Source organism: Drosophila mauritiana, chromosome X, assembly GCF_004382145.1.
Source record: "Drosophila mauritiana strain mau12 chromosome X, ASM438214v1, whole genome shotgun sequence".
In the NCBI taxonomy this organism is placed as follows: domain Eukaryota; kingdom Metazoa; phylum Arthropoda; class Insecta; order Diptera; family Drosophilidae; genus Drosophila; species Drosophila mauritiana.
Window position 1 is genome coordinate 8,972,425 of NC_046672.1, and position 109,611 is coordinate 9,082,035.

The 109,611-nt window shown below is 45.0% G+C and overlaps 21 protein-coding genes across 29 annotated transcripts; 11 read left to right on the top strand and 10 right to left on the bottom strand.

Moving 5' to 3' along the window:
• Positions 1 to 13,713: 13,713 nt before the first annotated feature.
• Positions 13,714 to 18,002, bottom strand: LOC117148377 (SET domain-containing protein SmydA-8). The gene is made up of 2 exons (XM_033315734.1): positions 16,880 to 18,002; positions 13,714 to 14,610 (listed from the first exon to the last, which is right to left on the bottom strand). Exons 1-2 carry the CDS (start codon positions 17,729 to 17,731, stop codon positions 13,969 to 13,971), a joined length of 1,494 nt encoding a protein of 497 aa, XP_033171625.1. The 5' UTR covers positions 17,732 to 18,002; the 3' UTR covers positions 13,714 to 13,968.
• Positions 18,003 to 22,224: 4,222 nt separating this feature from the next.
• LOC117147365 lies at positions 22,225 to 23,023 on the top strand. Its single transcript, XM_033314232.1, has 2 exons — positions 22,225 to 22,305; positions 22,552 to 23,023. Exons 1-2 carry the CDS (start codon positions 22,273 to 22,275, stop codon positions 22,996 to 22,998), a joined length of 480 nt encoding a protein of 159 aa, XP_033170123.1. The 5' UTR covers positions 22,225 to 22,272; the 3' UTR covers positions 22,999 to 23,023.
• A 10-nt stretch (positions 23,024 to 23,033) lies between these two features.
• On the top strand, positions 23,034 to 23,899 carry LOC117147364 (zinc finger A20 and AN1 domain-containing stress-associated protein 8). The gene is made up of 2 exons (XM_033314231.1): positions 23,034 to 23,095; positions 23,217 to 23,899. The coding sequence occupies exons 1-2, from the start codon at positions 23,048 to 23,050 to the stop codon at positions 23,742 to 23,744; spliced, it is 576 nt and encodes a 191-aa protein (XP_033170122.1). The 5' UTR covers positions 23,034 to 23,047; the 3' UTR covers positions 23,745 to 23,899.
• Positions 23,900 to 24,248: 349 nt separating this feature from the next.
• On the top strand, positions 24,249 to 24,753 carry LOC117147561 (sarcocystatin-A). The gene is made up of 2 exons (XM_033314502.1): positions 24,249 to 24,467; positions 24,524 to 24,753. Exons 1-2 carry the CDS (start codon positions 24,298 to 24,300, stop codon positions 24,720 to 24,722), a joined length of 369 nt encoding a protein of 122 aa, XP_033170393.1. The 5' UTR covers positions 24,249 to 24,297; the 3' UTR covers positions 24,723 to 24,753.
• Positions 24,754 to 25,102: 349 nt separating this feature from the next.
• Positions 25,103 to 30,616, bottom strand: LOC117148285. Its single transcript, XM_033315598.1, has 8 exons — positions 30,330 to 30,616; positions 28,786 to 28,879; positions 28,588 to 28,691; positions 26,609 to 26,719; positions 26,310 to 26,544; positions 26,124 to 26,244; positions 25,938 to 26,054; positions 25,103 to 25,869 (listed from the first exon to the last, which is right to left on the bottom strand). The coding sequence occupies exons 1-8, from the start codon at positions 30,414 to 30,416 to the stop codon at positions 25,575 to 25,577; spliced, it is 1,164 nt and encodes a 387-aa protein (XP_033171489.1). The 5' UTR covers positions 30,417 to 30,616; the 3' UTR covers positions 25,103 to 25,574.
• A 2,172-nt stretch (positions 30,617 to 32,788) lies between these two features.
• Positions 32,789 to 34,145, top strand: LOC117147511 (polycomb group protein Pc). The gene has a single exon (XM_033314422.1). The coding sequence runs from the start codon at positions 32,830 to 32,832 to the stop codon at positions 33,928 to 33,930; it is 1,101 nt and encodes a 366-aa protein (XP_033170313.1). The 5' UTR covers positions 32,789 to 32,829; the 3' UTR covers positions 33,931 to 34,145.
• Positions 34,146 to 34,632: 487 nt separating this feature from the next.
• On the top strand, positions 34,633 to 35,981 carry LOC117148724 (gustatory receptor 8a). The gene is made up of 4 exons (XM_033316276.1): positions 34,633 to 35,473; positions 35,535 to 35,686; positions 35,746 to 35,835; positions 35,893 to 35,981. The coding sequence occupies exons 1-4, from the start codon at positions 34,633 to 34,635 to the stop codon at positions 35,965 to 35,967; spliced, it is 1,158 nt and encodes a 385-aa protein (XP_033172167.1). The 3' UTR covers positions 35,968 to 35,981.
• A 158-nt stretch (positions 35,982 to 36,139) lies between these two features.
• LOC117148722 (protein GPR107) lies at positions 36,140 to 39,718 on the bottom strand. The gene is made up of 7 exons (XM_033316274.1): positions 39,353 to 39,718; positions 39,169 to 39,279; positions 38,962 to 39,107; positions 38,041 to 38,899; positions 37,849 to 37,982; positions 37,520 to 37,787; positions 36,140 to 37,196 (listed from the first exon to the last, which is right to left on the bottom strand). The coding sequence occupies exons 1-7, from the start codon at positions 39,461 to 39,463 to the stop codon at positions 36,609 to 36,611; spliced, it is 2,217 nt and encodes a 738-aa protein (XP_033172165.1). The 5' UTR covers positions 39,464 to 39,718; the 3' UTR covers positions 36,140 to 36,608.
• A 269-nt stretch (positions 39,719 to 39,987) lies between these two features.
• LOC117148723 lies at positions 39,988 to 44,646 on the bottom strand. Its single transcript, XM_033316275.1, has 5 exons — positions 44,216 to 44,646; positions 44,007 to 44,156; positions 43,505 to 43,890; positions 42,172 to 42,351; positions 39,988 to 42,101 (listed from the first exon to the last, which is right to left on the bottom strand). Exons 1-5 carry the CDS (start codon positions 44,280 to 44,282, stop codon positions 40,074 to 40,076), a joined length of 2,811 nt encoding a protein of 936 aa, XP_033172166.1. The 5' UTR covers positions 44,283 to 44,646; the 3' UTR covers positions 39,988 to 40,073.
• A 102-nt stretch (positions 44,647 to 44,748) lies between these two features.
• Positions 44,749 to 51,135, bottom strand: LOC117148721 (msx2-interacting protein). Its single transcript, XM_033316272.1, has 7 exons — positions 50,809 to 51,135; positions 50,583 to 50,750; positions 50,349 to 50,523; positions 49,979 to 50,279; positions 45,921 to 49,872; positions 45,159 to 45,858; positions 44,749 to 45,069 (listed from the first exon to the last, which is right to left on the bottom strand). The coding sequence occupies exons 1-7, from the start codon at positions 50,852 to 50,854 to the stop codon at positions 44,916 to 44,918; spliced, it is 5,496 nt and encodes a 1,831-aa protein (XP_033172163.1). The 5' UTR covers positions 50,855 to 51,135; the 3' UTR covers positions 44,749 to 44,915.
• A 289-nt stretch (positions 51,136 to 51,424) lies between these two features.
• Positions 51,425 to 53,549, top strand: LOC117148620 (la-related protein 7). Its single transcript, XM_033316109.1, has 2 exons — positions 51,425 to 51,789; positions 51,850 to 53,549. The coding sequence occupies exons 1-2, from the start codon at positions 51,519 to 51,521 to the stop codon at positions 53,364 to 53,366; spliced, it is 1,788 nt and encodes a 595-aa protein (XP_033172000.1). The 5' UTR covers positions 51,425 to 51,518; the 3' UTR covers positions 53,367 to 53,549.
• Positions 53,550 to 53,689: 140 nt separating this feature from the next.
• LOC117148622 (TM2 domain-containing protein almondex) lies at positions 53,690 to 54,888 on the bottom strand. The gene has a single exon (XM_033316113.1). The coding sequence runs from the start codon at positions 54,861 to 54,863 to the stop codon at positions 53,913 to 53,915; it is 951 nt and encodes a 316-aa protein (XP_033172004.1). The 5' UTR covers positions 54,864 to 54,888; the 3' UTR covers positions 53,690 to 53,912.
• Positions 54,889 to 55,060: 172 nt separating this feature from the next.
• Positions 55,061 to 57,736, top strand: LOC117148621 (dual specificity mitogen-activated protein kinase kinase dSOR1). Of its 2 annotated transcripts, none has more exons than XM_033316110.1 (4): positions 55,061 to 55,601; positions 56,244 to 56,883; positions 57,077 to 57,403; positions 57,475 to 57,736. In XM_033316110.1, the coding sequence occupies exons 1-4, from the start codon at positions 55,492 to 55,494 to the stop codon at positions 57,586 to 57,588; spliced, it is 1,191 nt and encodes a 396-aa protein (XP_033172001.1). In that variant the 5' UTR covers positions 55,061 to 55,491; the 3' UTR covers positions 57,589 to 57,736. The 2 variants fall into 2 exon arrangements, with proteins under 2 accessions (XP_033172001.1, XP_033172003.1); XM_033316112.1 differs by having other exon boundaries at positions 56,253 to 56,883.
• Positions 57,737 to 58,153: 417 nt separating this feature from the next.
• On the top strand, positions 58,154 to 63,562 carry LOC117148618 (kelch-like protein 5). 3 transcript variants are annotated; one of them, XM_033316106.1, is made up of 7 exons: positions 58,154 to 58,338; positions 58,403 to 58,804; positions 60,276 to 61,319; positions 61,390 to 61,597; positions 61,656 to 61,778; positions 61,848 to 62,084; positions 63,372 to 63,562. In XM_033316106.1, the coding sequence occupies exons 2-7, from the start codon at positions 58,545 to 58,547 to the stop codon at positions 63,462 to 63,464; spliced, it is 1,965 nt and encodes a 654-aa protein (XP_033171997.1). In that variant the 5' UTR covers positions 58,154 to 58,338; positions 58,403 to 58,544; the 3' UTR covers positions 63,465 to 63,562. The 3 variants fall into 3 exon arrangements, with proteins under 3 accessions (XP_033171997.1, XP_033171998.1, XP_033171999.1); XM_033316108.1 differs by lacking the exons at positions 58,154 to 58,338; positions 58,403 to 58,804 and adding an exon at positions 60,120 to 60,141; XM_033316107.1 differs by lacking the exon at positions 63,372 to 63,562 and having other exon boundaries at positions 58,154 to 58,804; positions 61,848 to 63,166.
• Positions 63,563 to 63,897: 335 nt separating this feature from the next.
• LOC117147823 (synembryn) lies at positions 63,898 to 66,272 on the top strand. The gene is made up of 2 exons (XM_033314879.1): positions 63,898 to 64,097; positions 64,163 to 66,272. The coding sequence occupies exons 1-2, from the start codon at positions 64,017 to 64,019 to the stop codon at positions 65,801 to 65,803; spliced, it is 1,722 nt and encodes a 573-aa protein (XP_033170770.1). The 5' UTR covers positions 63,898 to 64,016; the 3' UTR covers positions 65,804 to 66,272.
• A 400-nt stretch (positions 66,273 to 66,672) lies between these two features.
• Positions 66,673 to 73,410, bottom strand: LOC117147821 (extracellular signal-regulated kinase 7). Of its 3 annotated transcripts, none has more exons than XM_033314874.1 (9): positions 72,875 to 73,410; positions 72,626 to 72,816; positions 70,989 to 71,249; positions 70,704 to 70,894; positions 70,431 to 70,637; positions 70,207 to 70,347; positions 70,046 to 70,142; positions 69,523 to 69,974; positions 66,673 to 68,798 (listed from the first exon to the last, which is right to left on the bottom strand). In XM_033314874.1, exons 3-9 carry the CDS (start codon positions 71,073 to 71,075, stop codon positions 67,208 to 67,210), a joined length of 2,766 nt encoding a protein of 921 aa, XP_033170765.1. In that variant the 5' UTR covers positions 71,076 to 71,249; positions 72,626 to 72,816; positions 72,875 to 73,410; the 3' UTR covers positions 66,673 to 67,207. The 3 variants fall into 3 exon arrangements, with proteins under 3 accessions (XP_033170765.1, XP_033170766.1, XP_033170767.1); XM_033314876.1 differs by lacking the exon at positions 66,673 to 68,798 and adding an exon at positions 69,029 to 69,389 and having other exon boundaries at positions 72,875 to 73,400; XM_033314875.1 differs by lacking the exon at positions 72,626 to 72,816.
• A 769-nt stretch (positions 73,411 to 74,179) lies between these two features.
• LOC117147825 (CXXC-type zinc finger protein 1) lies at positions 74,180 to 75,997 on the bottom strand. Of its 2 annotated transcripts, XM_033314882.1 has the most exons (4): positions 75,712 to 75,997; positions 75,518 to 75,651; positions 74,906 to 75,455; positions 74,180 to 74,839 (listed from the first exon to the last, which is right to left on the bottom strand). In XM_033314882.1, the coding sequence occupies exons 1-4, from the start codon at positions 75,727 to 75,729 to the stop codon at positions 74,438 to 74,440; spliced, it is 1,104 nt and encodes a 367-aa protein (XP_033170773.1). In that variant the 5' UTR covers positions 75,730 to 75,997; the 3' UTR covers positions 74,180 to 74,437. The 2 variants fall into 2 exon arrangements, with proteins under 2 accessions (XP_033170773.1, XP_033170772.1); XM_033314881.1 differs by having other exon boundaries at positions 75,518 to 75,997.
• A 111-nt stretch (positions 75,998 to 76,108) lies between these two features.
• On the bottom strand, positions 76,109 to 78,370 carry LOC117147822 (CXXC-type zinc finger protein 1). 2 transcript variants are annotated; one of them, XM_033314878.1, is made up of 4 exons: positions 78,247 to 78,370; positions 78,053 to 78,186; positions 77,303 to 77,990; positions 76,109 to 77,236 (listed from the first exon to the last, which is right to left on the bottom strand). In XM_033314878.1, the coding sequence occupies exons 1-4, from the start codon at positions 78,274 to 78,276 to the stop codon at positions 76,163 to 76,165; spliced, it is 1,926 nt and encodes a 641-aa protein (XP_033170769.1). In that variant the 5' UTR covers positions 78,277 to 78,370; the 3' UTR covers positions 76,109 to 76,162. The 2 variants fall into 2 exon arrangements, with proteins under 2 accessions (XP_033170769.1, XP_033170768.1); XM_033314877.1 differs by having other exon boundaries at positions 78,053 to 78,370.
• Positions 78,371 to 78,754: 384 nt separating this feature from the next.
• On the top strand, positions 78,755 to 80,967 carry LOC117147824 (aladin). The gene is made up of 5 exons (XM_033314880.1): positions 78,755 to 79,240; positions 79,301 to 79,585; positions 79,643 to 80,019; positions 80,256 to 80,753; positions 80,821 to 80,967. Exons 1-4 carry the CDS (start codon positions 78,843 to 78,845, stop codon positions 80,594 to 80,596), a joined length of 1,401 nt encoding a protein of 466 aa, XP_033170771.1. The 5' UTR covers positions 78,755 to 78,842; the 3' UTR covers positions 80,597 to 80,753; positions 80,821 to 80,967.
• A 259-nt stretch (positions 80,968 to 81,226) lies between these two features.
• On the bottom strand, positions 81,227 to 88,413 carry LOC117147820 (maestro heat-like repeat-containing protein family member 1). The gene is made up of 9 exons (XM_033314873.1): positions 88,105 to 88,413; positions 86,760 to 86,937; positions 84,265 to 86,696; positions 83,562 to 84,207; positions 83,025 to 83,499; positions 82,765 to 82,968; positions 81,810 to 82,700; positions 81,645 to 81,747; positions 81,227 to 81,583 (listed from the first exon to the last, which is right to left on the bottom strand). The coding sequence occupies exons 1-9, from the start codon at positions 88,259 to 88,261 to the stop codon at positions 81,441 to 81,443; spliced, it is 5,229 nt and encodes a 1,742-aa protein (XP_033170764.1). The 5' UTR covers positions 88,262 to 88,413; the 3' UTR covers positions 81,227 to 81,440.
• Positions 88,414 to 90,035: 1,622 nt separating this feature from the next.
• Positions 90,036 to 108,074, top strand: LOC117147703 (protein lozenge). Of its 2 annotated transcripts, none has more exons than XM_033314691.1 (6): positions 90,036 to 90,246; positions 91,257 to 92,241; positions 93,741 to 93,980; positions 99,135 to 99,248; positions 100,520 to 100,876; positions 106,692 to 108,074. In XM_033314691.1, exons 2-6 carry the CDS (start codon positions 91,389 to 91,391, stop codon positions 107,579 to 107,581), a joined length of 2,454 nt encoding a protein of 817 aa, XP_033170582.1. In that variant the 5' UTR covers positions 90,036 to 90,246; positions 91,257 to 91,388; the 3' UTR covers positions 107,582 to 108,074. The 2 variants fall into 2 exon arrangements, with proteins under 2 accessions (XP_033170582.1, XP_033170583.1); XM_033314692.1 differs by having other exon boundaries at positions 106,695 to 108,074.
• The last annotated feature ends 1,537 nt before the right edge of the window (positions 108,075 to 109,611 follow it).

Sequence of the window (109,611 nt, forward strand, 5' to 3'; positions counted from 1 at the left end):
AATGGAGAAAACTCGTTAACTGGCATTCCACTGCCCACCGTCTCTGTTCCCCGTCTATGTGTCCGTCCAGGATTTGCAGCTGCCTCGTCTGAAGGACAGAAGCGATGAAGAAGTGGGGAAGGAATGAAGGAAGCGGTGGGCGGGAGGCGAAAGGAGGAGGCGACAGGGGCAGAGGGCAAGGACAGGAGGTGAGGGGTGCGCGACCTGATGAGCGTCTGATGGGCAGATGGCGGCCTTCTATTTGCCACCGTTTCATGGCCTGTCCATATACCCGTTATACACTGAAATAGAAAAGCTTCTAGTTCTAATTCTAATTATAGTTATAATTCAGTGCTTAAGCTTTGCAGTTTTCGAATGTGAAATGACTTTTCAACACAGTGTTGCGTTTTCTGAAGTTCTGCTCAACATCAAAAGACTTTATTGAGATCTAAATATGTATCTAAAAGTACCAAATCGTTGTAATATAATATATTTAAAGATCGAAAAGTATTGATGCACAGTAGCCCATCTTTTCTCTGTGTGTATCTCGTCCGAGTTGTCCTTGTCGTATAATGTATTTCGTCGTGTCTCGCTTTCTCCTTTCAGCATTCTCCTTTCTCCGAGCATGCATTTTATCTTGTTGTCGTCATCCTTGTTGCGCTCCCCCGGCCTTTCCCCAAGCCCCCCTTTTCCCGCATTTCCCAACTGTATGCGCAGGATGTTGCTCGTTAAATTTTCTTTATGAAGTTAACTGTAAATGTCCCTGCTCGTATATCCCAGGTCCCGTTTCTGTTTTTGCTGTTTTGCTCCTGCCTCACTTCAATTTCATTGCGCGCAAAATAAAATGAAGGCAGCAACAGACAGCGGAGATGGTCGGGAAAGTGTTGGGAAATGCGGGGAAAATGGTGGCAGCAGCAGCAGCAGCACCACCATCAGCAGCTGAGAGGGAAAAAATTACTCAGTAATGCAATTTCGCAGCTGGCAACTCCTTAAAGCTTTAAGGCGCCACTGTTCGCCTTGCAATGCAACTCAATCTGCTGTTACACCTTCCATTTTCCATTTCTCAATTTCTGCATTTTTTTTTCGGAAAGATCATCGCAACAACAACGATGCGTTTTCCACCGTGCCATGTGAATTTCGCTCGATTTTCCAGCGTCACCGGGGGAAACTCCGTCGGAATAAAACAAAAACAGCGAAATGCAAATATTTAAATTGCATTCGCGACTGTCGCCCACGCCTCGTCCTTTTTTCTCCTTTCGCTCGAACAACATTCACCTTAAATCATTCGTTCCGCAAACAGATAATTTATGTTCTACAAGAAAATACCCAGGAAAATTGCACAAAAAACGGCGCGAAAATAACGCAAGGTATTCCCCTACCTACATATTGCGATAACTATGAGTTCCATGAAACCAAATTGTTGTATCTTTCAAGAGTTCTTCAACTTTTTGGATTTATATCTCTGATCGATAGAAAGTTGCCGTGTGGAAAGCAGACAACTTTATTGTGTATAAGAAAAAGAAATGGCAACCAGCAGCCAGTGGAAAAATAAGAAGCCATTCAAAATGGGAAAAGAAAAATTACAGAGTAGAAAAAGAAAATCATGAAAAATGTTGCAAGTAGCAACAACCATGGTGAGGGAAAATCGAGCACAAAGACATCTCGAAAGGGAAAAATCGGGGAAAGGGAATTGCGAAGTCTGTGGAATATTAAATGGCACCGAAAGTAAAGAAGCTTAATATGGTACAGGAAACGGGAAATCGGGAACGAGATTAAAATACTTACGATTTTCAACTATTTCGGAGAGAAACTCACCAATAACAACTGGCGTTTGATTTACTCGCTATATTATGTATAATTGCGGCTTAAACGAGCTATTAAGCGCTTAGAATCCCAATTGATTTAATTGCTCTGCAACAAATTGTATATTTTTAACAGTATTTTCGCTGTACGATGCCATTTCCCAATAAAAGCGCCAAAACTGTAAAAAGAGGGGAAGGGAAAACAAAATGTAAAGGAAGAACGAAGCGAAAACGGCAAAGGAAATGAAGCAAGAAAAATTACAATTCCCGACATGGATGTTCTTAGGGTGGCGAAAACAGGGGGAACTCAAGACGGAGAAAGCTGGGGGCGTTAGAATTGAGTTTTGGTGCCAGGACGAAGGATAAACGAAGGGGCGGGGCTGCTTGGTCTTTCGCCATTTTGTATGCAGGTGAATTGGCAACACAACACAGCTGCGTGCGGGTGTGCGTGTGTAATTTTTATCTGCCAACTTTTATCATTTTTTATTTTCATACACATTTCGTTTTGGCTGGCTGAGGGAGCCTCATAAAGAGCGTCAAGGTAAAACGGCTGAGGAAATGAATGCTGGCCGTGTGGTGGGGAAAAACAAACCCCCCCCACCTCCCACACTCCAACAACACACAAGCACACATGTGTGCGTGTGAATAGAGGACGCAAGAAAAATTGCGTTCAACTTTGAATGAGTTTTCCAGCACCAGCACCAGCATCTACTCAAGCAATGGGGATTGAAGGACGCAGTGGCTCTCAAGGCTACTGACTGCTGACTGGTGGCTGGTGGCCACCCAAACCCACCTGATGAGCAAACAAACAACGAAAACAACAAAAACTTGTCTTGGCATTGTCATCGTTTTTATTGTTGCCAGGGAAAAAAATAAAAAGGAGGAGCTACTGAAACACAATTACCTGTCGCCGGCGGGTGATATATACACACTTGCACACATTAAGGATTCAGTCGTGTAACATGAGCCGCTTTAAGGATCTCGTCTTTAAGGATCTGGGATCTTTGGTAGCTCAGCGCTCAAGTTCAAATCGAAGTTTGGAGCCTTAAGACTCGGAATCGCTTCAATTTTCTGTACTCCGATGAGTCAGAGTTGAGTTTTGGTAATACTAAAAGAACAGAAATCTTACGCACTACAATAAGTTTTGCCCAAATGAATTTCCTTGAGAAAAACAATAGGACTTATATTTGAAATATTGAAGACAATTGTATATATCCACTGATATCAAAACGCAGAACAATAAATGTATATGAAATATGATGGGATAGTGCATTGCTTCACTATTTGTGGATGTAGATATGGAATATCTCAGGATATATTTACAGGTAAGGGTGAAATATGGAATCTGGTTCTGGTTTCACCAGAATAAAGCGAACCTATTTTCATTGAGTTTTTGGCCCAGGTAGCGAACGATGGTCGCTTCTCTGGCTTTTCCGTCTTCCACTTCATTGGGGAGAACAACAACAACTTAGCTGGCAGCCATCTTGACTGACTGTTCCCCCCTTTTCCACTCGAAAATTTTTCCCCAACTTTTCCGACTTCCTCCTCTATCTGTTTTATGCCCGAATCACTTTTGCAACTTTTGCACAAGCTCAAACACAAAAGGGAGAAAATGGGGCTGTAAAATGCAGGACTTGGGCGGGGTTAGATGGCTTAAGGAGTTCGAGGCAAGGAAAAACTCATTCCGAAATCATTTTTGGAAAATCGCCTGTGGCTGTGTTTTGTTAAAAACTGGGAAAACGGAAATACTACAGCAGAAAATGTGCCATTCCGATTTTCCTCTGGAAAAGTGGCTGAGAACCAGGGGATTCTTCCCTTGCCGACTTGTTTAACTTTCACTCAAGTGGATTTTTGACTGCAAACAAAAACCAGAACAAGTTGTACAGAGGCAACTAGGGAAAGAGAGACAGTACTTGTTATTTTCCATCAAACATAGAAAAGTTTTTATGATTCCCTCGGAACTATACTTTTAAAAATAAGAAGAACGTACTCAATAATTCGTCTTAGTTGTCTACAAGTTGGGAAATATAGTATAAACTCTCATTTTTATTTAAATAAGAAAAGATATTAATTAATAGGCATATTAAATAGATAATGCTCGAATTTGGCATTCAACAAACCCCTCGCCTTTTTGCGAGTCCTGCGGTTTCTTTTCGGTGTTTCAAATTCACAACATCACCTGGTCGAATCAAATGGAGAATATATCGCTACGCTGAAGGAAGCTATTGTCAGCTTCGAAGGACATAACCCCAGCGAGGCAATTGCTGAGGGACGAACAAATAAAATAAAAAAGATACAGATGCATTTAAGGGCACATATGGCAGTTTCTGGTCAACATTCGCGGTCGCAGGCGCACCAAGCCAAATCAGGGTAACGTGATATATGGCCGGTCTATAAGCCCACACCCTATGTTCCCTTTACATCTGGTCATGTGCCAGAGCCCGAGCCTTTGCCCTTGTAATTAGATGATCCCCAAATCAGCCGCTAATTTTTCCGCAATTTGCTTAGTAATGCAATCTAAATACAAACAAAATTGTTCCCTTTTTATTTCAACGATTCCAGGGGTGGACCGCTCGGCAGGGTGGCCCGGTGAAGGGAGTCGGCATTGGAATGGGCGTTTGGCGGGCCGTGAAATACACACTCGAAAAAGTGAATGGCATATGCACACATACGAGTATATGCCCCGGAGTGTTGCACATGTCCTGTGCGGCAAGGCAAACAACAGCAATGCCGATACCTAAAGCTGCCATCCGCGACAGTGTTGCAAAATAATATAGCCAGACTTTGTGTCCAGCATACAGATGGGAAATATATTTTTACTAATTCGTCTAGAAGACGACAAAAGAAGAAGATTTTAATTGTGTTATTGAATTTTTAAAAGTAGGAAATTCATTGTTTTCACCATGAGACTGACAATTTAACAGTTAAGTAGTGAAAAGTCCGCAAAAACATGCGGAAAAAGGTCAGATATTTGTGTCATCACTTTTTGGTCCTGCGTTTGTTAAAGCCAACCGACATGCGATGGGTAAAGGACCCAGGACCAAGGACGAAGGAAGATGCGGCGGCCAACGAATTGGGCGCGGCGCATCTCTCTGATCCCAGTGGGAGTTCTGCAAACTGCCCGAAAATCACAGCAGGGGTCGAGGGTTCGCGGCTGGTGCTTTGAGCTCTGTTTTGGGGTTGACCTGTCGCCTGCCGTCGACAACTCGAGCCCTCAATGTTCTTGCGAGCTTCATACAGTTGCCATGCACCAGATCCTGCTGGTTTTCCCTCTATGCACCCTTCACCACCGTACTCAATTTCCCTCACGCTCCTCCCTTGCCCACATGCCGCGTTCTTGGCTTTAATTTCAGCGCATTTGGCTTTTGTAACGTGATTATCAGACGATTTGATTTGGCGCTAAATGCAATTGCCAAATGCCAAAGTCAACCGGCAGCGGGATAACACCAGGGCCAGAGCACAAGTGGCAATTGTTGCTGGGGAAAAAGTGAGCCTCTGATAAGCCAATTATCTCGGAAAGAGATACGCAAAAATTTATAGACGAATGTGGTATGTTAGTGCCTACAAATATGCTCATATCATCTATTAAGTGGCTAACTAGTTTTTATTAGTATTTCATATAACTCAAGTGTGACCTTTAAGTTTGTACCTTTGTGTATATATACCTCATCGCCCTGCTGAACTCAATCGAAAATTCTTATATTGTGATCTTTTTGACGTCGCGTCGGCGGTATGCTTACATTGGCTAGTATGCCATTGGTGGCTGGGATCAGGCCGCCACATGGGGCCCATCTTATTCGGAATCATCATCTTCATGCGCACAACATTTTTCCTAACAGATGCTAACTTCTGGGCTCGGTTGCTCGGGATCTTCTTGCCTCCCGTGGGAGCAGTTGCTACCGTTGGCACTGTAGCAGGGAAAACACCTCGCCATGACACAGGTCAACTCTATATACATATGTATGTGGATATATAACCCTCGTCGCAGCGATTTCCCTGTGCCATTTTCCGTAGCTGTCTCCCGTATCTTCTTCTCCATCTAAGCGCACATAAATATGGTAGAAGGAATAGCCGGGAAAGAAAAAATGCAAATCACTGAAGCTCAAAAGCCCAGAAGGTAGGAGGAGGGTTGCCCAGTTCTGTTTAGCCGGCAAAGTCAAGCCATGCAAAAGTATTACAATAATTATGATAATCTATGCCATAAAAAAGAGCCCAGTACCCAAAAGTGAACCTGAACCGAAAGTCGCATTTGTAGCTTGACTTGCTGTCGGATAATGTGGGTGGCTGGGTGCTCTGGGTGTGCTGTTTTCGGATGGTGCGAAAGGAATTACCATACTTTAAGCTACCGCAAGTAGAACCAGAATCGAATGCTAGCTGCTGGGAAAATGTGCATAAAAAACGACGAGTTCGAACTCGAGTTTTTGGCAAAATATTAAATATTTATGGATGAGTTTTTTGGGTATAACTTGACTACAGCACACAAAAATAAATAATAATAACCATTTATAACAAAATATTTATTTAAACTCCTATTACAAAAATGCGAAAATTTGCCAAAATTAATTTTACAAAATCAGTTTAAAAGTGAAGGGTTGTTAGTATTGTTGTAAGGAGTCAAAATGGTACTCTTTTTGCTCTTGACCATTTTTAGTCAATTATAGCCAAAAAAGCAATTTGAAATTTCATTTTTTTGCCAAAAATATTTTCCAGATTTTTTGTGAAAAAAATATTTGGTATTTTGATCAAAACATTCGAAATAATTACCCAAATATGGAATGTCATACCTCGTTGAGTTTGTTTCTTAAATCCCAATCGAATTGCATTCAAGTTTTGGAATTCTAGGAGGTTTCAATTTTTTGCAAATTTTGATGATGGTACCCCTTACAAAAAATGCGAAAATTTGGCCAAAATTAATTTTACAAAATCAGTTTAAAAGTGAAAGGGGTTGTTAGTATTGGTTGTAAGGAGTTCAAAATGGTACTCCTTTTTGCTCTCTGACCATTTTTAGTCAAGTTATAGCCAAAAAAGCCAATTTGAAATTTCATTTTTTTGCCAAAAATATTTTTCCAGATTTTTTGTGAAAAAAATATTTGGTATTTTGATCAAAACATTCGAAATAATTACCCAAATATGGAATGTCATACCTCGTTGAGTTTGTTTCTTAAATCCCAATCGAATTGCATTCAAGTTTTGGAATTCTAGGAGGTTTCAATTTTTTTCAAATTTTGATGATGGTACCCCTTACAAAATATGCGAAAATTTGGCCAAAAATTAATTTTACAAAATCAGTTTAAAAGTGAAAGGGGTTGTTAGTATTGGTTGTAAGGAGTACAAAATGGTACTCCTTTTTGCTCTCTGACCATTTTTAGTCAAGTTATAGCCAAAAAAGCCAATTTGAAATTTCATTTTTTTGCCAAAAATATTTTCCCAGATTTTTTGTAAAAAAAATATTTGGTATTTTGATCAAAACATTCGAAATAATTACCCAAATATGGAATGTCATACCTCGTTGAGTTTGTTTCTTAAATCCCAATCGAATTGCATTCAAGTTTTGGAATTCTAGGAGGTTTCAATTTTTTTCAAATTTTGATGATGGTACCCCTTACAAAAAATGCGAAAATTTGGCCAAAAATTAATTTTACAAAATCAGTTTAAAAGTGAAAGGGCTGTTAGTATTGGTTGTAAGGAGTACAAAATGGTACTCCTTTTTGCTCTCTGACCATTTTTAGTCAAGTTATAGCCAAAAAAGCCAATTTGAAATTTCATTTTTTTGCCAAAAATATTTTCCCAGTTTTTTTGTGAAAAAATATTTGGTATTTTGATCAAAACATTCGAAATAATTACCCAAATATGGAATGTCATACCTCGTTGAGTTTGTTTCTTAAATCCCAATCGAATTGCATTCAAGTTTTGGAATTCTAGGAGGTTTCAATTTTTTGCAAATTTTGATGATGGTACCCCTTACAAAAAATGCGAAAATTTGGCCAAAAATTAATTTTACAAAATCAGTTTAAAAGTGAAAGGGGTTGTTAGTATTGGTTGTAAGGAGTACAAAATGGGACTCCTTTTTGCTCTCTGACCATTTTTAGTCAAGTTATAGCCAAAAAAGCCAATTTGAAATTTCATTTTTTTGCCAAAAATATTTTCCCAGTTTTTTTGTGAAAAAAATATTTGGTATTTTGATCAAAACATTCGAAATAATTACCCAAATATGGAATGTCATACCTCGTTGAGTTTGTTTCTTAAATCCCAATCGAATTGCATTCAAGTTTTGGAATTCTAGGAGGTTTCAATTTTTTTCAAATTTTGATGATGGTACCCCTTACAAATTCGAAAATTTGGCCAAAAATTAATTTTACAAAATCAGTTTAAAAGTGAAAGGGGTTGTTAGTATTGGTTGTAAGGAGTACAAAATGGTACTCCTTTTTGCTCTCTGACCATTTTTAGTCAAGTTATAGCCAAAAAAGCCAATTTGAAATTTCATTTTTTTGCCAAAAATATTTTTCCAGATTTTTTGTGAAAAAAATATTTGGTATTTTGATCAAAACATTCGAAATAATTACCCAAATATGGAATGTCATACCTCGTTGAGTTTGTTTCTTAAATCCCAATCGAATTGCATTCAAGTTTTGGAATTCTAGGAGGTTTCAATTTTTTCAAATTTTGATGATGGTACCCTTACAAAAAATGCGAAAATTTGGCCAAAAATTAATTTTACAAAATCAGTTTAAAAGTGAAAGGGGTTGTTAGTATTGGTTGTAAGGAGTACAAAATGGGACTCCTTTTTGCTCTCTGACCATTTTTAGTCAAGTTATAGCCAAAAAAGCCAATTTGAAATTTCATTTTTTTGCCAAAAATATTTTCCCAGTTTTTTTGTGAAAAAAATATTTGGTATTTTGATCAAAACATTCGAAATAATTACCCAAATATGGAATGTCATACCTCGTTGAGTTTGTTTCTTAAATCCCAATCGAATTGCATTCAAGTTTTGGAATTCTAGGAGGTTTCAATTTTTTTCAAATTTTGATGATGGTACCCCTTACAAATTCGAAAATTTGGCCAAAAAATAATTTTAATCAGTTAATTAATTAATCAGTTTAAAAGTGAAAGGGGTTGTTAGTATTGGTTGTAAGGAGTACAAAATGGTACTCCTTTTTGCTCTCTGACCATTTTTAGTCAAGTTATAGCCAAAAAAGCCAATTTGGAATTTCATTTTTTTGCCAAAAATATTTTCCCAGATTTTTTGTGAAAAAATATTTGGTATTTTGATCAAAACATTCGAAATAATTACCCAAATATGGAATGTCATACCTCGTTGAGTTTGTTTCTTAAATCCCAATCGAATTGCATTCAAGTTTTGGAATTCTAGGAGGTTTCAATTTTTTGCAAATTTTGATGATGGTACCCCTTACAAAAAATTCGAAAATTTGGCCAAAAATTAATTTTACAAAATCAGTTTAAAAGTGAAAGGGGTTGTTAGTATTGGTTGTAAGGAGTACAAAATGCTATTCCTTTTTGCTCTCTGACCATTTTTAGTCAAGTTATAGCCAAAAAAGCCAATTTAAAATTTCATTTTTTTGCCAAAAATATTTTCCCAGATTTTTTGTGAAAAAAATATTTGGTATTTTGATCAAAACATTCGAAATAATTACCCAAATATGGAATGTCATACCTCGTTGAGTTTGTTTCTTAAATCCCAATCGAATTGCATTCAAGTTTTGGAATTCTAGGAGGTTTCAATTTTTTGCAAATTTTGATGATGGTACCCCTTACAAAAAATGCGAAAATTTGGCCAAAAATTAATTTTACAAAATTAGTTTAAAAGTGAAAGGGGTTGTTAGTATTGGTTGTAAGGAGTACAAAATGGTTCTCCTTTTTGCTCTCTGACCATTTTTAGTCAAGTTATAGCCAAAAAAGCCAATTTGAAATTTCATTTTTTTGCCAAAAAAATTTTCCCAGATTTTTTGTGAAAAAAATATTTGGTACTTTGATCAAAACATTCGAAATAATTACCCAAATATGGAATGTCATACCTCGTTGAGTTTGTTTCTTAAATCCCAATCGAATTGCATTCAAGTTTTGTAATTCTAGGAGGTTTCAATTTTTTGCAAATTTTGATGATGGTACCCCTTACAAAAAATTCGAAAATTTGGCCAAAAATTAATTTTACAAAATCAGTTTAAAAGTGAAAGGGGTTGTTAGTATTGGTTGTAAGGAGTACAAAATGGTACTCCTTTTTGCTCTCTGACCATTTTTAGTCAAGTTATAGCCAAAAAAGCCAATTTGAAATTTCATTTTTTTGCCAAAAATATTTTCCCAGATTTTTTGTGAAAAAAATATTTGGTATTTTGATCAAAACATTCGAAATAATTACCCAAATATGGAATGTCATACCTCGTTGAGTTTGTTTCTTAAATCCCAATCGAATTGCATTCAAGTTTTGGAATTCTAGGAGGTTTCAATTTTTTGCAAATTTTGATGATGGTACCCCTTACAAAAAATTCGAAAATTTGGCCAAAAATTAATTTTACAAAATCAGTTTAAAAGTGAAAGGGGTTGTTAGTATTGGTTGTAAGGAGTACAAAATGGTACTCCTTTTTGCTCTCTGACCATTTTTAGTCAAGTTATAGCCAAAAAAGCCAATTTGAAATTTCATTTTTTTGCCAAAAATATTTTTCCAGATTTTTTGTGAAAAAAATATTTGGTATTTTGATCAAAACATTCGAAATAATTACCCAAATATGGAATGTCATACCTCGTTGAGTTTGTTTCTTAAATCCCAATCGAATTGCATTCAAGTTTTGGAATTCTAGGAGGTTTCAATTTTTTGCAAATTTTGATGATGGTACCCCTTACAAAAAATTCGAAAATTTGGCCAAAAATTAATTTTACAAAATCAGTTTAAAAGTGAAAGGGGTTGTTAGTATTGGTTGTAAGGAGTACAAAATGGTACTCCTTTTTGCTCTCTGACCATTTTTAGTCAAGTTATAGCCAAAAAAGCCAATTTGAAATTTCATTTTTTTGCCAAAAATATTTTCCCAGATTTTTTGTGAAAAAAATATTTGGTATTTTGATCAAAACATTCGAAATAATTACCCAAATATGGAATGTCATACCTCGTTGAGTTTGTTTCTTAAATCCCAATCGAATTGCATTCAAGTTTTGGAATTCTAGGAGGTTTCAATTTTTTGCAAATTTTGATGATGGTACCCCTTACAAAAAATTCGAAAATTTGGCCAAAAATTAATTTTACAAAATCAGTTTAAAAGTGAAAGGGGTTGTTAGTATTGGTTGTAAGGAGTGCAAAATGGTACTCCTTTTTGCTCTCTGACCATTTTTAGTCAAGTTATAGCCAAAAAAGCCAATTTGAAATTTCATTTTTTTGCCAAAAATATTTTCCCAGATTTTTTGTGAAAAAAATATTTGGTATTTTGATCAAAACATTCGAAATAATTACCCAAATATGGAATGTCATACCTCGTTGAGTTTGTTTCTTAAATCCCAATCGAATTGCATTCAAGTTTTGGAATTCTAGGAGGTTTCAATTTTTTGCAAATTTTGATGATGGTACCCCTTACAAAAAATGCGAAAATTTGGCCAAAAATTAATTTTACAAAATCAGTTTAAAAGTGAAAGGGGTTGTTAGTATTGGTTGTAAGGAGTACAAAATGGTACTCCTTTTTGCTCTCTGACCATTTTTAGTCAAGTTATAGCCAAAAAAGCCAATTTGAAATTTCATTTTTTTGCCAAAAATATTTTCCCAGATTTTTTGTGAAAAAAATATTTGGTATTTTGATCAAAACATTCGAAATAATTACCCAAATATGGAATGTCATACCTCGTTGAGTTTGTTTCTTAAATCCCAATCGAATTGCATTCAAGTTTTGGAATTCTAGGAGGTTTCAATTTTTTGCAAATTTTGATGATGGTACCCCTTACAAAAAAAGCGAAAATTTGGCCAAAAATTAATTTCACAAAATCAGCTTTAAAGTGAAAGGGGTTGTTAGTATTGGTTGTAAGGAGTACAAAATGGTACTCCTTTTTGCTCTGTGACCATTTTTAGTAAAGTTATAGCCAAAAAAGGCAATTTGAAATTTCAATTTTTTGCCAAAAATATTTTCCCAGATTTTTTGTGAAAAAAATATTTGGTATTTTGATCAAAACATTCGAAATAATTACCCAAATATGGAATGTCATACCTCGTTGAGTTTGTTTCTTAAATCCCAATCGAATTGCATTCAAGTTTTAGAATTCTAGGAGGTTTCAATTTTTTGCAAATTTTGATGATGGTATCCCTTAAAAAAAAATGCGAAAATTTGGCCAAAAATTAATTTCACAAAATCAGCTTAAAAGGAAAATTTTTTCAAATTTTGATCTTGAAATTTTGATTTTTTTGAACATGTCGTTCAACTCGCACCCAAACTATTTACTTCCTGAAAAGGCTCAGATACAATTTTGAAATCAGACCAGCCCCAGTTCCACCATGCTCTCATTCAACTCTTTCTATAGGGTATTTCTGGTGCAGACAAATGTCGTGTTTGGGAATGGAAAACGCGTGCAATTAATCAATGTGGCACCGACTGCCCATGCACCCCACCCACCCATCCAACTCATTAAGCATCCCATCAGATCTCAGAAGCTGGCAGGGTGGCTAAAAGCAATTTGTGATTAGAACAGCCACCTGCGACAAGCTCCTTTCATTTGGCGACAAGTCGGAACGGATACAGATACATATACAGATGCAGATACAGATACAGAGAGCTGATACTGCGACAGATATTTAGATAGTCGGCCAGATAGAGAGCTGGATCGACGGATAGATACACGTCGGTCGGTCATTATTTTCGGCTATATGCAGCATAATTTATTAGCATTTTTATTATGGCTTTATTTATGATTGCTGTGTTTTCAAATTTGTTTGAATGTGCTCCGCTTTCGGCGATCCTTTATTGTTATTGCAGATTTAGATACAGATGCGACTACAAATATTTGCAGCCACACTACACAGTATATATCGGCTTACTATATCTTTTCGCGCGGCCTTCTATTAAGATCACACGATGACATCGGCCAAAGGGGAGGACTCTCGAACAAATTGATGAGACAGGTGGAGCCGAACTGAGCAAGAATGTATATCTATATCCATAGGATACGAATAATGCCGTTGGGGCGGCGAAAGATTTATTTTATTAATTTCATGTACACGATATTCGATTTAATGAGCAGTTTACTGGGGCAAAACTGAACTGAATCAAATCAAATCGAATCGAATTGAATTGAATATTGAATGCGGCAAATGGCCAATTCGCATTACCAGTAGTACCGCGTATTTCTTTATGTTCCCGCACACCTACTTATGAATCTCAATTTGAATCTGGCTATATATGCATATATAAATATATATATATATATAGTCGATCGTAAAGCGGCGGGAGGCGGTTGTGAAGGCGATCTAAAATAGATACGGCCGCCAGTTTTAACGGTCGCCCAAAGTCGACTGCAACTTTTAATGGCAAATAAAACAAATGCCAAGCGGAAAAAGTCGAATTAAATGGCAAGAAATTTATGAATAAAGCGCACAAAGTTGGTGAATAGTTTCCCCAGTTTGCCCACAAAATTACTTGCCATCCGGCATTTATTCCGGAATTGCTTTTTCACGATCCTTAAACAATAATGATCGCATAAATGTCGCATGCTGAGTAATTACAAGCTTGCACTTTTTAATGGCCCTATATCCCATGTCCAGTATTGAAACATTCACATGATCAGCAGCGGCACAAAGTTGCTATACATATTCTTTCTCCTATATATTCTCTTGAATTTCAAAAATATTTCAAGCTAGACGGATTAAAAAGCGTTTTGACAAAACGTTTCCAAAGCCCCAAAGCAGACAGTTCATTGGCACACTCTCGCAAGGAATTAGCAGCACTCGTCGAGTATGGTTTTTAATTTATTATAAATAAATAAATACAAATACAGATACAGATACGATTATTTAGTTTAGTACGCACAACACAGAACTAGGAGAGATGGCCAAAAGGACTGTTGGGGAACGACGCGTCGATTTTCAGGAGTCGAGTATTGAGTTTCTCCAAGCTGCATATTCAACATCCTTTTGGGAGAAATCCCAGAATCCACTCAGCCAGGTACTCGAGTCCCGAAATAGGTGACTGCATACGGCGGCTATCTAAGCCAACTCGGCGGTGGCCAACGGCGGCGCAGCAGGAGCCGTGCCAGGATCAGCTGTGCCCGCTGGCTTGGCCTGCTCCGCCTGCTCCTTCTCCAGGACCTCGAGCAGCTTGTCAGCCTCGGCGGCCTTGGCCTGCAGCTCGGTCAGCTTGAGCTGCTTCTCGGCCTCATCCGCCAGCCGCTTGGCGCGGCGCTCCTCCTCGCGCTGCAGCAGCTCCTCCAGGTGGCTGCGGAGCAGGCTGTCGCCCAGGCCCAGTTTGTCCATCAGCTGGGTGATGTCGCGGCTGTAGCGAAGGCGCGTGTTGTGCGCCAGCTCCTCGGAGCAGTCCTCGCGTCCCTGCTGGAGCCGCTGCAGCACGGACATCTTGGCATCGATGACCACGTAGTTGGAGCTGGGTATGAAGCTGTCGCTCTTCTCGTTCAGGTACTGCACCAGTGTTCTCAGCGAATTCGAATTGACCTTGGCATTGATGGCGCCGCTGGCGAAGTCCTGCGACTTCATCATCTGCGCATGCGTGGACTTCTGCTTGCACACCAGGCAGTTCCAGTTGGGATGCGGCAGCCCGGAGATCTCCGGCACCACCAGACCCGTGCAGTTCGTGTCGCGGCAGTAGAGGCCCGAGATGAAGGCGCCTTTCTCCTGCGAAGCAAAAGGATTCAAAGTTAGAGGTGGGAGAACTAGAACACAGGATGCGCTCAACTTCATAACTAAAGTATCTAAGTATCTAAGCTGGGGCTATAAACTATGGGATATGGCTGTAAATTTATGGCCACATTATCTGATGATCGACAGTTCATTATCTATTCAATCGGTAATTGGTTATCGCCACACTTGCCAGCCCATCGATCACTTTTGCAAAGTGGCACAGCAGCACATTGGGGATTTTTGGGGCGGTGAATCATTGGGGCCAAATGTCTCGGCTAATGAAAAGCGCTTTCACATTTCTGGGATTCCGATTGCGATTCCGTTTCCAGCTAAAAATAATCCCAAATCGGATTGAACAAGTGATCTCGCCGTGTATCTGCGACATGAGCATGCTGCATACCTATGTACATATGTATATGATTCGCCAGATTGACATATATAATTATTAATAATATTAATAAAAGAAAAACTTGTCGCTACGTGTGCGTTTTAATATTCGCTCGTGCGATCGATAGATATCCATATCCACACACAGGTTTGTTAAGGATGCCACGTCATATCCATAAAATTCTGAATCCGATTCGTTTGGCCAATTTGCTTGGTCGTAAATTAAGTTGGATAATTAATGGTTCCGATCCGCAGACTGCACTATAGACAGGAAAATCTCTTCAATTTTGGATTCACAATAGTATACGCAGCGAAGCCTGTTACTCAATATTTTGTGTTTAGAGCAATAAACTTGTAATTGGGATAAAGATCGAAACGGATGGCGAATGATGAGCACTCGGATCGGAGGAAGCCATATACTATATACATATAAATAAAATTCCATTTGCGGGAGTTCGCTGAACCATAGTTCAGATTATATGTTTTATAGTTATACCAACACGTGCCACACACTCAAGGGCAGGCGACTAGCAACAGTCTGGCTATTTTCAACAAGGGGGCAATCAAAGAATGCTAAAATAAATTATAGATCTATATTGGCAACAAATGATGTTTGCATAGATGTTAGATGTTTGCATACTAAACTATTTCTAGTCATCATCTTCGAAACGACTTCTACTATAGTCTCTTTATGGTTATATTAATCTGATTCCAAGGGTTTTTCGTGTAGCTTTCATTATTTGGCCTCTGAGTTGCGCCTGCCTCGCATTCTCGGCGAATGTCAAATGGGGGGAATTATGATCCGAGGCGCTATATGTGTGGCCATGGCCAAGAAAATCTGTTTCTATATGCACATGAGAACAAAAAGAACAACAACTGATGTGGGGCGAATAAAAAATATCCATCGGATAAAATGGCAAAAATGTGACAAAATTTGAGCGGCGAGAACGTAAGAAATCAAAATCAAATCAATATGAGCAGCGAAATGCCAGAAGAAAACAAAATGCCAGTAGATATAAAAGATATAGAAAACAGCAAGAATTGTGATTTTGATAATGTGCCCCTCCCTTATTTTTATTTTTTTGCAATCTATGCAGGAATTTCGAAAAGACTGGCAGCGAATTAAAAAGCTTTTTGGAATCCATCTATTTATTTGTGATTTAATTGAATTGTTTTCGCCCCTTTAAAAATAAACAAAGTTGTTTATGGCCAGGCTTTGTTATTGTGGCCACTTGCCGCCACTTGTTGCGCCTGGAAAATGGGAAAACCGCTGGGGAAAAGCCAGGGCAGCGGAATGGAAATCAATCGATGGCCAAGAACAACACAAATCCACAACTTGTAATAATAGCGGGCCAAATCGATCTGGCCGCGAGTCTTTAATTGTTTTCGGATGGATTTGATGGGCACAGGAAATCCGAAATGAAAGCATTTCGCACCCGAAACAATTGCGGCGAGAATAAAAAAAAAAATAAGGCCAGCAAACTTGGAAAATTGTCTTCTTTGATGGATCATCATTCGAAAAATGAGCAATCGAATAATAAAAAAAAAAATTGGAAAATCTCTTGCAAGCACGTACTTCAAACCGCAAAGAACTATAAAGATGTTTGATTATTTCTTCGGTCAATTGGTTAAATAGTTTATTCAGCTGGCCCATCGATCATCACTGGGGGTTTTTCTTTCGGGGCTCATCATCGATGATTCTCCTCCAGAAATATACGCAAAATAAAAGTGCTCACTGAGGTAATTACCAAAAGAATAGAAGCATTTCACATTAAAGGCTAAACTTCGATCTAATAAACTAGTAAGGAATGTTTGAGTTTCCTTCTTTCAATGGAATATATTGAGCTATCTGTGGCTACTTCATCCATAAACTCACCGTGGGATCGGAGCAGCGTGAGCATTTGCAGGTGAAGTTCTTCTTCATCTTGAGGAAGAGGTGGCGGGCGATGTTGCCGGTGAAGAGCTTGGTGTAGGTGGTGGTCACCTCGAATCCCTCGGGTATGTCGACGGCGGCGCGGACGATCATGTTGTTGGTCTTCTCCTCGAAGGTGTAGTAGGCGTTGGGAATGCAGTCGTGGTTGACGACGCCGAAGAGTGGATACAGTGCCCGGTAGTTGAACTCCTGATTGTCGTTCGTTCGGTCCGTGGTCTTGTCGAATCCATTGGTCCGAAGAACGGCGACGGTGCGATTCATGATCTCGATGAGCTTCTTGTCGGTGGGGAAGTTCTTGAAGCACTTGGCCGCATTGCGCACCTCGGTGCGATGATTGTTATCCAGATTGGCCTGCAGGCAGTAGATCAGGTCCCGCTGCTCCTTGTTCAGATTGATGGCCCTGGCGACGCAGAGCAGCCGGATGATCACCGAATTGGCCACGTCCGGCTCATTCGGTCCCCACGACTTGAACAGATCGCAGTCGCTCTTGTGCTGCTTCTTCTTGGCGCACAGGGAGCACACGGGCAAGCCGCATCCCTGGCGGCACATGAATCTCGTGTCCGGCAGCATCTTCAGGCACACACTGCACGCATTCAGGGAGTCCTCCTCGTGGGCGGCCAGTCCTATTAGCAGCGGACTGTCGCGGAAGATGATCTCGCCACGCTTGAGACTCCTTGTGGCCACCACTCCGCGTCCGGCGATCTTCGAGACGCCAATCTCCCAGGCCGGATCCTTGTCCTTAAACGGCGCCAGGTGCAGATCCAGCAGCTCCGAGGTGCGTTTCGGGCAGATCATGGTGGGGGATCAAGGATCGCTGCTTCGCGCAGATCACACAAAAAATGTAAAGCGGCACTTGAACAAAAAGTAAGTCACTGGGCGGAATCTGTCGATTCCTGATTTCTTATTTCCGATTTGTTTCTCCACCAATTGAAATTAGTTAACTCTGTAGTTTATTCTCGAGGATCTCGCAACCGATCTCTGGTTAAGTCTCTGGTCTTGAAATCTTTCGGGGGAACGGATTGGTTCGCCTGCAGCGTTTATTTCGCGACTGCCGTGAGTAAACTGTCGCCGTTTTCCAGCCTTACATGATTTTTATGTGAAAAGTCGGCGAAAAGCTGAAAATTCGGCAAGCTGTCGACGATCGCCAGTTCGCCAGAAACGAACGCCATACGAAGATTCACGATAATCGCTGGTGGGCTTCTCAGCATTTCGCCATGTTCGCCACACGGCGATGCGATTCCCGATTTCTTGGGCGGCGTTGGCGGATCGGGACGATGGGTATTGGATGCGGAAAGAGGGCAGCGGGATTGGGAGCAGGAGCCCAGACAATCCCATGTACCAGGGAAATCCTGGTGTCCACTCCGATGGATTGATGAACAGCGCATTGTTGCTGTCTGTCTGTTTTGACAGGAACACTTGAAGAAATTACATAGGTACTTAAATAAATTATTATAATAAGTAATATATTTTAGTAACATTTTAATATGTATTATTTAATCATAAGTAATGTCATGTAGTTTAAATAAAATGCTATAAATTGTTATTAAAATATTACAATATTTTCTGTATGAATGTAATGTTTTTCGCGCAGTGCAGTTGAATGTACGGGCGAATGGATGGATGGATGCTTGTCGGGCGGCGGATGTACAGATATCCGCACATCCGAAACGAGTGTTCAAAATTGTCGGCACACACACGGATCGAAATCGGCATGGATTTGTGCATCTCTGACAGCGCTCTGGAGTTGCGCCAAGAATGCCGCCCCATCAGCGGATGATGAACGATCTCCGCCGGCACACAGAGTTTCTGGCCGAGATGGGATGGATGGACATGGAGGCGGAGGGCGATGGACATCAGCCTCTTGGGGTGGCTTAAATCACTTGAATGCGCCCCACGTTCGGCACTTGATTAATCCGCCCACGGAAGTACCGAGCAATGTCCTCCGTAGCCGGAATAAATTCCGGATATATCCAAATCGCACAAATCACAAATGTATTCGAATAAGTTCATATAGTTACAATATCAAATGAGACTTTATTCCATCTTTGGATATACCTAACACTAAATTTCCCAATGAAACTTCCTTCTTTTTGGTAAGATTCTTTCAAGGCTGCGAAATGCAACCGATTTGTAATATTTAATTGACTGTCTGAGTGCAGTTGTTTTTTTCCCAGCGGAATAAATATTATTATTTTAGTTTCTGTTTGCATTCGAAATGTTTTGATCATGCGTCGGGCAAGTGCCAGCGAAAGCAACTTAATGAATTCGACAAACTGCAAATTGGCCACTGCCTTCGCCACCTCAGCATTTGCTCATGTTAGCTTTCGGATTTGCAGATTGCAGATTGCAGATTTCAGATTTTATATTTCAGATTTAAGATGCTAGATGCTAGATAGACCGCCCCCGCCCCCGCATCACCCGCCGGATGGCAGCGATGACGAAGACGCCTCACGTGCATCGAATGCATCGCGACTTGGCCAACCATTCCGCATTTCGCCTTCCGACAGCAGCAACTTTAATTTAATGAAATGCAAAATAATGCCAAGCAAATCAAGCAGCACAAAAACGCAAAACAAAAAAGTCGAAAAAAACGCCAAAACCCAAACTAAAATATTATAATAAAATTCGATGTATGCAAATGGATTGCAAAATATGCATATGCCATACAAAAAAGATTAAGTACATACGTATAAATGCAACTAAAAAAATTAAAAAAAAAAAAACAATTTATTGGCGCTTTGACGCGTTTTTGCTCCGCTCCGCTGGCAATGGGGAATTTGGCGCCACCAGTGGCCATGTCGTGTCACAAAGTTGCCACCGCGGAATATCCCATCCATTCTGATCCAAAAAAGTATATGTATATAGGCGAAACATAATTATTTTGTTGCCAGGTGAGTGCACTCCAGACTGCCAGTTCGCGGTTGACTTTTCGCACCTGCACTTCCTGCGTTTTGGGGAAAAAAAACGTGGAAGTGGAAAATGGCAAATGAAAAATGGAAAATGCGCTGCAAGGTGCCAGCTAATTACAAGTTAATCGAGATGAAAATCTCACTCAGTGATGCTTATTTAACGTATATTAAAATAATATTATTTATATGCATGACACAACGAGGAATGCAAAGAACTGTTTATCCGAATGATATCCTTTATTGAACGGATTACGCTGCGTATGATTGATTTTTAAACGTATGCGTGATAAATCAATTATACGCCATGTTGTCTTTACACACATTTTTGTTTGATTGCAGTTCCTAGAATATTTGCTATGCATAAAGCATTCTTTTTTTTATAATTTTTCCAATTCCAAATGATACCATCATACCCCATTGCTACCCTCTAGCATATGCACCACCAAAATATTCTAACAAAATTAGAAACAACCGAATGTATGCCATTTTTCCCGCTTTTCTTGTAATTGTTGCAGCTCTCTCTCTCTGGCTTCTTCCTCCTCCTCTAATTTTCAGAGTCAATTAAAATTTGTTAATTTTACTTATAATTTTAGGGTAGGCCAAAATGCAATGCGACGACAAGCCCGACAGGGAAAAAAAGTTGCAATTAAAATTTTTGCGCGACTTTGTCACATTGGCAAACAAAAAGGGGCGGTGTGGGCGCATGGGGGCGTGGCATAGGGGGGGGTTGAGGTGAGATCTTTTCTAATGGCGACCAATTTGCCGCTGAATGAACCACGTAGCACCAGAGATATGAGTATCTTTAGATATAAAGTGCAACGAGATCACTGCAAGCGTGAAGATTTCGCCATGGAAGGATAAAGCTGCTGATTGGAGATGTGGATACATATGTAGATATATATATGCACATGTATAGAAAATATATATATATAGTGCTGAGATTTATGGACATGGATGAGCAGCCATGAATGGAAACGGGTTGTTTACCTCATAACGCACTCGATTTCAATTGGATTGCTTTCTAGAAACCCAGACACGAGGCAATCAAAAAAATGTTTGTTGGCCAAATAATGAGTTTTCCAAATTGTGATTTTGCCCTTGAGTGGAAAATGCTTATTTCTAAGAACCAAAATGATAGTTATTCAAATTCTAGAAAGTTAACTGCATGATATGATGAGTTTAAGGAAGAAGAAAGAAAGATATTAAGATGGTAACTAAGTTTTGTTATCAGAAGTAGGTAACTTAAGTGCTGCAACATTTTTATAGCATACTTTTTGGCTTGAAGCTTAGTAGAAAAGGTTACTAAATGTAGTATAGATTGCAGTTTAAGACAAGTAACTAAATTATTCAAAAGAACTTTTAGGTAGACAAATATTTACAAACATCTTAATTCTATTAATAGTGTATGGAATATTTTCAAATATTTTCGATTTTGGTATAAATCTGGACTGCCCGCTGAATAGTTTTCCCCAGCCATGCAGATGGTGGCCATCAGGGGAATGCCAAACTTCATTCACCTCAATGCCAATTACACGGCATGGACATTTTCAAAGCACCCAAAGTCCAACCAAAAACAACCCACCCACCGCCAGATACTCATTTTGGCAAATTTCGCATTTGATTTTTCCTACACTTAAACGCAATCAATTTTATTGCTCTCGTTGCGGTTGCGCCTGTCGAATCGAATTCAATTTGATTTGCTTTTGAACGCGCCATGTTTTCTGGCCTCTGCGGATGTGGATGTGGTTGTGGATGCGGATTTGGCCTGGTCATGGACACCGATTCCTTGGGTCCACACCTGAAGTATCCGATCGAGACGAGACCGAGATGAGATGAGATGTGGCAGGCAAAAACCAAAAACAGAAAAAAATATATATGAACTTGTTTACAAGCTAATTGCGGGCGTGGAATGTTACGAAATCGCAAATGTTGCTGCGTTCCATTCCATATGCACATGATCTGCGGATGATCGTGATCTATATCCATCTATGCATGTATATACATATATCCGCGACTTATGGGCTAACATAAAACAGATGACGAACGGCAGCTGTGACTGCCAATTTCGCATCAAAAACAAAACTCGAAAAGGCCAATATCGATTTAGACCAAGTGCTGCGAGAATTTTGAATTTTCCAAAAACAGATGCGATCGCCAACAGGCAAGTAAGTGGGGAATAATGCTCAACTGAACTGGCACTTACTTACTACATTTTACTACATATTAGAATAGTTTTAAAAAGCTCTACATGCCATTAAATAATAATTAAGATCTGTACAGTAACCGACGTAAGTGTAATACTGCAGTTCAAGTTATCGTAGGTCAGCAGCCATTACCATGTCAATCGGATTAGCGACGATCCACTGGAACTTTCCTTTTGGAACTTAGTCCAGCTTTGCCAGTGCTCCGGATGACATCGCCGTGGGAATGATGCGGAGATCACAGATCTGGTTGCTCAGGGTGAGTAAATGTGATTTATGGCCCATTCGCGGCAAACAAACCGGTTGCAATTGGACTTTAAGGGAACCATACAAATGGGTCCATGCATCTGCGACCATGTCAGATTGTTCAGCTCATTGTTGTGTGCAAAGCAAAGGTTACATAATAGTAGATAATAATATAGAAAATTCCCAGAGGATTTGCGATTCCAGCCCACCCTAAAGTTATGTCAAGTGCCACTTACAATATTGGATCACCTATTTCCAGTTGCTGCTGCTGCTGGTGGAAATGACGCCCCCGGCTATTCCGGTGCCCATGCGATCCTCCCAATCGCTGGCTCTACTGCGAGCTCGGGATCAGTGCGGCAGGGAGCTGACTGCCGCCCAGCGTCTCCAGCTGGACAGGATGCAGTTCGAGGATGCTGCCCATGTGCGCCACTATCTCCATTGCTTCTGGTCGCGGCTGCAGCTCTGGCTGGATGAGACCGGATTCCAGGCGCAGCGCATCGTCCAGAGTTTCGGCGGCGAGAGGCGCCTCAATGTGGAGCAGGCTCTGCCAGCCATCAACGGGTGCAATGCGAAAACGAGCTCTAGAGGATCGGGCTCGCAGACAGTGGTCGACTGGTGTTTCCGGGCCTTTGTCTGCGTGCTGGCCACTCCAGTCGGTGAGTGGTACAAGCGCCACATGTCCGATGTCATCAATGGGAATGCCTAGAATATACATATACAAATCTAGATATTGTGACATACAAATATATAGGCAAATGAATAAAAGTTGTAAGAACACATGGATAGAAAGGATCCCAAGCGAAGTAAGTGTATAGAAAATGGTTTCGAAGTCAAAATGGTTTTAAAAGTCAAAAACCATTTTTGATTTTGACTATAACTCTAAAGTAGGCCACATATGCTAAATTAACAAATATGCTACAATAGACAGCATTTCGGAGCCTGTGTGCGAGATTCAGAAAACCAGGAAATATGCGAAGCGTAAGCGTACCGAATATCATCATCTGGAGCGGCAGTGATGCTGGCACCCAGCCGGCGATGACCATCCAGCTGCATGGGTTGAGCCACCATCTGGAGCAGAGCGATCATGAAGAGCGCCTCCAGGGCGACACACAGCAGCAGCAGCAGCAGCAGCAGCCGCAGCAGGATCAACCGCCGACTGAAGAGCAGGCGGTTAACAGCAAGGATGGTGCCGCCAATCAGGACACGACCGCCGATTCCGGCCAGGATCCAGATGGGAATCAGGCCCAGGATACCACAAAAAAACGCTGCGACAAGTGCGGCAAGAAGCTCGGCCTCACCGGCGGATTCCCCTGTCGATGTGGTGGCACCTATTGCGCCGTCCACCGCTACAGTGACCGCCATGAATGCAGTTTCGACTATCGCCAAATGGGCGCCAACCAAATCCGGCGTGACAATCCCGTCGTTGTCGCCAGCAAACTCCGAAAGCTCTAGCCAAACCAGACCAAAAGGGAGGGGCAACCATTCAAGCTTCTTCTTTTCAGTTGAGAATAAATAAATAAATACTAGTCTGGTTTGGTTTTAGATTTACATTTAGAACGGTTGGCAAAATAACAAAAAAAATTAAATAAATCAACACTTCGCATTTGTGCGGGAAAAAGTCCTTTCTTCTATATTTTCCTTGAATCAGCTGTCTGAGAACAGATGGTTCTATATGGTTCTATATGTTTGTATATGTTTAAATGAACTTTCTGACTTGGGGGCGATGATCGATAGATTAGAATGATACGTACTTTGTGGCCTTGGCATTGTAATTTGGGATTAGTGAAATCGGCTGTCTTATCAACCGGAAAAGGGCGCTTAATATGACCCAGTCGCTATGAGATACCACGAAATATACAAGTAATATACTATAAGTTTAATACAATATAATATGAGTATTAAGCTCTGGCTGACGCTAATCGGGATTCTTCTATAAAAGAGCAGGCCGATGTCGGCGGAGCCATCAGTTTTGCTTGGTTCGTCGCAAGCAAAGTCATCTATAAACATGTTTCTCGCCAAGATCCTAGTCCTGTGCACCGCCTGCGTCCTGGTCAGTGCCAGTCCGGCTGGACTCGGAGCACCAAGGAATCTTGAAGGCCAGGACCTGGCCAATGCCCAGCAAAGGCTTGAGGCATCCTTGACCAAGTTGGCTGCTGGCGATGGACCCCACTATCGGTAGGCAATAGGTCTATAGATCTTCTAGGGAGCAACTTCTCATTATGTACTTGTAGCCTCTCCAAGGTCCTTTCCGCAACGTCCCAGGTGGTCTCTGGCGTGAGGAATGATTACTCCGTGGAGCTGATCGACAACCAGGGTGCTACCAAGGTGTGCCATGTGGACATCTGGTCGCAACCGTGGCTTCCCGGTGGCATCCAGGTGACCTTCAACTGCCCCAATGAACCTGAGCTGGTCAGAAGGCACGATGCTTAAATAAAAATTATTGTTGGATTCAATTCTAAAACTTGGTATGTTTGTTCATCGGTAGCGAAACCTAGACTTTACATATTGGCAAACATAAATCAAGAAATTTTACTCTTAGTCAGATGCATTGATAACCGGGGGTCAATTGCTACTGATATTTAAATGGGGGCCGGGAACTGATTATTCTTATCAGGATGATGAATAGGTCATGATCCGCACTGTAATCTAGTTTGTTAGATTACGATTTGTGGAAGGTAAGGGCTGTAAAATAGTTTCACTCGATTTTTAGATGGTCCACTCAAGTGAAAACGGTTAGATATTCAAATATTTTTATAAAACAATATTGTTTATTTATTAAAAACATATTAATATATATATATTTATATCAGATTCCGTAAAAATCATTAAATACTTTTCAACCATAAAAGGAGAACTTCGATGTCACAAAGTAATGAGTAGGTTTAAATTCAATTTACTTTTGTCACAATTGTAAATTTAGAATGAGCCAAAGAGCGGAAAGTGAACTTCTTTTGAGTAATTTTTAAGGTAAAAAAAAACATTTAAACTATTTTTGGTTTAAAAAATGTTTAAAAATGTTAATATACTGATAAATTGATATAGATGGTTACAATTCGTATGAATATTGTATAAGATATATATGCGCATATATGGCGAAATCAAGAGTAGAGCATACTGAAATCGTATCGCAGTACGAGAACTGTTTTTTAAAGAGGCCCTAATTATAGGCAATACCTGCATCTGATAGATAGATCATAGATTGATATTATGTTAAAGTCATTTGAGAATGTTTAAGTAAAGACGCGCTGAATGCCATGGCTTCCACTACGGATTGCGGATCCTCTACTTGTAGAGCAGCGGCAGGCGGCAGTGTGGCTCCGTCTCGCTGGGATTGTCGGAGTACAGGGAGATCGTCCTGGCACTGAGATCGAAGATGCCCACGGCAATGGTCTTGACTACCTCGTCGCAGCTGTTGTTCTCGCGCCAGACGCAGTAGACTCCGCCGGACACGTCGCCCAGCATGTGGCGCACATCCTGCTCGCTCATCGGCGGATTGTACGATCCAAAGGTTTGCATCCTGGAGATGCTCGAGCTAATCATCAGATCGTTGGCCTGATCCTGCCGAATGCGATCGAATCTGCAATATCACAGTGCGCAGATTACAGAACTATTTCAACACATCTATCAAACATTCCATCCACTCACTGATTGACATGGTAGTTGTGCTCGCCCAGCGGCACCTCCTTGATGTTCAAATGGGACTCATTCTTGCGCTCCGGCGACGGTGCCATCTCCACATTGTAGCACATCTGGCGGGGATCCCTGTTGGGCATTGCCAAGTGGCACGGATTAGTGAAACTGCTCAATCGGTTTATACCCCTTAAAACCTACGCCAGGAAGGTAAAGTTGATGGAGCAGGCATCCGCTGCTCCCACTCCCGCATCCTTGAGCACGCGGAAGGCATCGTCCACGTTGCTGGTGGCCAACAGAGCCCGGGTGATGAAGTGTCGCGCTGGTGGAGTAGTAAATTCAATAAAATATGTTAACTATTGTTGGTTTTTTTTTGGATGTACTCACGGGTTTTGCCGCTGCGCAAGAGCTCCGCACTTATGGTGTTGATGCTGAAGACCAGTCCATGGTGATTCTGGCTCATGGTGTATCCGGGCAGATGGCCGGCGTAGCAGAGGGACATGAAGTGCTCCTCCTTAACGTTGTACTTGCCCTGCGGCTTGTCGCTGATGATGTGCGCCACCACGAAGTAGTAGTGATTCAGGGTCTCCGTCAGCGCATCCTCCGTGTGGCCCAAAAGGCGCTATTAAGATATAAGATACGATATTTAATGACCAATTCAGACTAATGCCATCCCATTCACTTACGCAATTCTTTTGGTTAACAATGATGGTGGAGCAGCCGGTGGGTTGGTTTTTGCTACGTGGTTGGTGCTTCAATGCCTGCGGTAGAATCTCATCCAGATGCAGCAAAAATAGCTGAAATATGACAAAAACAAGAGAGATTGCTATATAGTCTGTATATATAGTTACGTAATATGGGCATAGCTATGGATAACTGACTATCGAACAACAATGTGTTATAACGGGCTCATTAGTTAATTTAAACCAGAGATCACTTAAAGTTAATCAAGCACTTATATACACCCCTGGCTTAGCCAATCCAAACTGCTAATGGGCTAAACTAGTGCGATCGCTAAATACAATAATAATATGGCTCGTAAAATCGTCAGTTTTAATGCACTCATAATGCGACTAATTTGAATTATAAAATGCCATCGCCACCACCTCCTCGCCTTCCATCACCACCATCGCCCCCATCGCCTCCATCACCACCATCAGCAGTGCCACCTGAGCTGGGCGCCATGGTGATCAGTCCAAGCAAGACGAAGGCGACGCACCATGACCATAGCCATAGAAATAGACACATATTTTATGTAGACTTGGCCAAGGTCGGTGCGATTTTTGCGTGCAATTAATTGGCATCGGAGTCGCGAACGCAGAAATTATAACACATTATCGAGGCGGCCATGCGGTCCATACCAGCTCCTACCCACCCATTCCCATCTCATCCAAGACGATCCGATGCGATGCGTTCCCATACGATACGATCTTCGTCGAGCCACTTGACCATGCAAATGAGACCGTCTAATCTAATGGCTGACTTTCACTTCTCACTTCCCATTCCCATTTTCCGCCTCCAATACCAATTCGTGTCCCAATCCCACGTTGAATTTAGATTCAAATTCAATGAAGCCATTCAAGGGTTCTTCACCGTCTTTCGCCGGCTTCTCTTGACGGCTTTTTATTTATGTGTGCGCCTTGACCAATGACAAATTGGCTTACGAAAAAGGTGAACATGGTCATTAAAGCCTTTGAATACTCTTTTCTTGTTAAGAGAAGTTTTTATCTATTTTTAAGATTTCTGGTTAAGATAAATTTAGATCATTATGACCCCTCCTAAAACGGATTAACTTCTGGATTATAGACATTAATCTAAGTGTTAAGAAAATAGAAAGGCCAGTTGATGTCAAGATCACTTAGGCTTTTAAATATTGAATAGAAAACAATCGTTTCCGTTGGCCAAGTGCAGTGATCCCGTGAAAGGGTAACTGGTAGGTAGCTAGTCGCCTGGCAAAAAGACCGGCTGTCTATCACATATCACATCATTCTCAAGACCCCAGCAAACGGAACTAGTTCAATGTCTGCGCTCAGCACGGTCACCATATCGAGTTGTGCTTTTTCGCACAGTGGGCCCTGGCTGGCAGCAACCTGCTAACGGTTAGCGAATCGATTGTGCAATCGTGTTAATTAGAAGCGGTATCAAAGGCGCAAAACCTAATTGCACTGCACATCCAACGACCGATTAGATAAGAGGCGATCGAAGCCATGAATATGGAATAGCATGCAGCGTAGCCAATTAGCACTGTACTACGCGGGGCACTGCACTCGCAAATTGCATTTAATGCTGTCATTGGGGGCCTACAATCGGCAAGTGCAACTGGCAAGTGCAACTGGCAACACGCAACACGAAACTTATGGTTTTCGGAATCGGGTGCCACTTGAGCCCATAAGCCCATGGAATGGAGCCCGCCGTACCGTTAGAACCCTATAGAACATGGAACACTCGAATGCGAATCCAAATCCGAATCCAAATCCGAAATCCACTCCCACGACGTCGGGCCTTGTTGTGCGATTATTATTATTATTCAATTACAATATTTGAGCCAGACTCGTGGCAATTATGTGTATTCGTTTTAATGGTCATTTAATTGTATTGCATTATATTATAATGCTAGAATGCTTATTTGCTAAAATGATGATTGGCCGCTAATTAGCTGACTCACCTTATGGAATTCCACCTCCGCACCATCGGCCACGCCCTCCAGTTCGCGCACATATTGCGGGAAGCTGTCCTTCACCGATCCCAGGGTCTCGTTGTAGATCTGCCCTGCGAATGGAAATGGAAACCGAGTCGAATGTAGAACACCACCAACCACATGGATGGCACTCCAGATCCAGGTCCATCCTACGGCGATACTCACTGCCTTTGGGCGACTGGTAGAGCGGCAAGTAGGTCTCGTTGAGGGGCTTCGATAAGATCAGAAAGTTCTTGATCATGGACCCAAATGTGCGGCCCTGCAATTGACAATCGTTTATTACCATTTGTTTATATTACGTAACATTTAAAAGATTAAATGCTTTCCCATTTGGACACGATCTCAAATCGATTCGCCAAATAGCTCGGGGTGTTTGTTTAATGGAAGACAACAGAAACAGAAACAGAAACAGAAACATAATCGATCACGACCGATCGCAGTGTAAACAAAGCCACCAACTAAGGCACAAAAAATATGAATAATTATACAAATTGTACAATATAGTAATCAATGCAAAGTGTTTGGAGCTTGACATGGGTTAACCTTTTGGGTGGGTCCCCGCTTGGACACGGATGCGAACGCACGTCCATCAACGGATAATGGTCATTTATTTATTTATTACAGGGGAATAAAATAAATGTGAAATCAACCTGCTATTTGTGGGTGTACCTATACTTTTAAATTTACTTGTCACTCAAAAAATATATTGCAAATAATATTTGCATTTAAACATACATATATAACAATCATTTGAGTTCCTGCACATTTCCATATTTAAATACAGTTCGGGAACTTAAGTGAAATCTAATATTTAACATGAAAATGTTTTCACTTAATTGCTTAATTGTTTTGCAAGTGTAGCCAATATTCTTGGCCCGATTGGCACGGGAAAAAGACAGTTGGACAAAGCCACGAGAATCACGAATCTGCATTTGTAAATAGCGTCTGGGTCCGGGAGTTGTCAAACGAATCGAGGTCTCCGGGTGGCCGGCCATTAAGATAAAGCCCAACCAACTTTAGTTTATTGCGACCGCAATCCAGATAAAAATGTGGGTTATCAGTGGAGTCCAAAAGATACATGCATGGTGCCAAGTTCCTATATCTTTTGCACACTTCTACACACCATACCTATATCTTTATCTTAATCTATGGTAATTAGGTTCAGATAAGGCTGTTCTGTTTATGGTTAATGCAACTAGTTACCCTATTAATTGTTATAAACATTACTTTTGGGTACTTTAAGTTCTGTATGGCAGTTGGCCCATTCTAGAGTTTAACTTGATATATTTGAAATATTTAAATATTATTATTATTTTTATTATATTATTTTATTATTTTCTATAGAAAATAAAGCATCGTAACACAAAGCATTCAAAAACCAATTAGATATTCTAATGGATATCAGATTTAAAAAACAAACGTTAGAACTTAAAGTAGTTTTTTCAAGATATAGTTGCCAATATGGTAATATCTTTTCTGGTAAAAAACATGATGGGTATTTTAAGGAATATATCATAGAAATAAATGGTTTGTCTTCTTTTTATCTTCGCAAAGTTACCCGTTCTTCCCCAAATAAACTTCTAATAATAAACTGAGAGCCATTAAAAGTTTAGATTGCGTGACACCAGCTGAGTTCTTAAAGGTCGTGTGAGTTTTGGTAGGGGGAGTACATACATACATATGTACAGAAAGGTAAAGATATAACTTACCATATCGAAGCCAACTTCGTAGTGGGTGCCCCTGGTGTAGAGCACTGGCACTGCCTGGCGACGTGGCAGGATCTTTCCGGAGGACATCTTGGAGATCTATTCGGAGTTCGGCGTTGGGAACAACTCTTTTTTTTTTAGCAGTGGAAAGCTCTTTGCAAAATATAAAAGGTAATCAAGAAGAAGACGCGTCTGTTGATGATAACAAAATGTGGAGTTGTAAACAAAACAAAAAAAATACAGTTAGTATTCCAATCAGAATGCCAGCTGATTTGTTCTAGAGCGCTTGAAGGCAGAATTCAAACTGATTTGTTTTGTTTTCGCGCCGACGAAGGCAGGCGTCGGCAGAGAGCGCTGCTGCAGCGGCGGCGGCGGCGACGGCGGCGTTATCGATTACCGACCGTTAGTTAACCCACTAATGACCGAGATACACGTTGTGTATCTTGGGTTAAGTTCGTTAGAGGGGCTGATGCAATTTTGCAGTTATAACTATGACTTCATACTCGGCTTTTTAGCAAGTCCAGAGATCAGTTGGGAATATATACATATACATATATATTATTTTAGAATCAAGTTTACTGACCCCAATCGTTTATTTTAGTTTCAAAGTGCAGCCTCCGAGGTTAGGAACAAATGTAAATTTTTGTAAACTTAATTTTATAGTGTAACATAAACCAAAACCATCTAGGGTTAAGGGCCGCTTAGAACTTTCAGATTCAATAAACCACAGATTACTCAGCCTACTTATTAGCCGTTGTTGACTGCGTCCAAAAATCTAGATATTAGAATGCTTTCGGCTGGTAAGTCAATTAGTCGTCGTCTAATAGGCTTTGCGGCTTAATGGAACGGTTTTCGCCTCATTGTGTTACCCCTTTTTCTTTGCGTATACGTAATATGAGTGCTGGAAATACCCGGCATACCCCGATACTACCCCCTCTTTCGACCAACAACTGACCATGAATATTTTCGCTTTTGTTTGCCGATCATATAAACACGTTTTCGATTGTTTCGCCGTTTTCTTTTCTTTTCATTTATTGCTTTTTAACTGGGTTGGATTTTGCATTCCCCGATTTTCTGCTTAATTTTCACGCCAAATGGAAAAGCGTGTGAACCGCGAACTAAATATTCATTAGCGAATTATACTTTGGTTTTGGTTTTCAGTTCTGAATTTGTTAGACTTCGGAGCAGGCAAATAAGATGCGAATAAATTAATATTTAAGCAACATTTTAGTTCTCAAAATATAATCAATCCAGATGCCACTTGCATATTAATTGTATTGTTTTTCGTTGTATTTTGCTTGCTATCTGTGAGAGAGAGATTTCCAAGTGGCCTACAATCGCGATGATAATGATACTGAAAATGATGATCGTGATAATGATGTCGCAGAGCAACTTTCTCAGTTTTTTTTTCCCCCCCCATTAGCATCACAATTAAATGTTTTTATTAATTTCGTAGCGCGAAACCGAAAACATTAGTATTGGCGATATGCGCCGATATTATATAAGTGAGAATATCGATTAGGTATGAATGAACACGGTAATTTCCCCGATAATTTCGATAGCTGCGAACAGATCAGGTCGCTTTCATTATTCAATTTGTATTAACTTTCGTTCGTTGTTGTCGTCTGGCTGGCGGCTAGAAAAATGTATGCATCGCATTTCAATAATAATGAAAACAAAAGTTAAAACAAATAAAACTCACAAAAACAACCGCTAGTTTCGGTGCGAAGGAGAAAGGGCGAGGAGGGGGGCTAGTGTGGATAGAGCGGGATAGTGAGATTCCGTCGAACGGTGATTGCAAGAAAATGACATTTTACAGTTGCCCCCAAACACCCTACACTCACCTGCGTTTTGGGGCATGTCGAATTTATAACAACGTTGGCAGTGCTCCATCGAAAAAACTAGAAATACAAAGTATTACTCATACATTTACGAATTAATAATCCTATTTATCATATACTATGATATCCTCATATTATATGACATTACTGTTAATTATTATATAAAAATATGGAATATTATGTTTACTCTCTCCTTTAGGATATCAGTACTAGGGGCCGGAGACGTCAGAAACTGATAAAAATGCGAAGTTATTTAATAATATTTTTAGAAAGAAACCAAAGAAATGATGCAAAGGGAAGATTCCACACTGCATAACAGAATGGAAACTTTATGTTCATTTTATCAGTTTACAAGAACTCATGCAAATAGCTTGTATGTAAGTTTTTTGAAGATAAACAAATTAATAGAAGAATAAAGATATAAGTAACAATATGAATAGGGTAATAATGGAAAAAGAAATCCATTGTTAATTTGCTAAAGAAAGGTATTCGCGCACAAAGGGCATTTGAAGGTCGGCGCAGGGCAAGGTGGCATCCATTTCACCCGAGGGCTCCGTAGGTCAAGATGCTTGTCGTCGCCAGCATTGGCTGTTGTATATAAATTTTGACAAAAGAAAGACTTCGGTTTAAACCAATTTTGGCAAGGCGGCGGCCATAAGGTGATGACCACTCGACGCGACGACATGGCATGGATAAGCTGCCGTTCCCACCTGCTGGTGCCTGTGATCTCGGTGCTGTTGATACCGCTGGTCGCTGGCTTCGGCAACGAGTATGTCCACATCAAGGTGCATGTGCCCAAGGAGGAGTCAGCAGCGGAGGAGTCGCCGCACAAGGTGATCCACCACTACCACCACCATCCGCATCCGCATCAGTTATACCGAAGTCGGGGACGAGTCCGTCCCAAGCCCAGTCCACTGCTGGAGAGCGTAATCCTCTCGGATCTGGACAAGCCGCTGCATATGAGCGAGCATGCGGACTATCTGAATCACGCCAAGGAGCTGGCCGACCACCTCACGGAGACATATGCCAAGAAGGCAGCTCCTCCGCCGCCGCCCAAGAAGAAGGTCAACACCTATACGATCATTGAGGAGCAGCACAGACCACATGGCTACGACTACGAGGATCACCATGAGCCCAGTGTGGAGACGTATCGAGTGATTGAGTCGCGACCCAAGCAGCAGCACCATCATCACACTCATACTCACCATCCGGTGGAGGAGGAGGAGGTGGACGACGATTTTGGCTATCACTATCCGAGCGGGGGAAAGCATCATCATCATCATCATCAGACTGGCGCCTATGCGGAGCCCGCACCCGTGGAGGAGCACATCGACCAGGAGCCGGATACGGGCTATAAGTACTCGCCACCCAGTCACGCCTACATCCCGCCCAGCCACGGTCAGGCCCAGCGGAGCTCCAAGCAAACCAGAGCGCCAGCGTACACCCTCGAAGCTCCGCAGGAGTCCTCCTTCGGATACGAATACTCGCGACCCTCGGCCGGAAGTAGCACTGACTTCCGGCCATCCGTACAGGTGCCATCCAGTGACCCGTACGGCGAGGAGGAACCGGCGGACACCTATGGACCACCGCTCACGGCCACAAGGCGTCGCCGACCATCACAGTCCCTGGTGGATTGGCCCGAGGCCAAGGGATTCAACAGTGCCGCGTCGGAAACATACAGTGGCGTCGATAGCTACAACGTGGGTCATGTTCAGGGCTACGGATCCAGTAGCTACCACCAGTACAGTGGGCCCTATCTGTAGGTGTCCCAACACCCCGCCTAATCTAAGATCTATTTATTGCATTTTTTTTCGTAGCTTCGTAAGTCGATAGTATCAGTTTTAAGATTTAAGCGATAAATAAAGAAATGCTTGTAAACACTCAAAGAAATGTTATTCGATTTCTAGGAATCAAGTTGTTAGCTAAACTTATTTGTTTATGTTTATGTCTCAACACAATCCTAGCAGTTGGAAAGCACCAAGACCACTTGAAAATTATAAAGTAATAAAAACGCAAATCTGAATAGTTGAAGTATTAAAAAAAAGAGACTGTCTAATTAGTATACAAGTTATGATCTTGAATTCGCAAATTAGTTTATTTAAACACTAAAATCTAATATTCTAATGGTGCAAGAGTAAAATGCACTCATTTTTGTTATTGACTTCAACTTTGGATAATACCGGTTCACTTGGCAATGGGAACTTAAGTATACTACTTAATGCAATTATCCTAAGCCTTGATTCTATCTATAAAACGTATAACATATTTACAAGCATTCTTTAGTTTCTAATTGTTTATTATTGTTTTAAATACGGAAATCGAGTTGGATTACTGTTCTCAGTGTTTTTGAGGAAGTCACTTAGGCTAATGGATTTGCCAGTTGTTTGGTGGCCCATTTAAAGGAAGATCTGCCGCAGGGATAAGGCCTGTCCATCCAAAAGGGTTTCGCTTCCGAGCAGTCAACGATGAGCGGCCGTCTGGGTCGGGTCCTGCAGTTCCACCTGCGGCTCTACCAGGTGCTCGGCTTCCATGGGCTGCCGCTGCCGGGCGATGGGAATCCGGCCAGGACCAGGAGGCGTCTGATGGCATGGAGCCTGTTCCTGCTCATTTCGCTGAGTGCCCTCGTACTGGCGTGCCTCTTCAGCGGCGAGGAGTTCCTCTATCGCGGCGACATGTTTGGCTGTGCCAATGACGCCCTAAAATACGTATTCGCCGAGTTGGCCGTGCTGGCCATATATCTGGAGACGCTGAGCAGCCAGCGGCATTTGGCGAACTTCTGGTGGCTGCACTTCAAGTTGGGTGGCCAAAAAGTGGGCTTGGTGAGCCTGCGTAGTGAGTTCCTGCAGTTTCGTCGCTATCTCATATCCCTGTACGCCATGATGGGCGCCGAAGTGGCGATCCATTTGGGATTGTGGCAGTTCCAAGCGCTCACCCATCACATGTTGCTCTTTTGGAGCACCTATGAGCCGCTCGTGTGGCTGACGTACCTGCGCAATCTGCAGTTCGTGTTGCACTTGGAGCTGCTCAGGGAGCAGCTGACCGGCTTGGAACGCGAAATGGGTCTGCTGGCGGAGTACTCGCGATTCGCTAGCGAAACGGGCCGGAGTTTTCCTGGATTCGAGAGTTTCCTGCGCCGGCGACTGGTGCAGAAGCAGCGCATCTATAGCCATGTGTATGACATGCTCAAATGTTTCCAGGGTGCCTTCAATTTCTCCATCCTCGCCGTCCTGCTGACCATCAACATCCGCATCGCCGTGGACTGCTACTTCATGTACTACAGCATCTACAACAATGTGATTAACAACGGTGACTTGGGGATCTATCATTTAAGTGCATCATGTAGTATATGTGGAGTATCATCTTACAGATTACTACCTAATCGTGCCCGCCTTGCTCGAGATTCCCGCCTTCATATACGCTTCGCAGAGCTGCATGGTCGTGATGCCCAGGATCGCCCATCAGCTGCATAATATAGTCACCGATTCCGGCTGCTGCAGCTGTCCCGATCTCTCCCTGCAGGTGGGCTGCCATGGTATCTTGCTGTCGTGACTCACTCTTTCATTCTTGATCCTTGGCAGATTCAGAACTTTTCGCTGCAACTCCTGCATCAGCCGGTACGAATCGATTGCCTCGGCCTGACCATCCTGGATTGCAGTCTTCTAACTCGGGTGGGTGTGGACTCTCTCTATGAGTAATGGTTTCTCATTTAACCACTGTCCTTCCAGATGGCCTGTTCCGTGGGCACATATATGATCTACACCATCCAGTTCATACCGAAGTTCAGCAATACCTATATGTAGGACATCCTTTAAACGATTAGGTCAACATAATGGTGAGAATCATATGTACCACATAGCAAATGCGTTTGAAGTTGTCCTTGAAACCTCTAGAGATTCATCAACTGGCATTTCTCTATGTGGTTTTTAAGCTCTACAAGTTTCAGCCACAGTTCAAATCAGATTAGATCTTGGGTTTACATATTAAAGCTTTGTTATATTCATAAAATTATAGGTAATTACATAAGTGTATTTATTTATATGTATATCTTAAACCAAGGATAGGGCCTGGGTGTCACAAGCGTTCAGTATTCCGTTAAGCGGATTCATTATTTATTTACAAGGGTTCCTTGGCTGGCGACTGGACGGGCACTGGAGGAGGTGGTGGAGGAGCCGTTGGTGCCCACCAAACGTTGTGCCGACGTTGCCCTATACAAGTTTATATGCTGAGATTTTCCCCTCCATTGCCATTGCCATCGCGTTTGCTTTTGATTTTCTTATTGATTTCTCGTAAGATGCGCTGAACATAAAACAATATATTAAAGTAATGGTAAAGTACTAGCTCAGAATTTGAGTCATCATATCCAAGACTCCGGGGACTACAGACTACGGACTAATGCAGGGAATATTGGTGATGCAGATCAATTGGCTTCCAGTTATGGGGCCTAATCGTACTCATGGCTTGATTCCCGCTTTGCAATCAGGTTCTCGCGCTCATCATCGTTGCCCTCGATGATGGTGATTCCGCCCAAGCCGCTTCCGTGGTTCCGGTTTAGCTGCTTCACACGGTGCACCGTCTCCGTGAGACCAGATTCGGTAAGCACCTCCACCTCGTCGTCGTCCTCGTCTTCATCCGGCACGGTGAAGTACGGATGCGAGGATACTGGACGGAACTTGTAACCAGTCAGCACGAAGAACACATAGGTGGCCATCTCACGGAACATCTCGTCTAGCCAGGCGTACTGGAACACCACCGTCATCTGCAGCAGATCGACGATGATCCGAGTGAAGTAGATATAGCACACGATCATGATGTAGAACTGACGGAACAGCTTCAGCTTGCGCAAATTGATCGCCGCCTTGCCATCTGTCGCAGAGGCCTCATGCAGATGTCGGATGGACCATACGATTGGAAACAGGATGGCGCCGCAGCACAGCAGATCCACGAAGAAGAAGATGTTGTGCCAGGTACGGAACTCGGCGTCGCTCTGATCAGACTCGTCCGTAATGATCTGGGCCACGTTGGCCAGAACCTGCAAGCGAAAAATAGTGAATATGAGTTATATTCTTTACGGTTTTTAGTATTTAGATATAAACAAACAAAACGTTCTTGGAACTTCGCCTTTTGTGAGCCATTTATCATAAACACAACCACCAAAGCTTTAGATTGTAGGAATTACGCTATTTACTCTTTGGACAAACAATTCTTAATTCACCGTGAACGTGACGAAATTAGTCATGAGTGCCTCGCAATAAAACTAACTTTCAATAATATATTTTGATTGCTGATGACTAATTAGAACTGTTCCAGGGTCTGTGCGTTTTTGGTTTTAACTTTTAACAAAAAATAATTCACCTGCAGTGGAATCACGATCATGAAAATCTTCTTGTCCTTGTCAGAGAGAATGTGCTTAATAAAAGTCCAGCCGGTGCCAATCAGAACGATGGTGATGAAGAGCACGGCGCCCTTCAACAGGTGGGCAATGTAGTAAAGGATGGCCCAGGTCTCCACGTGTTCGCCCCGCTTTTCGATGAAGTGATAGTTGATCGAGTGGAACATCAGCGAGAGGGACTTGAGGAAGACCAGAACGGCCATCAAATAATGGATTTTGTACACAGTGTGCCTGCCACAGAGAAAAGACAATTATTATTTTCGCAATTTCCAGACAAACCAATTCAACTCACTTGCTCTTCTTCAAAATGAAAACCCAAAAGAGGCCGGAGAGAAAGAAGAGCAAACTCATCATGAAATACAAGGCGGGCAGGGGCATTTCTCCAGCCGACAAGTAGTTGCCATTGTTGTTCTCCTCGATGTCCACCTAAATGAAGGTCAGGGACATTAGATAAGATCCAAGTGGAATAGTTGCTGGTACTCACATTGAAGGACATTATTTTTGAAGTGTGATAATTGGGACAGGCGTGGAAGTAAAGGTTGTACAAGCCCTCGTCACTGGGCGTGGCCACCATCATAGAGAAGTTAAAGCTGTAGTAGTGTACATTGTTGATGGTCTCCCTGACCAGCGGCATGGTCGAATCCTTGCACAGGTTTTCTTGCGATTGCTTAAACGAGTCGGGTCCATATGAATCTTCTTCGGAATCGTCCTCGTGCGGGAATGGGTTTCCGGGAGCTGCGTCCGTATCGGTGTCTTCATTTTTTTTGTTAATTTGAGTATCATCTAGGGACGGAGCAGCTGCTGGGCTATTTACGGCCGGTGGTGGGGCTGCGACTTTTGGCTCTTCTACGGGTACTTGCTTTGCTGGGGTTTCCTCCTGTTTGGCCGGGGTTTCATCCTTTTTAGCGGGGTCTTCCTCCTGCTTCTGTTCACTCTTAACGGCTTCCTCTAATTTAGGCGCGGCATTTGGTGGGGGAGGCAGTTCCTGCTTGTCAGAAATATTCTGATTGGCAGCCACTGGTGGCTTGGGAACAGACTCTTCTTTGAGAGCATCAACATTCTGGGCAGGAGCATCCACCTTGGGTGCACCTTCATCTTTGGGCAGTTCTATTTTGCCTGCAACCGCAGCAGGCGAGGAAGACTTCAAGTCCGTCGGTTCCTGCTCCAAAGGATCCTCCATGGACTCATCTGGACCCTCGGCGGAGAAATCTTGGGCAGCGCGGGTCTGCCGAAACAGGACCGAATCGCTAACCTTGGCCATGTGCGAGTGCCGCTTGGTTCTGGACGGGATTTGGTTGTAGATGTGCATGTTATGCCATTCGGGGGAGCACTTAACACGAACTCTGCAGGAGAAGAAGTACCAAATTAGATTGATCTACACAAAAAAACAAGAGAAGCTACTTACTTCAGCTCCTTGAGGTCCAGCACGAAGAAGAGAATGGGTCCGCTGATCTGGGATTTAGGTGATTCCTCGAGGATGCATTTGTTTTGATGCGAGTCCAAGTAGGGATTCAGCTGGTCAATAGTGGTCTTGTCCAGCGACAGACCCATCTGCAAGAAAGAAAGCCGGTCAGGGGAGTTACTGGTGGATGCCATAGCCGGCTTAACCTACCAAATCTGTAAGCTGTTCATTGTCAAAAGTCAACTTGCTGAGCTGCACATCTAAATGGCCATTAGTGTAGAATCCAAAGGTGCTGAGTGCGATGTACTGGCGACGGTCGTTCTGCATGTAAGTGAGGAATCATGGTAAACTATGAGTCAGTTGCTCCAGGCTGGCAAGGGTGCCTCCAACTTACCCTCACTTCCAGGTGGTGCTTCCGCCCAAGGACCTCAAGTGGGGCCCAGAGAAGCGCCGCCAGTGCCGCCAGCACCACTATTGATTTAACATCCCCGCCGGGAGCCCACATATTTCCGTATTTTCCCCAAATTTTCCGCTTCTGTTCTATCGGCGACGTCTCGTGGCACTTTTGATCCGCGATTCCGGGCGGAACGTTCCGGCGCAGAGTTCCGCGCTAGGTGCAATCCAAGATGCGGCAATCGATTTGCCGCGACCGCCGTCACAGTTCCTATTATTCACACCTCACCTTGATAAAAACCCCAAAGAATTTTACTTTTTCGCTGGGGGAAAAAGGTGAGCTATCGAAGTCTATCGTTCTTCGATATCAGCATGTGTTATTTGACCGGACCTATCGATTTAAAAATACCACACGAGTGGGTCGCAGTGTTGCCACTACAGCCTTTTCCCCGTTAAATCTTAGTCCAAAAACAACGGTAGGCGGGAATTCAAATTTTAGGACACAATCTAATAGTTTAAAATCAAACTACATTAGCCATTATAGATCTTGAAAATATCAGATGAAATTAATACTTTATTCGGTTGCGATATTGTTTATTTGAAAACGTTGCAAACAAGTTATGAAACAGAAAACGATTATTTATTTAACGCTCAATTTTCGCTTGTTAATTAGGTGCGGCAAGTAATAACAATTGTTTGTGTACTCGACCATGTGTGCGTCCTCACTCCATGTAGCCACTGTGGGAGTCGGAGGCACCGAGATTCCTCCTTGCGTACAGTCCCTGACGCGGCTTGAATTTGCCATCACCCAGGGTGATTCTGGCCGGCAGCTTCTTGCCCCTGAATGTGGCTGCTTCGAAGGAGGGCGGTGGCGATACCTTCGCTGGCTTCTCCTCCGCCTCCAGCACAGGGATGTGCCATGCCTGCTTCGTGGTGCTAGTTGCAGTGGGGGGAGCTGTTGAAGAATTGCCTCCGGACCCCGACGAATCATCCACCGGACGCACCTGGGTTATTTCCAGTGCGTTCTGCTTCTTCTTGTAGTAGAGCACCTCCATGCCGAGGGTCATCATGGCGAGGACGAGGCCAAAGAGGGTGGCTATAAAGACGCCGCCCAAGCTTTCTAGGGTAATGCCTTCCTGGTCCTCCGACAGCGGGCAGTTACGCAGATTCGATTGGTTCCAGTACTTGGCCTTCAGCTCCTCAAAGAAACGATCCTTCTGCAGCTCCAGAATCGCGTAGCTCAGCTCGTCACCCAGATGACTGCCCTGCTGGACGGCTACGGCATACGGCTGCTCGGCGAACACCTCGCCCACCTCGGTGAGGTTACAGTTCCTCGTGATCTCGTACTTGATCTCCGCCGAATCGTGGATGAATGCATAGTCGGCATTCTCGTGTGCATCCACATTGGCGAATCCCTCCTTGGCATCCGCCACCGGCTGAGAGCTATTGATGGCCAACAGTATATGGCCATACTGCTCCTTGATCGGATAGTCCCAGATGCGGAACTTCTTAAAATCCTTGCTAGCGTTAAGGGCCAGCTCCTTCCACATCCGGTACAGCGTGTCCTCGGCGAACTTCATGTTCACAAAGTATTGATGAGTATCGGAGTCCTTCACCACGGTGTAGTTTATCCTTGACTGTCGAGCCAGTTGTTCCAGCGACTGGACCGGCGTCTGCATGCGCTCCACGGTGAGGAAAGCAGCCAGATTTGCCGTGAATGTGGCTAGCATTAGCACGACAAACAGCCAATAGGCGGCCACCAGCATCCGTCCGGAAATGGCCTTGGGTGCTTCTCCTCCGCCCTGCGGCGTGAACGACGTAAGGGCGAACCAGAAGCTCTCCCGCAGGGTGAACTCTCGACAGGCATACGGATATGCCTGCCGATTGTTCCGCGAGCTGTACGGCGAGTACTTGTCCATGAACCAGATCATGATGGCCGTACCGACCAAGGCGGCCACTATGCTCAGCCAGACCTCCAGTCGGAGCACGGTCATGAACTTGAACAGCGATGTGCGGCGCACTGGCTTCCGAATCGCGATCGATATGCCCGTTTGCTCGTAGTATGGCGGCAGGAAGTCGATCACCTCCTCCCGCTCCGAGTACATCTTCAGTGCGGCAATGGCGAAGTCTGTCTCGCCACGGACCAGATCACCCACCACGCCATCCCACTCGCCCAGCTCGTTCAGCTCGCCCATGTGTCCCACCTCGGGGGCCACGATCTCGAACTCGAAGTTCAGCTTTTGCGAGAGCCTAATGATGAAGTCGATGCAATAGCCCTCCCAAATGGGCGAACCACTGCGATCCCGTATCAGCTCACCAGTGCGTTCCTCCCGACGCAGATAGCTCCAAGGAATGCTCTCGGCGGTGCCGATCCGGAAGAACCGACGTGCCGGACTGATCGTCTCGTTCAGGAGCCGCATCTCGCCCACCGACGACCAGGCGGCCAGATCTGTCTTCGCCTCGTGCTCAGAACTGTAGTATCCGGCGGATATGTTTACCGCAAAGGTGAGACCCGGCACTGGTCTTTGGAATTGATCCTGGATCTGAGGCAAAGGCGTGGCGTACGCGAGAAAGTTACTCCAGTGCACCATGTCCAGCCAGTTGTAGTCATCCTTCTCCAACGGATCCCCCACCTCCGACGACGAGGCGGTGGCATTACAGTCCTGGTAGATGGCCGTCGGATAACCGGGACTCACCTGGGCGGCGTTTATCAGGCTGCGCAGCACATTCAGCAGCATGCCACGTTGCATCTGGCGGGGATTAGAAGGAAGGGAATCCAAATATGATATATGATTCAATGTGAGAGCACTCTCTACACACCGTAAATCCACTTCCGCAGTAAAGATCCGGCATGGGCATCGATCGGCAGATCGCTCGAGGACTCAATGTGAACCGGGTGCACAGTTCCGCCTGGCGCCTGTACTTAAATACCCGATCCCGAGTGTCCAAGAACACAAAGTGCCACTCCAGCGGCCGTTGAAAGAGTCCAGCCTTTTGAACCTGTCAATTGGAGAAAAACATTCATTCATTCCTTTCTACATTCATATCATTCTTTTTAAGGAATTAGATTCCCTGCAGGGGATTTTCATCATTACTTTGCTAAAAATTGTCATATATATGAAAGAATAACTGTTTTGAGCAGCTAATTACCACATCTAACTATCCGTATCACTTTTTGACGGATTTAGTAAAATTATTTTTTGGCCAAAATTTCCCATTTTTTGTAAGGGGTAAAAAAAAATTGACAAAAAATAGAATTTCTTTTTTTGAACACAGTTCGATTGGAAATTTAATTACGAGCTCAACGAGGTATGACATTCCATATTTGGACCATTTTTTTGAATGTTCTGATAAAAAAACGGATTATTTTTTTCACAAAAAAAACACAGATCGATTTTTTAAAAAAAGTCAATATTTCCGATTGGTTTTTTTTGTATAACTTCCCTAAAAATTGTCAGAAATCTCTTATAATTATCGCTTTTTACTCCTTATTACCAATACTAACTATCCGTATCACTTTTTGACGGATTTAGGAAAATTAATTTTTGACCAAAATTTCGTATTTTTTGTAAGGGGTAACATCATCAAAATTTGCAAAAAATGGACAAAAAATAGAATTTCTTTTTTTGAACACAGTTCGATTGCAAATTTAATTACGAGCTCAACGAGGTATGGCATTCCATATTTGGACCATTATTTGGAATGTTCTGATAAAAAAACGGATTATTTTTTTCACAAAAAAAACACAGATCGATTTTTTAAAAAAAGTCAATATTTCCGATTGGTTTTTTCTGTATAACTTGGCTAAAAATGGTCAGAAAGCTCTTATAATGATCGCTTTTTACTCCTTATTACCAATACTAACTATCCGTATCACTTTTTGACGGATTTAGGAAAATTAATTTTTGACCAAAATTTCGCATTTTTTGTAAGGGGTAACATCATCAAAATTTGCAAAAAATTGACAAAAAATAGAATTTCTTTTTTTGAACACAGTTCGATTGGAAATTTAATTGCGAACTCAACGAGGTATTACACTTCATATTTGGATCATTTTATCCAATGTTTTGGTCAACTAATGTGCCCTTCTAAGACGGAAAATCGGAAAAATCCCTTTTCCGTATGGGTTTTGACCACTGAGGCACTGGCTCACCTTTTCGAAAATGCCGTTCATGGCGGCCGCGCGTGCGAATAGGGCTAAATAAGTTGGCGCCGGACGCAGTGATCGGATGCGCTCGAGAAAATGCTGGCCAGGATCGGTCTGACTGGCGTCCATGATGAGTGTTCGAAAGGGATAGCCGATTAGCATCTGTTGCATGGCTTCGCCGGCATCACGGGCATTCATAAACACCATGGCCACGTTGTTGGCTCGCTTCTGGCGCATAAAGTCACCGAACATGTCCAGGAAGGGACGCATAATCCGCTCCAGACGCACATAGCCAATACCCAGGGAGCGGACCAGGTTGTAGCCCTCCTCCCAGTGGCTGTAGGTGAGGTCGATCACGGCACTTGCGCCGGCAGTGGACAGAATTTCACAAACTGCAGCAGGACAATTGGTTGAGAAAATTCTGAATTATATAATGTGATTTTGGCACCTTTATAGGTGCTTACAAAACCCCACCTTAATGCCAACGGCTTTCAGCCACAGTACTTACACCGCTGCATGTCCAAGCCATCTTCCGACCGGGTCAGAGTCAAGGTGGTATCGTCCACCTTAACATCCAGACGCAGTGCATCCAACTCTTTGAGTACCACCGCTATATCTGTATCGAATTCCGCCCGCTGAACCGGCTCAATCCAAAAGGCTTTTAGGAGTAATCAGAAATTTAGCTACCGATCGAGGCGAATTTCCAAGAACACCCACTTATCTTGAGTACTTCCGAGCCACCGAAACGAAGTGCGAGCAGCAGTACCAGCAGTAGTAGCTCCATGGCCAACCGATTGCAGAGAGTTCTCGCCGGGATTTAAGTCCTGGCGATGTCGCGAAATCGGACAACAGCCGCAATTGCTGTCCAATTATCCCAATTATCTGATGGCGTGCTGTGCCCATCATTGTGCCCATCAATATGCATATTTCAGCAGATGGAATTGACAGTATGCGACAGCTTGAGTGCCATTCCCACGGAAAGTCAAAGGGATTGGCTTGGTTAATTCCTTATATTCTCCTTATGCGACAAAGTACAAAATCAAATCATCATTTTTTGTTCGGGCAGGGCCTTAGTAATACGAAAAAAAACGGCTATTAACAAATAAATCAACTGGCTATCAATATGTGTATATATATACATATATATATATATATATATTTCTATATATGTACGAATGTGAATAATGAAACATAAATTAGTGATTCTTCTGGGATTCTCTTGTGAATGTTGTGTGAGCAGGTGGTGCTGCTCCGTCTTAGCTTACAGCGAAAAAAATAAATACTTTAGTAATAACGTTCCTTGGTTCACATAGTAATTAAATTCACTTCAAAATGTTCTCCTTAAAAAACTGAGAGATGCCAACAAATGGTTCTAGATGTACATATGTAAACGATAACAACTTCAATGGAGCTGGAATCAGGTGCCGTGCAGATGCGAGAGTATAGACTCGATGTCCTCGATCTCCACGATGTGGTTCTCGCTCTGCAGCTCCTTCTGCTGAGCAGAGTTCTCCGGGGTCTCCTCGCCGCCAACTCCGCTGCTGGTGTTCGCTGCTATCGGAGCTGAATTGCTGCATGGATGAAAGAACGGTATTATTATATGGGAACTAATTATCATTGATAAGTATACAAAAATAAAATCCATATGTTCACCACTTACATGGTGGCCACCTCCAGATCTTCCTCATCTTGCGGCCCACTCCTGGATGGGGGCTTCTCCACCAGCGGCGTAGACGTGGCCGAAGGCTGTTCGCCAGCAGCAGCAACTTCCGCTCCCGTTCCACTTCCACTTACACTTGCACTTCCCCCTGTTGCCGCAGTCCCGCCACTATTGCTAGTCATGCGGCGAATCCGCTTCTTGGGTATATTGCGAATGGCGCTGGCCACCGGTTGGCCCAGACAGAGCACCTGGGCGCTGGCTATGCGCAGCGTATGCAGCTGTTCGTCATCGGTCATCAAGCGCATCTGATAGCTATTGAAATAGCTCGATGGCTGACGTATCATCGGATTGCTGGACTTGGGTCCGTTGTCCGCATATGTGAAGTTATAGGTAAACCGCTCCTGGCTGCTGCTCAGGCACATGTCCTGCTCGAAGTCGCTGTCATCGGGCTCCGAATCGCATTTCGACGGCGGTGTATCCTGTTTGGGCTCTGGTATTGGTTGCTGACTTTGCGGCTTTTGCTTTGGAGATTTTTGGGTGGATTCCGCCTCCGCTACTATGGGCAGAGCCGGAGCATCCGTTTTGGAGGAGGGCACCCTTGCCTCGACACGTTTCTTGGCCGGTTTCTTGGTATTTGCCTTGGTTTGGGTCTTCGTCTTCGGTCCTTCAATGGGTTTGGGGAGATCTTCCGGAGCAGGAGCTAGTTTTGCAAAGACAAAATATTAGTTTCAATAGCCATTTGATTAGATCTTAACTACTTACTTTTATTTTCGAATAGGCGCGAGGATCGACGCATACAGATCTTGGCTGGCTCCCCGTTCTGTGCCTTTTTGGGGCGTCCACGTTTTCCAGGGGCAGGCTGCGCCGCAATTTCAACCGCTGCTCGATTTACCTTTGGTTTGATTACAGTCGGTAATGATTCCTGTTTTTTCGCAGATAGATTCAGGGCCATGAGCAGAGCGGGATCCAATTTGCTGGCTGGCGGATCTGCTGGCGCATCTTTGGCCGCATCGACTGGCGGACCAGGAGCCTCTGTGGACATATCTTTCGGATTTGGTTCTATATACTTTTTAGCTGCTTTTGTTTTCAGTGGCTCGATGTGCTTTCGCTTTTTTGGAGATTTTTGACTGCTTGGATTGGCCAATTTGGCGTTTTCACGCATTGCAGTGAGCTTCTTGTTGGTAGTTTTTCTCCCTTGACCTTTGATCGGTAAGGGTTGCTCCTTAAACTTGGCCACTACACGTTGGCGCTTTTCGTTCAGCTGCTGGCGTTGGTGTTCCTGACGGCTTGGCGAGGCCGTTGGAGGAGCGACGCATGAAGGATCGAATGTATTTGGCGGAGGCGGTGGAGGCGGCGGAGGAGCAGCTGGCGGAGTTATAGGAAGCGGCGGAGACGGAACAGGAGCAGCCTCCGATTTAGGAGGTGCAGCTTTTGCTTGCTGTTCTCCACTGGTATCCGACTCCTGGACCTGCTCTTTGCTTGGTGTCAGCCAATTCCGGATAGGATAGCGGACCTCCCCATCCTGGCTAACTAACTGTCCTGGCTGACTGTCGATAGCAAAAATTGGCAAAACCGCATCCTCAGAACCGGCTGCCTTCAGCCACTCTTCGTCTTCCGTGCTGCTTATGTTCGATAGGTTGTCTATGTTTAGTAGCACCTCCTTTTCCTTGCTGCACTTTTCGTGGACATTGTCGCCATTTCCCTCTTCCTCCTTTCCGCTGTGAGAACTTGCTGAGGAACTTGAGGAACTCGATGATGAACTACTGGAGGAGCTTGAGCTCGAACTGGATGAGGACGATGCACTGGTTGCCGAGGAGCTAGAATTACTAGATCCTTCAATGATTGCCTCGGGCAGGCCAGGCAAAAGTTTATAGTGCGGAAGCTGCTGTTGATCGGAGGGAAAAGAGCCAGCGGCAGCGGATTCCGCATTATCCACCGCCTCACTGCCAAAGGATCGAACGCGTCGAAGGACGGTGGGCTCCAAGGACAGGACAACGGGTTGCTTCACAGTCTCTGGTGTCTTTTCTAAAACCGCTTCCTTCTTTTCAACATCGTTTTCAGTTTCCTCCAGATGTTCATCAACCCGCTTCTCTGGTCTTTTCGGTGTTTTCTTATTGTCCTCAGCATGTTTGTCCTCCGGATGAAGGTCTTTCTTTGAACGCTCCATTTCTATTAGCTCTTGATTTTTCTGTTCCGAAAGCTCATCCTCTGCCTCTACCTTTTTCTTCTTTGGCGTTGACCGAACCTTGGGTTGTTCTTTCTCCTGCGGATCACACCACTGTTGTATTGCGCACTGCGCATTCGCATCGGTGTGTTCCGCTTCATCCGGACGATAATAGGAACTGCCTGAAGAGTACTCAGTCTTGGCAGCACTGCCTATCGGAGTACCGGGCATCTGTCCAAAAGGTGTCAAGCGAAATCCAGGTGTTATTGCGCTCAACTGGGGCGTATCCAAAATACTTTTGGTATCCGAACCAAAGAGAAAGCTGCTACTGGGCAACTTGCCATATGGCGTGTCCAGAGGTGGAATGGCCATTCCTGGCGTGGGTGGGATGATAGCGGCTCCACCAACATCTGCTGCCTTTGATGTGGTGTCATCTTTTACGGCTCCGCTTGCTCCTGCTCCAATGGGAGATGCTTTAAACGGAGTGTCCAGAAGCATGGCCATGTTGGGTCGCGACAGTTCTGCCGCTAAGGCCTTTGCTTGCTCCTGATCCTTTGCATGATTGCCTCGTAGTTCACTTTTCTTCTTCTGATCCTTTTCCTCGACCTCCGCTTGGGTTTCGTCTATGGTTTCTTCTATGGTTTCTTCTATGGTTTCGTCTATGATTTCCTCTTTTGTCTCAAACACCTTCTTCTTCTTCAGGAGCTTTGGTTTCTGAGGAGTGATAATCTTGATGTTTATCTTCTCGGTGGAATCCTTCTTCGCCGAATTCTTGGACTCCGCCTTCGCTTTGACCATTGGAGCTTTTCGTGATCTCGACGAAGCTGAAGTGGGTGTATCTTTTTTCTTTGAACGCCTCGAGCGACCGGAAGCCTTTACATCCTCGCGCTTGGAGTTGATCTCACGCAGCCGATTTTCAAGGTCAGAATTGGAACCATGCAACTGGCGCTGCCAGGCGGCCATATCGTTATCTACAACTGCGTCTTCTCTGGCGGTGGAGCCTACATCTGCCTTTCTCTCTATCTTCTGCTGCTCCTGGAGATTCTCTTTGCTGGCCTCGGCGCTGTCATCGTGAGCGGACGACGATGCGCTGCAAACAGAATTATTGTTGGGCATAATTTTCTTTTGATCCTTATCCGTCTTGCTTTCCGATTCCGCCTGGGATATGATTCGCTTGCAGGCCTTGACCGCTGCTTGACGCTTCTGTTTTCTTTTTGGCGTGGCCGCCAACGGAGGAGCCGGAGCTACTGACGCAGCGGCAGCTGGAGGATGGGCCCTGATCACCGTCTGATTGCTGCACTCCTCCATGGCAAAGAGTGGTGGCACTCCTCCAAGGCCCTCGTTTGAGCTGAGGTCGCAGGCGGCCTGGATGATCTCCACATGGTTGATAATTGGCTTCTCTTGGACTTTGGCCAGCAAACCAGGTCGCCTAGTGGAGAGCGGCGTATTGGAATGCAGGACGCCACCAGGAGGAACCTTAGGGGAAAAAGTTAATGTTCGTACATGTGAGGTTCTCTTTCGGGGAGTGGATAAGCTACGAAAGGCCTTTACGTTGATTATTCCCGACGTCGAGGGTGTCACTCTTTCCATGACTTGTCTTGATGAATCCAGGGATGCGGGTGGAAGCTTTCGCTGCTCCTCCTCCAGTTGATCTATCGGTTGCTCATTTGCCGCCGTTCCCTTGCCCGCCTTGTTGTCCACTTTGGCTGCTTCTTTTATCAACTGGACTGGAGGCCCCACGCTTTGGGGAGGTGGTTGTTTCTGGGCGCTGCTAATGATAATGGAATTGGGGGGCAGCTGATTGGCAGACAAAGTAATCGGCTCCGGCAGCGATATCTCTATGTGCGAGTCATCAATGTTGGCAAAGGCATCCGGCCCAAGTTGCTGGGCTACCCACTCGTTGTTCACCAGGAATGGAAGATGCGACAGCAGTCCACCGTTCGATAGGTACATGGGAAACGTCAGCTGCCCGGTGGTGGCGTCCACACAAACCTGACCAGCAGCTGTCGCCTCCACCTCGCTGAGCATTGACGCTGGATCGGCGAAATTTAGATTGAGGCCTTCGCTTGTAAAGCTGATATTGGACGTATCCAAGCCAGCAACCATTTTTTGGACACTCTCGTTGGAGTTCAGTACGATAAGCTTGGAGATGGAGAAGTTGGGATCCGCATTAGTTCCTGTGGTGGCTGCAACGGCGGTGCGAATGATAAGCGGTGTTTGCGGCGGCACGGGATCCACAGGCTGTTCTGTCGGCAGCACATCTCCAGCAGCAGCTGGAACAACAGCAGCCCCAGCAGCATCAGAGGCAGGCGACACACCAGGGTCCTCCTCATTTGGCGGTGGTTCATCTCCGATCACCACTTCCTGTATGATGCGATCGAAAGAGGGATCCTTCTCGGTGGCTTCGAGTATGTTCTTTACTAGACCGTCCAACATGGCGTCACAGCTTACCGACGGATTGTTAACAGTCACCGTCTGCAGCGCTACGTTAATATTCTTTACCAGCGTCTCCTGGAAGTCTTGATTTTTAATTATCGCGCATGCCAGTTCCTGAAATCAACGTATATCGGATGAGTGATATTTTTTTTAGGAATACATGATAGATGCACTGTTGGTAAGTTAAGCAGATATGCATTAAGCATATCTTTGAACTTACAGGCATGCTTTGCGGCGTGAGCAGAAGTGGATTGAGCTCGGTGTGACCTTGGCGCGGCGTGGAATTGTTGCGCGGACCAGGACCATTTGCCGGAAGTAAGTCCTCCTCCGCCAAGTCCTCGGTTGCCGTTGTGCTACCATCATCGTCCTCGTCCAGTTCCGCCTCGCGGTCATCCTGGCTGCCTAGGAAACTCTGCCTGACCTTGTCGCGGTTAATGCTGCAGTAGAAGTGTGGCGGCAACAGACGCGGTCGCTTGCTAAACGAAGGCGAAGAAATGCTGTTCACGGGAGAATGGGTGCGTCTGGGGAACAGGGGTAAGAGAGCAATGAGAATTCCGATGTGGTTGTGTCAAGGAAAAATCTATAATTACAAGCGCCTTCTCTTGCGATGCGACTGCGATATGTTGGGCTCGCCTGGGGTGCTGCTTTCATTGGTATAGCTACTCCTTTCGCCGGCGGCTATCAGTTCGCTGACCCGTTCCGACAGCTTCATCTGCTGCAGCTGCATACGCGTATCCAGCGGCAGCTTCTGCACGGCACCGGCCACTGAAAAGAAACATTTTCGTTCAGCCGCAGAAAAAAGCGCAGGGAGCGTGCTAACTTACCCAAACTTGTGATCTTGACATGCTCGCAGATGATCTCCTCCAGACCCCCGTTAAGGAAGTTGTGCGTCTGCAGGCCCTGTTTAAGGGCCAAGAACTCATGGTGCAGGTGAGGCGATGTGCGACACAGAGTGTGTGCGGCCCTTTTTAGATTCTGGTTGACTAGGTAGCCTACAAAATGGAACAGCATAAATATCGCGAGCTAGGAAAGCGTCCAGGGAAAACCTACCCAGGACCAAGCGAGCCACGTCCGAATGCAGGACAATCGACTCCATGGCTGGACTTTCCGATTCAGCAAAGCGTCACCACCATCCACTCGCTTTTCGCTTTTCCTTTCCTTTTTTTCGCTTGCAAGAATTTAGTTTTACCGAACGCGCTTGTAATGCCTGATTATTGACTGTTGCAGGTTTAGGCACTCAATAGTTAGTCGGAATTGAATCAGCGCTTTAATTCGAGAGAGAATAAACACATTTTCTCGCCTATTCGCCTACTATTTTCGTTTTGTTGTTGCCGATTTGAGCGGCGCACTGTACAACACACATAGGTTAGCATAGCATCTGTGTTTTTTTTGCCGCCCGCCAAAACAACGCAGCAGGGTTGCCACAGCGCCGAACTATCGATATTGTCCCGTTGCTTGCGCTTGGCTGCCAAGCCTTATTAGGAACGTAGGAAAAAAATAGTAATAATTAAAGCATAGAAAAAGGGCAAGAAAAAACGTATCTTTAGCTTAAAAAAAATTACAGCAGTTTTTATTGCTTTGATGGTCTACGTTACAGTACTTAGAATCCGATATTCGTTAAACTATCGATATGGGAATGCTGCAAATACCTGACATCCCAGCTATTCACAACTAGACGGCGTTGCCAAATGGAGTAGAACGCAGAAACCAAGTGCACTATTTTATTTCAGTGACTTAGATTGCTGGTTAACTGATATTCAATGGCTGCCAAGAGCACGGAGAAGGAGAAGGGCGAGGGTCTGGAGGCCGCGACGTCAGCGGAGAAACCCGATCCAGCCGCACCCACTGAACCAGCTGAGGAAAAGTCCAAGGAACTGGCGCCGGAAGACACAACGCCGGATAAAAAGGATGGTGGACGTAAAAGGAAAAGGCATTTGTTCAATTCGATTCGCGGCCAAATGGAATTCTACTTCGGTGACGCCAACTTGAGCAAGGATCGCTTCCTTAGGCGCTACGTAGAGCAGGATCCATGTGAGTAGCTTAGGTTAGCGCCCCAGTCAACAAACCGCTGATCATGTTATTCTTTTACAGATGTACCTTTGGAAATCTTTCTCACTTTTAATAAGATAAAGACGCTCACACAGGATGTGCAGCAGATAGCCAAGGCACTAAGCAACTCCCAGCTCCTGGAGCTGGATGAGACCAACCTAAAGGTCAAGCGACGTACCAAGCTGCCAGATCAGCGCGATGTCAACGACAAAACCTTGTATGTAGAGGCCCTTCCTGCAAATGCCACTCACGATTGGCTGAAGGAGGTATTCAGTCGCTATGGAGCGGTGGCCTACGTGTCCCTGCCCCACTATCCGGGCACAAAAAAGATTAAGGAATTTGCCTTTATCGAGTTTGAAAAGAGCGGGTCCTTGGAGAAGGCTGTGAAGGCTTTTGCCCAGATACAGGGCGTTTTGTCCGTAGAAACCGATCCCAGCGATTTGGCCAGTGTGCGCTCCTTTCAGCAACAGCAGCAGTCGCAACAGAAAGCGGAGCAGACGCAGTCAGAGGCTGAACAGGCTGAGTTGCCAAAGAGAAATCTAAAAAGGGAGGCCACCGACAAGGATCGCGAGGAGGTACACGAAGTGAAACGGGTTAAGTTGGAGGAGGGTCAGCCCAGCGAGACCTCTACAGCTGGGGAAACAGCGAGTGAAACGGATGCGGAAGCTACAGCCGAAGGCTCCGATGAGGAGGGCAAAACAGAGGCAACCGATGGCGATGAGGCTGCCAAAAAGCGCCGTCGCAAGCGCAAGAAAAAGGCGATTGTGGACAAGCCAAACATTGAGCCCAGTGCCCTGGAGCTTAAGGTGCTACCCAAGACCAGTTGGAGCAGTATGCGCAATAAGTACTTGAATCTACAGCGGCGCCTCGTCAGTGAGGCAAAGAGCAAGCTGTGGCGTGAAAATCACCCACAAAATCAGCAGCACCCTCATCACCAGCAGCACAGCCACCCAAACCATCCAAAACCTTCGCAACTGCCCGAGGCAGCCAAAGAGGAGGAAACCGGAGGCGAGGTCCTTAGCGATGGCGGTGAAGGTGCCGTAGAAGCAGCGCCTGTGCCAGCCAAGCGTCGCAAGGCGGTGCACAAGATGAACATGAATTTCTACGGCGCCGGCGGCGTGGAATCAACCAAATCCGAAGAACCTTCGCAGGAACGCACGCCGCTCTTCAAATACGAACCCGGTCTGATTGTGGAGTGCTCTCTGCTAGAACCGTGCACCAATATTAAAGAGTTTAAGGCTGACATGCGCCAATATCCGGATATTAAATATGTGGATATTAAGGAGGGCGAACAAGTGGCCCTACTACGTTTGAGCACGCCTGCCGCAGCCGAAGAACTGGTACGCCAGGGCAACTGCCCTGAGAGGCAGCTGAAAGTGCTCTCTGGGCAGCAGGAGACGCTCTATTGGCGCAAAATCGAGCAGGATCGCGAGGCGAAACTGTCGAAAAAAGTTCGCGTGCAGCAAAAACGCGGTCGCGAGAAAGTGGGCAAAATGCTGGGTAAGCACATTAAGTTTGATGATGGCGATGATGAAGTGCAGGGGGCCGTTATGGACTGAGTCCACTTTCAGTTGCGGGGTAAGTCTGAATTTCATTTCAGGAAACTCTTTATAAATATTATATTATAATATAAGCTATATTCATTTATAAATGTAAGCGAAGTTGTAAAAAAGAATTGTGTGTATACGATTCTAGCACAAGATTTCCTAATTATTGAGTAATACTGTAAAAACAAATTGAATTTTTAAAAGAAACTTCGTATTGAAATTGAAATAAATCTTCTGATTAAACCAAAACCGTTTATTCCTACAAATTACTCATAGGTTTTATGATATTTTCACATCGTTCGATCTTACAGGAACAAGAAAGAGATGGTTATATGTTCTCTTTCACTTATTTATTGATACGATCAAAGAATTGTGCTAGATAAAAGATACAAAAAAGAACTTTTGGCGTAGTTAATAAAATACATTTTCTAATTATTTATGTACACGTTTTTGAGAAGATCTTGCTATTTCTAATGGTGGTTGCATATTTGCATTCGTAATTATGTACACTGTAATGGAAAAGTTAGCTTATGACCTATTAACCCCTGTAAAACTAAACTATATGTAAAGTGAGCCATCCGCTGGCCCCAAATAATGCATGGAGATGAGCAGGACATCGATGATGGTCCAGACGCCGAGGCCGCCAAAGCTGAACAGCTTCCCAATCCCTTCCTGCCAGTGGCCCAAGTAAAATCGATCCGCTCCAAAGCCGCCCAGTGTGAGGCTAATCAGCAGGGCTGTGCTCCAGCGATAGCCCTGCGTCCAGTTGCAGCGCAGATTGCGGGTAAAGGATCGATTGCCCAGGCAGAGCACATCATGGTGCACGGTGCAGTTGGTACGGAATAGCTTATCCGTCGCCGAGTTGCAACTGGAGCGCTGGCCACAGCTCTGTTGCCACATTTCCGTTTGGTAGCAGTATCGACAATTCATTTGTCGCTGGAAACTTCGTTCGCCCAGGCACTGGACATTGTTGATCACCTCGCAGGTGACATTCAAGTCCCGGCCGTAGATGCATCCATGGTTGTAGTTGCAACGGATGCAGGGAAACTGCAGGCGATCACAGGGCGTTTCCTTATCGTACGGGCACAGCATGTTGTTGTTCCCATTGCTGCTACTGCTGCTGCTGCTGCTGTAGGCGGTTATGTTGTCCAGAAGTCCACCGGCTCCTCCCCCGCTCTTGGCCACCATGCTGGTCACCAGGGGCGGCACATACACCTCGTTATCGTTGGCATTTCCATTGCCATTGCTCGCATTGCTGTTGTCCTTGTGATCGCCTTTTGAGTCCGATAAGTCCATCTGGTTGCCACCGCTGGCAGTTTCGCTGTTCCTGATCCCCGTCAGTACGAAGATCATGATCAGGACAATGGCCGATCGCATGTTGACCACAATGCACTGCCGTCGGAGCCTCATTTTTGTCAAATAGAGCGGGGAATACGCCGGAAATGTTATTGTTTTTCCCTTCAAGAAAATGAGTGGGGGTGGGAGAGTGTGACCGTAAACGTGTGGCATGAAAATATCAACCGCGAATGCGTAGGAGAAATTTTTTCTTATTTCCTTAAAAAGCGTATCGAATAGTTTATAAATATGTTTTGGCTCAATTACATTGGATAAACAGATAAGTATCCCTCTTCTTAACAAATTAGACATTACCTTTCCTTTTCATTTGTGTGGCCTCTTCAGTCGTAGGAGTGTATTAACGGTATTTCGTAATCGCGACATCTGGCCACACCGCACCGTCTGCGAAAAAAACCCAAAAGTCGCCGATTTTGGCTGATTATTGCAAAAATAATATTAACTATCCGTTTGCTGTTCGTGTGCTCGGTTCGGGTGTGCCAAAGTAAAGCGCAACGCGAGGAATTAGTGCAAATTTACCAGCGGCTGGACACACAAAACGGAACTTTCGCACTTGGCCTCCCTCCGCACGCCCCCCTCGCCGACGCCCCTCGCCCCACACACCCATCAGCCGTTCGTCGGACGCCGCTGTTCGTCGTGCGTTTTGTTGTTGTTTCCCCTGGAGCACTCTCTATTTGTATTGTTTCAGTTATTAGTTTTTTTTTTTTGTTGTTGTTATTGTTGTGTGCTTACACTTATCGGTAACGGATAACGGAATCGAAAGATATATAGTATATATAGTAAGATGTCGAAGAACAAGCTGAATCTGGTGCTACCGCCGGTAAATACGGAGGCAACTGTTGCCGCCGCCACAGTGGCGCCGACGCCGCCGTTCAAAACCCCCTCGGGCACAGAGTAAATATTATACATAATATCCTTAATAACTGACTGGTTTTTTGGCCACCCATTCCCATAACACCTCCCGCCCCCTCGCTGTTTCCCCTTCCTTTCCCCGTTTTCGGTTTCTCACTCAGTGGTAAGATAATCCTGTTGTTTTGCGAGTCAGGTGGGTAATTAACATCCATCAATTGATTCGAGGAAATCCATCCAGCTGGAAGAAAGAGACAGTCGGAGAGAAAGAGCACGTACTCTCTTTTTGTTTGTAGGTGTGGGTGGTGCTCCTGTCGTGTGACGCACATGTACACAGCGAGAAAAAAAACTTACTGAGTAAATACAGTAAACTCTTTTAGTGCTTTTTGGATTAATTTATGAGATGACAAAGTCAGATTCGAAGAAAAATACAATTTATAATTTAATATCTCTAACACTTTGTGCTACCTTTATCGTTTTTTTTCTGAGCACCAAAATGTAGGCAACATAACATAACACATGCATATGTAAATCTATGTGTACGTTTGTGCAGTTTTCTTATCATTAGGGAAACTGGGACCCGCCCCTCGTCCAATCCCATCCCCTACTTTCAAATCCCATCCATTGCCTGCACATTTTACATTTTCGTTTTGGATCGCAAAAATTCATTAAGAGGTTAAATTAAAGCACACACAGTTTGCTGGGGAAGCCCAAGACGAGCATCGATGCGCTGACAGAGACGCTGGAGGGTCTGGACATGGGCGACACGGAACGCAAGCGGATCAAGGTCTTCCTGAGCCAGAAGGAGAAGATCGGCGAGCTGTCCGACGAGGATCTGGAGAAGCTGGGCGAGCTGGGATCGGGCAATGGCGGCGTGGTGATGAAGGTCCGGCACACGCACACACACCTGATCATGGCCAGGAAACTGATCCATCTGGAGGTGAAGCCGGCGATCAAGAAACAGATCCTGCGCGAACTGAAAGTCCTGCACGAATGTAATTTCCCGCACATTGTCGGTTTCTACGGCGCCTTTTACAGCGACGGCGAGATCAGTATCTGCATGGAGTATATGGACGGTGGATCACTTGACCTGATCCTCAAGCGGGCCGGTCGAATACCGGAGTCCATCCTCGGCAGGATCACGCTTGCGGTGCTTAAGGGCTTGAGCTATCTGCGAGAAAAACACGCCATCATCCACCGTGACGTCAAGCCGAGCAATATCCTCGTCAACAGCAGCGGCGAGATCAAGATCTGTGATTTCGGCGTCTCTGGCCAACTGATCGACTCGATGGCCAACTCCTTTGTGGGCACCCGAAGCTATATGTCGGTAAGTAACTGGATAGCTGATCAAAATCTATAATTTAGTGTATTAAACTACGGAAGGTAGATGAAATCGGCGAAAGTATTTAAAAAAGAACATTGCAATAGCGAAACAAGGAACTCATCTATGCACAGATGTTAAAAATAGCCAACTATAAGTGATCTATATAACTCACATGCTAATGTCTTCTTTGTTTCAGCCGGAGCGACTGCAAGGCACCCACTACTCCGTGCAGTCGGACATCTGGTCGTTGGGCCTGTCGCTGGTGGAGATGGCCATCGGCATGTACCCCATCCCGCCGCCAAACACCGCCACCCTGGAGTCGATATTCGCCGACAATGCGGAGGAGACCGGCCAGCCGACGGACGAGCCCAGGGCAATGGCCATCTTCGAGCTGCTGGATTACATTGTGAACGAACCGCCGCCCAAGCTAGAGCACAAGATCTTCTCCACCGAGTTCAAGGACTTCGTGGACATCTGCCTGAAGAAACAGCCCGACGAGCGGGCAGATCTCAAGACCCTGCTGGTAAGCAAACGCAACGTCGCAATTTCTGCAGATATATATATAATCAAGCTGTTTTATGTGTTCTTTGGCAGATTCATCCGTGGATAGGCAAGGCGGAAAAGGAGGAGGTGGATATATCCGGCTGGGTGTGCAAGACAATGGATCTGCCGCCGTCGACGCCAAAGCGTAATACGTCGCCCAACTAGATGCCTCTGCGTTCCGGCCCCCCTTTTCTCTATCCTCCCATATCCACACTTGCTCTTTGTTCGACAGAGCGTTGACGCTGGGCAAAACAACTGAACTATTATTATTATTAAATCGAAAATAAATAAATCGAAGTCATACCATGTACGATGTAATGTTCTTATTATTTGCAATGGTGGGTTTATTTTATAGATATGATTGCGTAAAGGAAATATATGCATCTTCGTCAAGATTAATTAAACAAAATGAATATCTTTATTATTAAGATAATGCATAAAATGATGTGTTTTTACTTATTGCTTGCAAAAGGTTGTATAAATAAGCGAATTATTCGTATCTTTATTAAATTTTGTAAAATAGATTTCTTTCATTTAGACTTTACTCCAATTTGTGAAATACATTAATTGAAAAATATTTATTTAACCGAGCTAAATTAAATGGGAATCCCCTCAAAAAAATATTTAAAACAAAATATACTGAAGGTATTTTTGGATGTGAATGCATTTTGGTCACACTGTGAGAAAATAAATATGTCAACTCAGTGTTGCCAGAGTGTGTCACAACAGCTGTGAAATTTGTATATAAACACATAAACTAAACGCAAAAAAAAAAAAACACAGATACGGGCGCTCGGGCAGCTTGATAAGCGATTTACAGTTACAGATCCAGCACGCAATTCGCGGCCAATTGAAACGATTTAAAGATCGCGAGTGGAATAGAGCAGAGGCGACACCAACACACCAGACAAACACGTACGCGCACTGTGGCAAGAGGCAGCGTTCTTTGTTGCAAATTACCGTTGCAGCCACCTTTCAGCGCCACCCCCTCCATCGGCCCCACCGATCCGCGATCCACGATCCGCCTTCTGCCATCCGCCGCCAGCCAGTTGCTTCCAGCCAGTGATCCGATGCAGACGTCTCGCTGAAAAGGAGCGCACAGCCAGAACAGAAGAAGAACCATGTCGGCGGTGAACCAGAAGGAGAGTCCCAGCCGGGACTCGACAGCCTCCACATCCGGGCACATCTCGATGCTGGCGGACAACACATTGGAATCGCTGTCGCGGGACTACAGCCTGGGAAGCTTGAACTCGGCGGGCAGCCAGGATGAGTTCTTTCGGTGCCGCGACCATGCAGACAACATACTCAAACGGATGCAGCTCTACGTGGATAGCCAGCAGCTGTGCGATGTGGTCCTAATCGCTGGCATCGATGGAAAGAGGTGAGAGCACTCTAATTCTGATCCTGGAACTACGATTCCTGGTGTTCCTTCACTACGATCGATGTTCGAACTCGGCTTTCCAATCGCTGGAAACGATGGTCGGTAAGCAGCGGGGATCGGGATCATGGAACCTCTAGTTTCCAATGCCAATTTCCCATACCCTTTCCACGGAGACAAAGGAATGGAATATGGCATTTCAAATTGGAAAGTTCATTAGCGATTTCCTCCCGCTTTCCCTACATCCCCTCCACCGCCTAACCCATCTCCGCCTTCCCCTCCTCCTGCCTCAGCTGACCTTCACTTGGGTTCTTTGTCTGCTCTCTTTGCTTTTTGTTGTTGTGGTTGTGTTGTCTTGTGTTGTCCCCAACGCAATTCCAACAGTGCACACTCACACGCAAGATAGTAGCACCTCGCACCACCAGGAAATGCAGCTGCGGGCAAAATAATAGCAACCAAGAAATGAAAATACAGCTGCTTTACAAATAATTGCAAGGAAAAAAGTTTAACACATCTGGTTTTCACTTTTGAGTGCATACTTAATTTCTATTTGCACAATTGCTCATTTTAGGTCGGCTTAAATTCACTTATCTCAGTGAGCATGCACAAAGTTAATTTAGTGAATTTTATTATTTTGACAGTAACTGCATATCCACAGAATTAGCTGTCCATCTATAAAAGTACGCTGTATATTTCAAAGTTTAAACCGATCCAAAAGTATTGCTCAGTTGTTGGAAATATTTTGACAATCGATCGAGTTTTAAGCTTCTCATCGTTTATTTTTGCATTGTTTGGAATTACACTATAGTTTATGTCTGGGCCGTTCAAAATTTGTTTTGCTTATCAGCAAATGTGCCGATAAGCAGACCATTTGTTTATTACATCAATAATGATATCGATTTGGATAAACTTAATTGGAAGTAAACTTGGTTAAGTGAAAAAATAGCAAATTACTTGCATTTATCCGTTTCTAAGAAACTAGTGAAATATCCTTGAACTACACACCGAATGTCCTTCTCTTGTGACCGCTGCTGTGCGCATTATTGCAACGGTGGAGAGGAAGAGAAAGACAGGAAAAGAGCTCCCAATTTCGAGCTCCAAAGAGTGAGAAAGAGAAACAGAGGGTCCCCATTATGTAGATTTTGTTTTTGTTCGTGGAACAATGGCGATGCAGCGCAACTGAGAGGGAAGTAACCGTCTCAAGAAACAAAGACAACAACTGCAGCATGGAAAGATACAGATACAACGATTCGCGATCCGAGTGCAGTAGTTGCAGCTCTATTTGATTTCGCTGCACTCAACCGGTTTTGGATCGTGAAAACCTGTCGATCTGTGCCATGGTAAACAAAGGGAAAAGAACCCACGAGCGGCCACAGTTGCGGTCACGAAAGTAGTGACACCACGAGCTAATGTTTCTTTGGGTTAACTCTTGCGAAAGTGTTCACAATTCAACGATTTCACTTTGCTCTTTCAGGGTGCCCGCCCACCGCCTGGTGCTATCGGCGTCGAGCGCCTACTTCTCGGCCATGTTCACGGGATCGCTGCGCGAGACCAAGGAGCAGGAGGTGACCCTCGGCGAGGTGCACGGCGATGCACTGCATCTGCTGGTCCAGTACTGCTACACCGGATTCATTGAGATGCGCGAGGACACCGTGGAGACGCTGCTGGCCACCGCCTGTCTGCTGCAGCTGAACGCCGTGGTGACCGCCTGCTGCAACTTCCTGGCCCGCCAGCTCCATCCATCCAACTGCCTTGGGTTCGCCTTCTTTGCGGAGCAACAGAGCTGCACCACGCTGCTGCGTCTGGCGCAGGCCTACACCTGTCAGTACTTCATGCAGGTGTGCCAGAATCAGGAGTTCTTCCAGTTGAACGCCGATCAGTTGGGCAAGCTGCTGAGCAGCGATGATCTCAATGTGCCCTCGGAGCAGGATGTCTTTCACAGTCTGATGTCGTGGGTGCGCCACGATTCCGCTGCCCGTGAGCAGCACATACCGGAGCTGTTGGCCTTGGTGCGACTGCCCCTACTGCAGCCAGCGTTCATCATGGACCACGTGGAGAACGTGTGCAATGCCAACGAGTGCCAGCAGCTGGTTATGGAGGCCTTCAAGTGGCACCTGATGCCCGAGCGCCGATCCCGGATAGCCACGGAGCGAACAACGCCGCGCAAATCCACGGTGGGTCGTCTCCTGGCCGTCGGCGGCATGGATGCCCACAAGGGCGCCATCAGCATCGAGAGCTATTGCCCGCGTTTGGACAAGTGGACACCGTGGAAGCACATGACCGGTCGTCGCCTGCAATTCGGCGCTGCTGTCATGGAGGATAAACTGATCCTAGTGGGCGGACGTGACGGGCTTAAGACCCTGAACACCGTAGAGAGTTTGGACCTGAATACAATGGCCTGGGCACCGCTCAATGCCATGGCCACGCCCCGTCATGGACTGGGCGTGGCGGTGCTGGAGGGTCCACTCTATGCGGTGGGCGGACACGACGGCTGGAGCTACCTGAACACCGTGGAGAGGTGAGAGGGCAATGAATTGATGGATATGTACATATATGTATAATTGTGCAACTGAGTAAACATTTTCCAGATGGGATCCTATTGCGCGCACTTGGAGCTATGTGGCGCCCATGTCCTCGATGCGTTCCACCGCCGGCGTGGCTGTCCTGGGCGGTCGCCTGTATGCGGTGGGCGGACGTGATGGTTCCGTCTGTCATCGCTCCATCGAGTGCTACGATCCGCACACGAACAAATGGAGCCTACTGGCACCGATGAACAGGAGACGCGGCGGCGTGGGCGTGAGTACCATGTGTGCATATCCTTAATGGCCTTTCTCTTAATAACCAGCCCTACCAGGTGACGGTGGCCAATGGTTTCCTGTACGCCTTGGGTGGCCACGACTGTCCGGCCAGCAATCCAATGGTCTGCCGCACGGAGACGGTGGAGCGCTACGACCCAGCCACCGATACCTGGACTCTGGTGAGCTGGGATTGGGTTATGGCGTTGCCTCATCTCCTCACTTCTAATCGATGTCATCCCATTCCACAGATCTGCTCACTGGCCTTGGGCCGGGACGCGATCGGCTGTGCCCTGCTGGGCGACCGCCTGATCGTCGTCGGCGGCTACGATGGCAATCATGCGCTGAAGAGCGTCGAGGAGTACGACCCGGTGCGGAATGGATGGAACGAGCTGGCGCCCATGGCTTTCGCAAGGGCCGGCGCCTGTGTGGTGGCGATCCCGAATGTCATACCGCCGGCGGCTCAACAGCCGCCGCCCAGTGCTACAGTTTAGTCTAAACCCAATCCACTTTCGGTTGCAGTGTAGGCTCGTTAATTGCATCGCTTTTTTCGGATAGAAGAGCCAGCTTTTTGGAAACGATTTGCATTTATCACCCAGCCAAATTTATACTGTATTGTATTTGATCGTAGATGTACCGAAATTCCTTTTTGATACCCATTATTTGGGTAGAGCTTTATAAATTGCATTTAATGCTAGTAAATTTGTCAAGATGTTTCGCTCAACAGTTAATGCTGCACACAAACTGTAGATTTATACCTTTCTTGCATTAATCTTAAAAATGCAAACATTCCACATTTAGAAAAGTTATTTTCCCAAATTTACTAGTTCATGTATAAAGCATTTCCATTTACTTGTAGATAGTATGAGACTTTAGAAGGCTATAATCAAAAGTAGTTTTATAGGTAGCGTGGTCTGAAAGCGATACACTTAGCGAGAGAACACTGCCCCCGTTCTATAGTAGTTGTTGTTACTGTTGCTGTGAGCTGCTCGTGGTTGTTGCTCGTGTTCCCTAACCCGGCAAGTTTGAAACTGCAGCTCACCTCGCCTCGCCTCGCTCTCGTCTGTGTTCTGACATGATTCCCTGTGGTATGGCATACACCCAGAACTCACCCACTTTTGGCACACACCCCAACCCAGTATTCCCCCCATAACTCTGCACTTTTCGGCTTAAATCTACAAATTAGTAAATAAAAAAAGACAAATCTGTGAAATCTCATAGGATTTAAGAAGTGCATGTTGCGAGGCTTCCAGTTCCAATCTAAAATCGATCCCTAGCTGTAATTAACCAACGTATTTTACACGATACCCTAGTTTCTAAAATTCTCCATCCCACTCACACCCCATGGTGTCGTACGCTTCACACACTGCACGCCATCTCGCTCGCACTGGTGACGGGCCCACACATTCCATATGCATAAATCGTATACACATACTTATATCCTAGACAAGACTGCGCCAAGCCAAAATTCAAAAAACCAAAATTGCTCATTTTTGCATGTGAATTGTGCGAAACCATTAGAAAAACAAAGCAAACAAAAAAAAAAAAAGAACGAAAACAATCAAAAAGGCAACTGCAATTGCTTAGTTTTAGTTAGTAAAAACTTATCCCATGGAATGATTAATTTCGACTTTTGCATCGTCATTTTGTACCGATATTATTTTTAGTAAATACTAGATGTGTGTGTGCGTACAGCGAGCATTCATTTCTAATTGTTTATTATGTTTTTATTTCTTTCTTTTCCCTTTCCCTTCGATTGCATTTAAAAAATAAAGAAAAAGAAGAAGTGGAAGCCAGTGAGATTGGATCCAATCTGCTATAATAGGCGTCCCAGATCTGTCGAGTTTGTCGACTACTATAACATGTAAATGCTAGACAGACAAGACAACAAACAAAGCAAACTATAAACATTTAAGCCAAGCTACAAAAAAAAAAAAAACAAGAAAACTTGTTAAAAAAAAAAAAACAATCCAAATATTACGTATTATTTTATATTTACACATATATATATTTTTACACAAAACATACACTGCGAAATGTATACACTGGATATGTATTTTTTCTAATAAAATCGAAAATTAAACGGTTATTCGCTGTATTTGATAAATCGAACATATCAAATAATACTCTTTTGGCTGTTTAGCGGAGATTGTTCTTTTTAATAGGTATTCAAAAATTAGAAATAATATATTTAAATTTTCAAACTTTCTGATTGGAAAACGATTTTTTTTTAGAATATTAGTGGTAAGGGCGTACCGATAGTTGGCCTTCGATGGTTGAGATATCTGGCAACGCCGCGTAGTATATTAGAACGGCCAAGGCGCGGTCACACTGGCGAAAATTATAAAAATTAATTAAATTAACTTAAACGACCTAAAAAGCGAACTCAACGAGAGCTTTGAACGGCCACCGTTGGCGACATGGAAGCGGAGCACCTGAAACGACTAGAGGCCAAGGAGGCGGACCACATTCCCGCCATCCTGGACGAATTCAACACGAAGGTGAGCACTGCCTGCGGTTTCTCCCGAAGATTTAACCAGATTATATACCCTTCCTTCCGCCCTAGAATGCGGATCTGCTGGTCTTCGACAGTTTCCGCACGGACAACCTGTGGCACGAACTCTGGCTGGCCATCTTTGGCATATTAGACGACCAGCGGCTTAGTCATCTGCATACGCAGTGCCTGAACACGGTGAGGATTCTAACGCGTGACGAGTTCAGCCTGCAGACAAACTACATCGAACAGGAGGTTAACACCCTGCTGAAGCTGGCTAGGATTGAAGCCGGCTCACTGAAGCTGCCAGCCACACCGGACGAGCTTAAACAGCAGGAAAGCAAGGAGCCCCAGCTGGAGCCCAGCCAGGCCCAATCGGAAGTGATTGCCGAAGCACTCAAGTGCCTGTGCAACCTGGTCTACCAGAGCTCCGACTGCAGACGCCAGTGCCTGCGGCAACACTGCCTGGATGCAATCCTGAAGAGGGTGGCGTCCTCAATGCGACATCCCTGTGCGTTGGAGTACTATGACATGAAGCTCCTCTTCCTGCTTACTGCATTGGAGCCGGCGGCGCGCTCTCGCCTCCAAATCGATCTGAATGGCCTCACCTACATGACCAAGTGGCTGGACGACAAGCTGGTCGAAGAGTCCGTTGGCGAGGAGCAGCTGAACATCATCTGCGAACTGCTCAAGGTGATGTTCAATGTGACCAGTGCTCCGGACAAGAGTCCCAACGAATACGAAATTCAAAGCTTGCATTTGACGGGAGTGCTGAGGGAGCTGCTCCTGCGTTTCGGCGACTTGGCCACTGAAAAAGATCGCGCCGTCGTCACACACGCCATCAATCTGCTGACAAACATCTCCGGCAGCTGCCTGACAGAACTCACCCTGCGCTGCTCCAATGCCGAGTTGGAGTCGCACAAGGAAAGAGAGCAGGACAACGAGAAGGAAAAATGTACAGAAGCTGGAGCAGGAGCCAAACCCCGTGAGTGCTGCTCCCAGTGCTTCGAAAAGCGCAATGTTCAGAGTCTGGACGTGCTGCTCCGCTACTTACGGCAATCTCTGGCCCAACAGGAGGCCGAGGCTAGCTCGCATGAGTTGCTTTCCCCAGTGCTGACCGTGCTGGTGAAATGTGCGCGCAGCGATCGAGTTATGCGTCACTATCTGCGCCAGGAGATTCTGCCGCCGCTGAGGGACGTTAGTCAACGACCTGAGGTTGGTCAGGAGCTGCGCAATCATCTGTGCCGGTTCCTTACACTGCCCGCGATGATCCTGCGAGATCTGTCCGCCGAGCTGCTGTTCGTACTGTGCAAAGAAAATGTCGGCAGGATGATCAAATATACGGGCTATGGCAACGCAGCCGGGCTCTTTGCCAAGCGGGGCATACTCGACTGCCGGCGAGTGGAGGGCACCGACTACTCCTCCGACAGCGAGGACAGCGACACCGAGGAGTACAAGCAGCAGCAGCAGGGCATCAATCCAGTCCTTGGCTGCGTGGAGCCGCGCAGCAAGTCGCATCTAGACGACATAAGCGAAGAGCAGAAGGAATACGAGGCTATGCAGCTGGTCAATCTCATCGAACAGCTGCGTCAGGGCGGGATCGTAAAGCCGGCGATGATCGACAAAGATGGGCGCCCGCAGCCGCTGGAACACATCCTTCAGCTGCAGGAGGAGCTGCCGCAGCAGCAGCTCGACCAGAAGCGGAAAACCTAAGCCACAAATGTATTGCGGGATCTGCTATGGCACAACTTCCAAATAGCTACCAAAAAATCACCCTAAACTCTGCATTTATTCCATAAGTTTACTGTCGAATGTAGCTTCGAATGTGTTCAAAAAGCAGATTGGCTTAGGATTGTTTTTTTACATAATTTATATATTTTATACCACATATTCGAGAACATCTCATTATATCCTACTTGTTAACCAAAAACGATTTAATCTGGCTTTGATTTCAGTGATCAGCTTTTGTCTAAATGCCATTTTTATTAGTGTTAGCTTAAATAATTATAATCGATCCAATTAGCTTCAATTCGTAGATAAGTTCGGTCTCCCAACTTTTACAGAATTTCTTTAACCGTTTTTCTTATTAAGTTATTATGCACTTCCTTGTTGTTTTGTTGTCCCGCGAATTGTTCTCACTTTTAGAGTTGATACCATGGCATCCCATAACGTACGGCTTGAACAACTAACTAAATGCAAAACAATCGTTGGGGTCTTCCAATTTCAGGAAGTACGGAGCAGATGAACACAGGCGAACGTAAACCAAATCTAATTTCTTTTATATACACGCCAACACTATAAACTAGGACGACTTTTCATTTTAATAGTTAAGTGCATGTATGTATTTATAAAATTCCAATTATACACTTAGAATCTAGGAATGAACTCAAATGAAGGCTCTTATTCCGATTTCCAGTTTTCTATTACAAATGATGTTGCATGTGTGTAACACTAACTATAGCTCTAGAATCTAACTAAACGAACTACAAAGTCTATCTATGACAGACGCCAGTGAGGAGCACTTGAGGAGCCTTCAAGTTTTGGATGTCGACACGACCATGCCCCCACCCACCCATCCTCACATTGTCATGTCCATGTCTAATCTATGTTGTAAATTCCGCATAATAGGGTAAAGGAATAATTCCAAAACTTTCTAAAAGTTACCTGTCTTTGATCTATATACAAGAAATCCTATATAGAGCTTTATTGTGTTCAATTTGCTATAGCGATGATACTAGTAGATCAACTTATATGCATCAAAACATAGTAATATTTTGTGTCGTTGATGTGTGTGCGAGTCTAAATGTACGGCTATCCTAAGATTAACAATAAAATAAATCAATCAAGGTCTTGCTAAACCAACCAAGCCACCTAGTTTCCTATATTCGCAGTCCTTTAAACTAAATGTTACCTATTAATATTGAGCCAGAGTGATAAAGGTCGACCTCAAGGCGGCTTTTTGTACGAAGAAACGTTCTGTCTTTATAAACCCAATAGAAGATACACAAGATAGATAGAAACGTTCTACGACACAGAAAATCTTCACTCATTGCATTCGCGTTTCAAAATATATGTATGTATATTGCGTCAAGATTGGGACAAATATTCAAGGACATATCAGTTGCTCTCCGGCGATGAGTCCGCCTCCTGAATGTCGTCCTCCGTGGGCCTCAAGTTATCAAAGCGAGCATTTGGTTGGTTGGGTTTGTGGTGGCGATGGCGGCACGGCCCGAGGCGGTGAACTGGGAGTTCTTCTTGGTCATTCTGGGCCAACATCCGGCGATATTTTTCCTCCTCCCTGCGCTGCTCCAACCAAAACAACTCGTATATGCGGTCGTGCCCCCGATTGAGTTCATTCCCTCGCTCCAGATCTTTACAAATCTGCTTCGGTGGGGTGGATTTGAGAAAGTAGTTGGCATACTTGCTGTCGTTGTCCCGCCCCGGGGAGTGCTCCGATCCGGAATCGCGTCCCCCACTGTCCGGTGCGGGGTTGAGTTCTTTCCCTATTTCCTTATATGCTGTATAGTACTTAGCTCTGTAGGCGTGGTCCAGATCGAGATTATCGTACTCATTGGTCTCGTCGCGGGCCAAGAACTCCTGCACCTGGCGCTGGCGCTCCTTTTCTTGCTCCTGGCGAAAGATCTTGTAGTTTTGGGAGCCGGGACCACAAATGCCCTCCGGCAGAAGTCTTCTGTCGTCCTCATCCTTCTCATTATTCTCCTTTGACCGCTGCAGCTTTTTCAAGTGCGAACTTACGTTCGCATAGTTAAGCACATCCGCATTCAACTCGACAAAATCCACCAACTCCTCCGTGCACTTCTCCATCTCTAGCTCCAGGTGATGGATCCGTTCGCGGACGCATGTGCCAAATGTGGTCGAATCATTATGCTGACCCTTGGACAACGATTCATCCGCCTTCTTCTCAGTATGCTCACACACCTTTCGTTTTATCTCCTTGATCGTCATGGACTCCTGTTCAGTTGTCTCCTTCAAGGGATCGTTCTCCGCCTCAATGCGGCGGCGCTGGTTGTCCTTTAGCTCGAGCTCCCGTTTCATCTGCCGCCTTTCCTCCCTCTGAAGAATCTCCATCTGTTGGCGATGCTTCGCATCTGAGGGAAACGTATCTCTTGTGATGCAGAGCATGCTGTGGTGTTTCTCTTTGGATTTCTTCTCTTGGCACAGCTTGTTTGAGTACCGATGCTGTGGAATTGGCTCCTTAGCATCCATTTGGCTCTGGGACTTTTGCATCATCCTCGGGGGGCTATCTTTGATGTTGTCCTTATGGGTCTGAATCGTAGTCTGAGCATGGGCCTTCGCTTCGGTGTGGAATTTGCTTTGAGACTTTGCCTGCGATTGCCATGTGCTTTTCTTCCGGCGAACCACGGCTGCCGCGACCGCCACGGCGGCCAATTCCCGTTGGACCGCCGCATTGTTGTGTCGGCATTTGTGCACAGATTTTTCACCAGATTTTCGCCCTGCACCAGGAGCAGTAGCAGCAGAAGCAGCAGCAGGAGGAGCAGCTGCCGCAGGAGTAGAAGCAATATAGGCTTGCGTAACTGCAGACTCCGTGCGGTTGATCTCCGTCGACTTCGCCTTATGTGCGGATCCCAGCAGCTTAATGTTCCTGCGCGACTGGGTCACCTCGACGGAAGATGGCTCCTTCTTCCTTTCCGCCGGGCTCGTGGTCGATTGTTTGGCACTGATTGTCCTGGGGGAGGGATTTGGATGAGTTGAACACTGGTGATTCGCCAGGTAGTTATGTTAATTATGTTAGTATGTATGGTTGGGCTGGGTTTAGTGGGCCTGCCCTCATGGAACTAATATTACACTTAACTAAAGGCACACTTACAATTTTGAATATTCACATCCTCATACCACACAAACAGGAATATGTTGTTAACCTAATAATAATAATATTAATATAATATGTTTCTTAAGACATATTTACTGCTAATTTATTTTCAATTTAAACTATTAAATGAATGATTAAGTGAAATTTGTGGCTAGAAATGATGAATACTGACTGAGATACACCTATATCTTTACATATAATAGGGTTCACAAACAAAGAGATCCTTGGACTTGATGAGTTTTTAGAGGACGATTAAGCTTAGTATTCTATTGGCTATCTCCTTTATTGAGGCGCATGCGATGCGCCTTTCGGTGCGTGGAACGATGCAGTCGCTCCTTCACTGGGCGCTGAACTGTCCTGGATTCCAAGGAGTCCTTCCGCTCCTTGAATGTGTCCTGCTGTCGGTGATTGGATGTGCTGGTGGCTTTGGAGGTGGCCCGGCGCAATCTGAAAGAGGAGACGAGCAGCTAGAAAAGCTCCTCCACTGGCCCGGCCCACAAACGACTAGACCAGCCCTCCACCACTTCCCCCCAACAACCGGCCCAGCCCAAGCCCCCAAAGATCCCCGAGAGCAGCTCACCTGGTTTGCTTCGTGACTCGCACGGGTTTCGCTAACTCGTCTCGATTGCTGGATGACGTGGAATTGCTGACCGTGCGGGCACTGCCACTCGTCTCCCGGTCAATCAGTTCGTACAGACTGTTGCGGTACTGGTCTATGTCATAGCGCATATGATCTTTCAGCGGCGGCACGATGTCCATGTGGAAATCCATCTCTGCCGACGCGTATTGGAAGCGACTCACATAAGGATGCCTTATGGCCGCCTTGGCTGTCAGCCGGTTATGCGGATTCAGCACCAGCAGGGCCTTCACCAGCGAAATACCGTCGTCGCAGCAGTTCTTCATCATTTCGTCCAGCGAATAGCGGCGATCGCGTTGGATATTCCTGCTCAGCAGGACGCTGCCGAAGCTGGGTCCAATCGAAGCGATGTCCAGCTTTGTCACATTCGGCAGGGAAGTCACGATCTTCTCAATCTGAGGCAAATATATATGAATGTATATTACAACGTACATATAACTATGAAGTGGTATAGATACTCTGCTACCTGATTGACAGTGCTTGTGCCTTGGAATAGGGGCTTCTGCCTGATCATCTCGCCCAGGATGCAGCCCAGGCCCCACATATCGATGCCCTTGGTGTAGCTGGTAAAGGGCAAAAGGACATGCTAGTCTCAGTAAGTTCATGCAAGCTAAACAAAGTACCCACTTCCGACTGGCCACCAGAATTTCGGGGGCGCGATACCAACGCGTGGCAACATAATCAGTCAGCATGCCGTCCTGTTCCAAATCATCATAGATGCGTCTCGAGGAGAGGGTTCTGGCCAGGCCGAAGTCAGCCACTTTGAGCCTGCAAATAGGGCAATGTCATAGATGGAGATGGTGTCCACTGTCCACTGATGATACTGAATGCTGCTGTCAGTGGAATATTACCTGCATTTACTATCGATCAGGATGTTGCTGGGCTTGAGGTCCCTGTGGATGACGTTGCCTGAGTGAATAAACTTAATCGCATTGATTAGCTGGTACATAACGAATCGTTTGTGAACGTCCTTCAGGACATTGCCCCGCTTGATCACGTTGTGCAGATCGCTCTCCATGAACTCGAACACCAAATAAAAGTCCAAGTTGTTGGAGGCCCTGGAGTAAATGCACGGGAATAACATATATACGCGCATTATAGAATACCACATGGAAAGAACTTACTTGAAGATATCTAACAGCCGGACGATGTTGGGATGGCAGCGAAAGGCGCGCAAGAATATCACCTCCCGGTAGGTGCGCTGGGCATCGGTTTCGTCGCGGAAGGCATCGAAGACCTTCTTCAGGGCCACCGTGTTCTTTGTACGCCTGTCGGTGGCCTTCCAGACGATGCCATAGGCACCCTTACCCATGCGCTGGGATAGACAATGAAGTTATTAATCGTTTCGACCCATGATCACTTGACTTCATTTTAGTATCATTTTCCGTAGAACGAATTTTTTGACTTACCTTTCGCACATCGAAGATGCTTTCCACAGTTTGGTCCAGCTCTTGGATGCGTCGCTCTTGAGCGTGGACAGCTTGATAGTTGGCCATCGTAGCGTGCCCCCTTTCTCCTGTGCTCTTTGCTTATCCCTATCCCTATCCCAATCCTTGCCCCTTATCCTTGTGGCCTCTTTTGCTAATTGAGTAACCGGCAGTTGGTTTCTGGTTGGCCTGGTTGCGACTCTGGCAGAGCCACGAGAACTCCAGCCCCACTTGGCAGCTTCACTGTGGACGATCAGATGGAGTGCGAGAGTTATCAGTTAGCTGGCATTCACTGTGGCACTGTTGCTGTTGCGCGTGGCAGTGGCAGTGGCAGTCGCGCCCAAGTTGTTTTGCGGCTCCAACTGGAGCATCTGGGGCCCTCGTCCTCGCGTGCTTGCTCCCATATGCAAACGGCATCAAGTATGTAAAATAAAATGAAACGCCAACAATAACAGTGCAAAACTCCACAGTGAAAGAATGAAATCGAAATGTGTGAGATAAAGTTAATGAATTAAATGCACACAGCATAGGAAATCTTGATTATTCAAGAGATTCAGTATTTAAGATATTCAACAATATTCAATATTTGAAACATTTCTGTATTACTTTTTGATTAAAGCTTATAATTAGCCAAAGTACATATGCATGTATGTACTCTCCTCTACTAACAAAGATTTTTCGATCATTGTGAGAAGGGATCATGGCTTTTTCTCTCTCTGCATGCAAGTGCACCGGAAACGGAACAACGGCCATAACGGGAGCACAAATAAAAAGCGGGGAAAAAATAGCAAACGAATAAATAAATCGCGAGGCGGACCTGATTGAAACCGAATTATTGTTAGATCGATCGGGCAGAAGGCGAAAGCGAAAACGAGACCCCAATTGGATGGCCTGGCAATGCCTACAGTGGACCCTCAAGTGCCCACGGCAACGTCATGTAAGAATGCTCGGCTGTACAGTGAGCACTCGCTGCAGAGAACTATGCGTAAAGCTCGGGATGTTTCAAACTCTCATTTATAACGCGATTATTTACAGATTATTTGTATCACTATAAACCAGTATGTTCTAAAATAGTTATTACTGTTAATAAAAAGCTTAACACCAAATCTTCCCGAACATCCACTCTTTGGGATGCCTACTGTATTACTGTTACTGCGCCTACTTTAGCTATTGTTGCTTTTTATTATTGTTGCTGCAAGAAACGCCGCAAAACAATCAAATGGAAATACGTGGCATGCAATCTGACAGAACGAAAACCAGCAACAAAGCATGGCAAATGAATTTGTTTAACAAATAAATAGGCACAAGTACGCTCATATGGCAAAGGCCAGCACAGTTCAACAAAAATCGAGTTCGAAATCGAAATTCGCAAGAATCTGATCTCGAATGGAGCCGTTATTCCAAGGAATTCCAGTTTTGCGCTGGAAAGTTTGAAATGCAACCCTGGCGCATAAGTGTGCGCAAGCGCACATGATTTGAACTAGTAAATAAATAGTAATCAAATAGACTGAGAAAGGTTAAAATCTACATTATGTCTGCCAGTGTAGCATCAAAAACAACAGCCAAATCGGAGCGATTGAATTTGGCACAAAAGTTTTCAAGTGGAGCACGTCACTTACCCGTAAAAGGAGGCAGGATTCGCAGGATATGTATAATGGTGGCTAACTAGGAGACGAAGAGGCACGGCAACTTGTCGGATGGTTATGTGAGTGTGTGTGGCTTGAATGTAAACTGGCAATTTGCACAATAAAAATAGAAAAAATAACTATATAGTAACGAACGCAACGCGAATCAAAAGATGCAACCGGAACTGTAGGATGTTTCACATTAATTGTATAAATATATATATATCGCTTGGAACCACCAACCTGTATGTACAGTCCAGGACCTTGAACACGAAACGAAACTCGAAAAAAATATCTTTACTTGATCCCGTTCCGGTGTTGGGCTCCACCGAACACAATATCTATACTACTTCGTCCGTTTAGGGCTTCCCACTGCCAACTCATGAAGTAGTCCTTAAATTTTTTTTCGGCTCTTGTGGATTTTATCCTGCCGACTTAGCTTAGGATCAGCGGCCGCGACTTGACAATTTGTATGTTTCACTCGCAGACCACGCGCGTTTCAATTTGCACAGTTTTGGAATTGGAATTACAAGCATATATTAGATCAACGAATGTAGATGCGTATCGGAGGAAGACGAGTCCATATGGCGGTGGATCGTATCCTGTTATCTTTCGGCACTCCGGCGTTCACGCTCCCGTTACGATTTTACAAAATAAAAGATTCGGAATCGAATAGAAAAAACGAGTGTACGTTCCTGGCTTGGAATCAGAAGGTCGTGTGTGATGTAGAAAAGTTCCGGACAACTACTGGCATTGTCGACAGTTCGTCTGGGGCGACTGTCACAAATAGCCATGACTACTTGATTGCCCGGGTAGCCGGATTCGTTCAGACTCGCTTGAAATTTCGACTGCACTTGTCTGTCCTGACATCCCTTGTGGTGTCTTGCTCCCCACTACTGCATGCCCACTCTACTCCATAGCTTCCATCGTTTTCAAAGTCCTGCCGTTTCCAATGGTTGCCCCCCGCTCTTCGGCAAAGTCCTGCGGGTGAGCCGTGCATATCATTTACCCAGAACCATTGTTTCGGATATTAACATCCGGACTCGGTGGCCTATTCCTATATGATCTTGGAAATATGTTGAGCGTAGAGTATTCTTTTTTTCTTCATCGAACTTCAAAGAATTCATGACTTTGTTTAATGTTTAGTAATGTATATAGTAATATTAACCTATCTAAATGTAATACTTCATCTTTAAAAAAAAGCCTAAAGCTATGGAAGGTGCTTAAGAAAATGTATTTAATAAACTAACTACTTTTCTAGATTATTTAATGCTGATGTAATCCGTGTGAATGACATCCACGGTTGAGCTGGCCCAATGTAGCCTATACCCCTTTACGGACAGGTTGCTGTCAATAAATGCATATTTGATGCTTAGTTTTCAATAACAAACATGGGCGTACCCACGATCCCGGCGCGTAGCAACCTCCTTCTGGCCGGGAAGGGGACTCAACAGCCGGCGAGCGTGTTATGCGGTTGCCAGGAGAAACGCGACACTAGAAACTTTGCGGAGCGGGGTCAGTCAAGATTACTGGATTGTCGTACAAAAATATTTCTTGCGTGTCAGTTTATTGTTAGTTTTTGCTATGATTAGAGGACTACAAATCTATGGCTTTTTCTGCAGGTAGATAATTTGGGTTTTCTGTGGGATTTGGCATTCTTCTGCTGCTGCTACAACAGCTGCAGTTTCAGTTGCTGCAAATGATGTGGCTTCAAGTGTAATAACGCAGCAACTATTGTTGCTGCTGCATGTCAGTTTATTGATAGTCCTTGGCTTGTGTTTTCTGTGGGAATTGGGCCGTCTTCTGCTACTCTTGCAACTGCTGCTGCAGCAAAAACTTCTGCTGCAACAGCTGCATTTGCGATTGCAGTTGCTGCACATGATGTGGCTCCAAATGCAGTTGGTGCATAAACTCTAGTTGCTGCTGCTCCCGCTGTTGTTGCAGCTCCTCCTGTTGTTGCTGCTGCTGCTGGTGTTGTTCTTGCAGGTGCTGTGGTTGTTGCTGCAACCATAGCTTCTGCTTCTCCTGGTACTGTTTCAGCTGTGTCTGTATCAGTTGCCTCTGCTTCTCTAACTCCGCCAGTTGCTCCTGCTGTTTGTTCACTAGCTCGTCCATGTTGAGCTCTTCTGCCTCGGCAAGAAGCTTGCGTGTTTCCTCGGCGGCCTGGCTGGGCGTAATATTCCAATCTTGCATTTGTTGCGGCAGAGCCTGAGAGTGTAAAGGACTTTGATGTTTATTTGGGGACTCATAGTCTGGCCAAAAAATTATACTAACCTGAAAGAGGCGTTCGATGGCAAAATTGGCGCTACACTCATCGCTGCAGTACTTGCTCTGCGGCCTCGCTTCGGAGCAGCAATTGGGTCTGTTGCACTGCTGGATGCCCTGTAGCTCCGGATTGGGGAATATCTCTGGACTGGCCTCCCGCGGGCTCACCTGGATATTGCGAGTCTTGGGTGTCGCCTTCTTCCGCTTCCTACGTGGGCGTACTTCAGTCGGACGCGACTCCTTTGGTTCTCGGGCGCTGTTGTTTTTGCGCATCGCAGCCACAGTGGTCGGTGGCGGCGCTTGCTGGCTGGTTGTTGCGGGCGCCACCGGTGCAGCAGCAGGCGCAGCGCCCAATGGACCTACGCCTGGGGCATTGAGACTTGTAGAGGCGGCGTTCGATGCGGCTGCCCGTTCGGTGGCCACCAGGCGGAATATGGTCTGCAGTTCGGGATTCTCCTTTTTGCATCGCCGGCAGTAGTACTGTTTGATGTGCTCAGCATCCTTCTCGGTGATCCCTATACAGTCGCCGTGGTACCACTCCTCGCAACCATCGCAGCCTCTGGAAAGCGAAGGGGACAAGTGTATAGGCAGGATCTAGACCTAAAGGGCCATTCAACTCACATCATGAACCTGGAGCAGTCGGAGGATCGGCATATGCAGTACACCTGCCCTTCCTGCTTTAGAATGGTGGCTATCTTGGACTTGCGCTCCGGCAAATCGAATTCCCGTGCGATCTCCCGCCTGATTTCCTCTTTCTGTTTGGTAACTTCCTTTGTAGTTAAAAATATGATTGCCGTGCAACGGGTGAAACTTACGGTCTTCTTGTCCGTCATCTCGCAACAATCTTTCCGACAACTCGAGTCCAACTCCAAATCTGTCAATTAAGTTTTAGGGAATTTTTTTGCGATGGAGATGGTATGGCTTGGAATCAGAAGGTCAAGTGTGATATCGATAAGTTCCGGACAACGACTGGCATTGACAGTTCGTCTGGGGCGACTGTCACAAATCGCCACGACTACTTGATTGCCCAGGTAGCCGGATTCGTTCAGACTCGCTTAATATCCGTTTTGATGTCTTGCTCACCACTTTACTCCATAGCTTCCATCTTTTTCAAAGTCCTGACATTTCCAATGCGGTTGCCAGTAGAAATGCGACACTATAAACTTTGCGGGGCGGGGTCAGTCAAGATTACTGGATTGTCGTACAAAAATATTTCTTGCATGTCAGTTTATTGTTAGTTTTTGCTATGATTAGAGGACTACAAATCTATGGCTTTTTCTGCAGGTAGATAATTTGAGTTTTCTGTGGGATTTGGGCATTCTTCTGCTGCTGGTGCAACTGCTGTTTCTGCAACAGCTGCAGTTGAAGTTGCTGCAGATGATGTGGCTTTAATTGCAGTTGCTGCTGCTCCTGCTGTTTTTGCTGCTGCTGTTGTTGCTGCTGCTGTTGTTGCTGCTGCTGTTGTTGCTGCTGTTGTTGTTGCTGCTGCTGTTGTTGCTGCAACATTAGCTTCTGCTTTTCCTGGTACTGTTTCTGCTGTGCCTGTATCTGTTGCTGGTGAGCCAGGCGTCGCCTTTGCTTTTCGAACTCCGCCAGATGCTCCTGCTGCTTGCGCACCAGCTCGTCCATCACCTCGTGGTTGTAGGTGGAGTGTAGCATCAGGCCGAGCAGGTTCGCTCGCGAGGTGAGCTGCTGCCGCATCAAGCGCTCCTGCTCCATCAGGTCGTCCATCTTGAGCCATTGACGCACACGCTCCAGATCGATCTCAGCCCGCCGGATCTTCTCCCAGGCGTAGTGCTTGAAGCAATTCTTCTTTGGCGCACGACAAAACTCGCCCGTGGGATTAAAGACGTTGTTCACCAAGGGCGAACCGCACACATCCGTATCGTTCACTTTCGGATCCTTGCTGTGCTCCGGACACAATACTCTCAATCTCTTACAGTATGTCTTACTTGCCGGATTGTAGAAATCACAAAACATATTGTTGCCCTCCATTCGCGTTTTGAATATGCTCCCGAAGCTAGCCTGCGATTCGTATTTGTTGAAGCACTTCTCCATGTGCTTGATGGCCGTGCGCGAGTGAATCTCGTGGCCACAGGTGATGCAGTACATGCTTTGTTCGTCCTCCATGTCGGCGGTGTCTTGTGACCCCAATGTATCAATAGAGCTTCGATTGGCTCGTTCCACCACCATGTTGAGCTCTTCGGAGCGTTTCTCTAGCTCGGCAAGTGCGAAACGCACCAGGGACTGCTTATGACGAATGTTATCAAGATGCTTGCGTGTTTCCTCGGCTGCGCGGCTGGGCGTAAGATTCCACTCTTGCAATCGTTGCGGCAGAACCTGAGAGTGTAAAGGACTTTGGTGTTTATTTGGGGTCTCATAGTCTGGCCAAAAAAATATACTAACCTGGAAGATGCGTTTGGTGGCCAGATTGAAGCCACACTTATCGCTGCAGTACTTGCTCTGCGGCCTCGCATGGGAGCAGCAATTGGGTCCGTAGCACTGACGGATGCCTTGTAGCTCCGGGTTGAGGTATATCTCCGGACTGGCCGCCCGCGGGCCCACCTGGACATTGCGAGTCTTGGGTGCCGCCTTCTCCCGCTTCCTACTTGGGCCTGCTTGAGTCGGCTGCGACTCCTTTAAGACCGTCGCCGCCTGGACAACGCAGGTGCGGAATATACAGCGCGGCTTGTGACCCACGCGAACGCGGCACGCGTCGCACTGGTTGCAATTGGGACGCCGGCATCCCTCGCAGGAACCACAACGTTTGCCCATCTTTGGTTCTCGGGCGCTGCTGTTCTTGCGCTTTGCTGCCGCAGTGGTCGGTGGCGGCGCTTGCTGGCTGGTTGTTGCGGGCGCCACCGGTGCAGCAGCAGGGGCAGCGCCCGATGGACCTACGCCTGGGGCATTGAGACTTGTAGAGGCGGCGTTCGATGCGGCTGCCCGTTCGGTGGCCACCAGGCGGAATATGGTCTGCAGTTCGGGATTCTCCTTTTTGCATCGCCGGCAGTAGTACTGTTTGATGTGCTTAGCCTCCTTCTCGGTGATCCCTATACAGTCTCCGTGGTACCACTCCTCGCAACCATCGCAGCCTCTGGAAAGCGAAGGGGACAAGCGGTTAGGCGGGATCTAGATCTTAAGGGCTATTCAACTCACATCATGAACCTGGAGCAGTCGGAGGAGCGGCATATGCAGTACGCCTGGTCTTCCTGCTTTAGAATGGTGGCTATCTTGGACTTGCGTTCCGGCAAATCGAATTCCCGTGCGATCTCCCGCCTGATTTCCTCTTTCTGTTTGGTAACTTCCTTTGTAGTTAAAAATATGATTACCGTGCAACGGGTGAAACTTACGGTCTTCTTATATTTGCGCTTGTCCGTCATCTCGCACCAATCTTCCCGACAACTCGAGTCCAACTCTAAATCCGTCAATTAAGTTTCATGGAATATTTTTCGCGATGGTGATGGTGTATGAAAGAATATCGATAGCCTACTAGAAATGTATTCAGACAATCGATAGATTGAGGTCTAATAAAAAAAAATATTTAACATAAAACTACGATGTCGATTTTAATTGATGTATGACTATACAATAAAAACAATTTTAGGTATTTATTGTAAATTGTGTATAAATATAAATATTAGTTAACACTAAAATCGATAGAACTAATTCCATAGTCTTAAGAACAAACGATAATGTGCTCGAGATCTATGAGTTTGAATAGAGATCTTGAAAGAGAAACAATGTGATTAAAAAAAACTTCTCAAGAATGTTGCATTATATAAACATATATGTAATTTTCGATAACTAAACTTCGATAGAAAAAAATCGAATAATTACTGGCATTGTGGGATTTTTCTCACCTCTAATAACCGCGCGGTTTTTTCTTTGTATTTCGTTGGCATATTTTTTTCAACTGAACTGAATTGAATGTGAATAGTCTGTTATTATGGCGGCCCTGAGCAACCTTAAACAGTGTCCGCCGTTCTCCACGCTGCCGGATCTGGCGCTGCGGCACAATCACATCCCAGAGCTGGAACGCTATCCGCAAATAAACCTGAACAGCGAACTTCTGGCTAATCCGGCTGGTCAGCGATACTACGCCGGACAGAGCTTCGTGTTTGTGAATGAGGGTGTCCTAAAGCGCATAGCTCGCAGCTTCTTTAATGGCGGATTCTGGAAGACGCTGGAGGAGGCACGCAGCCCAAAGACTAGGGAGCAGGCACCGCTTATTGCCCAAGCGGGTGATTTAATCGCACAATTTCTGGGTCTAGCCACCGGCCTGAGGATCCTCCCGCACACCCAGCAGCTTAGTGCAGAACGTATTGCTCAGTTCGTGGAGACCAGGTGGGTAGGGCGCAGACAACTGACCAATAATACCTAAACCTTTCTGTCCCATTCATTCAGGGATTGGCTCAACAGCGATGTGCGCTATCTTGCCTGGAATCAACACTTCTTTTGCTTAGCCGTAGCCGGTGTAGACGATGTGGTGCGCATCTACACAAAGAGTTCCAGCGCGGCCACTGCCACTGTTTTAAAGAGTCCTTCCCAAACGCAGATCACCTGCATGGCGTGGCGTCCACTCTGCGCTTCCGAGATCGTGATAGGTTGTCGGCAGGGTCTTTGTTTCTGGGAAGTGGACAACACTTTGCACTTGGGACGCACAAATGCACCCAGCCAGATTTTTCAATAGTCAGTATTGAAAGTTGATCGTTAGTTGATAAATACATAACTTATTTTCCCTTTTAGCCCCAACAATCTGCCATTAACCTCGATGCAGTGGAACAAGGATGGCACCCACTTGGCCACCGCGTCCATAGGAGATCGTTCCATCATTATCTGGCAGCCGGACACCGGAATGATGCACCCACTAAAGCGTCTGGGTCCGCCGGGCTCACTGCTGAAGTGGTCGCCGGATAACGACTGGCTGTTCGCAGCCACCGTGGATCGGGTGTTCCGCGTGTGGAACTGCCACCAGCAATGGACCACCGAGCGATGGGTGTGCGGTCCCGGAGGCTATGTCCAAACAGCCTGTTGGTCGCCCTGCGGTCGCTTCCTGCTCTTCGTCAGCAGTGCCGAACCGATTCTCTACCGCCTGCAGTTCGTTCAACAGAGTCTGCTATCCTGTAAGTACGGAAGCTTTAAGTACGAATTCAGGGCAGTCTGCTCCCAGTGTCTGAACTGAAATGGTGGTCAGATACAAGGGTGCGATTTGGGGCTGCCCCAGATCAAAACAGTCAGGAACAGGTTGGCGGCTCTTGCAGCTTACAGACCGCCTGTATAATGCTGACTACAAAAACAAAAACCGGCACCAGTTTACTAGTTGATTTTTCACTTATTCCGTTTTTGTATCCCCTTGCAGCTTCGGCGGATGAGAAGGAAATCCTGCCCATTGCAGATCTAAATGCTTGCAGCATTGATGCAAATCGCACGCTTGTAGGTGGTCCCGCCCAGCAGCTTGCTTGGGATCCGCATGGCAACTACCTGGTGGTCACATTCAAGGCGACCAACTGCATCGCCGTCTTCCGCACCTTCATACAGAAATTCGATCTGCAGATCTCAGCGGCTTACTATCTGAGCGGCGAGACGGCGGCGGAGCACCCGAACTTCATCTGCTTCCAGCCACTCTACGAGGATAACGATCGCTCCGTGCTGACGATCGCCTGGTCGTCGGGCCGCATCCAGTACTATGCCTTCGACTGATCTTAAAGCTTAGTGTTTTTCATTGTAATAAATTATTTGATTTGGTTTTTGTAAGCGTTAATACACAGTTAAACAGGTTAAGCCTAATTTGGTATCCAACAATGGTAGGGGATTGAGATAAATCCAAAGGAGTGAGCCTGTGGCTGTACTGTGGCAGGTAATTATTGCCTTTTACAAGCAAACAGTTCCATTGCCACACCCCTATATTTATCTCTTTTTTACAGATTCGATTGAAATGTACAAAGCGTTTTACACCTTTAAGGTAATTGAATCAATTCGAGAACAATCCCTAATTAATTTTTTCTTAAAATTGGTTTAACAATTGTTTGCAATTTATATAAAGAATGAAATAAAATATCTGATTACGTTTATAAGGATTTATTAATATTTTTAATAAAATACCACTTCCTTAATGGAATACAATAAACAGAATGTATAGAATCACATTTGCTGTGGAATCATAGTAGTTTTTCTTTCATTTTTATGAACCTCAAAAAGCCGAGGTAATTTCGAATAGACTCAGTATAATATGAAGTAATTATTGTCCGTAACATAGTCTTCTGCCGAATACGAGTTCCTATAACTTCCAACTGTCTTAAAGCTGCAAAACGCTCCGCATAAACATGGATATAAATATATAAATAATGCTGTGTGTATACAGATAGTATAGTATATAACGTGACTTTCGATTACATAACAAAACAAAGAGTTAAATATCAAACATAATAAGGGAACGATTGCTGAGGCAAAGGGATCACACTTGGAGCAATACTAAGTCATAATTTACAAACACACACACAACAAAACTGCACATCTAATTAATCGAGTTGGTCCCCTGGATGCTCTAGATGTCCCCAAAAAAGTAACCCAGAGCGGTGGCTGCCCTCATCCGCACCAGCGCCTGTTCGTCCTTGAGCAGCACGGCAATCTTGCTGGCCACAGTCTCCGTTTGGACGTTTCTCTCGCTGAGGAAGTTGTGCAGGATGCCTAGGCAAGGAGAACGATTGAATTTACTTCAAGGATTCTTGGGGATCACCCGAACACTTACCAATTACGATGGCTGCACTGCCTCGCACCTCGGGCCACTGACTACGCAACTGCGGCAGGCACGAATCGATGAAGTCCTGGATGTGATCCGTCAGCTCCAGTGCCTAAAAGAATAAATGGATGTTAGAAATACTGTTTTGTCCCGTTGACAACATTATAAACTCACTATTGTCTTGACAAATTCCAGCACAAAGCTGCTGTAGTTGAGCTGGTGACCTCGTTCCTCGCCCAACTGCCGATCCGCCATCTCCACAACCCTTGGAGCTGTTAGGAGACGACAAACCCGCTGCAGTGTTCCGCGACAGGCCGAGGCAATAGCCACTTCGCTCTCGCTGAGATGCAGTAGCAACGGGAAGAGATTGGCGATGAGCTGCTCTCTCAATGCCTCCATCGAGGATGTGGGTGAACTGCTACCGTCATCGTGCTTGCCCTCGCATATGTCGCCAAACAGTTGGATGGCCGCCTCTCGCATCTCCAGCGCATAGTTGCCGAGGAACGGTCGAATCCGGATGGCGAGGGAGACGTGGAATGACTCCACCCGCTCGCTGGGCAATGCTCGCAGTATTCCAGACAGACCGCGCATGCTCTCCAGCGGAATGTTGATTAGGCAATCGCCCACCGGGTCGTCGACTCCCTTCAACAGAGCACCAATGGCAGTTTCCGAGTAGCGCTTCGCCTCCTTTTCTCCCAACTGGCCCACGTAACCCATGCCCTGGATGCTGAGACCTCGCACCACCGCATTGGGATCGGATAGCGCGGCTCCGAGGTGGAGCAGTATGGACGCAGCTAGCTCACCGGTGGGTTTCAGTGGCACCAATCGTGAGAAAAGACCTACGGCGGCCACTCTTTGACCATCGTATGGTGAAGCCACATATTTGCTCAGCGAGTTGACCAGTTGCCTCATCTGCGGACTTCCCAGCTGCAGCTGTTGACCCAGACCGATGGCCATCGGTGTCAGCAATTCGATGTAGTTGTGCCAATCCGCGCTGCTCGCTAGTTGCGTATTCACAGTCAGCACGCTGGCAATTTGCTCCATTTCTAGATTGGTCAGGAAGGCCTACAAATTAAGGCAATAGGCTATTATAGAGGATTATAGAGTATTTTATGGTGTTGGAACCGACCTGAAAAGTTTCCAGTGCTATTTGGCAGGGATTGAGCTTGATCAGCTCCTTGTTGGGCACGAAACCGAATTTAGTTTTGCCCGATTGCGTCTGGTTGGGACTTAGAGAGGCATTGTTCACAGGATTCGGTGCAGCCAAGTTGGTGTAGCTGCTCAGCGAAGTGAGCAGCATGCAGAACATGTCCGCAAACCTTGTTTCCAGTTGCTAAAAAGAGAAAGCCATTAGTGTGAAAATGCAACGGAATCCCTTCAAGTACTCACCCCCTTGATATCCTTGCACGGCAGCATCTCGTGCAGAGCGCAGAAAATGGCAAACGGCTGTCCGCTGGCTAATTTCTGGCGTTCGGAAAGATATGCCTCCTGACCGCCTTCCTGGAGGGAAGCACCACTTAGCAGCTGCAGGAAGTTGTCCAGCGTGAGGCCCGTCAACTCCGGGTCGTTGCACACTAGGTGCCAGTACTCCACCAGATTGGCGTCGTACGGCAGCGGCTGCGACAGCATTTCCGCACACACCAACTTGGGATGGTGCTTGGTGAGCGCCACCAGAGCTTTGAGCACTCCGGACTTCGCCCTGGGCACCTCGCATACCTGCAACGCCAACAAACTGTCGCGAACCAGGTCGGGAATGGCGTGGAACAGCTCAGAACCCTTCAGCTGGATAAAGAACTTGAGCACAACACTGGCGCCTATGGTGGAACTCTGCTCAGGATCCCGCAGCGAATGAAGTAGAGTTTTGCTGTAAAGAGATTTAAACAGGTTACATATATACGCACAAATGTAGGTCGGACTAATCCTTACCAGAACTGCAGGTACTGAAAGCTGGAGATACGCAGTGCAATAATCTTGGCGATGTCGCCGGCCAGATTGTAGATTTGCTTGGGCTCGTCGGTGATTATGTGCTCCTTGATGGCCTCGATCTCCTTCAGCCAGTCGGCAGTGCTGTCGATGCTGGCTATCGTCAGGGTTTCGTAGATGCACGCGATCTCCAGCGTCTTCTGCAGGATCTCCACGGACACCTGCCGCACCGTGCCATTCGAATCGATGCACCTGGGCACAATCTTGCCTAGCATCTGACCAGTCTGATTGAACTTCGACGGGGCCTCGCAGCCAATTTTCATGGACTTGATGTAGACATCGAGGGTGTTGTTGAACACGTGGCTAGCACAGATTCGCACCTCGGAGTTGCGATCCCTTGTCCAGCCCTCTAGGATGCCAATAATCAGATCCAGCGTGGCCGGCGAAGCGTCCAGTTCAACGATGGCCCTCACCAGCGCATTCAACTGCGGCAGCGATTCATTAAGATGTTTTGCCAGGAAGCTGTTGCGCTCATCCTCCTCCTGAGAGTCGAACTTCATCTTGAGCTGCTGGGCACAGCCGAAGAAGTTGCGGCACGCGATCTCGAAGATCACCCCGCCGTCCACACACTCTTCGGTATCGGGTCCACCTACATATAATGAAAGGATTAAGATAGATTTTCATCTAGTTAATAGAAGTTCCTTACCTATACGTATAAAGTCCGTGCCCAGCTTGAGAATGGTGGGCAGAAGGGGAAGGTCGTGGAAGGGCGCCTCGATGGGAATGTTGAAGACCGTCTCCATGATCTGCTTTCGATGACGCAGAGGAGCCGGCAACTGCTCCTTGGTGGCTATCAACTGGTTGCAGATGCTGAGCAGCGTCTGCAGGATAGCCGACATGATTGTTTGGTCCTTGTGCACGGCCAGCTGTTGGATGAGGAAGCCCAGCAATGTGTCATCTTCGTCCAGGTGTTGAATGGATTGTAACGGATCGGCTTCGTCCATGATGCGACCAAAAGCCTTGACGACGAGCAGGTTGCTCTTGTAGTTCTCTAGCTCCTTGTGGGTATCCTTGATGAAGTGGAGATTGCTAAAGAAACCGGTGGAGTGCTTTCGCCCACCGACTTGGGCCAGTTCGGTCAGCTTTTTGATCAGATGCCCCAAGTGTTGGCGGGAAATGTAGCCCAAGGCTCTGGCACAGGGTTCAATGCGCTTTTCGTAGTCCGCATGCTTAACGTGCTTGTCCAATCTTTCTTGCCTGGCAGTTGTCACAATGAGATCGATCTTGGTGTGGATGCAGGCCACATCGGTCACCTGGAGGAGGGTGAGAGCCACCGCCTGCAGCAGCATGCCTCGCTCGGCACTGAGGTCAGGCAATTGCCACTCGGAGGGGGGTAGTTGCATGGGGTACAAGTACATCTGGTCCGCCAACTTACTGGCCAGCCGTTGCGCAAAGTTCTCATCCAATCCGCCCAGAAATTCATTCGTTTCCAGCACAAAATCGTGAAGTAGCTGGCGATAGGCACTCTCCCTATTGATTTGCAACAGGAGATCGGGTATCTTTCGTTCCCACAGCTCCTCCAGGGCGGGATTCACCTGAGGATGGTAGTAACGCAGAAAACTCAGAATATTCGAGCATCGTTTAATGCAATGCTGATTGCCCAGGAGTGCCAGACATCTTGCGTAAATCGTCTCGGCTCCAGGGACCATAACCTTTCCGCGCTTGATCACACTGCGATCTTCGCCAGCAGCGCCCATACTCTCCGGTGTGGCTTGCTCCGTGACGGCATCGTCTCCCGCAATATCGTACTCTATGTGTGGAGATTTGGCAAACAAACTGGCCAGGCACTTGGCGAGATTCCCGCAAATATCCGTGTAGTCCAGTAGGATCAAGTAGTTCAACAGCTCCCTCTTGAGCAACTCATCCAAGGTGCCCACCGTGGAGGCCAGCATATACAGGGTGTTCTCACAGCTCAGCACCAGATTGGCGTGCTCCTCCTGGCTGCCGTGCTCCTGACTCGGCTTTGAGTATCGGCAACTGTGCCTCACCACGAACCACACAAACTCCTTGTCCCGTATGTGGGACTTTTGGGCGAGAGCCACAATGGTTTTTAGCAGCGTTAGCTTCATTTTGATCCCCCTTTCGCTGAGGATCAGTTGCTTCAGGCACTCAATGGTGGCTGGAATCCGGTTTTCTATATTCGCTGCACAGGAGTTGAGTAGGTGCGTGAGTATTAGCAGGGACTTCATCCTCTCGCGTTCGCTATTGTTCCGCAAATGGATCAGCAGGGTGTCCATAATGCGCGTGGAGTAGGGATGATGACCGGCCAGAAGGTGGAAGCAACGCAGCACCTCGTAGTGACCCTTCACCGTCTGCGGTTTCTCATAGTCCGGATAAACGCAGACCAGGTCGAACAAATGATTGACCAACACGTCAATTATGCCATCCAAGACTGTGGCATTCAGGGCCAGATTCGTTTTCAACACGGAGCAGAGGAACTGCGTCACGGCATTCCTGTCCACACTGCGTCGGTAGAGCGCCAGGATCTGGGGAACCAATCGGGCGGCCTGATCCTGAATCCGGTCCTTTGGCAGCAGTGGATACATGCTGGACAGGGCCTGCAGTATCTCCACGCAAACCTTTGGCTCCCGCGAGTGCAGCCATTGATTGAAGAGCACATCGTAGGCCACACTGATCTCCGTGGAGCAGTTCTCCTCCTCCTTCTTGCCGCTCTCCTCCAGTAGAGCCTCACTGAATCTACCGATGGCATAGGCATGTGCCTGCTTGATGTGATCCTGCCGTATCCCGACTAGATGTGGCTGACTACGGCTCAATATGGCCTTTATGTGGGGCACCACCCCTGCCGGATTCTCAGTGGCCAGCAGACCGAGGCACTGCATTAGCATGAAGTGAGCCACACCTTCTGTACTTGTTCCCTTCTCCTGGAGCGCGTCCATCACCTGCTCACAACTCTCTGGGCTGCTCCGTCCGATGGCTACCAGGATGCGCTGGGCGGGATTCTGTATGAGGGGCACGTGCTCGGGATTCTTGGTGAGTTCCTGCAGTGCCAGAGCAATAAGTTTCTGATTGGCAGCCGGCGGCAGAGGAGTTTCCGCACCCACCACGCGACGAATGCAGCTGAAATATGGAAAGGAACGGATTAGAGAAGCTGTTCATTGCTGATCCCCTAGGGAAACTTACTCCAACAACATGGCCACTGTTTGATCGGTCATCTTGGGCTGCTGCGATCGATGCTCGCTGAGGATCTCTGCAGCCCGCTCCGGATGGGTCTCTAAGATTTTCACGATCGCCTGCTGCATGGCAATCCGCACCTGCTCCTCCTTGTCCATCAGCCCATCGAAGATGTTGTGGAGAACGCCTGCAAATGGGCAAGAAATGTTTTAAATTTGGTTTCTTAAATCATATCATATGGAATATAATCTAAAATTTATATGGTTTTAGTTAAGTCAAAGCTAAAATAAGTAACTAATTTTAGTTAGTGCTAGCAAATAGCAGAACAATGGACTGCACTCAGTAACACGAGTAACTAGATCAAAGTCAAGTTAACACTAGAGCCGTATTTACATAAGTGAACAAACTGCAAGGGTAGCAGAAGTGGCACAAAAAACATTGATTCACGGATTTACATGGATGATGATATGTTGATTTCGAATTACATTATATGAGCCATTTTAAAACATTGAAATACGAATACCCCTATTTGATTGAGCATAACTGTGCGCACTTTCAGTACTTACATTCTGATAAGAATTCAAATTGTCTGACACATTCGCATAAATTAAAGAGCTTCACATCATATAACCATCTATCAATGAAATGAAATAGGCCAGAAAATGGCAAAAACCAAACGAAATAATGCTGGAATCAGCTGATAGGGATTGGTCAAAAATACACGTCATCCCAGAGATACAAAAGTCGAATTGAACTGGACTAGCGATACTTTAGAGGACTTTTCGCAATGCAATGTTATTTTTGTTCTTATTCCAACAATTAGCTGTAAAACAAAAAAAAAAAGCACACTCACACACGCATGCAGATGATTAATCAAATCATATTGAGTGCAATTTGTGGGTGTAATTGTGAAATGTTGTTGTATTGATTTGTCATTCTCATAAACTCGTTGTTGTAGATGCTTTTTTTAGGGCTTCACACACTCAACAGGTCCCCATAATACGTACACGTACATAGATACGAAAATAGAGTTATTTAGCTGCTCTCCCTTTCGCTCAAAGGATTCCCCGTTACTTTTGGGCGCTCATGTGTGCGTTGTGCCTAATGCGTAGTTCTATTTTTAGAACGGGACAAAAGACTGCGCTGCGCTGCGCTAATCACAAATCCCAATTGGAGTGGGTGGGGTGGTGGCGGCCAAAACGCCCATTTCACGCTAAAGCGCTCTCAGCACTTGTGCTTATGTGTGCGTGTGTGCTTTCTAAGGGCCCATCTTTATCTTTATCTGTGTCTTTATCTATGGGATTAGGCAGTGTTCCCTTTGTTTTCATTTTCATTTGCATTTTCGTTTGCTTACCTTCCAGAATCGTTGGCTTATCAACGGGCGCCGCTGCGGCGGTAGATGCATCGGCATTTCCAGTGGCGGCGCTATTTCCAGCAGCTGATTTGTTGTTGGTGGATCCTCCCCCTGTGGCAGCACCACCACCGCCGCCGCCAACCCCTCGCCCGTCCATCTTCTTGGTGGAATTGCGCGTTCTCTTCCACTTCTCCAGCTTAACGGGATTTCAGACAGCGATTAACTCTAACGCGCACTTCGCGATCGCGGAAAAACTCGGAAAAACAACAGATTCACTGCGTTGCGAAATTGTTTGTGTTTAAAACGGGTGGCTGCACTTACATTGCGGAAAAACGGCTGTGGCAAATTTAGTACGTTTTTATCATCGCCATGCCATGGTGTGTGTCCTCGCTGTACAGTGGTGGCGCAAGCCATAGGCGGCGGTGGCAATTTTAGTACGTTTTATCAACGCCCTGGACTAGCAGGGCTTCCAACCACGGCGTATGTCCTCGCTGTTGCAATTTAGTGGCAATTTTAGTACGTTTTTATCGACGCCAGGGATTAGCAGGGCTTCCAATCATTGCGTGTGTCCTCGCTGTTCAGTGGTGGCGCAAACCATAGAAGGGCATCAATTGGCTATGAAAATGAAATTCAAATCTTCTGTGTATAAATAATAGTTATGCGTCTCGTTTCATTATACGGAATTAGCAATTAAGTAACAAGTAATGATAACTGCTGATTCTATTTAAGTATTTTAAATTGAATTAAACAGGTAGTACAGCAAACTAATAGAAAATTAGACGAAACAACGTTTTTGGGATAGTTTTGAAAGTATTCAAGAGCAATTGAAATGGCTAAAATAAATTTAAATCACATGAGCTCTTTTGAAATTAAATAGCATAGCCATATGATTTTCTCGCAATTTCTGCCTCGCAGATAAGCTGACGTTCTTCTCACGCTATATTCCCAGCGATAAGAACTATTTCCCTTCTATGTGATAAGTCGGAGGTAAATTTAAAATAAACACTTTTTAAAATGGTAAGGCCTCTGCGTTGTTATTTTAATTCGATATCAGTATTTCGACCACAAACCAAGGCTGAACCACAAAATATGGCCCAATGATAGTCTCTTATCACGCCTTTCCTTCGCTAAAAAGAACACATGTCATTTGGAATCCTTGTTTTCTTTGCGCTAGCAACAACACCAGTTTTTAATTAAAACTTTTTGCGATAAAAGCAGATTTGATAAGCATGTTAAGTTGCAGTTTTAAAGTAGATTCTCTGATTTTCATCTCTAATAACCAAAATGTATCTATATGATATAATTTTCCATAAGTGCGACTTATATATATATATGTTAAATTTTAAATAAATTTAAAAAAAACAGAACTTATTTATTTTCTCACGAAAATCGAATAATATTCAGTTATTAGGTAAATGCAACTCTTAAATATTTTCGAAATTTCCCGACTCAACAAGAGCGCCGCTCTTAAGTCGTCACGCTCTCAGCTGAATGAAGAGAGCGCGCTTAACTGCGATTCCAATTGGAAGTGGTTGCAGCCGGCGGTGGATGAAAATGTGTCCACCAATGGCGTGCCTCAAATGCCATGTCCACCTGCCAATCAGAATCCGGGGGCGGTGCCAAGTGCAAGGGAAACGCAGGAGCGAGCGAGAGGGAGATCAACTGTTTATTTGATTACGCATTTAAATTCTATTATTTTTAGCGAAATTTATTAAAAATTGGACGCAACAGCACTGCGGGAATGGTGACTTGCCACAATGCACATACTAGCCATGCATTTGCAGAAGAGCAAGAGAGAGAGAGAGAGCGAGCAACTTAAGAGACCCAAAACGCCCCGGCCAAAGAGAGCCGTTCTCGTTCCAATTGGCTCGCGAGGCAAGTGGAAAAACGATTGGATTCGACTCAGAGCCGAGCTCAATCGCCTCGCGAAATTCAAGCGGCGCAGTCAAAAGTTAAAAGTCAGTTTCAGTTATGTTTTGGAGTACGACGCGCGAGCATTATTGCTTCCATTGTTAGCGAAGTTTTTAATTGACTGAAAGAAACACAAAAAAATAACACCTCGCTTACGTGTTAACCCTTTTTTTTGTAACTTGTGCTTAAGTCGCTTAAGCAAATACCGGAGAAAGTAAACTAGCAGTGTGTGTAAGTGTTAAACAAAGTAGTGCACAAAAAGCGCGCCAAAATCTCCTAATTTTTAGTCAGTTTAGTTTTTTTCGCCACAAACTAAATTTAAACAAAAAGGCGACACAGTTTCGCCAGAAACAAACAGTTTCACATTAAACTAAACACAAACAAAAGTGATATTTAGTGCAATTAGTAACAAAATAAAAGTGATAAATAGTGACACAAACATATTTAGGAAGTGTTTTTAATGACAAAAACATAAGTTCATATTTTTTAAGACTTTATTTTCCGACTGTGAACTACATTTGTTTACTTTGTTGCTTGTTCTCAAGCAAATAATATAGTAATTCTAAAAGCTTCTATACATTGTCTGAATAAACAAATAACTGCTTCATTTACAACCATTTATGATTACTTCGGGAGATCAGCTGCGAACATTAAATGTTTATTGATTTTAAACTCGTACTGCATTGTTTTTACACCGATTCCCAGAAATCTCATCAAAATTACAATCGAGAAAAGGAGGCCCGTCTGCGAATCGGGAGTCAAACATAGAGTATTACTAATTAGCCGAGTGAAGTGCAAACAATAACAATATCAAATCAAACGAAATCAAGTCAAATGAAGTTCAGAAATCATCTGGCAAAAGCATGCTCGAAAAAAACAACAATAGCAACAAATGCACCGCTAATTCCTGTGACTAATTTATCAAAGTGCGAACTTGCAAACGAAAATGTCGATCGTCGTTTGGTTTATAAAAGTGAAATGTAGTACATAAAGTTATTTAATATATATTCAGAATGGCCCACTCGAATCAAAAACATATTTTTAATCATTTTTTAAATATATTTGTTTTTTGCAATTATTTATTTATTTAAATGTACGCCAGTGAACTTTTTCTTTATGTATTGGATATTTTAATGAATCGATCGACATTTTAAGTTTTCAATTAAACACGAAACTTTCTGGTATCGTAAGTGCAATTGCAAACAATTGTTAAGTATGTTTTTTTCTGTGAATCCGTTTAGAGATTAGAGTTTATTGATGAGTGAACAAAAGACACCGCCGGAGCGAAGGGTGATAAGCGGTTGACCTGCGACCCGCACACACTGCAAGAAAAAAGGGGCAACGAGCGGATCAAAGGTCACCGCCGTCGACGAATGCATTTGCATCTCCTGGCGGCAGAGCAGACGCCTCCATCTCCAAATCCAACTCCAACTCCAACTCCATCAGCATCTCCATCTGGGCATACGGGCGCTGCTGGGGAGGCGCAATTGGACTTGGCATCGCAAACGGAATCGCACTTGCAGCTGGGCTTGCCATTGGCTTCCGGATACGGACTCGGACTCGGATTGGGACTGGGTTTGGGATTGGGACTGGGCCAGGAATTGGTGGCGGACCACTGCACCACTGTGGCGCCCGTCAGCGTTGCCGGTCCCGGCCGCCTGGGTCGCAGCATCAACGGCAGCGGCGGCAGCCACCACCACCACCACCTGCACCACCACTACGCACCGTACCACCACGCCCACCCCTACCACCCACCGCATCCGCACGCGCCCCACCACCACCACCACCACCCACCGTACCCGTATCCGCCGGCAGGACCACATCCGCCGGCCATGGTCACCTCGTCCTCCACATCGCCGACGGGCAACGGCTGGAGCAGCTCCACTGGCGACTTCAAGGGCATCACGGCGGTGGCGACGGCCACTGGCGGCGGCGCAGGTGGTGCCACCCAGGGCGCCACTGCATCCACGGGCGCCACAGCCGCTGAGGTTTTGGCCGTTTCGAGTAGTGCCAGTGTTGGCAGCAGCTCGCCCACAGGTGGCGCCAGCAATGGTACAGCCCACAGTGGGCATAGTGGACACACCGGCGGTCACAGCAGTAGCACCGCCAGCAACAGCAACAACAACGGTGCCAGCAATAGCAACAATAACAACGCCGTTCACCAGGATCTATTGTGGATGGAGCGATTGGTACAGAAGCGACAGCAGGAACATCCCGGCGAATTGGGTGAGTTGTGGGTGGGATATTGCCTATAGTCTGCAAAAGGGTTAAGGGTTAATAACTACCTTCATGCCTTTAAGAATCAAAGTAATTATAGTCGAACTGGATTTGTAATTTCCCATCAACAATATTGGTCTTAGCTTACTAGCTGTAACTAGCCAGTTCTAAGCTACTAGATTCCCAATATGATCTATGCTCCTGATCCTGATATCATTTGTCTCATGGGTCTGGGACCCAGCCAATTCCTTGTAGATAGTTATATATCAAAGCAAGCCTCTGCGGACCCTTCTCTTCCATTCACAAGGAATCCGCACCTTTAGCTCGTGTCCGTGGCAAGATCGTGGGGATCTGTGGATGCTTTGCAGGGCTGTTCGATAACCCGATCCCCAAAGGTGGAGCGCACATTCTTGCCACATCCTTGCACAATGCACTTCTGGGGCTTCCCCATCGTGGCAATCACGATCATCGGACGCAGCCTTATCGGATTCCATGGGGATGATGATCGTAATGATGATACCGATGGCGATGATGATGATGATGGTGATACCAATGAAGATGGGACTGGCAACGGCGTCGGAATATGCGTAAATTGATATCAATAATTGTTATTGATATCAACGCACGAGTCGTTCCCCTTTTTTATTTTGTTGATGGTGGCATCATTTCTTTTTTTTGTTATTCCTTGCTGCCCGTTGAACTTTCCTCCCGATATCGATGATATCAATGACCCAGAGCGAAAGCTGCTAATGAAATCTCAGCTCATCGCTCCCCCAGTCGTAAAATTAGCGGGGGAACCCACAAACTGGTTATCCTATATGATTTTTTCTTGTTTCACTTCTGAGTCCTTTCATAACTTGTGCTCAATGAATCGCCCTGATATCGAATTGCAACTAGCAGACTTAACAATCTTGTCTTAAAGTAATATTTATATTCCATACATTCCATACATATGGGATTCAATCAGGATCTGGATGTTCCTAGACTATTAGAGTTTATATTTGGTTTTCAGGGCAGCGCATATTTGATTCCTGACACCTTTGTAAAACATGATTTCCACCTACAGCGGTGTGACAAATTAAATTTAATGATTATCAGCAATTAGATTTCGATATTTCGGTCTATTTTGCGCGCCAGTCGCGAGTAAATAAATCATTTATTCAGCCAGCTCTCCACACTTTGCTCCACTTTCGACACCAGGTCAACCGTCAAACGTCATCTGATAACCGATAACCCCTTCCGGTCCGGTCCGGTAGGTTCCGTTTGACATCTCCCCGCTCATTAATTAATTATGCACCGCCGGATGGCGAGTCGGTGGTCGAAGGACCCAGTATCCTGCATCCAGCATTCAGTATCCACGATGATTGATATTTATGGTCCGACACGAAACTATAAATAATTGAATATTTTTGATGGCCGTGAAAATGTGATTTTAATCAGCGAACCCTTGGCTAATTAACACCAACCTGATTTATCCTGATTTTTTCCTCACTTCCTTCATTTTCCAGTGCGCACGAGCAATCCGTACTTCCTGTGCTCCGCCCTGCCCGCCCATTGGCGCTCCAACAAGACGCTGCCGATGGCCTTCAAGGTCGTCGCTCTGGCGGAAGTGGGCGATGGCACCTACGTCACCATCCGGGCGGGAAACGACGAGAACTGCTGCGCGGAGCTGCGCAACTTCACCACCCAGATGAAGAACGACGTGGCCAAGTTCAACGATCTGCGCTTCGTGGGACGCAGCGGAAGAGGTGAGTTGCAGTGCTGTCCGAACGGCCACTTGGGAATTGTAAGCTAAAATAGAGAGAAAAAGTGCGAGCTGTGGGCGGTAGGAAAAAAGAAGGAGTTGGCTTCCTATCTTCTGTGAATCTGAGCGAAAGATCAGGATAATATGTAATATATGACTTATATATAACTTTAAAGCACCTTTGTGCTTTAGTTTACCATATAACATTGTGGAAATTGAAGACTTCCTCGAGCTCTGCAATCAGCACTTCCTTTGCCAAATGCCGATTATTGGGAGCCCAAAGAGGGCTTCCCACAACTTCAAATGAGCGGAAGCTGTATGTTTATCCTTTCAAACTCGCTTCAAACTACACTGCATGAAAATCAGGCGTAATACGTTCAATTATTTAAGCATAATTAACTTAGTAAGGTTTTAATTTCTTAGAGAGTTACTTCTGTAACTCACGTTTATACTTGATAAAACTGCAACAAAAGTAGTAACTTGAAGTATGAATCCATAACTTGCTATTAAGTTGTATGTAATATTGGGTTGGCAAAGGAACTTTCTTTTTGTGCACCCGAAAATAGGTAATGAATGCATCGGAAGTGCATTGATTGAGTGACAAGCCAGAAGTTCTGGAGTGACTAATGCCGCCTGCGAAAAGGATCAATGGTACAGCAGTCGTCACATTAGGCAGCAAGTTGGCGCTGTCCTCGGGGCAACATGCCACATGCAACATGCAATGTGCAACACAACGTTGTTCCCAGCAGATCCCCGAACTTCTCCATGTCGGACATGGTACATTGTATACGGGATATGGTATATATGGGATATGGAAATGCGCTGGACAGGATCGGCTGGGCAGGCAGGCTGATCACGCAATGTTCGAGCCTTTTTGGTTCTGGTAATCGATTTGAACCCACAATTAATGTGCATGTGTATTGTGTTGCATAGAATTGGCAGCAGCAGTTGGCAGTTGGCTAATTAGCTGCAACTGTTGCCGCCGCTTTTGACCCTAAGTCAACCTCTGGCCAGGCCCACCACTTCCTCCTCCTGCTCCTCATCTTTGCAAATTGAAGGCTCGTGCCGCAAAAGGGCCAAGAAATATATACTACATACCTATACGTATGTATGTATAAAATAAAAAAATAATTACAGCCATGGCAAAGGGCATGCAAATAACAAGCTAATGATGTAAGAACATAAACGCTGACCAAATTGTCAACGGCAGGCAACAGCAACAGTTCACTTCACTTAATGGCCACGCCCCCCTCACGACCTCACGACCTCGCGACCCCAAACCGCCCGCCACACTGACCTTTTGGCCGAGGGTTGAGGGGGGTGGGGCATGAAAATCGCGGACATCATGCAGCGATTTCTGATTAGATGACAAAGCGAACGAAAACAGATGGAAGCGAAACCATCAGCATGTCAAGGGGCACGAAATGCACAAAAATCCAGGGGAATGCAGTGGATGGGTAAACGCGGGGATACCCTGGAAAAAAAAATAATGAACAAATCAAAAGATCCTATAAACTTTAAGGCGGTTAAAACTAACATATTTTTACTAAATAATAAGATAAGCAACTATTATTATTTGTGTGTATTATTTTCTACCATAGCAAACAGCCAGTAAAAATAGCTACCGCCTTGCGTTTTCCATTGATGCCCTTTCGTTTTTTGGCATTTTAAGTGGCCGGGGGGCTCAAATGGGGTCTGGGGCGTGGCAGTTTATCGCCTTTTTTATCCTGGACATGGCATGCGTCGACATGTTTTTAATTTGCCCCACGGTCCGCCGTCAAATCGCAATCTAAATACGCATCTCCATCTGATTCGGACATCCAAATACGTTTATCATCCTCATTTGAGGACCGCTTAATTACATCAGCCGTACATCAGCAGCGACATTACAATCATCATCTATCATATCAAAGGACTTGACTTCTCGCCGGCGACAGGATTAAAATCGAAAAACAAAGCAAATGAAGGACACGCGCCACCAGGAATTCATAAGTCGCATCGCAGGATTTATTTCCATGCAAAAAAAGAGAGAGAGAGAGAAAACAGCAAAGGGTTGGAAAGGGAAACTGATGTCCTGGCTGAGACCCAGATGCCCGATAAACTTGAACAGGTCTCCTGATCCGACTTAGTGGTCGCATGGGCGGTTCAACCGGCGGAAAGGTTAATAGGATGAATGTTTGGAATGTTTTGCCAACTGGGGCAGGCACTTTTCCACGGAATTTGTTCATTAAATCATAGTTATTTAGGCAGGAACACCTCAATTAAGTGGACTGTTGCATTGGAGTCTTCTGTAAAGGCTTACTACGAAAAATATAATTAATTAGAATATAATTGGAGTGTCTAAGGAGATAGTGAATGTATGAGATATATGTGTTATCTTTCATATTAAATAGCATGTTAAATCCAGTTCCTTTAAAATCTGTCAGATAAAATAAGCCTATTTTCCATTCAAGAACATTCAAGTTCGCAAATATAGCATTTCTAATCAGCTTGGGAACTTCTACTTATATAGTACACATTGTTTTTGTACCCTATCGGCGAAGGATCTGGAATTTCGCACCCAGAAGTTCCCAGCCCAAAGAGCTTGTGCCACTGTACTGAAGTAATAGTAGTGATGTAACCATCATACATACATACATACATATATCCGTGTTCCGTGTGATATCGCCATGGGGTTTATCGCAGTGTAGTTCGGCGAACGCGGTTCCCACAGAGTCTCGTCATGAGTAGGAGTCTTGCCTAGTCTTATCGCCCCACAAAGGCGATGGCTCATTGGATGGATGGATGTTCGCCGCGTTCCGTGGATGTGTGTATATTTAGACGTGTCCCCACAAATGTTATGTTCACATATAGAATGAAGATTACGGATGCCACTGACTGACTGACTGACTGACTGAATGTCCAAGTGCGTGCGCCGATACTCCGATTCGTATGGTCATTGTTCATTGATGATGACTAATTTGTGGAGATACCAATCGCGGGATCCCTTCAACTTCCATCTCCATTATGAGCGTTATTGCTCCCATTTCGGGGTCTTTAGTACTCCGATATGTTGTGCCAGTTGCCAGTTGCCAGTTGGCCAGTGCGCCAAAGACAAAGGGGCAATAACATTTTCCAATTACTCTAACGAACTTTTACATACGATGGATGCTCCACATTTTGCGGCCATTTGAAAAATGAGCGCCCCGAAAAGGAGCCAGGCCTATTTAACAGTTTCTTTCTGTCCGCAGCTTCTGCTCCACTTGATTAATTTGAGCTGGAGTTTGGAGTCTCAGGTTGGATCTTTCTTTCAACTACGCGTATGTAATACGAAATATGTCCAACACGCACGTTGCTTCATTTTCGTTTGTGGGCTATAATGAAGACATTTCGGGATTGAGTTCCAGATTGAGATTTCGAGCGATTTCGAGGGGCCCAAAACGCTTTCTAACTGATGGCCATTCGTGGTTTCGGTTAATGAACCCATCAAATCTTCAATTATCTCGACCAGTCAGTCCTTCATTGTGTCTAGTTTTGAGGGTTTTCCATTCCATCGGGGATCCATTGCTGCATTTCTATTATTTATGACAAAGAACCGAAAGGCTGAACTTTCAAGTCGAAAAACTAAACAATAACATATTTATAATCTTTCTTTCTTTCTACATAATAACAATTTCTTTATTGTCGCGTATTAAAAAAACAACGATGATTCGTTCAATTGTATTGTTAGGCCAAGTGAATCACAAGTCCTTCGATTACTTTGCTTATTCATGACCTTGCTTAGTTCATAAAATTATGTAAATCTTCAACCATATTATTATATCCTCTTGATCCTTGAAGAATAATGCTGTGTATATAAGAAGTTACTTTTTGTATAGCTAATTTTACCTTGCTCCCAATTTTCCCCCAAAGGAGGCGCTCTTTCACCATTTGCAGTTCCTAATTAAAAGTTTAATGCAATTTCCAAACAAGTAGGACTCGCTCGCAATGTCTGGTCACAAGCCCAGCCGCCCACCTGGAGGTGGAACCCTCAGTCATCTGGAGCGGAAAGATAGAAATGGACTTTATCGATGGGGTTTGGGGTCTCCGGCTCGGAGTTTTGGGTTTGGGGTGATGCGACTGAGGTTTCTGCGGTCAGATTGGATGGGTCTCTGTCTCCGGGCTTTTGGACCCCGTCCTGGTCCTGCAACAACAATGTCGCTTTGTTGGTGTTTTATTATATGTACATAGGTATGTCGGTGTCGATGTATGTATTTGCACTGCCAGTTTTGCTGACCAGACAGACAGACAGATGGACAGATGGACAGATAGAGGGACGGAATGCTAAAATATCGAAGTAAAAAACCGAAATTCATTTCACATTTTCCCAATCGATAAAAGCTGCCGATGGCTCGCAGTTGCAGTTTGCAGCCGCTTCAAACGGTGTCTAGTTTAATGGCCATAAATAGTGTAAACATTCGGTCAAGCCCAGAAAAAAGGCTGGTATAACTCTTTTTGGCCACAATGTTGCCCGTTCCTCGGGATGCAAATGTGCAAAGGGGGGCAGTGAAATGAGGGGCGTGGCCGAGCGAAAGACAGGTTGCAACATTTCCTTATTTTATGTGCACTTTAAAGACTTTGGCGGTAGTCATTAAGGCGGGATAAACCAAATTTATGTCAGTAGTTCGAACAAACTGCACCGCCGGGGCAGTCGGGGCTTTCAAGGGTTAATCGAACTGCGCGATGTCCTAAATGCTATTTTATGTTACGAACTTTTAAGACCGCAAACTAACACTTTTCACCCAATTTTGTTTGCCAAATAAACTCATTTCCCTTGCGATATCTTAACCGTATCGAGTTCTACCCCGTTTATGAAGCATCTATACGCGTAGTATCGACCACATACCAAAATTCATAATAATAGCTCAAGGGGTTACCGAGTTCACTCAGACCACAAGCTCACACTTTCGCCCAAAAACCATAAGAAGTGCAGCCATTAAAGGGGTAGACGCGCTGAGGCACGAACGTTGACGCGTGTTGCCTGGCCTGGGACTGGGCTTTTGGTAATTTTGGAATCGCAAATTGATTCGGTAGCCCAGTGAGGTCGTCGCATAAATCCTCGCCAGACATTTACGACTAAATTCTCGAATTTGCACCGTTCTCTAATGACGTGCCGCTTCTGATGCTTATTTTTTTGCAGGGAAGAGCTTCACGCTGACCATCACGGTGGCCACGAGTCCGCCACAGGTGGCAACCTACGCCAAAGCCATCAAGGTGACCGTCGATGGACCGCGCGAGCCCCGCTCCAAGACAAGTAAGTGTTGCAGATCGTATAATCCTGGAAATATGGTTTTAGAATTAGCCATTAGCTGTGTGATTGGTTGTTTGGCATCGAAAGGAATGCCGTACAGTTGAAGTTTTAGTAGGATGGTGGTAGTTTTTTCTTTCTGTGCAGCAGCAGCACCCTTACCCTTCTCAAAGGTGTAAATATTACAAGCAGTCATATGTACATAAGTGGCTGTATTGTTTTGCCAATTAGCAATTATCGCTTGCCACAACAACGGACAACAAAGGAAAAGCGGGGAAAAACTGATGGAAAGCCGTCCCGCTGCGTTTTGGGTTTCCTATTGCAACATGTGGCCATGTCCGCCTTTCCCGCCTGACATCGTAACCGTATATCCAGCCAGCACTTGGACAAGTGTTTAAGCCGGGCCAACAGCTAAGCCGATCTGCACAATTGCCCCTAATCGTCCATAATCCCTAATCCCCACTTTCCAAGTCGCACAGTCCTAGAGATTCCTTGATATAGTTTCATTATATCATTTTCATTGCCAAATCTAAACTGCATCTTATTCAAAATACATCCAAGTGATCAGGGAACATCAAGTTCTGATAAAAAATCCTCTTTGATATCTATAAAGTACTCAAAATGTTCCATTCCGTGCACCACTTCTTGAGATCCTTTCGCCTGCTGTCAAGGATCGTGTGTGACATCCGATGACCGCCATTTTGCGATGTTCTGTCATTCGGGAAGGTGTTTGAAAAGTGCAGCCGGTTTTAGCCGACTTTTTGGTGGATGGAGGGAAACGCTGCTGCTACTTACGGTTTCTGAAAATTTTGCGGTTTGCACAGAAAACCTTTTTGGTTCACCCTCCCTACGTTTCTTGTTCTGTTTTTAGCTCATTTTTTTTTGTTTTTTTTGCAACTTGTTTTTAGTTCGTGTAATGCATATATGAATTAATTTTTTCCTCTTGATATTTCGTTAATGCATTTTTAAGTCTTCGCTGCAGGGAAGGTAATACTATATATGCATATATGTATATGTATGTACATATACTTTCTGAGTATATAAAGTGCAGCTTGAGTTTACCTTGAGTTAAGTTCATGCAAAATGGACTCTTATTATAAAGTGTTTATTTGTTTAAATTAATAGAAAGTTGCTTTTAGTTGCTTTTAACTTCTTTGTGGGACTTGAAAAGCAGCATAGTTTTGTAATATTTGAAGGATGGCTTGGTGCGTAGCTTAACTTAGTATTTGGGCTCCACACCCTAGAGGTTCACTTACCCATTGCTTAATCCTTGACAGGTCCGACGGGTGGTCCGCACTACCGAGCTCTGGGTCTGGGCCAGCGTCCCTACATCGATGGCTTCCCCTCGACGAAGGCGCTCCACGAGCTGGAGACGCTCCGGCGGTCCGCCAAGGTGGCAGCGGTTACGACGGCAGCGGCGGCGGCTGCCACAGCGGCATCGGCGGCCAATGCGGTGGCGGCGGCCGCAGCCGCTGTGGCGGTCACTCCAACGGGGGGCGGCGGCGGAGCTGGGGGCGTGGCTGGCGGAGCGGGCGCTGGACTGGTGCAGCAATTGAGCAGCAATTACTCATCGCCGAATAGTACAATCAACTCGGACTGCCAGGTCTACAAGCCGAATGCGCCGCACATACAAGGTAAGTTGCCAGTGCACTGTACGAAAATATTGGAAAATAGTGGCATAAATTAGATCGTTTCTATACGGATCAGGGATTATAAATATAATATTATTTAAGTGTATTCATATGACATTATATGGTATACCCAAAGAATGTTCTCAGTGCAGCTAGCGATTCCCCCTCCCCCTTTGGCCACATTAACCCTTTCAATGAAGTTGTTAGCGATGAAAGCCAGCCACGCTTTGGAATTCGGGAACTGGGCAACTTGTGGCAGGCGTCTGGGACTGTCTGTGCAGCTTCGTTGACTGGCACCAGGCTGCCTAAACGCTTTAATTGAGTTAATCAACCTGCCATACACCTCTTCTTGATTTATTTTCGGTATTTTTATGGCTCGCTTTGTGTTTGGCAGGCGCTCGCTAATTTATTTATTTTCTCAAAGCCCAGCTTAAAAATAGTTCACAGCCGCAGGCTATATATATTGTATATATGCAGAGATATATCCGCGCATGCCTCTAAAAGTTTCTCGCTTTGAAATAAAGAGTGAACTCAGAATTTGGAAAAACCCTCTCCAGATAACTCCTTATGTTGATAATGGATGTACAGAACAGTCACTCTTCTGGCTGTCTCAACATTTTTGAATAATGTAAAAATCAATTGAAAATATGCTACTTTTAGGAAATGGCTTTTTTTTTTGATATTTCGTCTAGAATAGTCAATATTTTTATCATAAAATATAAATTAATGGTCCAAAAATGGAATGTTATACCTCGTTGAACTCGTAATTAAATTTTCAATCAAACTGAGTTGAGAAATGAAAATTCTATTTTTTGTCCATTTTTTGCAAATTTTGATGATGTTACCCCTTACAAAAAATGCGAAAATTTGGCCAAAAATTAATTTTACAAAGTCCGTCAAAATACGATATAGATAGTTAGTATTGGTAATAAGGAGTAAAAATCTATAATTATAAGAGCTTTCAGACCATTTTTAGCCAAGTTATACAAAAAAAACCAATCGGAAATATTGACTTTTTTCAAAAAAATCTAACATTCTTTTTTGTGAAAAAAAATTCGTTTTTTTATCAGAACATACCAAATAATGGTCCAAATATGGAATGTCATACCTCGTTGAGCTCGTCATTAAATTTCCAATCGAACTGTGTTCAAAAAAGAAAATTCTATTTTTTTGTAATTTTTTGCAAATTTTGATGATGTTTACCCCTTCCAAAAAATGCAACAATTTGACAAAAAATATTTTTTTGAAAATTAGCAGAAAAGTGATAGGGATAGTTATATTAGATCATTAGCTATAAAAAACAGTAATTCTTTTGGCTTTGTGACCGTTTTTAGATTAATTAAGCTCATTTTCTTGCCATAATCATCCAGACTTTTGGTACAATAACATTATTTATTCAGTTTCCACTGGAAGAGATAGGCCTCTAAAATAATCAAGCTTTATATCCAGGAAATCTTTGCAGACTTTGATAATAAAGTGTTCACTTTGCACCACACTTAAACCACATGCCACGCCCCTATTTGGCAACCGCATGTGAGAGACCTTATGTGGGATATTCGGTCGATCCTCCCCAGAGTTGGCAAGTCACCCCGTTTCCACCCTTTCCCGATCGCCACTAATTTTAGCCATTTCAGAGGCTTGGCCAAGAGCACGCGCTCGAACGCGGCTATAACCAGTTCAGACCGAACCATCTGCTATATAGATAGATATATATGGCTATATCTCCGATCTATTATCATGTGGGTATTGCTATTTTCGGGTTGCCATGGCGCCCCTCGCAGACAGTGGAAAATTTCCCTTCTGTTTTCATTCAATTTGCATTGATTTCGCTTCGGCTCTGTAAAATCTTATCAAAATTTTGGTGGCTTTGGTGCGGAGCGGGGGAATTTTGGATATATAGCGAGCGTAACTGGAACCGGCCACTGAGTCACGGATGGATGTGGATTCGGATGCCAATGAGTCAGTGGCCAGTTTGGAACTAGACGAATCTGAGCCGCAAATCGCCGTGTTAGGTCCAGACTTAAGCATTTTGCTTATGCTAATTAATTTATAAATGTTTCGTCTTCGATTACACTTTCCGCTTGGGGGTCGCTTGATTTCGGTATTAGTTACGATTTAATGTTACAGAAAGATTTCTACGAAATGGTATTCCCTTTATAATACGAAACTTAAATTCTTTAACATTAACTGATGAATGAATTTTTGCCCTGATTAGCCTGATATTTTATTATATTTAGTTTTAGATCTTATTCAGTTTCCTAGGGTATCGAAAGCGTCCACTACCACCGCCTCCTTTGCGATCACTTAATTCAGAGGCGGGGGCAGTTGAAGTCGAAACAAACGCGTAAACGTATTGTCAATGGTGAATGACACATCGTCGTCTTTCAATTAGCCAAAAGCAAAGGCGGCCAAAAGAGCAGCAACAACAATAGCAACAAATGCAATATGTTTTCGCTTTGTTTTCTTTCATTTTCGACAAGCTGGAACCGGAAATGCCCGAATCGAAGCGAGAAATCCACGTTGAATCTGAATTCGAATCCGTATCTGTATCTCAATCTGAATCGGAATTGGAATCGATGCCTCTATGGGGAAAACACTCGACTCGCTTTTGTTGTTGCTGCTGCTGCTGTTAAGTCATAAATATTTAAATGTGGCGCTTAAGCTGTTAATTTACAAAAGGCAATCGAGCGGGCACTCAGCGGAAATCGTTGCGAAATTCAAAGAATTCGGGTTGAGATTATGGCAAAAAAAAGGGGGAAAATAATACATTTGTAATTGGGAGAAAAAGTGGAGCAGAGGGTAGCAAATTAGTTGAGCCCCTAATGATAATTGATGACAAGTGGGAGGGTATGTCCATTCATATATTAGTTAAGAAAACATAGAAGATAAATATACTAACATATTATTTTGAAGTTAGAAACAGCAAATTTGCATTTCCAATTTGTTATTCCATTACCATTTGAATAGAAATCCAATAAAAATATTAAATTACATTAATATATTACATTGCATATCAAATCTGGGTATCCAATAGAAATCCTAGTTGTGTAACCAATCAAATCCTTACCTTCCATATGCATTATCCTTCTGACCGTTGTCCTTCTAATTGTTTGTGGTCCACACACCTGTGGCATCCAGTGTACATCCAGTATACAGAATCATCATCATTATTCGGTGCATTTGGGGCATCTGGTGCAAGCTGAATGCCGAAACTCACGCCATCGTGTTGGGCTCCATTAAAAGGGGGGAAATATGCAAATTTGGCCACAGAATCGAGGGTTTGGGGTTAGTTTTGGCATCGGTATTGGCATTTTTTGTTGCGGGTTCCCACTTCTGGCCACAAATCAATCCAAATGCGGTTGCGCAGCTGTTGCAGCTTCAGTCGGAGATCCAAGCTGCAAGATGCGGCCATCAGTGGGTTAAGAGTGCCGGCTGCCGCCGGGGGTTAACAGTGACAACAATGTCGCACACATTGAAATGGAATCTCTTTGGCCCATAAAACGGCCAACTGTGGCGAACCAACTTGGGTTTGGCTTATATATGTGTATATATACATACATACGAGCATACGTATGCATGTATATATTTTTTTGTTTGCACTTATATTTTTACTACCAATGGCCGCAGTCACTTACTTCCCGGGACATCATCACCCCCTCTCGAAAAGCCCAATCCCGAACCCAAAAAACCGCAAACTCACTTCCGTTTCGCATCGTTGTTGTTCTTAATGTACAAGTACTTCTTGCCGCTTTTTTTTCGTACCTTTAAGCCGCCATTTTGCGGGTCCAAAAGAGCTAAAAAACAAAAAAAAAAAAGGGGAACACCTATAAAAAATGATGTAAAAAACGAACTCCATTCACACCAATAAGAGCAACTGCCACTAACACAGGCGAAACTTTAGTCAGACGCACTTTAATTAAAATTACTTCAAGACTCGAAAGCTGTCTGCTCGTGCACTGAGAGAAAAAATGGGGCTTAATTGCTGTTGGATTGTTACTCTTATGCAAAATATTATCTATATTCTTGTTAATATTGTGGCCATATTAAAATGTAAAATAATAGTTTTTGTATTAAACTCCGTGAGTTCAAAAAGAAATGAATTTAATATTCCAACTCCTCGATTTTTTGTGCCCAACTTTTTGGCAGCTTTTGCAGAAGCCACCACTCGAAGACACTTGACTTATCCGCACATTTTGTGGTTTCTCTTCGAATGGATTGATCGGACTGCATCCGCATTTTAGCCCACTCTTTAGCCCTTTTTTTTTTTTTTGTTCTTTTTTGCCTTTTTGCTGAGCGGATATATGGCCAAAATCGAAGATATCCGGTGAAGCCGTGGGATCGATTGGAAGTGCAAGAAACTTGGCAACACATTTAGATGGTGGAAAACTTGTGCTTGTACATGTATCTTAGACACTTTTCCCCTTCCCCTGCCAACACTGCGTATACGCAATTTCAGGGAAATAAACCTCGCATAATTCCACGTGCCCACAGCAAATTACAAGGTATGACCGAATGACGGTAGTGACCCCTCCTCGTCCGCCACTGGAATCGCAGTCCGGGCTTTCATCCTGTTCGCTTCGCTTCATTGCAACCTCATTTGCCTAAGTTTTGCGGTGGTCCGGTCCACCCTGCCCACCGAACGACCGACCCCCCTTTTAACCACCGCCCATGCCTTGGGCTTCAGTTTGCCCCATTGTTGTTGTTGCTGCAACGCAATTTGCGCCTTAATTGAAACATTAAAATGTGATAAGTGCCGGGTGAAAAGTTGCATGCAACTTGCATTGCTCCCGCCTTTCATTAGTCGCCGCCCCTGTTTTCCAAAGGGGGGCGGGTTAGAAATAAGTGGTACGTGCGTAGCTGGGCTTATTATTCATCATAGTGCGTAACTAATCTGCCCTCTAAGGTGGTACTTTTATTGTCTCTGGTCTGGTGACAGGAAAATTACGCAGGTCATTTCAGCAAATTGTATGATAAATAGCTCAATTAGGGGGAGTTCATGCTATATAAGAAATAATATGACTTGCTTTTTGCAAAAATATCTATATATTTCCTAGAACACTTTTAAAGGGTTAAGGATTTTTAAGTAATCCCTCGCTATTTTGCTTTGCTACCTGAGCACAGATTTACCTTTCATCAATTTGCTTCATGCTTTTCTTTTATCGCTTCTAATGAATTTGATTAATTAAGCGACATTTTTGCCACTGCTTTTTTTGGCAGCTCAGCACAGGGGCGCGGGTGGGCATTTTTGAGAGGGGGGTTTTGGCTTTGGGTATTGCGTAATTAATCGAAATATGCGAGATTATTGGGCCGGGGTCGCGATAACCCGCTGGTTGCCTGGGAAATCCGCTTTCAATGTCTTGGAATTTTCTTTCCAAGCTCCACACTTAACCCATTGGCATGCAGCGAGTTTTTAAAGGGGGCGTGGTGGCTGGTGGGCGGTGGTATGTGGGTGGTGCTACACACACTCATGCCCCCTTCTTTCCGTTGCCATGCATATGAAATGATGTTTTCAATTATCCCTTCGGCCACGCCCACGTTTGCGACTGACAACTTGGCGAAATTTCAGTTGGGGGTTAAGTGCGTGGGTGGGGCAAATCAAGGGTTAATTGGACTCCCAGCTGGCACTAATTTACCTTCTCTCTCTCTCGATTGTTGGCCTCTTGTGCATCCAGTGTTGTCATAGGTTTAGATGGCTCCCTTGTGAATTGAAAGAATAATATTATTATATTATAATGATATTTTGTTCCTCCTCTTTCGTTGTGTTAGCTTTATATGATATAAAATATTTATTATACCAAAACCATTTGTTGTCTTCCAGCAGCCGAAATGATGGGCGCCGGCGAATGGACGAATGGATCCTCGAGTTCGGCGGCTGCCTACTACCACAGCCACGCCCACCACCCGCACGCTCACCACGCCCACGCGCACCTGCAGCACCAGATGGCCTTGCCGCCACCGCCGCCGCCCCCCGCAGCGGCACCCGTTTCGGTGGGCGTGGGCGGCAATGGAGCCACCATGGGCATGGGCATGGGAGTGGGAGTGGGCATGGGCATGAACCACTACGGCGGAGGCTACGACTCGGCCAACTCGCTGGAGGCGGGCCAGTATGCCGCCCATCTGCCGGCGGTGCTGCCCGAGATGCATGGCCATGGATTCGCCACGGATCCCTACCAGACAGCCGGCTATGGCGGCGGCAATACGGGCGGAGGCAGTGCCTCCAAATCGGAACTGGACTACGGCGGCAGCTACAATCAGGCGTGGTCCAATGGCTATCAGAACTATCAGTATGGCAGTTGTTTGGCCACCGCCCAGTACGGTCCTCAGGCGGCGCCGCCCCCACAGCCACCACCTCCGCCGCCGGTGGTGCTGTGCCCGCAGCTGTACTCCACGGTCAACCAGAATCAAATCCACCTGCATCTGCACAGCAGCGAGAAGCTGGAGCAGTATCTGGGCACGGCCACTAGTGCGGACCACCTCACCATTGGATCTCTGACGGGCAGCAGTCGTTCCAGCATCGAAATTGGCCAGGATCAGTACCACCAGCAGGTGCACCACGCACAGCAGCAGCAGCAGCAACAACAGGTGCACCACCCACAGCAGCAGCAGGTGGAATCCGCTGGCGAAGTGGGTGGCAGTGGTGCCGGCGGGGTGGAATCCGCCAGGGAGGAGGACGTGGGCGATCTCACGCAGGTGTGGCGACCCTATTGACCCAATCGGATCATCCAGCGGTCAGCGCCGACCGGTATCCACCTGCACCCACATCTGAATCTGAATCCGAATCCAAATCCGAATCCCAGCCACCCACCGCTGCACCTGCACATCGAACTGAACTAGGAGAGCAGCAGGATCACCACAAGAACTGTACAATTTTTTTTCACTTTTTTTTTGATAGTTAATAACGTATGCCTAAGTAATCCCAAAACATCTGCAAGTTGTACATAAAGTAAAGAATATTCTTAAGAGATTAGGCGCCCTTAACTTCAAGAACTCAAAACTAATTAAATAAAACCCAACTCCTATCTTAAATTATACTACCATTTCAGCCCAATTAACATTATACTCGATATTATCATTTGCAAAATTAGTTTTGAGTTCAGAAGAGGGTTCAGCTGCTGCATAATGAGAAAATCTATAATAATATATAACACTAGTAAAAAAATGTAAGCCCGTACAAGAAACACATTAAACGAGGTGTAAATAATTGAGAGCTTAAGCATAAGATGAAAGTATAACATAATCTAATCAATAATCCTAGCGTATAGAGCACCCAAATCCCTACAAACCACTTTTTTTTTACTAGCCCTAAGTCTTGAAGGATACTCGATAAAGCCGCACAACTATCTATAAATATATAAATACGTATGTATACATTTTTTTTCTGTTACTTTTTGTGTGGGAATCTGCCAAAGGATTCGAAGATGAAAGTAAAAATCTGAACGATGAAGAGAAGACTATAAATAAAGTTATCGTATTTATTTAAATCTCATTCGTTGATTGCGTACACGAAAAAGCGGGTAAGATATCATTATATACTTTAAATCTCAAGTAACTCGGTTGTTTGACTATCTATTTCGCTCATTTTGGTTTTATTTTGTTGGCCATCTCTTTATTAAGCATCACATAAACTATATGCTTAAAGTTAAGTTAGTAAAATCCATAGAAAAAAGTTTTCCGACCACACGCAGAATGCAGAAATAGTTAATTATGCGCATATTTTAGATTAGAAGCAACAATGGCGGTGGAGCTTCGCAACAATTGCGAAAAAAATCATGCATTTTGAAGTGCGAAGCCTTAAAAATGCGCGTGTAAATTATAAATTAAAAATGATTGCCAAACAGAACCACAAAGTGTGCACAGGCCATCCGCCGCCCCGGGAAGATCTTCAATCTGCAATATCTCCGATCTCCGACAGCTCTAGTTCCATTTTCATTTTCGCTTTTCATTTTTCATTTTTTCACCTCTTCTGCGGTCGCTCCATGGCATACATAAATTGGAGAAGCCCCCGGAACCCCTCTTCAAACTGGCTTACAGCTTACTGGGTGCCGCCATTGTTGCCGTCGGCCGGAGCTGGCAAATCAAGACGGGGCAGTCAAGTGTTAAATTGCAAAAGACATTTCCATTGTCGGCAATTGCGAAACGAGCGAAACCCTAGACAACAGACCCGAGCCGAGGTGGATTCCATCGATAATACATACCCTATAGCCCATCCACTGAAAATAATCGATCCAATGAACTGATCTCATGAAAATTAACGCTTCTGAATAATTATTAAATGAAAACGGGAAGAGAGACCTTATAGATGAACACAAATTCTAGGGAGATTTGGTTATGCAGTGAAATATCTACAGGTCATTAGATGAACATAGTTCTGTTGAGATATAGCATACTTATATAGAACATTTTAGAGAATCACGCATAACCTAAGGTACTTACAGTTTCAGTGTAGAAGCCAGATCCAGGCAAGCGTTAAAGACATCCTCCGCAGCACCGCCTGATTGGTAGTAGCCCCCTCCATATCCGAAAGCTTCTCCGGGCAGAAGCCCGACACACGTCTCATCTTCGGAAGACCCTCCGCTCCTCATCCCATGACTATATAGCTGCAGCTATAGTAAGTGATCCACTCGCAGATCTTGCGGTGGCCCAGAACAAAGGGAACCAGAAGGCGAGGCTAGTAACTTTGTCAGCAGTTTATGATGGGCGACTTGAATTACCACTGCATCGAGGAGGAAGCTGAAGCC

Coding starts and splice junctions, on each gene's coding strand:
- LOC117147703 (XM_033314691.1), top strand. CDS start 91,389: ATGCATTTGCATCTCCTGGCGGCAGAGCAGACGCCTCCATCTCCAAAT. Junction 92,242..93,740: donor GGAACATCCCGGCGAATTGG/GTGAGTTGTGGG, acceptor TTCATTTTCCAG/TGCGCACGAGCAATCCGTAC. Junction 100,877..106,691: donor GAATGCGCCGCACATACAAG/GTAAGTTGCCAG, acceptor GTTGTCTTCCAG/CAGCCGAAATGATGGGCGCC.
- LOC117147822 (XM_033314877.1), bottom strand. CDS start 78,276: ATGACGGACAAGCGCAAATATAAGAAGACCGTAAGTTTCACCCGTTGC. Junction 77,991..78,052: donor GACTGCTCCAGGTTCATGAT/GTGAGTTGAATA, acceptor TTCGCTTTCCAG/AGGCTGCGATGGTTGCGAGG. Junction 77,237..77,302: donor CCACCAAACGCATCTTCCAG/GTTAGTATATTT, acceptor TTACACTCTCAG/GTTCTGCCGCAACGATTGCA.
- LOC117148621 (XM_033316110.1), top strand. CDS start 55,492: ATGTCGAAGAACAAGCTGAATCTGGTGCTACCGCCGGTAAATACGGAG. Junction 55,602..56,243: donor AAAACCCCCTCGGGCACAGA/GTAAATATTATA, acceptor GTTAAATTAAAG/CACACACAGTTTGCTGGGGA. Junction 56,884..57,076: donor GCACCCGAAGCTATATGTCG/GTAAGTAACTGG, acceptor TCTTTGTTTCAG/CCGGAGCGACTGCAAGGCAC.
- LOC117148622 (XM_033316113.1), bottom strand. CDS start 54,863: ATGCCACACGTTTACGGTCACACTCTCCCACCCCCACTCATTTTCTTG.
- LOC117147511 (XM_033314422.1), top strand. CDS start 32,830: ATGACCACTCGACGCGACGACATGGCATGGATAAGCTGCCGTTCCCAC.
- LOC117148285 (XM_033315598.1), bottom strand. CDS start 30,416: ATGTCCTCCGGAAAGATCCTGCCACGTCGCCAGGCAGTGCCAGTGCTC. Junction 26,055..26,123: donor ATCAACTTTACCTTCCTGGC/GTAGGTTTTAAG, acceptor AATGCCCAACAG/GGATCCCCGCCAGATGTGCT. Junction 25,870..25,937: donor CACAACTACCATGTCAATCA/GTGAGTGGATGG, acceptor GTGATATTGCAG/ATTCGATCGCATTCGGCAGG.
- LOC117147561 (XM_033314502.1), top strand. CDS start 24,298: ATGTTTCTCGCCAAGATCCTAGTCCTGTGCACCGCCTGCGTCCTGGTC. Junction 24,468..24,523: donor GGCGATGGACCCCACTATCG/GTAGGCAATAGG, acceptor ATGTACTTGTAG/CCTCTCCAAGGTCCTTTCCG.
- LOC117148723 (XM_033316275.1), bottom strand. CDS start 44,282: ATGGAGCTACTACTGCTGGTACTGCTGCTCGCACTTCGTTTCGGTGGC. Junction 44,157..44,215: donor CTCGGAAGTACTCAAGATAA/GTGGGTGTTCTT, acceptor TACTCCTAAAAG/CCTTTTGGATTGAGCCGGTT. Junction 43,891..44,006: donor TGGCTTGGACATGCAGCGGT/GTAAGTACTGTG, acceptor GTCCTGCTGCAG/TTTGTGAAATTCTGTCCACT.
- LOC117147820 (XM_033314873.1), bottom strand. CDS start 88,261: ATGGACGGGCGAGGGGTTGGCGGCGGCGGTGGTGGTGCTGCCACAGGG. Junction 86,697..86,759: donor ACAGTGGCCATGTTGTTGGA/GTAAGTTTCCCT, acceptor TCCATATTTCAG/CTGCATTCGTCGCGTGGTGG. Junction 81,748..81,809: donor TGGAATTTGTCAAGACAATA/GTGAGTTTATAA, acceptor TTATTCTTTTAG/GCACTGGAGCTGACGGATCA.
- LOC117148377 (XM_033315734.1), bottom strand. CDS start 17,731: ATGATCTGCCCGAAACGCACCTCGGAGCTGCTGGATCTGCACCTGGCG. Junction 14,611..16,879: donor CACGCTGCTCCGATCCCACG/GTGAGTTTATGG, acceptor TTTGCTTCGCAG/GAGAAAGGCGCCTTCATCTC.
- LOC117147365 (XM_033314232.1), top strand. CDS start 22,273: ATGATGCGGAGATCACAGATCTGGTTGCTCAGG. Junction 22,306..22,551: donor CACAGATCTGGTTGCTCAGG/GTGAGTAAATGT, acceptor ACCTATTTCCAG/TTGCTGCTGCTGCTGGTGGA.
- LOC117148620 (XM_033316109.1), top strand. CDS start 51,519: ATGGCTGCCAAGAGCACGGAGAAGGAGAAGGGCGAGGGTCTGGAGGCC. Junction 51,790..51,849: donor CTACGTAGAGCAGGATCCAT/GTGAGTAGCTTA, acceptor ATTCTTTTACAG/ATGTACCTTTGGAAATCTTT.
- LOC117148721 (XM_033316272.1), bottom strand. CDS start 50,854: ATGGAGTCGATTGTCCTGCATTCGGACGTGGCTCGCTTGGTCCTGG. Junction 50,751..50,808: donor CGTGGCTCGCTTGGTCCTGG/GTAGGTTTTCCC, acceptor TCCATTTTGTAG/GCTACCTAGTCAACCAGAAT. Junction 50,280..50,348: donor CATCGCAAGAGAAGGCGCTT/GTAATTATAGAT, acceptor CCTGTTCCCCAG/ACGCACCCATTCTCCCGTGA.
- LOC117147824 (XM_033314880.1), top strand. CDS start 78,843: ATGGCGGCCCTGAGCAACCTTAAACAGTGTCCGCCGTTCTCCACGCTG. Junction 79,241..79,300: donor GCTCAGTTCGTGGAGACCAG/GTGGGTAGGGCG, acceptor CCATTCATTCAG/GGATTGGCTCAACAGCGATG. Junction 80,020..80,255: donor TCAACAGAGTCTGCTATCCT/GTAAGTACGGAA, acceptor ATCCCCTTGCAG/CTTCGGCGGATGAGAAGGAA.
- LOC117148722 (XM_033316274.1), bottom strand. CDS start 39,463: ATGTGGGCTCCCGGCGGGGATGTTAAATCAATAGTGGTGCTGGCGGCA. Junction 39,108..39,168: donor ATGAACAGCTTACAGATTTG/GTAGGTTAAGCC, acceptor TCTTTCTTGCAG/ATGGGTCTGTCGCTGGACAA. Junction 37,788..37,848: donor TTCATTTTGAAGAAGAGCAA/GTGAGTTGAATT, acceptor TCTCTGTGGCAG/GCACACTGTGTACAAAATCC.
- LOC117147825 (XM_033314881.1), bottom strand. CDS start 75,729: ATGACGGACAAGAAGACCGTAAGTTTCACCCGTTGCACGGCAATCATA. Junction 75,456..75,517: donor GACTGCTCCAGGTTCATGAT/GTGAGTTGAATG, acceptor TTCGCTTTCCAG/AGGCTGCGATGGTTGCGAGG. Junction 74,840..74,905: donor CCATCGAACGCCTCTTTCAG/GTTAGTATAATT, acceptor TTACACTCTCAG/GCTCTGCCGCAACAAATGCA.
- LOC117148618 (XM_033316106.1), top strand. CDS start 58,545: ATGTCGGCGGTGAACCAGAAGGAGAGTCCCAGCCGGGACTCGACAGCC. Junction 58,805..60,275: donor GCTGGCATCGATGGAAAGAG/GTGAGAGCACTC, acceptor TTGCTCTTTCAG/GGTGCCCGCCCACCGCCTGG. Junction 61,779..61,847: donor CCACCGATACCTGGACTCTG/GTGAGCTGGGAT, acceptor CCCATTCCACAG/ATCTGCTCACTGGCCTTGGG.
- LOC117148724 (XM_033316276.1), top strand. CDS start 34,633: ATGAGCGGCCGTCTGGGTCGGGTCCTGCAGTTCCACCTGCGGCTCTAC. Junction 35,474..35,534: donor CAACAATGTGATTAACAACG/GTGACTTGGGGA, acceptor ATCATCTTACAG/ATTACTACCTAATCGTGCCC. Junction 35,836..35,892: donor ATTGCAGTCTTCTAACTCGG/GTGGGTGTGGAC, acceptor CTGTCCTTCCAG/ATGGCCTGTTCCGTGGGCAC.
- LOC117147823 (XM_033314879.1), top strand. CDS start 64,017: ATGGAAGCGGAGCACCTGAAACGACTAGAGGCCAAGGAGGCGGACCAC. Junction 64,098..64,162: donor TGGACGAATTCAACACGAAG/GTGAGCACTGCC, acceptor CTTCCGCCCTAG/AATGCGGATCTGCTGGTCTT.
- LOC117147364 (XM_033314231.1), top strand. CDS start 23,048: ATGAATAAAAGTTGTAAGAACACATGGATAGAAAGGATCCCAAGCGAA. Junction 23,096..23,216: donor TAGAAAGGATCCCAAGCGAA/GTAAGTGTATAG, acceptor ATGCTACAATAG/ACAGCATTTCGGAGCCTGTG.
- LOC117147821 (XM_033314875.1), bottom strand. CDS start 71,075: ATGGCCAACTATCAAGCTGTCCACGCTCAAGAGCGACGCATCCAAGAG. Junction 70,895..70,988: donor GCATCTTCGATGTGCGAAAG/GTAAGTCAAAAA, acceptor TGTCTATCCCAG/CGCATGGGTAAGGGTGCCTA. Junction 68,799..69,522: donor CGAGTCACGAAGCAAACCAG/GTGAGCTGCTCT, acceptor TCCCTCCCCCAG/GACAATCAGTGCCAAACAAT.